The sequence below is a fragment of the Bubalus kerabau genome, chromosome 10 (assembly GCF_029407905.1).
Source record: "Bubalus kerabau isolate K-KA32 ecotype Philippines breed swamp buffalo chromosome 10, PCC_UOA_SB_1v2, whole genome shotgun sequence".
In the NCBI taxonomy this organism is placed as follows: Eukaryota; Metazoa; Chordata; class Mammalia; order Artiodactyla; family Bovidae; genus Bubalus; species Bubalus kerabau.
In genome coordinates, this window is record NC_073633.1 from 44622792 (window position 1) to 44766970 (window position 144179).

The window sequence follows — 144179 nt, forward strand, 5'->3', positions numbered from 1 at the left end:
CATATATCTAAGAACGTCAGTTTTCTTTGGGCCACGATTGGCTGCAAAATTTATTGGACAATTCCTGTGAACCAATGTACAGTTGGTATCGTCCTTGCAATGTGGTGTTGGGAAGATATGAAGATATCTTCCACTAATTCCATCTGTACTCAAAAGAGCTGATTGTGTGCCTCTGCTTCCAACTTGGAGCTCAGTGATATCATATTGGTAGGTTGATTGGCTGTGATGGAAGTATTTACACCACTAGCAAAAACTAGAAATCAGCTTCTTTATGTTTTTTTTCCAGAGAGCCAGTTATTACATGTGTACCAACACACCATTGTTAATACCTACTCTCAGGTCTTCACTGAGATCAGCACTCCATGTCATGTCAGTTGGAAATTCAAATCTTTTGGTAATAAGTTCAAACAATTTATTATTCTCTATTAGGTGCATTTGGAAACAATCCAAGGGTCTATTTATAACTTCAGTTACAATTTTTGTTTAATTAATTAAAGCTGTTGATGGGATCTGAAATTTATCTTGGCAATAATTTGTTTCTTGATTACAGAAAACTTTCTATGATATTGTCTATCTTTATTCCAGTATCTTATAGTCCATCAGTTTTTGCTGTTTTTCTCATTTATTTAATAAGTAAAAGCAATGCCAAATGAGGAATCTGTTGTTTTCACTTGTGCCAAATGAGATGTCCCAAAATGTCTTTCCAGATTGCAATTAAAATAGTATATTTTCAATTGTGTCAAAATAGTACATGTTCAACTGTGTCAGTTATTTAAATAAACACCTCTTTGACCATGTGTTTTTGAATCACAATGGTAGACGAGTCAGCATACAGAATAATCAGAATATTCTTAGAAGCAATTTCAACACCAGAACGACTAGCAGCTACTAATCTGTATGTTGATATGACTGTCGACCACATAAATGTGCCTACTAAGCCATACTAAATGCATCCTCTAATAACTTCCTTTTCGCCAGAACCCCAAATTACAAAAGCCATTTCAGTACTGTCTGACGTCAGGCAGAGTGTGAAGGAAAGGAAGTGGGAATGCAGAGGAGACTGCAATTTTTATAAAAACAATGTGTGAACACAGTACTAGGGCCCATCCTAGAGCCTTGGAAGGAACCTGTGTAAATGAAGGGGCTTGAATCTGAAAAGATGCCTATAGAATAGGAGAAAGTGCTTTTAAATGCATATCTATTCAAACTGATTAACATATTCTGGCTAATTTTATGTAAGATTCAACTATGGTGTTCTCTAAACAAAATTTTTAATGACTTAAACCAAATCATAGCATAATTGGGATGTATCAAAATATATATTGGACCAATTCTAACAATTGTTTTTAAGCAAATTGAAATAATTCATGAGATGTACAGAGCGTCCTCATTAATAACATATTGCAATAGGGGAGCTAGCCTGCAAGCCTGCTAGCTTGCCTCTACTTTATGCTTTGATATTTTTAATACAAATAAAATACATATGTTTAACAAAAGAAAAAATAGTATTTTGAAAAACTGTATGATACAGATTTTGTTCAGGCTCAACTCTTCCTAGAAATAAATGTTAATATTAAAATGTGGATAGAATTAAATCTAAATGCTTTGGAGTATAAAATATTAAAATATTAAGGAAAGAAGTGATTATTGATCTACTTAGGATAAATGTGGAATAATACTCTTAAGCAAATTACTGAGATACTAGTTTAGCTCTTACTAATTTTGAAAAACATCAACCAAGTGTTTCAGGACACAATTTTTCTTCCATAAAACATCATTATTAGAAGATATAATTCTTGATATTCTAGATGTTGTAGCATTTAGATTTTGTACAAATTATTTTTGTCACTAATGTAATCAACTGATATTTACTTATGATAAAACAATTATCAAATAGTTAACAGTTAATTATTATAAAACAGGTTAATAGCATAAATATTTGAAGTTGAAATATATAAGACATAAATATTATAGCACATCTTTTCATCCTTCTCATTGATCCTGTGTTGCAGTCCAAACTTATCAGTACTGTGTGATGGATAGCTTCACCCTCCCAGGAAACAGAAAGAATTTCACTGTCTGGCACATCAAAATCCACACATTCTCTTGTAATTATAACAGTGGCGGTACCTACTCAAGCAGTGGTGTCTACTCGATAAGTGGAACCTACTCAATCAGTGGTACAGTGAATCAGATTCTCTCTCTTGAATACAGCTGCATAATCTGTCAGCCTCAAGCTTATTAAATTTCAGTGCTTGGAATGACATTTCTTTATTTCTTAAACAAAGTCTCTGATTTTAATTAAGGTTTAAACTAAGATATAAAGTAAGATAAAACCTAGGTTGTGAATGAATTGCATGCTTTTTACCTAATTTAGTTAGCCACAGGTAGAATAGTTTTGAAATGTTTTGAAAGAGTCGAAGGCCAGTGTTACAAAATTAATACTGTAGATACGTTCTCACAACATCCTTGTAACATCTCTGTTTACAAATGCATTTATTGAAATTTCAGTTGACTTTGGATCAAATTAAAATTAGTAAAGTTTTTTGTATAGAATTCAAATGATCCAGTCAATTAATCAACAGAGATCTGTTGAGTGCCACATGCTCAGTTCTTCTCTACTCTGTGCCAGATATGTGGGAGAACATTATAAGAATAGATGTGCGGAAATCTAATTTGGAAGATAAGAACTTCATAAGAACATGACAGATAACTAAAAACTCAAATCACGTGTAGTAATATAACATGTGCTTTGGGTACATGTTGGTACATGGTACAATGTAGTTAGTACAATGTAGTATTCACAGTTAGAGCTATAAAAATTCAATAAAAGTAATAGTTCCCAGGAAATTTGACTTTGGAGGCCAATGGGGCTTGATTACAGAACTCCCACGATGGTTGAATGGCATGACTGACTCGATGAACTTGAGTTTTAGCAAGCTCCAGGAGTTGGTGATGGGCAAGGAACCCTGGCATGCTGCAGTCCATGGGATTGCAAAGAGTCAGACATGACTGAGCTACTGAACTGAAGTGAACTGAATAGTTCCTTAAGATTAGGTGATGCAAAATCTTATGGAAGAGTGTCTGATCATGAGCCCAAATGAGCCCTCTTTTGTTTATTCAAAGATGACATTTCTGAGTAGTGTCTGATAGTATCTGACAGGTAACTTATTTTTAAAGTTTCTGTATTTCCAGAGTCTCCCTTCCTCTTTTCTTTCTCTACCATTGGCAGTACCCTACAACCTGCTAGAATGAATGACACCATTTTTTTTTTTGAAAGAAGTGCTTAGACAAAAGTCTTGATATAATCACTAATGAGGCACAAAAATTAGATTTGCAACATGGTTAATAATGAACAGCTGTTGAGGCATACGCATACACTCATTTTTCTCCATTTCGTTTTTGGAACCTCAGGCTGGGGACCTTCAACAAGGTCTTCCTCTGATAGGAAGAAAAGTGGGAATCAGCTTTTCTTGTAGTTTACTTGCTTCTAGAGAGCAAATATATGTTTTTTATGAGTCTTTTTCTATAGTTTCTGGAACTACCTTAGCTAGATAACTATTACTTTGTTTGACAGGCATGAAGGTCTGCAGCCCATGCTAATATTTTTTCATTCCAGCACATCACCTCTTGATGGAATACTGTAAACTACTTCTACTTGTTGCCCTTGGTTCTGCCTAACATAACTTATGCTTTCAAGAAGTTTGGCATTATGCTCAACTTAAGTCTTTCTGAGGGGGAATAGCTTAGATAAATAGCACACTAAATTATTATTATTTGTTATTTTGTCACATAACTGTGTGATTAACAAATGCATGGTGATTTTGATTATCTTTATTAGTAACTACTAAATATATCCTATATACCCTATCAAGCATAGAAGAAATGATTCATGTTTTGTTTGAGACTAACAAGGTTCTCTACATTATCATTTAAGCTCATGTCACTCAGATTAGGTGAAAAGGGTAAGAGAACAAGTTTGCCTTAACTTAGTGCTGGACAATTAAGAAATTTATCAGTAATACTTAAAACCAAATCAGGAGAAAATGCAGTTTTAACCTTGTTAGTAGGATAAATGTTTCTGACTGTGGCAATTCAGTTGGGCATTGGGAAAAAGGAGAGGAACACAAGACTTGCAATAGGGAAGTGGCAAAAGAAACATATCAGAGCTGGGCTGTCAGGTAAAGAAGAAAGTAGTCACAATAATACAATACAGAGTGAAAGAAACCTTAATCCAGACAAAGGAGGGCATTATGTAAAAACAAGACTAACATTCTGGGCTGAGGAACTTGCTTAAGAACTGTGATATAGTGTGAGTTCAAAATATATTTGATTTTTTTTTAAAAGACTCCTCTTAAAAATTGTTTTTCAATTAATTAGTATATTTTCTATTTAAAATAGGTACCAACCAAATAGGCAAAACTAATCCATCAGTTTAGAAGTTAGGTTAATGGTTACCCTTTCATGTTAATGGTTACACTTGACAGGGGGAGAGAGGAAGTTAGTGATAGAGTTAAGGTGTGCTTCTGGGGCTGGTAATGTTCTATTTTCTTGAACTGGTTGTGCTTACACAGGGGTGTTCTCAGATGGTGTAAATTCATTTTTATATTTACTAGATGTGTACTTTTTATGTGAATACTATTCTTCTATAAAGGGTTTTTTTGTTTGTTTTTAAGTAAAAAATTGCTAGATTTAAAAGGAAAGCCGTGCCTGTATTGCATCTACCTTAAGTGAATGGTTTTGTAGGGTACTCTCAAGCCCAGGAAAATGAGCCCGTGCAGCAGGATGGTTTTCTGCCTCTCTTCTCCCTAGCCCACATCTATACTTCATGCATCAATGTCAGCTTTGAACACTAATGTGGAGAAGGCATCATCAGTCTGTGTTGGGGGAGAGAAATTACAATAATGACTTTGATGCTTCCCCACTCATGATACTAAGATAGGATATCCTCAAATACTGGGGCATTTTTCTCAAAGTAGACCTGGCTAACAGTGTATATTTGTAACCCCAGATGGACCAGAAAGTGACTGTATTTTGCTTCCGGGTTGTTGTGGTTGTGGCTATTGTGTTTCACCATGGACACCTTGAGCAGCTACATTCTGTAACCCAGATCTTAGTTTTGTTAGTGCTCCCTCCTCCCTTTGTTCTACCCCTGTCCCCCACACGCCATCCCCCCCACCCCAGCTCTTGTCCTTTATACTATAGTCAGGCTGTCATGGACCCTGTCTTCCACATGTTATTATATCCAGAGTAAAATCTTTATGTTCTATTGAATTTTTCATTCAAGTCAGATGGATATGGTGTGAGAATTCATGTGTCAACTTGCCTGGGGCACAAAGTGCCAAGATATTTGGTCAAGATTATTCTGGGTGCGTCTGTAAATATGCTTTTGGATGAGATTAACATTTGAATCAATAGACTGAGTAAAGCAGGATTGCCTTTCCTAGTGTGGGTGACCCTTCCCCAATCACTTGATGGCCTGAATAGAATAAAAGGTGGAACCTCCCAAGAGTAGATAGAAAGGAACTCCTCCTTCCTGGTTGGGTGAGCTGGAACACAGTCTTTCCTTGCCTGCAGAATAGACCTGAAACGTTGGCTCTTCTGGTGTCTTATGGGTGCCAGCTTTCAGACTGAAACTTACACTGTCATTTCTGCTGGTTCTCAGATCTTCATATTCAGACCAGAACTACACCATTAGCTATGCTGCTATCCTGGGTCTCAGCTTGCCAACTTTAGGTCTTGGGACTTCTCAGCTTGTGTGTGTGTGTGTGTGTGTGTGTGTGTGTGTGTGTGTGTGATGTAGAAGGACAAGGTTATGATAACTAAAAATAGGCAGAACAAAATCAAAATATTATTCTAGCCAGCCAGATTGTATTAACTAATATTGATGTTACTTATCCACAATATCTAATTAAAACATAATTAAGCTGTTTTAGGAATAAAACCAATATATTTAATAGAGGAAAATTTCCCCCTCACAGGTTCACAAGTGTCAAATTTATGTCTTTTATTTCAGCCAAGTTTAGATAATCATACACAGAATTTTAAGAAAAATGTTTTTCTCCAGTGGACATGCTAGAGAAAGAGGAAGAATGTGGTATCTCTGGATAACAGCGGAGGAGTGATAGGTTATCCCTATTAAGAGTTGGTAGAATGACAAGTGGAGTGGCATATTTGAGAAAGCTTCTTTTTTAGTTAGAACCAAGAGCAGGGTCAAGAAAGGACTCTGCAGGTTTTTTAGACCTCACTATCAGGCAGACTGAGACTTTTTCTTAGAGGTGATAGTTATCTATTTCTGATAAAGTCAAGTACTTCCACCCTGGAGTGGGAAGTATTTATTCTGTCATTCAGCTGTTGTAGAGTGAAAATGACTACAAAGAGTTCTTGTTCAGGGGAAAGAGAAGTCAATTTGAAAATTTAACTTACATGCTAAAGCTTCAGATACTGAACCTGGAGAGCTAAAATGAAAAAAAAAGAAAAAAATGAAAAGATAGGAAAGGCACCTATTTGAGCTGTTATATAATAGGGATGTATACCCTGACTTTTTAATTTAGGGCTTATTTTGCACAGAGATTGTATTCAGTTCAGTTCAGTCACTCAGTTGTATCCAACGCTTTGCAACCCCATGGACTGTAGAATTTCAGCTTCCCTGTCCATCACCAACTCGTGGAGCTTGCTCAAACTCATGTCCATCACATCAGTGATGCCATCAAACTATCTTATACTCTGTTGTCCTCTTCTCCTCCTGCCTTTAATCTTTCCCAGCATCAGGGTTTTTTCCAGTGAGTCAGTTCTTCGCATCAGGTTGCCAAAGTATTGGAGCTTCAGTTTCAGCATCAGTCCTTTCAATGAGTATTCAGGACTGATTTCCCTTAGGATTGACTGGTTTGATCTCCTTACAATCCAGGGGACTCTCAAGAGTCTTCTCCAACACCACAGTTCAAAAGCATCAATTCTTTGGCACTCAGCTTTCTTTATAGTTCAACTCTCACATCCATACATGACTAGTGGGAAAACCATAGCTTTGACTAGAAGGACCTTTGTCGGCAAAGTAATGTCTCTGCTTTTTAATATGCTGTCTAGAATGGTCATAGCTTTTCTTCCATGGAGCAAGCATCCTTTAATTTCATGGCTGTAGTCACCATCTGCAGTCATTTTGGAGCCAAAAAAATAAAGTCTGTCTCTGTTTCCATTGTTTTCCCATCTATTTGCCATAAAGTGATGGTACTGGATGTCATGATCTTAGTTTTCTGAATGTTAAGTTTTAAGCCAACTTTTTCACTCTCCTCTTTCACTTTCATCAAAAGGCTCTTTAGTTCTTCTTTACTTTCTGCCATAAGGATGCTGTCATCTGAATATCTGAGGCTTGATGTTTCTCCCAGAAGTCTTAATTCCAGCTTGTGCCTCATCCAGCCCTGAATTTAACACAATGTACTCTGCATATAAGTTAAATAAGCAGGGTGACAATATACAGCCTTGATGTACTCCTTTCCCAATTTGGAACCAGTCTATTGTTCCACATCTGGTTCTAACTGTTGCTTCTTGACCTGCATACAGATTTCTCAGGAATCAGGTAAGGTGGTCTGGTATTCCCATATCTTGAAGAATTTTCCACGGTTTGTTGTGACCCACATAGTAACAGACTTTTGCGTAGTCAATAAAGCAGAAGCAGATGTTTTTCTGGGACTCTCTTGCTTTTTAGATTATCCAACAGATATTTGATCTCTGGTTCCTCTGCCTTTTCTAAATCCAGTTTGAACATCTGGAAGTTCATAGCTCACATAATTGTTGAAGCTTGGCTTGGAGAAATTTGGAGCATTACTTTGCTAGCGTGTGAAATGAGTGCAGTCGTGCAGTAGTTTAAACACTCTTTGGCATGCCTTTCTTTGGGATTGGAATGAAAACTGACCTTTTCCAATCCTGTGGCCACTGCTGAGTTTTCCAAATTTGCTGGCATATTGAGTGCAGCACTTTCACAGCATCATATTTTAGGATTTGAAATAGCTCAACTGGAATTCCATCACCTCCACTAGCTTTGTATATAGTGAATCTTCCTAAGGCCCACTTGACTTTACATTCCCAAATGTGTGGTTTTAGGTGAGTGCAAACAACGTCATGGTTATCTGGGTCATGAAGATATTTTTTGTACCATTCTTCTGTGTATTCTTGCCACCTCTTCTAATGTCTTCTGCTTCTGTTAGGTCCATACCATTTCTTTCCTTTATTGTGCCTATCTTTGCATGAAATGTTTCCTTAGGACATCTAATTTTCTTGAAGAGATCTCTAGTCTTTTCCATTCTATTATTTTCCTCTATTTCTTTGCATTGGTCACTAAGAAAGGCTTTCTTATCTATCCTTGCTATTCTTTCAAACACTGCATTCAAATGGGTGTATCTTTCCTTTTCTCCTTTGCCCTTAGCTTCTCTTCTCTTTACAGCTATCTCAGACAGCCATTTTCTTTTTTGCATTTCTTTTTCTTGGGGATGGTCTTGATCACTGACTCCTGTACAATGTGATGAACCGCCATCCATAGTTCTTAAGGCACTCTGTCTATCAGATTTAATACCTTGAATCTATTTGTCACTTCTACTGTATAATCATGAGAAATTTTCTTTAGGTCATACATGAATGTTGTAGTGGTTTTCCCTACTTTCTTCAATTTAAGTGAATTTGGCAATAAGGAGTTCATGATCTGAGCTACAGTCAGCTCCTGGTCTTGTTTTTGCTGACTGCATAGAGCCTCTCCATCTTTGGCTGCTAAGAATATAATCAATCTGATTTTGGTATTGACCATCTGGTGATGTCCGTGTGTAGAGTCATCTCTTGTGTTGTTGGAAAAGGGTGTTTGCTATGACCAGTGCATTCTCTTGGCAAAACTCTGTTAGCTTTTGCCCTGCTTCCTTTTGTACTCCAAGGCCAAATTTGCCTGTTACTCCAGGTATCTCTTGACTTCCTACTTTTCCATTTTAGCCCCATATAATGAAAAGGACATCCTTTTTGGGTGTTAGTTCTAGAAGGTCTTGTAGGTCTTCATAGAAATGTTCAACTTTAGCTTCTTCAGCATTCCTGGTTGGGGCATAGACTAGGATTACTGTGATATTGAATGATTTGCCTTGGAAATGAACAGATATCTTACTGTTGTTTTTGAGGCTGCACCCAAGTACTGCATTTCGGACTCTTTTGTTCACTATGAGGGCTACTCCATATATTCTAAGGGAATCTTGCCCACAGTAGTAGATATAGTGGTCAACTGAGTTAAATTCACCCATTCTAGTCCATTTTAGTTTGCTGATTCCTAAAATATTGATGTTCACTCTTGCCAACTCCTATTTGACCAGTTCTAAACAGTGAAAAAATGCAAAATGGCTGTGTGAGGAGGCAGTACAAGTAGCTGTGAAAAGAAGGGAAGTGAGAAGCAAAGAAGAAAATGAAAGGTATACTCATTTGAATGTAGAGCTTCAAAGAATGGCAAGGAGAGATAAAAAAGCCTTCCTCAGTGATCATGCAAAGAAATAGAGGAAAACAGCAGAATGGGAAAGACTAGAGATCTCTTTAAGATAATTAGAGATACCAAGGGAAAATTTCATGCAAAGATGGGCTCAATAAAGGACAGAAATGGTAACGCCCTAACAGAAGCAGAAGATATTAAGAAGAGGTGGCAAGAATACACAGAAGAACTGTACAAAAAAGTTCTTCATGACCCAGATAATCATGATGGTGTGATCACTCACCTAGAGCCAGACATCCTGGAATGTGAAGTCAAGTGGGCCTTAGGAAGCATCACTACAAACGAAGCTAGTGGAGGTGATGGAATTCCAGTTGAGCTATTTCAAATCCTAAAAGAAGATGCTGTAAAAGTGCTGCACTCAATATGCCAGCAACTTTGGAAAATTCAGCAGTGGCCACAGGACTGGAAAAGGTCAGTTTTCATTCCAATCCCAAAGAAAGGCAATGCCAAAGAATGCTCAAACTACCGCACAACTGCACTCATCTCACATGCCAGTAAAGTAATGCTCAAAATTCTCCAAGCCAGGCTTCAGGAATATGTGACCCATGAACTTCCAGATGCTCAAGCTGGTTTTAGAAAAGGCAGAGGAACCAGAGATCAAATGCCAACATCTGCTGGATCATCGAAAAAGCAAGAGAGTTCCAGAAAAACATCTATTTCTGCTTTATTGACTATGCCAAAGCCTTTGACTGTGTGGATCACAAGAAACTGTGGAAAATTCTGAAAGAGATGGGAATACCAGACCACCTGATCTGCCTCTTGAGAAACCTGTATGCAGGTCAGGAAGCAACAGTTAGAACTGGACATGGAACAACAGACTGGTTCCAAATAGGAAAAGGAGTACATCAAGGCTGTATATTGTCACCCTGCTTATTTAACTTCAATGCAGAGAACATCATGAGAAACGCTGGGCTGGAGGAAGCACAAGCTGAAATCAAGATTGCTGGGAGAAACATCAGTAACCTCAGATATGCAGATGACACCACCCTTATGGCAGAAAGTGAAGAGGAACTAAAAAGCATCTTGATGAAAGTGAAAATGGAGAGTGAAAAAGTTGGTTTAAAGCTCAACATTCAGAAAATGAAGCTCATGGCATCTGGTCCCATCACTTCATGGCAAATAGATGGGGAAACAGTGGAAACAATGTCAGACTTTATTTTGGGGGGCTCCAAAATCACTGCAGATGGTGACTGCAGCCATGAAATTAAAAGATGCTTACTCCTTGGAAGGAAAGTTATGACCAACCTAGACAGCATATTTGGCCACCTGACACGAAGAGTTGACTCACTGGAAAAGACCCTGATGCTGGGAGGGGTTGGGAGCAGCAGGAGAAGGGGACAACATAGGATGAGATGGCTGGATGGTATCACTGACTCGATGGACATGAGTTTGGGTAAACTCTGGGAGTTGGTGATGGACAGGGAGGCCTGGCATGCTGCAATTCATGGCGTTGCAGAGTCAGACACTACTGAGGGACTGAACTGAACTGAAGACAGCATATTAAAAAGCAGAGACATTACTTTGTCAACAAAGGTCCATCTAGTCAAGGCTATGGTTTTCCCCGTGATAATGTATGGATGTGAGAGTTGGACTATAAAGAAAGTTGAGCACCAAAGAATTGATGCTTTTGAACTGTGGTGTTGGAGAAGACTCTTGAGAGTCCATTGGACTGCAAGGAGATCCAAACAGTCCATCCTAGAGGAGATCAGTCCTGGGTGTTCATTGGAAGGACTGATTTTGAAGCTGAAACTCCAGTCCTTTGGCCACCTGATGCGAAGAGCTGACTCATTTGAAAAGACCCTGATGCTGGGAAAGATTGAGAGCAGGAGGAGAAGGTGATGACAGAGGATGAGATGGTTTGATGGCATCAATGACTCAATGAACATGGGTTTGGGTGAACTCTGGGAGTTGGTGATGGACGGGGAGGCCTGGCATGTTGGATTCATGGGGTTGCAAAGTTCGGACATGACTGAGTGAATGAACTGAACTGAACTGAAACAGTGAAATGAATGCACATTTGTAAAATGTGGTACATTACCTTTTTGGATTGTAGAAGTTCTAAAATATGCATTAATTAACTCAACTGATGCTTTAAGCTAACTGCCTGACCTAATTTGGCTCTAAGGGCACCTAACCAAGTCTAATTAATTTTAGTGATGTCAGATATCACACCAGTTTAATAGAATTTATGAGTTTTTAAATGAATAGCAATCAAATATTTTGACAGAAAGCATACTCCTTGTCACAGGATATTTTGGAGTCTGCCTACCAGCTTAACAAAGTAGTTCCTAGGGTGTATAGCATACTTATTGAAATATATTTCCAGCTAAACCTAGTGTTACAATGCTTCTTCTTAATTCAGAGGCTTCCTACATAGAAGTGTTGAGAAAACAGATTCTCTTTAAAATAATTGAACACTTGTAAAGCTTAGGAGTGTGTTAGATTTTAAATTTGTTAAAACGGATAGCTATTGTTTGGATGGTCTTCACAGACATTTCAGTGATCAATGGCTTATTATTAAACTTTCAAATTAAAATGTTTCTGCATCATACTCATGAATAAAATCTGAAAACAACAAGAATCCCAGGGACCGCGGTGCCTGGTGGGCTGCTGTCTGTGTGGTAGCAGAGTCGGACATGACTGAAGTGGCTTAGCAGCAGCGGCAGCAAACTTCACATCCTCATGGATAATGTGTAAAAGGGATAAATGATTGATTGGCTCTTCATCGTAAGAGTAGTACAGATTTAAGGGAAAAACAAGCAACATTTAGAAAAGTGGATAAAAATAGCAATGGAAAGATATGTGTAAGCAGGCATTTTAATTGTTCTGTTGATGGAAGTATAAAATGGCATACCTTTTAGGATGAATAATCAGGAAATTGTAATCCCAAATTTATCATGTGCAAACTCTTACCTTACTATTGTATCTTTAAAGTTTTATTCTAAAGAAAAAATAGATAAGATGGTGTATTTTTAACTAAAGTATAAAATTAATAGAAAATGTATATGTCCCAAGGTAAGAAATAGGAAATAAATAATATAGTAATATACTGTTATAAAGCTGTTATATTAATGAATGTTAAAATTGTTTAAAAGGGTAAGATTGCACTGACATTGATGTGAGTTAATTAGACTATAAAATAAGCAAGCAAGGTAAAAAAAAAAAATTGGATTATTCTAGGTAAAAATCCCTAAGCACTGTCCAACTGATTTTTCCAAGCACCTGAGAAATTTCTGTTGGCCTTTGGAATACGCTCAGCAAGCCTGAAATGCCAGGAAGTTCATACTCTTGTGGGTATCCTACAGCCTAAGTAATACCTGGGAGTTTGTGAGCTTCCCTGGTGGCTCAGATGATGAAGAATCTGCCTCCAACGGAGAAGACCTGGGTTTGATCCCTTGGTTTGGAAGATCCCCTGGAGAAGGGAATGATTCCACTATTCTTGCCTGGAGAATCCTATGGACAGAAGAGACTGGCAGGCTGTAGTCCATGGGGTCACAAAGAGTCAGACATGACTGAGCAGCTAACACTTTCACTTTATTGGGCCCTGATGGCTCAGATGTTAAAGAATCTGCCTGCAATGCAGGAGACTTAAGAGACACAGGTTTGATCCCTAGGTTGGAAAGATCCCCTGGAGGAGTGCATAGCAAACCACTCCAGTATTCTTACTTAGAGAATCCTATGGACAGAGGAGGCTGGTGGGCTACAGTCCACACAGTTGCAGAGTCCAACATGAAATGACTTAGCATGGATGCACTTAGTTTCTCACTGGCTGGGGCTTCAAATCATGTTCACTACAGTTTTCCTGAGATTCCCAGATGGATTGGTCTCTGTCTCCCACAGGGGTAATTTATCCATTAATTCCCATAATCTCTCACAGGCGTAACTAATCCATTAACAGTAGACTTTCTTTCTGTCCGTATATCCCTTCTGCTCTATGGGTGCTCCTGGATTCACCTCCCAGATAAAACAGATTCCTCTGTAATTTTATTCAGAGTCTGCTTATAGGAGAATCCAATGTGAAACAATACTTTTGTGTGTGTTGTATAGCTTGTGTGTATGTATATAAGGCAATAGAAATGGACACCAAAATGTTAACAGTGCTTCTCCATGTAGAATGATTATAAGTGCTGCTTACACTTGTCTGTGTTATATGATTTATTTTTCAAGACAGTGTGTTATTTGTAGAAGGAAATTTTATGTACCAGAAGAGGCAGTGCACTGGGCCTTCTGGGTATACTGAGTCCTAGACTGAGGAAAGAAATGCTTCAGATGCGGAGGGAAGAGGTTTGTAGTTCATATAGTTCCTTCTTCCAGAAGGATTGCCCCTTCTGTTCTGGAACTTCACAGGGTATAGGCTGAAGGTGAATTCCTCAATGGACCTGCAGTGAGCAACTGGAGCAGGCAAAAGTAAAGGAAATGAGGGGCATTCATTATAAAAGAAAGAGAAACTCAAACTCCTGGCTTTCCTATAGCTGGTTGACTTAGCCCGCAGTAGGAATGATGTACTAAAAAAAGAATGATTTCTTCATTTCTTTTCTTGCTAGAAGACCCTGTCAGTCTTCTTTACTGCTGTTTTTTGTAATTGCTTTTAAATACAACTAACCCATTTAAAATAATTGAAGTTCATTAAAATAATGTAAAAGAATATACTTATCAGTGTCTTCATGTCATGGTGAAGACATATTTATAACAGTAGCATACGTTCACATGAGGAATGTCAACACTGAATATATACTTTGAAGAGAATACAAATGTTTAAGAATAGAACTACTGATTACTTACAGTCTGCATTAATTTTTTCATTTTGAAAGACAGTGATTTATTATATTCCTATATATTTTACTTGCCTGTAAAATTCTCTATTTACTCCCTAATAATTAATAGTATAATAAATTTTTGTTATAAAAATTAGACATCTTGCTCAAAATTTGATTTTCACTTATTAAATTAATGAACTGAAAGATAAATTTAAAGACATACCTTTCTGTTATGTGATTCATTAATGTCATGGATTGGTGATTTTATGTTATTAAGCATTAATGTGCTGTTCACGCCATTTAGTTCTATATTGAACAAAAGTTTAGCAAGATTTTTTATTTACTAAAATTGTACATATCAATGGTTCTAATATTCATTTTGTTCTACTCTAAAACTGAGACAGCAGGAAAAAACACAAGTTGGTTGTAAGTCACATTTTCAAATACATGAAATCTATACCATAAACATACTAAGTCAAGTAGACAGTGTTTGAACATTTTTGTGGAAAAATATAACAATATACATTTTGGTATTTTGATTCAGTTCAGTTTAGTTGCTCAGTCATGTTTGACTCTTTGCAACCCCATGGACTGCAGCACGCCAAGCTTTCCTGTCCGTCATCAACTCCCAAAACTTGCTCAAACTCATGTCCATTGAGTTGGTGATGACATCCAACTATCTCATCCTCTTTCTTCCCCTTCTCCTTCTGCCTTCAATCTTTCCCAGAGTCAGGGTCTTTTCTAATGAGTCAGTTCTTCACATCAGGTGGTCAAAGTATTGGAGTTTCAGCTTTAGCATCAGTCCTTCCAATGAATATTCAGGACTGATTTCCTTTAGGATTCACTGGTTTTTTTGATTATGGAACAGAAAAACAAAAAAGATTAACTGCCAAATAAAATTTTATCACCTTTGTTATTGTGATACTTGCATTATATTCTATTACTGTCTATTTGGTCAAGTTAAATTTAAAGTTCTATCTGTAGCACTACTGAATGTCTATGGGGCAAAATTGTATTTAAGAAACATGTCATAAAATAATGCATAGGAGTTCTCTGTTATGTGTGGATTCATATTATTTGCTGAAACTCCGAATTGTTGTCACAAAGATTTAGCCTAAACTTTAGTACCAGACACAAGCTGATTTTGAAGTACTTCCGCTTTGTGTATCAAGAAAGTAAAAATATAAAATAGAATCAGTGACTCTCCTTGGGCACAATAGAAAATGTTGTTGTTCAGTCACCAAGTTGTATCTGAGTCTTTGTGACCTCATGGATTGAAGCATGCCAGGCCTCCCTGTCCATCACCAACTCCTGGAGCTTGCTCAAACTCATGTCCATCGAGTTGGTGATGCCATCCAACCATCTCATCCTCTGTCATCCCCTTCTCCTGCCTTCAGTCTTTCCCAGCATCAGGGTCTTTTCCAGTGAGTCAGTTCTTCGCATCATGTGGCCAATGTATTGGAGCTTCAGCTTCAGCATCAGTCCTTCCAGTGAATAGTCAGGATTGATTTCCTTTAGGATAGACTGGTTGGATCTCCTTGCAGTCCAACGGGCTCTCAAGAGTCTTCTCCAACACCACAGTTAAAAAGCATCAATTCATTGGTGCTCAGCCTTGGTGGCTCAGACAGTAAAGCGTCTGCTTGCAATGCAGGAGACCTGGCTTTGATCCCTGGGTTGGGAAGATCCCCTGGAGAAGGAAATGGCAACCCACTCCAGTACTCTTGACTGGAAAATCCCATGGACAGAGGAGCCTGGTAGGCTACAGTCCATGGGGTCGCAAAGAATAGGACATGACTGAGCGACTTCACAGCCTTCTTCATGGTCCAACTCTCACATCTGTACCTGACTACTGGAAAAACCATAGCTTTGACTATATGAACCTTTGTCAACAATGTGATTAAGCAAGGTTTATTATTAAGAAGGTTTTTTATTGCAAGGTTTATAATTAAGGCTACGACAGAGGATGAGACGGTTGGATGGCATCACTGACACGATGGACATGAGTTTGAATAGGCTCCAGGAGTTGTTGATGGACAGTGAGGCCTGGCATGCTGCAGGCCACGGGGTTGCAAATAGTAAGATATGACTGAGCGACTGAACTGAACTGAACTGATTATTAAGAATAAATTATTATAGTGTAAACATGGGATTTTATGTACTGGTTTATCTGTGAAATTTGATCTAATGGAACTAAAGGCAAAAAGTTGGAGTAAATATTTTAAAATATATAATAGAAAACATTTCTTATATAGGGCATTTTTATATGAAGTTTTAAAAATATAATATTTGATAAATTTTAAATATTTTATTTTAGCAAAACTCAAATGCAAATGTTTAGGGTAAGATAAAAAACACATGCTGTTGAATAGACCTAGGCAATGTCATTTTTGTCAGTATATACAAATTAAAATATTCTTAAAACAAGCATGTGCTGTGTTGCTGCGCTTAGTTGCTCAGTCATGTCTGACTCTTTGCGACCCCATGGACTATAGCCTGCCAGGTTCCTCTGTCCATGGGGCTTCTGCAGGCAAGAATACTGGAGTGGGTTGCCATACTCTCCTCCAGGGGATCTTCCCAACCTAGGAATCCAACCGGGGTTGCCTGCATTGCAGGCAGATTCTTTACCAGCTGACCTATCACGGAAGCCCCAAAATAAGCATAGAGAGCAAAAAGATGAAGCTTAGCTTGGGGAAATATTAATTGCAAATCAATCCATTTATTAAAGTATGCATTACAGAACAGCTTATAGAATAATGTTAGGCCTACTTTCTGATGTTATGAATAGAGCTGTGCATTTAATTAAAAGATAAATTCTAAATTAAAATTTCCTATTTGGAACAAAAAATTCTTGTTTGGTACAGAAAAGTCTCAAGTCTAAGACAGTGAACTGATTTTTTGTGTGCTTTGTGCATCTGTAATATTTTAACAGTCTAAAGCTCTGTCTGGGAGTTGGTGATGGACAGGGAGGCCTGGCGTGCTGCCATTCATGGGGTCGCAAAGAGTCGGGCACAACTGAGCGACTGAACTGAACTGAACTGAAAGCTCTGTCCTTGTTGACATTTCATTTTACTTGTATGACTCAATTTTAATGTTAAAAGAGATAAAGAGATAAATGATTAAAAGTACAGTGAAAGTAGCATATTATTTTAAAAAACATTTTTGCCTCATAAAAGAACCTCTAATTTCTTGTATTTCCATGCTTGACTAAAATGGAAAAAATAGAATAACCATCTGTTTATTAAAATGGAAATAATAGAATAACCACCTATTGTTATTAATTGTGGTGGTTATTTTATTTACTAATTGTCAGGTATTTTGCTAAGCATTTATAATACATTAATTCATGCAGTCATCAAAATAGCCTGGTTAAATAGATCATTGTTCCAGTTTAATAGATAACATTGTTGAAGCTAAATGCCCATCAAAGATCACATGACTTCTCTGCAGCAAAGTTGGGATTTCAGTAGGTTTATTTCAGAATGGAGGCTTGGATTACTTAGTATAACAGTGAAATATTCCTGTTGCTTATTTGTAAAGACCATGCTGCTTTCCCTATTCTTGTGTTTGCAAGTCTTTATAACATTTTAATATTTTATAAAATTTTTTATATTTACAATATACACTTTTTTCTATATCCTTTGAAAGGCTGTCATATCAAAACACCATCCCAAAACTATTGATAACATACATCTTGTACTTAGTCTCCCTTCCTCAATTTCTAAGATTAAGAGAGAGTTTTCATTTTAAGAATAAAGTTCTGTTTTGTATGGGCAGTGACCAGGCCCATCAGTGTAAGGTGGTTAAAAAAAAAATCTTTCCTACCATTAGATTGCTGCCACATCCTTGTTCTACCATTTACCGACCAGCTGCCACTGGAAAAGTTAATTATCTGCTCTTTGCCTCTGATGCCGTCTTTGTAAAATAAGCAAACCAACAATACTTCTGGAGTTGTGGTGATGATTAATGTACATGCTGCTAAGTTGCTTCAGTCCTGTCCGACTCTGTGGGACCCCACAGACGGCAGCCCACCAGGCTCCGCCCTCCCTGGGATTCTCCAGGCAAGAACACTGGAGTGGGTTGCCATTTCCTTCTCCAATGCAGGAAAGTGAAAAGTGAAAGTGAAGTCGCTCAGTCGTGTCCAACTCGTAGCAACCCCATGGACTGCAGCCTACCAGGCTCCTCCGTCCGTGGGATTTTCCAGGCAAGAGTACTGGAGTGGGGCGCCATTCAATGTACATACACTGTTTCAAATGGTGATTAGTACTTTCAGGTATTATAATGAAGATGATGATAGCTAATAAAATATATCAGGTGCTCATGTACTTACTCTGTACCATGGATTCTTATTACTATTTATTTTTACTTTATTTCCTCTTCCTTTTAAAATCTTGATGACTTGTTGGGGGGAAGATACTTCACTTTTTCGTTGCATTAAATGTACAAGCTTCCTTGACACAAAATAAAAACAAAACTTAGTGGCTTGTAGGAAGTTTATATTGTTTCTGTTCTTTTGGTCCAGTGTACCAAGTATAAATTCAGCTACTTTCTCATCAATCACTGCAAGTATGTGGGTTTGGCATTGCATACTGGTTGGTTAATAGCTCTAATGATGTTCTCAGCGGTAGGATGGCTTTTTTAGCACAAGTCTCAATCTTCACTAATATTACTGTGCAACATTCTCTTTTATCATTTTGTCACTTTCCTGATGGATTTTTGTACACTGAGGTATTTGTAAAATCTACCACCTGTCAATTTTAGTATTACATTTTCATTACAAAAGGTAAGCTTTCTAAATGTTTCATTTCTAGCTTACAAATGTTCACTTCTTTCCCTTTCAGGAGAATCATTTCCTTCTTGCCATGAAACAGTTTATAAAATCCAAATTCATCCTAAATTTCTTCTTCTGCAAAGGTACACAATAATATGTATCTTTTAGGTATTTTCAAGTAACTCTATATTCCTTTAGGTTCCATATTCATCATTATCCCAGTGAATTAGTAAAAATAAAATCATCTTTTGAGATGAAAAGAAAATGCCTTTAAATGTTCCTAGAATCAAACTAAGAGGATACATCTGCAGGGAAATTCTAATTAATCTATTTCTTATTGTATTGTCTTATTGTAAAATTTAGCATTCAGAATTAACTATTTGAGCAGAAGCTCCAGTACTTTGGTCACCTTGGAAAAGTCCCTGATGCTGGGAAAGAAGGAGTGCAGAAGGAGAAGAGGGCATCAGAGGAGGAGATGGCTGGATTGCATCACAGATGCAATGGACATGAACTTAGGCAAACTTCGGGAGATGGTGAGGGACAGGGAGGCCTGGCATTGTTCAGTCCATGCGATCACAAAGAGTTAGACCTGACTGGGCAACTGAACAACAGAAATTTTAAAATTTAGATCCATTATCAGCAAGATATATTTTGGTTGTTTCTGATGATTAAGTATACTTACATAGATAAACTTATTGTGTATCCCATTAAATTTAAATTTAAAAGGAATTGATTTTTTTCTCTACCAAATTTAATGACATATTCTTAGGAAAAAAATGTTTACTATTGAAGAGAAAGCAAGGCATATATGTCCTGGACCCTTTTCAAAATTACTTCTGAAACTTACTAAGGAAGGCTAATAAGCTAGAGTAGGTAGTAAGTAACAGACAGGAAACCAAATGATTACAGATGCATATGTAGGAAAACCACAAAGAAAGTGGAAATATTATTTTCATTAAATATAGACTCATCTAATAATCTAATTGGCCTTATCATTTTGAGGCTCCCAAATCCCTTGAAAACCTGATGATAAGTATGAACTAACCCCCTGCCACACACACACACACAAACCCGGAAAAATGCACATCCCAAAGTCTATCCAAAACAAAAAACAAAAACAAAGGTCAAGAATAATCTTAGTTCTGTCAACATAGCAAGTAGCAGTAAAGTTTATCCCCACTATCTTCAGTGGTACGTCCTACTTATCTTTAAATAAACTGAGATTTTCTTAGATCTGTGCTGTTCTGTTTTTTCATGCCCATATTTCAGTAGCCAACAACAATCTCCCAATTCAGTTTTCTCATCCCCATCAAATTATTGTAGAGGACATAAGTCCCTTGATCCCTCCACATTTTCACATTTAGTCTTCTGAGCAAACCGGTTTCTCCAGAGCTCAGAACTATTAACCATTTCAAATTCTCTCCCTAATTTCTCTGTGAGTCAGTTCTTGATTTCATCATATTTACTTGAGAACAAATCACTTTAAATCTGTCTTAGGATCTATCCAGGTTACTTCTACTCCAGGCTGAGTAGTGTTGCTAGAAAAAAAAAAAATAATGTATCTTCAAAATAAGTAGTTTATTGTCACTACAAATTTCTGATAGCACCAGTTATCCTCTGAAATTATTTTACTGGTTTTTGGTCAATTCAGTCTCCCACTCTTGTTTTTTTCCAAATACAGGCTATTTTTTCCAAATACAGGCTATTTTCCTTTAAGCCTTCTAACTAACTCTTAAACCTATTCACCAATGGGCAGATAATTCTTTTATTTCAAAGAAGACAGGTTCTATCATATGGTAAATACCTAATGATCTAAATTCTAAGTTGCCAGCAGAATGATCTTTCAGAGAGGGAGAAAAACACAACTACTTCCATATATTCTAAAAGGTAGTAGTAATAAGAAAATGGGGACCACAGTGGTACAATTGCTAGAAATTGATTCTTCTAATGATTAGAATGAATGATTTAATAAAAGATATTCATGTTAAGATATCCAATAGTAAGTTGGGTATTTAGATTCCATAACCTTCGGTTATACAGGTTGAAGTTCAACAGAGAAATTTTATTCAATGTGTAAATCAGATTACTATATATTAGAGCTGTAGCTCAGTTTGATAAGATTGTCAAGAGAGCAGAATATGAAAAACACCTGACTGATGGTCAGTATTCTATTCTAATCCATAGTCTAGTAGTTGACCCCATGTACTACTGCTGCGTCGCTTCAGTCGTGTCTGACTCTGTGCGACCGCATAGACGGCAGCCTACCAGGCTTCCTGTCCCTGGGATTCTCCAGGGAAGAACAGTCCATGGAATTCTCCAGGCCAGAATAGTGGAGTGGGCAGTCTTTCCTTTCTTCAGGGGGTCTTCCTAACCCAGGGATCGAACCCAGATGTCCTGCATTTCAGGCAGATTCTTTACCAGCCAAGTCACAAGGGTAGCCCAGTCTAATCCATAGAAAGTAACATTATCAAAGGGAAAGTTTTACAATGGTTTGCATTCAACTTCCCTTCTGTCCAATGGGGCAGACTTCAAGACATTCTTCTCTCTTGTTTAATCTTTTGTTAAGGTACAGAGTTTGTTTTGACCTAAGTTAAAATTTTTTACTGACAGCATAGTGGATACTTGTCATGGTTTCAAAACAAGCATTCCTTGTTTTGACTAGGTAAATATATAATTCATAAACAAATTAAGACAATTTTAGGAGAAAATAAAATATGAGCTATTAATAAATATACCAGGCCAGGACCCAGGACATATCTAGACAAACTGTATTATGCAGTAACTCTAATTTTGAGTTTATTTTCTATTTTCTATGAAAATAAAGAATTTAAACTAGGCTAGACTGGGATCATTTCTCTTGATTGCTTTTACATCCTAGAGAAGAATTTAAATGTCTCAGAAATCAGCGTCAGTGAAATCTGCCAACCTTGTCCTTTTTCCTAATCTTCTAGGATTTGTTCTCAGATTTTGGCAACTTCTAACAACTCTTGGGAACACAAAGAGTGCATTCTGTACCTTCACATTAGAGTTTGACCTCTCATCAGCAAGAAACCCATCTCCTTACTGCAAAACAACAGCAAGAGCAATATTAATCACTGAAGTGTTTTTCTAAGGGCTGACAACTCTCCTAGAATAACAGTTAATCCGTTTATTCCCTCCTTTGCATTCACACTCTTCCTCTGTCTCTTCAAGTGAGCAATCATGAGCAAAATCTTTCCCCTACAACAGAAACAAAATAAAATATGTATGTGAAATCCTCAATTGTCATTCTATCTCATTTCTTATAATGAATGCTTTCATCCATTGTGGCAGCCACTCTGGTTTTCCACCCAGTAGGCACTCCATCTGCCATTATTCTTCCTCACTGGAAAGAGGAGGAATTAATTTCCTTTGGGTAATCTTCTGACATGCAATCAGGATCTCAGAAGTTATGGTTATAATCCTTACTTACCTTGAGGCCTTGGGGTGAATGATGAGTGGTCTAAGCCAATCATAAAAGTCTTGTTACTCTAGCTATTGATTGGTTTAAGTACAGCTCTGTGTCACAAACATAAGCAATGAGATGAGATAAAAATCTTACTTCTTAGAAAGTGTTCTTTTGCTAGACAAAAGATGAGAAAAATAAATAAAAAGCCCAGTACAACATCAGATGATGTTTCTCATGTGTTGCCTAAAATTGTAGAAATCATCATTTATTAATAGACTGAGACTTCACTGGCTAAGTAGGGCAAGAAAAAAGGATCAGAACATGCTCGATACCATTGAGCCCTGAAACCACTGAGTCCTGAATTAACTTTCCCTGGAATGACCTCTTCTCTGGACTTCATTATGTGTAAAAACAAAGGGCTAGTATTTAGCCTACTTTTACTTGGGTCTTCAGTGAAAGAAACCTATGTGACATATCCAAATTTCTTATACAGGTAGCCTTGAAAATATGTTTGTCTACTTATAATAAATATTACATTGTTATAAGCTTTAATAATAAACATAATAAAATCAAATGCATTCAACTGATGGAGATGTTATCATATCAAAAAGAGTCACCTGTGTGTATATCAAATTATGCAGTTTCTCATTTCCATTACCAGAAAATCAGATTCTTCATTGAAAATAACTATAGATCTAGAGTTGGTTAATAATTCAAACTATCAAAAATATTGGTCATATTTATCTAAGTTTTTACTTCTTCAAGGAAGTTGTGACTACACTGTCAGCTACTTTTTCTGAAAATTACACTCTTTTTCTTTTATACAAAATGTACATTTATTTATTTTGTGGCGACAAGTTTTATCATACATAGAACCAAAGGGCCTCCATTGTTTTCTGTTTATCTGTGCAGGAGAGAATCACCTTTATTTTTTTCACTTGCTTCTATTTTTTTTTTTTTCACGTGATCATCTCTCCCCCTGACAAGGATGTTATCCTGGAAACTTTCTGAGCAGTAATAGGAGATCCTTCTATCTAAAACTGCTCTTGTTCTACATCTTGATGCATATTCTTGTTACACGTCTTAGCTTTCATAAGCAACTCTGGTGAGTCACTTAAAACCACACAGGAGAGTTATAGTCCATTCTTCTGTGAGAAGTATATCACCTCCAACCACAGAAAATTAACACTTCACTGAGGGAGTAATTGCTTATGTAGGATTGCCAAAACACTTCCCCCAAATTTTGCACTTTGAAGTAGTGGAAGATTTTATTCTTTGTTTGAACTGAGCTTAAGCTTCTTGATGATGTAGTTATTGCTAAAGTTTTGGTGAGCATGTTATTTACTGAAATAGTGCTTATTTTTTATAGAGAATCATGGTGATAATATCACTTGAGTCTTGATATCAGGGATTGTTATGCTTCTTTTAAAAAAATGATTCACTTTAAGAAATCATGTTGTTCCTTCTTTGAGTAATTTTCTAGAAACCTCATGAGTGCTCAGTCACTAAGTCATGCCTGACTGTTTGTGACCCTGTGGACTGTATAGCCCACCAGGCTCCTCTGTCCATGGGGACTTCCTGGCAAGAATACTGGAGTGGGTTGCCATTTCCTCCTCCAGGGATCTTCTTGACCCAGGGATGGAATCCGATCTCCTGTGTCTTCTGCATTGGTAGACAGATCCTTTACCACTGAGTCACCCAGGAAGCCCCTAAAAAACCTCAGAGGTAACAATATAGCCTATATCTAGAAAAGTGTAACCATAAAATGTATGTATAATTAATCTCACTCTGTTTCTTATTTTTATTGCTTTTCTTCTTGTCTTTAAGAGCAATTTTTTTAAAAATTTTGTGTTTATCATTCCTCTGCTTAAAAAAAAACTATTAATTTATTATTTATGGCTGCACTGGATCTTTGTTACCATGCAGGCTTTTCTCTAGTTGCAGTGAGCAAAGGCTATTCTTCCCAGCAGTGTGTGAGCTTCTCATTGCAGTGGCTTCTCTTGCTGCAGAGCACGGGCTCTAGAGCATAGGATTCAGGAATTGCGGTACCCCAGCTTAGTTGCTTGGTGGCACATGGCATCTTCCCAGACCAGGGATCAAACCCATGTTCCCTTCATTGGCAAGTGGATTCTTAACCACTGGACTACCAGGAAAGTCCCAACACTTAACTTTTGTTGAAATTTCCTCACTGATTTACCATGTCTCACACCTCCACCCTACTGCTGCTGCTGCTAAGTCGCTTTAGTCATGTCTGACTCTGTGCGATCCCATAGACAGAAGCCCATGAGGCTCCCCCATCCCTGGGATTCTCCAGGTAAGAACACTGGAGTGGGTTGCCATGTCCTTCTCCAATGCATGAAAGTGAAAAGTGAAAGTGAAGTCGCTCAGTTGTGCCCGACTCTTAGCGACCCCACCCTATTCTAATTCAATTTGTCATCAAATTATGAAGGTTGTTAAGTTTAAATCTCTTATTAAATTATTTAATTTCCAGTAAAATCATATTAGGACAGGTTCCTAGAATCTCTTTTTTAAAGCTATAAGAGTTATCTATGTTCCCGTTGGTTCCTCTCTAATCCATTCTGCTCACTGAAGGCAAGTGATCTTTTCAAAATAAAATTATAATTGTGTGCTTCTATACCATAACTTCTGTCAGAGCAAAATTAAACATAAAAAAATCTTCAAATTTTTCTAATTGCCCTGTATAAAACCACCAAATCTTTCAGGATTACAAGGCCTAAGGGAAGCTGTTTCCAGTGTCTCTTTGTTACTGGCCGAGATGATGAAAGAGAAACTTCCAACCTCTTAGAAGATGAGAAGGTGGTTTCCACCCTTCCTTCACTCTCCTTCCCTGTTCTTCACTAAAGATAACATATTTTATCTGGTTGGGGAGTTTGAAAAAGAGACTGAGAATACATATTTCACATCTTCTACACACTTTCTTTGTCTCACAAACAAATAAATGTAAGTCTCCCCTCAAGGGGAATGTGTCAACTGAAAAAAATGCACAACCTAAAAGTTGAGAATTATGTTTTATTCAGCAAACAAAGCTGAGGACTTCAGTCCAAGATATAGGATCTCAGATAACTGAGAGACTGTTCCCAAGAGATAAGCAAGGAAGCAGGATATATAGGAGTTGTTGCAACAAAGATCAAGTAATCAGAACATCAAAAAGTTGCTATTAATTAAAGAAAACTAGATACCTCAAGGAATTTAGTGTTTATCTGTTTATGGAAAGATGGAAAAATCAGTACTCATTGAAATACGTTCTTTGATATGTACTTCTGCTATCTGGGGTCAGTACCCTCTGCTTTCTCATCCTGAGTCTTTCAGGTGCACCAGTTGGGGGATGATGGCTTCAGTGGCTAACTGCAAGATGGCAGGCATCCTGTTTCTATCCTGAGTTCCCTCAGGGCTCACCGTTGGGACAGCTGTAATGTGATGGTTTGATGGCTGCAAGCATCATTTACTGATATGGCAGGCAACATTTTTTTTTTTTTTTTAAATATAAATCCAAAGATGGGCTTCCCAGGTGACTCAGTGGTAAAGAATCTGCCTGTCAATGCAGGAGATGTGAGTTCAGTCCCTGGGCTGGGAAGATCCTCTGGAGAAGGAAATGGCAACCCACTATAGTTTTCTTGCCTGGGAAATCCCCTGGACAGAGAGGCCTGATGGGCTACAGTCCATGGTGTTGCAAAAGAGTCAGACACTGCTCAGTGACTAAATATTAGCAACAACAACAAATCCAAAGCTAGAGACTTGGCAGGCAGGAGTGGTGTATTCATTTCCTAAGGCTTCTGTAACAAAGTACCACAATGTGTGTAGCTTAAAACAAGAGAAATGTATTGCCTAGTTTTGGAGGCTAGAAGTCTAGAATAGAGGTGTTGGTAAGGCCAGGCTCCTGTAGAGGAGAATTTTTCCTTGCTTCTAACTTCTCTAAATAGTCATTGATCATTGAAGTTTTGTGGTTTGCTGCTACATCACTCCAATCTTTTCCTCTCTGCTCACACAATATTATCTCTATGCGTCTCTGTTTCTCCATATGACATTTTCTTCTCTGTGTCTCTGCCTTTATTTTAAATAAGGATTCCAATCTTATTGGATTAGGGCCCATGCTACTCCTATGTGACCTCGTTTTAACTAATTACATCTGCAGTAATCCTATTTCCAAATAAGTTTATATTCTGAGGTACCAGGAGTTATGGTGACTGCAGCCATGAAATTAAAAGAGGCTTACTCCTTGGAAGGAAAGTTATGACCAACCTAGATAGCATATTCAAAAGCAGAGACATTACTTTGCCAACAAAGGTCCGCCTAGTCAAGGCTAAGGTTTTTCCAGTGGTCATGTATGGATGCGAGAGTTGGACTGTGAAGAAAGCTGAGCGCCAAAGAATTGATGCTTTTAAACTGTGGTGTTGGAGAAGACTCTTGAGAGTCCCTTGGACTGCAAGGAGATCCAACCAGTCCATTCTGGGGGAGATCAGTCCTGGGTGTTCTTTGGAAGGAATGATGCTAAAGCTGAAACTCCAGTACTTTGGCCACCTCATGCGAAGAGTTGACTCATTGGAAAAGACTCTGATGCTGGCAAGGATTGGGGACAGGAGAAGGGGACGACAGAGGATGAGATGGCTGGATGGCATCACTGACTCAATGGACATGAGTTTGAGTGAACTCTGGGAGTTGGTGATGGACAGGGAGGCCTGGTGTGCTGCACTACATGAGGTCACAAAGAGTTGGACACGACTAAGCAACTGAACTGAACTGAATATCATTCATTTATTCAGATCTAGAAACTATCTACTCTACTTAGGCTCTAAGGTAGGTGCATAACAGAGATAACTGTGAGGATAAATACCCAAACACCAGTTACAGCATAGTGTGATAAGATAAGAGCTGTAATAAGGCCGTTAAACAAGTTTTATGATGCAGCTGAAGATGTGGAGGGTCAGTTAGAAGCCCAAAATTGACTTCACAGAGGCAAGCTTTGAAACAGTGGGAGAAAGATGTCAGGGAGGTTAGCTGAAGAAAGGCATATCTTGTGCAAAATATACAGGGACCTGGAACCCACCATAGAGGATCTACATTGTGTGTTACAAGATACCATTTCTTCAATCTAGAAGGCTCTGGACTCTCTCTCAGCCTGACAAATTCCTTCACACATATCACATCAAGTGATAACTTGAATAAAGGTATCCATGATTCCTCCAGGCAGATCTTATGCACTTTGTTGTTTACTGTTTGGAAAAATTTGCTTCATTCTCTTGTGAATTATTTGCTAACATGTATGCCTTTGGATTGGGAGGTAATCCTGGGCGGAGAGCATTTTCCCCCTACTATATAATAGTGCCTGTTGTATCCCTTGGTACAGAGCAGGAGATCAATAATTACTTATTGAATGAATGAATATCTACTCACAAGAGAAGTGTGGAATTGAAGTTCCCAGACTAATCCTTTAAGAATGTGTCTCTGAACATGAACATAGTTGAAAGTGTCATGAAGATTTTGTGTATTTGGATAATTATATCCAAAGTTCATTTTTCACAGTAAGAATTTTTCAATACGGAAATGATATTCAAGATTCAGTTGTGTCCAGATACAGAAAATACCTGTTTTCTAAATGAAGAAAATAGATATTATAGCCATAATTAATGTCAATGCAGTTGGCAGGAAGTTAGCATGGGAATATATTTATTCTGTCTTTAAAAATATAGATGTTATTTGAGTTAGTCCTAATGCTTCTCTTAAATTATATAAAACCTTTCATCAGTATTAACAACTGAATTCTATTTGGTCCCTATTTTTAACTGTCATCATGCTAGTCAAAAATTTTAGAGGCTGTGTTCTTCCAAAATATTCATTAGTGCTTTTGAATGAAGCTGTATTATTTTGACCAGGAATTTAATGTTTTATGTTTTATTTGAATAGCAAATTACCTAGGAGATCAAGATAGTTTAACCCATTTGATAGTTGTCAATTATACTAGGTTCTTCACTAATGTGGTGATCCACACAGTCAAAGGGTTTGGCATAGTCCATAAAGCAGAAATAGATGTTTTTCTGGAACTCTCTTGCTTTTTCGATGATCCAGTGGATGTTAGCAATTTGATCTCTGGTTCCTCTGCCTTTTCTAAAACCACTTTGAACCTCTGGAAGTTCACGGTTCACGTATTGCTGAAGCCTGGCTTGGAGAATTTTAAGCATTACTTTACTAGTGTGTGAGATGAGTGCAATTGTGCGGTAGTTTGAGCATTCTTTGGCATTGCCTTTGTTTGGCTTAAAGCTCAACTTTCAGAAAACTAAGATTGTGGTATCTGGTCCCATCACTTCATGGCAAACAGATGGGGAAACAGTGGCAGACTTTGTTTTGGGGGGCTCCAAAATTAGATGATGACTGCAGCCATGAAATTAAAAGACACTTGCTCCTTGGAAGCAAGGAGCCAACCTAGACAGCATATTAAAAAGCAGAGACATTACTTTGCCAACAAAGGTCCATCTAGTCAAGGCTATGGTTTTTCCAGTAGTCATGTATGGATGTGAGAGTTGGACTGGGAAGAAAGCTAAGTACTGAAGAATTGATGCTTTTGAACTGTGGTGTTGGAGAAGACTCTTGAGAGTCCTTTGGACTGCAAGGCAATCCACCAGTCCATCCTAAGGGAAGTCAGTCCTGAATATTCATTGGAAGGACTGATGCTGAAGCTGAAACTCCAGTACTTTGGCCACCTGATGCAAAGAACTGACTCATTTGAAAAGACACTGATGCTGGGAAAGATTGAAGGTGGGAGGAGAAGGGGACAACAGAAGATGAGGTGGTTGGATGGCATTACCAACTCAATGGACATGAGTTTGTGTAGACTCTGGGAGATGGTATTGGACAGGGAGGCCTGGCGTGCTGCAGTCCATGGGGTCACAAAGAGTTGGACACGACTGAGCGATGGAACTGAACTCACTAACGTAGAGAAGTTATAATATTTGATGAAATTCCCTCTACTTTCAGATCAGTTCTGATCTCATTGGTATCTATCTAGGAAGGGAAATAAGCAAAGACAAAGAACCACAAGTTGAACAGTCTATGATCAAAGTTGAAAAAAATGAATCTTTAGAGCATAGAGAACATTTTTTATATCACATTAATTATCTAAATAAAACAGAAAGGAGACCAGTTCACTCATTTCTTTCTTTTTTTTTTTTTCCACTCATTTATTTCTAACCTAGATGTTTTGTAGAGATGTCAGGCACAGACATACGTTTGGATAACACAAACTACACATATTGTAGTTATCTAATGGGTGCACTTTAGGGCACTTTACAATCACTTTGTATAAAAACACACTCCCTGAAATTTAGTCACTACATAAAAAATTATATTTTGTATCTAAAATGTGATTCCCTATCTGTCTTAATTTTTATCTAAAGAAAGAAAGTGAAAGCGAAAGCTTCTCAGTCGTGTCCGTCTCTTTGTGACCCCATGAACTATACAGTCCATGGAATTCTCCAGGCCAGAACACTGGAGTGGGTTCCCTTCTCCAGGGAATCTTCACAACCCAGGGTTCAAACCCAGGTCTCCCACATTGCAGGTGTATTCTTTACCAGCTGAGCCACCTGGAAGCCCCCCTCCCCCTTTTTTTTCATCTAACTTCTCTGTAAAAATTCTGTATGAACCTCACAATTTTTGTCTTGAAGCAAAGATTTGCATTTCGGCCTTTATTTTTTTCTAAGTGTTAGTTTACTCACCAAACTAAAAGCAAGTTCCATATCATAATACATTTGCAGTATATTGTCTTTAAAGGTACTACAGAAAAAAATGATTGGGAATTTTAATAACTTCTCAGGTACTTCAGCAGCAAAGAAACTATTTAACAGAATTTGAATTATACAGGCTTTTGAAAATAATTTGCTCCTAGAAAATATAAATATGTTTATGCACATCAGAGAATAAGATATAACTAAATACAAAAAGTTAATCTTCAAAAAAATCAACAAGATGGGAGGCATAAGTTTTTATTAAGAAAATTGTTAAATAGTATATTATATTCTATATAAATAATAAGGCATAATTATCCTCCAAATGTTATCCTCCAAAAGTGGCAAATGAAATAAAAAATTAAAATTGAGCCCCCAAAACTCCAATTCAGACAAATTGAGTTTTTAAAGTGTAAACTAAAAGTAGAAAAATGTATGAGATTTGTCAGTAAACATAATTTTCAATTAAAATACTTCTAAGAGAAGACTAGGGAAAATATTTTATATGTGAATATAAAAGTCTCAATTAACATTGCATTTCCCCATAGGAACTTTGGGCAGAAAAATCCCATGGACAGAGGAGCCTGGCAAGCTACAATCTAAAGGGTTTCAGAGTTGGACAAAACTCTGAGCTTACGAACTTTAATGAAACTAGTGAGACAGTGCTTTTTTTTTTTGGATGGTTTGTAATGACCAATACAATTGCTTCCTTACAGTAAATGTAATAATAATATAATAGTGCTCAATTGTGAACCTCTCTAATGGAACCTGAGTTTAAAATTTATTTTCTTTCCTTCTCTATTATCCTGATGATGATGTTGAACAATAATTAGTATTGAGGCTGCAAAGAATAAAGATCTTTTTTTGAAGTCTTAGGAATTGCAATTCAGGAAACACAGATTTGGGTAATACTGAAAGAGTGTTCCAGGGAAGAGAAAGAGTCAGGGAGTTACAAAAGCTAAAGCAACAGTGTTGTTAAAGTTGTTTTGAGAGAATAACAATTGCCTCTGATGCAAAAGGCTTCTCTGATGGCTCAGATAGTAAAGAATTTACCTGCAATGCAGGAGACCCAGGTTTGATCCCCTGGTGGGGAAGATCTCCTGAAGAAGGGAGTAGCTGAAGTGTTGAAGTGTTAGTCACTCAGTTGTATTTGACTCTTTGTGACCGCATGGACTGTAGCCTGCCAGACTCCTCTGTCTAAGGGATTCTCCAGGCAAGAATATTGGAATGGGTTGCCATTTCATTCCAGTATTTTTGTCTGGAGAATCCCATGGACTGAGGAGCCTGGTGGGCTACAGTCCTATAGTTCTGGAGTCGCAAAAAGTCAGACACAACTGAACAGCTAACACTTTCACTGATGTTAAAAGGAAACACTTGCCCTTAAGGCACAGGCTGTCACTATTTAGTGTCAAAGGCTCAGATTCCATCTAGACTGAGATGTACCATTTCCTTAAGGGCCTCCAGCCTCCATTATAGAGAGTCTTTTAGCAACACAGACTCCATTGTAATTTTCTTTTTTCACTTGGTCCTAAATGTAGTCGAATAGCAATCAGATATAATTCTATGAGTCTTGAAAAAACCACACACAAAAAGTCTACTTGATTTTGCTTTTTCTCTTGATATTTCTAAAGATATAGCCTTTATTTCTTTCAATAGTCCATTGTTTTAAATAAAGTGTAAGTATATAGAAAAAGTCTTATTTTAATAGCTTCAATGGAAATCCATTTTATGTTTTAGTTGATTAAACCAGAAAATTAGCTGCATTTTTTTGTTTCCTGTATTATATCAACATTATGTTCTCTCAGATTTAAATTCTCATAGAACAGAATGTTTTATTTATTGTTTTATCCTCATCATCAATTTTAGGAACAACTAAATAGTTTATTAAATTAAAGTGAGCTATAAAAACCAGTAGTGCACCACTCTCTGGTAGTAGCTATTCCAAAATCCCAATGGAGGTATATTTGGCCAATTAAACAACATTTGAATGAGAGCAAATAGCACATTGTCTAATATCCTTCAAGTTCACAGTTAGAAAATCCTCTTAAATTTCTAGGAAAATAGCAGTGATATGTTTTCAAATATTCTGTATTGACTCAGTGAACAGCCAGAGGTAATGTTATCAATTGCTACCTTGGTTATACTCAATTCAAAGAGCCATTTTTTTAATCTGTCATGAAGCCTATATTTCATTTGAACATCAGCCTGGAATATCCTTGCAATAATTTGGGCACCTGTGTTTTTTATTTTAAATGCTGCAGAGTAGAGAAACATGTTGGGTTGATACAGAACCCACAGCTCACTGTAAAACAATCACAGGTAGCTATAGATGATCCAGTAACACAGGAGCTTATTCCCAAGGGAACAGTCATTCTGGTAGACTGGATAAAAGCCATAGAAAGTATGTTTATCCTGAAAATGGGGACTACCAAAATCCCTCTATAAATGCAAAATAAAACACCCCAGACAAAGCAGCAGATAAGCTTCCTATTCAAGTCAGGTGGGGGCTTGCCAGGTGGTACTCATGGTAAAGAACCTGCCTGCCAATGTAGGAGATGTAAAAGACTAGGCTTCAATTCCTGGGTCAGGAAGATCCCATGGAGGATGAAATGGCAACCTACTCTGGAATTCTTGCCTGGAGAATCCCATGGACAGAAAAGCCTGGTGGGCTACAGTCCACAGGGTTGCACAAAGTTGGACACAACTGAAGTAACTTAGCATGCATGCATTCATAATCCAAATGGGGCTGGCTTTATGATGATTGACAATTGGATGTTTTCACATTTGAAAATGCCCATAATCTGAGTGTTAGAAGAAATAATTTTCCTTTACCCTTCTATGTTATTTTGCTAGGTCTAAAAATGAAATTGATGTAAAACAAATCGATAAGAGAAAGTCAAACATAAGTTTAATAACATGAATATATGGTCAGTTCAGTTCAGTTGCTCAGTCGTGTCTGACTTTTTGTGACCCCATGAACTGCAGCATGCCAGGCCTCCCTGTCCATCACCAATTCCCGGAGTTTACCCAAACTCATGTCCATCAAGTCAGTGATGCCATCCAGCCATCTCATCCTCTGCTGTCCCCTTCTCCTGTCCTCAATCTTGCCCAGCATCAGGCTCTTTTCCAATGAGTCAACTCTTTGCATCAGGTCCTTCCAATGAACACCCAGGACTGATCTCCTTTAGGATGGACTGGTTGGATCTCCTTGCAGTCCAAGGGACTCTCAAGAGTCTTCTCCAACACCACAGTTCAAAAGCATCAATTCTTTGGCCCTCAGCTTTCTTCACAGTCCAACTCTCACATCCATACATGACCAATGGAAAAACCATAGCCTTGACTAGATGGACCTTTGTTGGCAAAGTGATGTCTCTGCTTTTGAATATGCTGTCTAGGTTTAGTCATAACCTTCCTTCCAAGGAGTAAGCGTCTTTTAATTTCATGGCTGCAATCAACATCTGCAGTGATTTTGGAGCCCAGAAAAATAAAGTCAGCCACTGTTTCCACTGTTTCCCCATTTATTTGCCATGAAGTGATGGGACTGGATACCATGATCTTCGTTTTTGAATGTTGAGCTTTAAGCCAACTTTTTCACTCTCCACTTTCATCAAGAGGCTCTTTAGTTCTTCTTCACTTTCTGCTATAAGGGTGGTGTCATCTGCATATCTGAGGTTATTGATATTTCCCCCGGCAATCTTGATTCCAGCTTGTGCTTCATCCAGCCCAGCATTTCTCATGATGTACTCTGCATAAAAGTTAAATAAACAGGGTGACAGTATACAGCCTTGATGTACTCCTTTTCCTATTTGGAACCAGTCTGTTGTTCCATGTCCAGTTCTAACCGTTGCTTCCTGACCTGCATACAGGTTTCTTAAGAGGCAGGTCAGGTGGTCTGGTATTCCCATCTCTTTAAGAATTTTCCACAGTATATTGTGATCCACACATGTTTAGAGAATAAAATTAGCTCAGTAGACTGAAATATAGGCAAAGCAGACAAAGCAAACATTGAAAGGATATGAAAGACCAGGATTAGAAAGAGCCTTGAATAGAGGCCAAGATAAGGAGATTGTGTGTGTGTGTTTGTGCTCAGTCATGTCTCTTTGCTACCCCATGGACTGTAGCCCACCAGGTTCCTTTATCCGTGGAATTGATGTTCAGTTATTAAGCAAGCAAATCTTAGAAATATTATTTTCCTCAGATATCTTCTTCCCTGTTCATATCTAATCCCACCTTAGATAACCAGAGTCCCAAGTTAATGGTTCCCTAATGTGCCACAGAAACTTAAATATTGCTACCAAGCTGCTGCCCACCCAGTGTAGCACAGCCTATAGTCCAGTGCTTCTGAAGTTATTATACAAAGTTTGTATTAAGATTACATTCAAATGATGGTACATTGATCAAAGGGGTTTCATTCCCCCATTGTAGCACTTACCCCATCATATACAAAATCTAATAATACAAGATAGTTCATGCATATAAAAATGACAAAGTTTGTCTGCTATTTCAATTCTTTCAATCTGATTTTAGATTTCTCTTGTGAAAGGTGTATCTGAGTGAACAGAGGAAAAATGGTACTTCTTACACTAAAGCATAAATTTTAGCCTTATTTGCAACTGTCTTCCCAGCGTCAAGATGATTTTCCTTACTGGGTGGGTACCTATATCAATATTATTAATAACAATATCAAGTACTTATTAAGCACATGTACTTTGCAAAGCTCTCCAATATCTCATTTAGTCTTTCCACAACAATTTTCTCATTTTTCATATAAGCATATTTATAGATAAATTAATTCCCTAAAGTCACACAGTGTAAATGAAGGAACTGGTTTTTGAACCCAGGCCCATCTGATATCAAAACCTGAGCTCCAAATATTGAACTCTGTCAGTTACTGCCTCTCACTAGACCATGTACCTTCCATTTCTTAAAACGGAAGATTCTTTTTGATTTCTCATATGATTTGGGAGGAGATATAGAACAAATATTTAGCTTCTCCAATAAAGAGTAAAATAAAAACTATGCCTTTGTTGTCTACACAATGTTGTGTTACCTCATGTTTGCTTGTTTTCCTGGAAATCATTAAAATATTAGGAATAAAATTGCACGTGAAATCAACATTTTTCTTCTGGCTCTAAAGGATGTCATAACTTAGGTTTTATCATTTGCACTTCTGAATAAGCAGTTCCACCATAGCCACAGGCAGTACTTACTTCTTCTAAGGTATCATCTGACTGAATCAGACTACAGGAAAAGGAAATAATTTCTATGTTTTAGATCTTCCTCCTTACTTTAAGCAGTTTTAATCTTTGATTGTTTTGATAAGACTTATATAGCAGTTGCATATTTATCTTTCAATGAATGGTAAAATCATGACCTCTAGATATTGGGAAAATACATGCCAGTGTGATACTTTCAAAATAATTATCAAAATTATCTCTGTCATTTTACCTTGAGCAAAAATTATGGATAAAACTAAAAAAATATATTTTCAAGTGAGTAAATTTTCAAGTGAATAAAAACTTAAATTTGACATTGAGATTCCCAAGGAGGCCAGGTCTAGAACTCTGACCAGCCATTTGTCTTCACTGATACTTCATTTCTGATTCTAAGGAGCTAAATCATATTGTGCAAGTTTCTGTAGCTAAGATGTTCCTCATTTTTCTCATCTGTGAGTAAGTAAGAGGTTGGATAAAGTGAACTCCCATCATGTCATCTATTTCCAAAATAAATCAGTTCTCTGATTTATCATTCTCTTCATAATTTGGATTCTCCACTAAATTTAACTTTACATGCCTCATATATCTCTTCTACAATTTCACCATGCCTACCTTAGAGTTAGCCTTTTAAAACCTTTGTTTAAACTATTGTCCTTACTGTAGTCTCCCTATTCCAATCCATATGTTCTGTCTTCATTGTATACTAATTTTCTGTGATACTACGAATCAATAAAGGGTGTGGTTTAAAGTTTTTATAGGATTGAAGTTTATATTTTCCTAAATAAGATCATTAAAATTAATATATATTTTATAGTCTTTTCAATAAATAATACAAAGTAGGAAACAACTTGTAAAAGAAAAAAGTAGTCTTTGCCAAGACTTTTTGATGATTTTTTTTCACATTCCTCTAGAACCAGAAAGGGCCTGAACAACTAATATGATATTAGTAATAAGTAGTGAAATTAAGAAGGCTTCCCCAATGTCTCAGTGGCAAAGAATATGCCTGCCAATACAGGAGACCCAGGACACATGGGTTCAATCACTGGGTTGGGAAGATCCTCTGGAGAAGAGAATGGCAACCCACTCCAGCATTCTTGCCTGGGAAATCCCATGGACAGAAGATCCTGGGGGGGTACAGTCCATGGGATCACAAAGAGTCAGACACGACTGAACAACTGAGCATGCATACATGAAAAAGGTCAAGAAGTAAAAATTAAATCCTATTGCAACAAAGTTTAAGATTTAAAAAATTTTCTCCTCCTGTTTGCTGTTTTATTCCTTGGAAAGTATACCATTATTAAGGCTTAAATACCTTTTCATCTAGAAATTGTTGGTAGAGTGTTACTTTGTGAAATAGATTTTTGACCTATAAGACTTTAAAATGTTGTTAAGGGGAAAATGTGTTAAAGCACTTGAAAATAGTCCTTTAAAGAAAATTATAGAGCAGTTCAAGTACTGTTACATACCACATACAATTACCTGGTTTCATCTGGAATGTGATCAGTGAAATCCAATTGTAGAGCAAGAGTTGACTCTGGTATCTTTCCTAGTATCTAAGAGAGGGTATGTGTCTATGAATTGCATCTACTGTATACAAACCACATCAATGTTTCAGTAATCTGTGCTTTTCTGATAAGTGAAAACTTTACATGGAATTTTAGTAATAATTTTTCAAATGATCTTGTTCCTCTTCAGGATCATATTTTTAATTAATCATGAGTTGAGAATTAATCTGAATATAGTCATTAATCCTAGAAAATACATCAGTGGGTTTTATATGCAATTTTCAGGAGCAATAATTATTTACGAGCAATAATTTTTAAATTGGATTTATAAAAATGAAGTAACTTGGTAACATTAATGCATGGACATAAGGCAACTGCCAAAATGGCATTTATAAATAATTACACTGATTCAAGATTACATATGGAAATTATAGTTCACTTTCTAAAAGACTCTTTTAACAGTGTTTGAAATGCTGATAAGAAGAAATTAATCCCTCAAAAAAGTTCACTGATATCTAGTACATTATTGTAAATAGTAGAACTTATATGGATTAATAGTTAATTTTTACCTATTTTCTCAGATGATAAATTGTAGCAAGACTCTATAGATATCGGAATTAAATATGTTCTGCTACCTATTCAATAATGCTCATTCAATAATGGAAAATCACCACCTTTAAAGCTTATTCTTATTAATCAATTGAAATTAATTTTAAAACATTCAAAACTTAGAGGTCAATATTTTTTTAAATGACAGTAGGGAGAATTTTATATTGTTAAGAGAATTTTTTCACATGACTTAAAAATTTTAGCCTTTTTTCCCAAAGGAAATTAGTGTTTAATGTGTATTTTCTATTCAGACTTACATTTGTGATTTTCAAGATGAAACTCATTCCTACCTTGGAGCCTAGTGTCACTGTAGTGCTAAGAAAAAAGATTTTGTAAACATTATTTTCACAGTTGATTATTATCTTAGAGGTATATTTGGACTAAATCTTATTTCATATGTTATTATGGTGTATACTATAATACAGAAAATATTAAACCTTATGAGCCAATTAGCAATTAAAAATTAAATGGAAAGATAGTTCTATGAGGCACTTCTAGCAAGTGAATAATCCTTCAACTTAGCTATGACTATTTAACAAAGCTTCCTGGCTATCATCTCTGTCATGTATTGAATATATGTCTGTTTTTATCGGTTGGCTATGAGTTACATTGGGCTTCCTCGGTGGCTCAGTGGTAAAGAACCCACCTGCCAGTGCAGGAGGTGCAGGTTTGAACCCTGGGTTGGGAAAACCTCCTGGACAAGGAAATGGCAACCCACTCCCATATTCTTGCCTGAAAATCTCGTGAACAGAGGAGCCTGGTGAGCTACAGTCCACCAGGTTGCAAAAGAGTTGGACAGGACTTAGTGACTAAACAACAACATGGGTTACATTATCTGTTTCTTTAAAAAAAGAGTGTTGACTCGTTTTGCAGGTAGTTACTTGTAGATAAGCTTGTTTGAGTGGGTCAAAATTGCCTTTGCTGCAGCTGCTAAGTCGCTTCAGTCGTGTTCGACTCGGTGCGACCCTAGAGACGGCAGCCCACCAGGCTCCCCCATCCCTGGGATTCTCCAGGCAAGAACACTGGAGTGGGTTGCCATTTCCTTCTCCAATGCATGAAAGTGAAAAGTGAAAAGTGAAAGTGAAGACGCTCAGTCGTGTCCAACTCTTAGCGACCCCATAGACTGCAGCCTACCAGGCTCCCCCGTCCCTGGGATTTCCAGGCAAGAGTACTGGAGTGGGGTGCCATTGCCTTCTCCGAAAATTGCCTTTACTTTAAGGCTAATCCTAAAGCATGATATTTTTGAGTTTTTACTGATTTTCCCTAGGTTCAGCATATCTCTTTTCTCTGGTGAAAATTTGAATAGTTTCTAGACTGTAAACTCAGAGAAATGTTTAATTTATAGCTCCCTGGTGATTGTTTTCTTGGTCCTATGGAGTTTCCCCCTATTAATGTGCAGATTAGTATTTCATGGAAGACTCAAAAGGGATCTCTTGTGAAGTTCTGAAGCTTTTTCTCAGCATTCCCTTGTTTCTGATACTTTGTCCTGCAACTCGGGCTTCCTTTGTGTCCCTAAACTCTGAACTGTCTCTTCACCTCATCAGGATTTCCAGGCTCTTTGGACTCTCCTTCCCTATCAGAATATTTCATCTCACTAGAAAGTTGATATTTGTAGAGTTTCTCTTATGTATTTCCCTTCTCTCATGGATCATAATTGGACATTGACTCTTGTCCAATATGTGAAAACTTTTTTTCGTGTTTCTTTACTTTTATAAGTATTTGCAGTGAGAGAAAGTGTATAGGCTCATTTACTCCTTAATAAGTAAAAGTAGGAAGCAATTTTTATAGCTGAATATAAGAATAGTAAAATTTTGTCAGATATATTGGAGATTTGGCATATTTGTTTTGAAAATATGAAATATTACTCATTACTTAATTCACTGTGTTATTATTTTTTTTTTAATTTTATTTTATTTTTAAACTTTACATAACTGTATTAGATTTGCCAAATATCAAAATGAATCCACCACAAGTATACATGTGTTCCCTCTGACCTGTGTCCTAAAGTGGTCATCAATACCAGCAAAGATGTCCTTAATCTTTATTTTGAAAACAGGATTGTCTTTTCAGATACGTGAACTAGTATATGAAATCAGTTGTTTGAATTCCACATTGTGGAACATATGTGTTGGGATTTAAGAAATTTTAAGATTTGATTTTACCAAAGTATTAACAAATGTCATTCAAAGAAGAAGATCTCTTAAGATTGTCTGAATTTCAGTAAGAATCATATTAAAGAGTTTTCAGCATGAATTGGAACTGGATAAGACCACATTGTGTCATTACAGAATAAATTGATTTACTGGCTGTCTATTTGACATTGGACGCTTTCTATTTGACATTGGAAATTATTAGTGTCATGATGCCAAGGTATTCTTCCTTGCCAAAATTAGCCAACATCCCAAATGTTTCCTAAAGAAACTCCTGGACCAGTTTAACACAGATCAAACCAACAGTATGGAGATACAAGTGAATACTTTTCTTCTCATTTACTTTTATAGATTGGTATGCATTCAGTTGCTAGAATAACAGTAGTAACTTATTTCAGAATGAAATTTAAAACAAGGTAAGAATATGCTAATTTTTTATTCTGTTTGGTGGTTAGGATTTAGAATTGAAATTTTATCACTTAACAGTTTTTGTTTAGTCTCATAATTTCTGTTGTTCCATTCTAGAGACTTAGAAAAGTTGTTTAGACTGAGAGTCCTATGGTCACAACTTATCAAAGTGACCCATCTTGTCAGACTTTAAATAGTTTAAGTAGTAAAGAAATGCATGTTACATACACACTGTGGTGGCAAAGAATAGCTAATTATTCATCAATCCTGTTTTCTGTTTTCTTTTGAGCACACATGCAGACAAATTGCCCAGCTTTCTTTGCAAAAAAACTACTTTATTAGTTGAATCTAGGTGGCCTTTGAACATTGGAATGTGAGAGTAGGTAGTGTATTTCCAGGCTGATTCATGATTAACCAGGTTATTCTCTCTCCTTCCACTCTTATCTCGCTGGCTCTAGAGAACTCCAAAAATATAGAGGGGACAGCCCAGTGACAGAAAAAGAGTCAAAGTCTCTGAATGGAGCACTACTCACACCCTCTCCTATGGAGTAGACTTCATATGATCAAGAAATAAACCTCTTTTGTGTTAAGTCACTGAGATTTTGGAGTTGGTTTGTACTGCCTGATTAACATAGATTTATAAATTCAAGTCATAAATAAACTGCTGTAAATTGTAAAGAGGGAGACCCGTGTTAGGCAGTGCCAAACATTTAGTTGGATAAATCTAACATACTGACCCTATAGCTCTGGGGGCAGTGGTTGGAAATACTCAAGGAGTGTTAGGTATGGCTTTTTATTTCTAGTTTTAGCAAAAGATTTCATGAAAGGAATAAGCTTAGTAAAAACTGCCTGGTTTTCAGAGAACAAAGATATTAGTAAGAGTCGAGAGAACATGGGTTTTGCAGGCTTGGAGAAGCCAACTGCCACTGGGAATCTAAGTGGTAAAAATAAAGATGAAAAAGGTTTGAGCCACAATGTCACAGTAAGACTTTTCAACTGAACAAAGAAATTCTGCAATAAAGCAAAGATCAGCTTAGGGGTATTATAGTCCCCTCAAGAACTATTCCAGATGACCTTAAATTAACCCACTGAGTTGAGAGAGATTTCTAAGTAAGGAATCAAAGAAATAAAGCAAAGACAATTATGTCAAGGAAAAAGTGAGTATAATTCCAGGCACATGGAAAGGCATTGCAGTAGATCAGAAGCTAAAGTAAATCGTTGAGAGAACTGTAATATTTGCACAACTGTGCATGCATGCACACATACACACATACACAGTCTTAGTCCATTTGGGCTACTATAAAAATACAGACTAGGTAACTATAAGTGATAGAAATGTATTTTTCATAGTTCTGGAGACTGAAATTCCCAGCTCAAGAGTGCTGGTATGTTTTTGGGTGAGGGACCTTCTTGTGAGTCACAGAATTCTTGTAACATGGTGGAAGGGCTAGGGAGTTCTGTGAGGTCTCTCTTTTTTTTTTTTTTTTTTACCAAATAAACTATTTTATTGTTTCTTTTCCATTGTGATTTATTACAGGAGATTGAATATACATTCCTGTGCTGTGAAATAAGACCTTGTTTACCCATCGCACATATAATAGTTTCAGATCAGTTCAGATCAGTGGCTCAGTTGTGTCCGACTCTTTGCGACCCCATGAATCGCAGCATGCCAGGCCTCCCTGTCCATCACCAACTCCCAGAGTTCACTCAGACTCACGTCCATCGAGTCAGTGATGCCATCCAGCCATCTCATCCTCTGTCGTCCCCTTCTCCTCTTGCCCCCAGTCCCTCCCAGCATCAGAGTCTTTTCCAATGAGTCAACTCTTCGCATGAGGTGGCCAAAGTACTGGAGTTTCAGCTTTAGCATCATTCCTTCCAAAGAAATCCCAGGGCTGATCTCCTTCACAATGGACTGGTTGGATCTCCTTGCAGTCCAAGGGACTCTCAAGAGTCTTCTCCAACACCACAGATCAAAACCATCAATTCTTCGGCGCTCAGCCTTCTTCACAGTCCAACTCTCACGTCCATACATGACCACAGGAAAAACCATAGCCTTGACTAGACGAACCTTTGTTGGCAAAGTAATGTCTCTGCTTTTGAATATGCTATCTAGGTTGGTCATAACTTTCCTTCCAAGGAGTAAGCATCTTTTAATTTCATGGCTGCAGTCACCATCTGTAGTGATTTTGGAGCCCAGAAAAATAAAGTCTGACACTGTTTCCACTGTTTCCCCATCTATTTCCCATGAAGTGATGGGACCGGATGCCATTATCTTCGTTTTCTGAATGTTGAGCTTTAAGCCCACTTTTTCACTCTCCACTTTCATCAAGAGGCTTTTGAGTTCCTCTTCCCTTTCTTCCATAAGGGTGGTGTCATCTGCATATCTGATGTTATTGATATTTCTCCCTGCAATCTTGATGCCAGCTTGTGTTTCTTCCAGTCCGGCGTTTCTCATGATGTACTCTGCATATAAGTTAAATAAACAGGGTGACAATATACAGCCTTGACGAACTCCTTACATCTGCTAATTCCAAACTCCCAGCCCAGCCCTCCTTTGCAGCCCCTTGGCAACCACAAGTCTGTTCTCTAAGTCTCTGAGTTTGTTTCATTGATATATTCATTTATGTCTTACTTTAGACTTCACATATAAGTGATATCATATGGTATTTGTCTTTCTGACTACCTAGTATGATAATGTCTGAGTCCATCCATGTAGCTGCATATGGCATTATTTCATTTTTTTGTGGCTTTTTATAGCTGAGCAGTATTCCATTGTGTATATATGTATATATACACCACATCTTCTTTATTGCAGTGTCTCTTTTGTAAGAGAACTAATCCTATTCATGACAACTCCATGCTTTTATCTCTGAAGCCTCTACTTCCTAGTATCATTATATTGGGCATTAAGATTTCAACATATTAAATTTAGGGAGACATAACCATTTAGACCATAGTATTCTGCCCTTGGACTCTCAAAATTCATGTCCCTCTTACATGCAGAATACTACCACCAACTTAAAAAGTCTTAGTTTAAAGTCTCATCTAAATATCACTTAAACTAAATATGGGTAGATGATTCATTTTGAGGCAAATTACTCTGTAGCTGTTAATCTGTGAAATTCAACATGTTATTAATATGTGCTTCCAAAATACAATACATAAGATAAACACCGTCATTCTAAAGAAGATAAATATGAAACAAGAAAGGGATAACATGTCCCAAGCAAGTACAAAACCTTAAAATTGTCACCTTTCAGACATAATGGAACATGTATTTGTTATAGGAGCAGACCCACTTCTCAACACCAGCTATCTTTCTTAACCCTTTCAGACTGCTGCAACAAAAGACCAGACCTTATGTTGTTTAGTCGCTAGATTGTGTCTGACTCCATGCTACCCCATGGACTGTAGCATGCCAGGCTCCTCTGTCTATGGGATTTCCCAGGCAAGAATATTGGACCTAGAGATGGAATCTGAATTTCCTGCATTGGCAGGCGGATTCTTTACCACTAAGCCATCAGGGAAGCCCCAGGTAGCTTGTAAACAGGAATTTATTTCTTACTGCTCTGGAAGCTGGAATTCTGAGGTCAGGCTGAGGGCTCTCTTCCAAGTTGCAGACTTCTTTCTGTATTTCTCACATGGCAGAAGTTCTAAGGAGTTCTTTGAGTTTCTTTCACAAGAACACTAATCTCAATAGGACTCTACCTTCATGATTTAGGCACTTTTTCAAGAACTTTACCTCCTAATACCATCACACTGGATGTTAAAATTTCAACATGTAAATTTGGGGTAACACAAACATTCAGACCATAATGCACGTGCACACATACATATAAGCCCAGAGAAAACATCTTGGATTGTTTGAAATTTAATGTAGTTCTCAATCTGCCAAGGGCTTCCCTGATTCCTGGATTGGGAAGATCCACTGGAGAAGGGATAGCTACCCACTCCAGCATTCTTGGGTTTCCCTTGTGGCTCATCTGGTAAAGAATCTGCCTGCAATGAGAGAGACTTGGGTTCAATCCCTGGGTTGGAAAGATCCTCTGGAGAAGGGAAAGGCTACCCACTCCAGTATTCTGGTCTGGAGAATTCCATGAACTGTATAGTCCCTGGGGTTGCAAAGAGTCTGACACAACTAAGTGACTTTCACTTTTCAATCTCCCAAAATCACTTAAATAGAAAACCAGCTGTGAATCCTGCAATACTCTCAGGAAAGTATATTCCCCAATATTGACTTCTCCTATGTCCATACATGATGATGGTCTGGGAAGATCCTCTCAGAGATAGATTTGGAGTATAATCAAGGAGCATGCACTAGTCCCAGGGAAGAGGACCTGCCAAATACCTGCCAGGCAGAATATCAGAATTGATAGGGAACAGTAACTATTTCAGTTTCCCCTCATCTCCTTTTCAAGTGCAAGTTTTTATTTCAGTTTTCCTAGTCCTATTTTGACATTCCATATCAGGCATCGGGGAGAGAGACAACTTATCCTTTAGGTAATAAGGCATTAGACCTTAGAGAAGTACCTCCAGATCTTATGGCCAGATACAGAGAATGGCATATCTTCCAGCGATTGATCCTGGACTTTTGCTTGATACAGTGACTGCATGGGGCTTGGGGTTGTTTCACTTGGGGAAGAAGTGAGTTTGTTTCAGTATGTGTGGGGGAGAAATGAATAGATAATTGTGGACCTCAGGGGCAGAATACATTAGAAAAGCTGGTCGTTCAAGTTGTTCACCATGTTCCTCTTCCTTCTGATACAGAGGCAAGCTCCTTTTCCTGTCTTCACTTGGAGTTTGGTATCACCATTAACTATGAATGTGGAAAGTGGATGGAATTGATATAAATCATATCACTGCTCCAACCACTAGGCAGATGAAAAAGACTGTGAGGGTGTATGAAACGGGGAAGGACAATTTTCCTCTTGCACCACCCAGACTTGCTCCAGAATCCCCCCACCCAACCCCCACACACTCTGATTAGACTTTACAAGAGAACAAGTTGAATTTTCATTGTGCTAAATCTCTGAGATTTCAAGGCTAACAGATTGCAGCATTTAGTGTTACTTTAATTAGTACACATTAGCACATATGCATCCTTATATACAAAGCAATATAGGAAATAGCAAATATCATGGTGATTTAAATGCTTTTGTCTGATATTTGATATCTCTGAATGCAGAATAAAGCTTAATAGAGAAGTGAATTTATATATCTCTAACATTAATATCTACATTTATTGAGTGATCTATATGCTAGTCATTTATTCAATACTATTAAAGTGAGGATTATTGTTTACACTGCGCTAGGCACTGCATAGTGGAGATATGAACAACATGGACAAAAGGCCTGCTCTTACGATGCTTTTGTTTTATTTAGACATCATATAAATCTGTTGTTGTTATTCTGTATACTACAAATTATTAAATGACAGCCCCAAAACTAAATCATTTGCCCAGACTCATACAATTAGAAAATGGTTAAACCCACATCTCTGATTATCAAGCTTTTCATAATTTTAGATATCTGAACATTTCAAATTAAATTAAATACTGCTCTTTACTTGTTTAAAATTTGCCTCAGTTATTATTTGGGTGTGATCACGTGGTCCATTGTTTAGCTTCAGTCTTTAATATTACTCCACTGTAATATTTGGTACAAATATTTCTGGTATAAACTTGATCCATTTAAGTCACAAAGCATAATTCAAAGCACAAAAAACTTTTAATAATTAAGAGTATGAATCACCAATATAATTTTGTATATTATATTTAAACAGTTGAATTTTTGACAAATTATGGATTATCCAGATACTTTTTTTATTTTCACTTTCTGCTTAATATATAAGGAAAGTCTAGAACTGATTGCTAGAATGAATGGATAAGCATATATATTGATAGTCACTGGTGAATTCTTGCCTTTCACTGTTTACATATTACATACTTTGAACTTGATTCTTTTTATTACTATGAAAATCTTTTGTGAATATTGTCTCATAGAGTAAGGAACTGCTTACGTAATATATGACAAAAATGCAAACTATAAATTAGAAAATAAAATCTTAGTTGATTTTCTATTGTAATTCAAGTGTGAATATGAGCAAATTAAAGGAATTTTATACACTTTGGTTCCATAATAGACTGTTGGTGAATGAAGTTTCCCCTTGTCTTATGGAAAGCTGTTAGATTTCATACCCTTATGTCAGATTTGACAAATGATGCACTGAATTAAGCACTCAGATTACAAATGAGAAATTATTACTCCAGGAGCAAATTGAGCGTTAAGAATATCACACATCACTTTCTGTTCGCCTCTCCAGAGAAAGTAATTAGTGAGAAAGTTGCTGAAATTATAACAATCTATATTGTAGTTATTTTAAAGATAAATCTAGAAGATTTTAGTTTCAGTTTGGTTGCAGTTATTTTTCAATTAACAGATTGGAATAATGAACCCTAGAGTTTCAGCACAACTCATTGTATTTTTAACCACAAAAATAAAATATTCCTAGTAAAATGGTTCCCTAAAAAAGAAAAAAAAACTGCTACCTAAGGAGACATTTAAATAATCTTTGCTTTTTTAAAGTCTTGGTTTCCAGTGAAATGTTACATAAACAAAATTCAGTTCAGTTCAATTCAGTTCAGTCACTCAGTCATGTCTAACTCCATGGACTGCAGCATGCCAGGCCTCCCTATCTATCACCAACTCCTGGAGTTTACCCAAACTCATGTCCATTGAGTAGTGATGCCATCTAATCATCTCATCCTCTGTCGTCCCCTTCTTCACCCACCTTCAATCTTTCCCAGCAGCAGTGTCTTTTCAAATGAGTCAGTTCTTCACATCAGGTGGCCAAAGGATTGGAGTGTCAGCTTCATCATAAGTCCTTCCAATGAACACTCAGGACTGATCACCTCTAGGATGGACTGGTTGGATCTCCTTGCAGTCCAGGGGACTCTCAAGAGTCTTCTCCAACACCACAGTTCAAAAGCATCAATTCTTCAGTGCTCAGCTTTCTTTATAGTCCAACTCTCACATCCATACATGACTACTGGGAAAACCATAACTTTGACTAGACATATCTTTGTTGGCAAAGTACTGTCTCTGCTTTTTAATAGGCTGTCTAGGTTTGTCATAACTTTCCTGCCAAGGAGTAAGTGTCTTTTAATTCATGGCTGCAGTCACCATCTGAAGTGATTTTGGAGCCCAAAAAAATAAAGTCTGCCACTGTTTCCATTGTTTCCCCATCTATTTCCCATGAAGTGATGGGACCAGATGCCCTGATCTTAGTTTTCTGAATGTTGAGCTTTAAGCCAACTTTTCACTTCCCTCTTTCACTTTCATCAAGAGGCTCTTTAGTTCTTCTTCATTTTCTGCCATAAGGGTGGTGGCATCTGCATATCTGAGGTTATCAATATTTCTCTTGGCAATCTTGATTCCAGCTTGTGCTTCATCCATTCCAGCGTTTCTCATGATGTACTGTGCATAGAAGTTAAATAAGCAGGGTGACAATATATAGCCTTGATGTACTCCTTTTCCTGTTTGGAACCAGTTTGTTGTCCATGTCCAGTTCTAACTGTTGCTTCCTGACCTTCATACAGATTTCTCAAGAGGCAGGTCAGGTGGTCTGGTATTCCCATCTCTTTCAGAATTTTCCACAGTTTGTTGTGATCCACACAGTCAAAGGCTTTGGCATAGTCAATAAAGCATAAGTAGATGTTTTTCTGGAACTCTCTTGCTTTTTCAATGATCCAGCAGATGTTGGCAATTTGATCTCTTGTTCCTCTGCCTTGTCTAAAACCAGCTTGAACATCTGGAAGTTCACGGTTCATGTATTGTTGAAGCCTGGCTTGGAGAATTTTGAGCTTTACTTTACTAGCATGTGAGTTGAGTGCAATTGTGTGGCAGTTTGAGCATGCTTTGGCATTGCCTCTCTTTGGGATTGGAATGAAAACTGACCTTTCGAGTCCTGTGGCCACTGCTGAGTTTTCCAAATTTGCTGGCATATTGAGTGCAACACTTTCGCAGCATCATCTTTTAGGGTTTGAAATAGCTCAACTGGAATTCCATCACTTCCACTAGCTTTGTTCATAGTGATGCTTCCTAAGGCCCACTTGATTTCACATTCCAGGATGTCTCGCTCTAGGTGAGTGATCACACCATTGTGAACATCTGGGTCATGAAGATCATTTTTGTACAGTTCTTTTGTGTATTCTTGCCACCTATTCTTAATATCTTCTGCCCCTGTTAGGTCCATATCATTTCTGTCCTTTATTGAACCCATCTTTGCATGGAATAGTCCCTTGGTATCTCTAATTTTCTTGAAGAGATCTCTAGTCTTTTCCATTCTATTGCTTTCCTCTATTTCTTTGCACTGATCACTGAGGAAGGCTTTTTAATCTCTCCTTTGTTATTCTTTGGAACTCTGCATTCAGATGGGTATATCTTTCCTTTTCTCCCTTGCCTTTCACTTCTCTTCTTTTCACAGCTATTTGTAAGGCCTCCTCAGACAGCCATTTTGCTTTTTTGCATTTATTTTTCTTGGGGATGCTCTTGATCCCTGTCTCCTGTACAATGTAATGAACCTCCGTCCATAGTTCATCAGGCACTCTATCAGATCTAGTCCCTTAAATCTTTTTCTCATTTACACTGTATAAAATTACATACCTAAATAAAATGGGTGTATTCTAAAGACTGGGCTCCCAGGTGCCTCAGTGGTAAAGAATCCACCTGCCAATGCAGAAGATATAGTGACAGAGGTTCAAACCCTGAGTCGGGAAGATCCCCTGAAGTAGGAAATAACAACCCGCTCCAGTATTCTTGCCTGGAAAATCCCATGGACAGAGGAGCCTGGCGGGCTACATACCATGGATTGCAAATAGACACGACTGAGGAGAGCACATTCTAAAAGTCGTCTTAATGTGTATTTTATTAACCCATGGAAGGAATATCTGTCTTCTAAAAATATTATTTTGAAACAATATTCAACTTGGTAGACTTAAATAAATTATTTATCATTCCATTCTATTTTAGTTTGCTATTGTTATTGTAACAAATTAACACACATTTAGAAGTTTAAGACAACATAGATTTATTATTTATAGATCTGGAAGTCAGAAGTTTGAAATGGGTCACACGGCTATGTTTCTTCAGGGAAGAAACCATTTCCTTAACTTTTTGAGTTTGTAGAGGCTTCCTGCACCTTTGGGCTTGTGGCTCTGAGGCTCTGGCCTCTGCTTCTATTTTCATACTGCCTTGTCTCTTTTGTCATTAAACTGGGCCTGTCCAGATAATCCAGAATAATCTCCTCATTTTAAAATGCTTAATTTACTTACATCTGAAAAGTCCCTTTTGCAAAAGTAAGGTAACATTTCATGAGTTCCAGGAATCAGGATGTGGACATCTTTGGGGAATGTCATGCATCTTTGGGGTCACAAAAGTTTGGACATGACTTAATGGCTGAACACACACACATATGCCATCTACCACACCTTTGTTTTCTGATATTTATTGGGCATCAGTTTTTTTTGTTTTTTTTTTTTAATGCACTGATGTTTTAGGCAATACAAAATTGAGAAAGACCTGATTTTATATTGAGAAGTTTATGAGATAGAAAGGAGAGAGAATTCAGACCTTGCTAAGCATTATTACAGATATAGAAAAAATGTTATGCAAGTTCAAAAGAATTACCTTGTCAAGTCACAACCAGAGTGTTTTTACACAGTCCTACAGTCCGAGGAATCACACTCAGTTACAAAGAGTAGCATATTCAGCCAAATAAATTAGAATTGTTATAGAAATAAGATAAAAAATCAAATGAAGCAAAAATGAAAAGAACTAAAAATATTTAATTCATGAAAGGAGCTGTGGTAACTATATTTAAATGTTTGAGGAAAAGTCATTTGGAAGTTGCCATAAACTTATTCTTTTTAATTGCAAAGACAAAACGAACACATTTAAATGATAAGAAGTCATACTCTCTTAATTCATTCAGGCTGCTATAACAAAATACCACACACTGGGTAGTTTATAAACAACAGGAATTTATTTGTCACCATACTGGAGGGTCAGGGTACCAGAATGGTTGGCTGAGGGCCATCTTCCAGGTCATCAACGTCTTGTCACATCCTCTCATGGTAGAAGGGAGCTTTGTGAGATTTCTTTTAGGAGAACATCAATCCCATTCATAAAGGCTCCACCTTCATGGCCTAAATATCTCCCAAAGGTCTCACCACTAAATACCATCACACTGGGCATTAGGATTTCAACATATTACTTTCAGAGGACAGAAACATTCAGATCTCAGCACATTAGCTCAAAATATGAACCATACTTTCTGAAAGTATCCAAAAGATGAGTGGACTTCTTCAGGAAGAAGGAAATTATTTTGAAATGAAACAGGATAACCATTTAGTCATAGTATCATACAGAAGCTTCAAAAGTCAGAAGTGTGTTTGAAATAGATGACCCTGAGTTGCTCTTTTGTAAGATCTTCAGTTGTATGATTAAGAGAAATCTTAGAGGAAGTTGTAGTTGTGACTCATATAGAAAGTCAAGTAGAATTTAGAAATCTTTTACTAATGAGAAGATGCATCAAATTGAATGAAAAGCATGAGCCAAAACAGCCAGCAAGGTGAGTTTGGTCTATAAATTCTCCTGTCAGAGTGCGCAGCTTGAGGTGAGGTGTGTGCAGCGTAGTGTTCAGGCATGTCCAAGGACGTCTCAAGAGTTACTGGGCTAAGTTGGCTAAGTGTCTATTGTTTATTCACCTGAGAGCTCAAGAAATCTCCTGGCAAGGGAACAAAAATATAGATTCTCTTTTGTAACTAAGATCATTAGAAAAACAGATATAAATGATTCCTTCAGCTACTTCTCTTAGATTTGTTTTACAGTAATCTAAAGGGCTCTACTATTCCTGTAAAGCATTGAGCAGGAGAAATTTCCTTTCCCCTTGTTCTGAATTCCTGTGTGAGAGACTTCAGTTGAAGGAACATACTTGGCCTTTCTTTACCTTTTTTCCTCACCGTACCTAAGGGTTCATAGGAGATACGTGAAGGGGGAGGGGATAGGGTAGGGGATTGGACGACAATGAATTCTATTAGTGAGGTAGATGAACAGCTAAAGAAAGGAAGCCCAGTTTCTTCTTTTCATCCCCTTCTCTTTGTAATTTATCTCCCTCAAAACTCAGACATTCAGTTCCATCCTTCACACCAAATGTTTCACAAGGATAAGTCCCTACATGAAGAGGTGCATGGTTTACTGGCTGTTGTCAGGCTGAGTAATTCCTCTTAATTCTGGGGTTCAGTACTAAGAAGCTTCTTGTTTCCATACATCTAAAAGCCAGTTTCTTCAACATCAGCTTTATCGGTAATAAAAATGTATTCTGAGCTCCCACTGCTTTTCAATTGTTTCTGTGTTTAAGATCGTGGAAGAAGAGCTATTTATTAGAACTTTTCAAACACCAGTAGTGATGCAGTTAGAGGAATATTGATTTGTGACCGTTAAATTTAATGCTTTAGGCAACTTGTAAGGTGTTAATAACACTGCACAGATTATCTTTCTCATTTTATTCTTATCTGAATCAAAAGTACTTGCTGCTTCCCTTGATGCTTCAGAATTTTTGAGATTTTCAAAGTATTTTTAAAGTCTACACATAAAAACATATATAGAATATTTTATCAAGCATTAATCCAGCAAACAATTCAATGTCTTCAACTGTAGATAAATAGCAATGGAAGAGAACAAGCCATAGTTACATTCAAATAACCTGGATGACTCTCAAAAATGGAATATTTAGGTAGCAAGGCACTGAAAATAAATATAGTGTGTTTCAAATTATAAAAAAAAAAAATACAAAAAGTAGAACTAAGCCATATTTCCTAGAGGTGCGTACAAAGGTATTACAACTACAAAGACAAGGAAATTGTAACATTAGAATAACAGTCCTAGGGGCAAATGAAGACATTGCAACCGAGGAGGGGCATGTGGTGGTTATCTAGGGTTTTAGAGCATTCTGTTTCTTTACATCAGTAGTAGTTACATGAGTATATGCCTTTGATGCTCTCCGCACAATTCAGACCTGTATATTCTTATTCTTATTCTTCACTTAACTTTTATCCTCCTTAAATTCTACTACTATTCAGCTATACCTGTTGGAAATTATAGTTTTCTCCTTTCTTTTTTGAGGAAGATAGTTCATATCCACTGTCTACAAATCTCATGTCTTCTTTTGTGATAGTGGCACACATCGAGGAGTAGGAACAAAAGTGTCTTAGCATTTTTAGTTTTATTTTTCCCCACCTGCCCCTCCCTCTTTTCCATTTTTTTTTTTTTTTTTCTCTTGCTATCCTGTCTTTCTTTCTTTTAACTCTGGTTCATTTATTCTAGGAATTTCCTCCCAGAGTCCTGGAGTACCATATAAAAGTAAATCTATTTTTTAACAATAGAAATAGCTTATTTTAGGCCATATGCAGTTTAACTACAAGAAAAAGATAAAATGAATTTATAAGCACATGTCTAAAATCAAATTCTCTGTCACATAAGAAGTAAACAAACCAAAAATCACAGTACCTAAAAGACAGGTAGGAAAAGCAAAGATGAAAACAAAACCCTACAACATTTTTTTTTTCCTTTTACATGATTTTAAGAACACATTAAGATGGCATATGCATCTGATTATATTTTGTATTAACATTGATAGTAAATGGGTACTTATGGTAAATAAACAAGTTACAGTAGTTTTTATGACTTATCTTTTGGATCTGGACTCTAAGTGAGAAAAAAAGCTGTAGGAAATTTTTCTCAGTGAGTCTTGATTAGGTGAGTAGTTGAGAGGAACTACAAAAGGTTATAGATGTGAGTGAGTGTGTATGTATGTGTTTGGAAGAGAGTGAAAATAAAGGAAGACACAGCATTCTATATGCTGTTGATGGTCAAATCCTTATATCCAGTCTAGATTTCTCTTCCTAGGTTCTTTTCTATGTACTCGGTTACTTTGTGAATTTTTTCATGTGAATATCTAAGACATTCAAAAACCAAATAATTTAACATTAAACATATCAGTAATGAAACCTATTTCTCTTTATGTTTCTCATCATTTCATATGAATATACAACAAGTTTCTCTCTGGTCTAAGTCTCCAATTTTAGAAGTTCAACTAATTCCCTATTGTGCCACCACAATGATCCTTTCTCCTTCCCTTCCTTCTTTCCTTCTTTCCTCCTCCCTTCTTTCTTTTTTCATAGTGAATATGGAATTTATTATACAGCAGGACTAGATTCCTATATATCAGCAAGTTTGCTGTTTTTGAAGGGGTAGATGCAATGTGGTATCTTCCCCACCTTACTTGTTTGTGCAGATTTGAGGCTCCATGACATCCAGCCTGGGTTCCAAGCTTAAGAAGAGACCTTCTCCACTGTCCTTGATGTCGAGACAAGAGAGTCTCACCAACATTGAAGTCCAGTACACTTCAGCTGGTAGCAGCTCTGACAGACCACATTTGTTTGGTTTTAGAAAATGACTTTGCAATTCATTTTATTAACTGTAACCTGCAAGATTTAAGAGCTGCCAGACAGACTGCTGCTGCTGCTGCTAAGTCGCTTCAGTCGTGTCCGACTCTGTGCAACCCCATAGACGGCAGCCTACCAGGCTCCTCTGTCCATGGGATTTTCCAGGCAAGAGTACTAGAGTGGGGTGCCATTGCCTTCTCCGGCCAGACAGACTAGTTTGGGAAATATAAAACAGTGGGTTGATGTCACCATCAAGGAAATACCACACAGAATAGATGTGGGAAGTTCACCCTTGGAGGTACTGGAAAGAACAGGAACCTCATTCATTCATTCCCACAACAATCACCAGAGTGTTTTGGTTGGCTGTAACCAGTGTGTCTCCAAATATGGTTCCAAGCAAAACTCCACCATCATATACCACTCACGTGGGTGCATCAGGTTTCATTCCAATTAGATTTTTATCCCAGATCCCAATGAAATTGGGCAAAACCCCAACCTAGGTGGATCAGGAGAGGGTCCACATGTGTTTGTAGATCCTTCATCACAGTGAAGTTATTGACATTGAGGTACCTCGATGTAGAATCATTGGCATTGTTCTGTAAGAACTTGGGAAGGTAACTAACTGAAATGTGCAGAGAAGTGTTTTTAATCAATATCACCGTCTTACAGCAAGTAGTGAGCACAGTCATATCAGACAAAACCATGTCAACTGTCAACTCAAAATGTGAAAGTTAGACACCTTGGTAATGCCTGAAAGTCTAATTAAATATTGGATTTTCCCTGGAAAAATTCAGCTGGCTCTGTGAACAGAGAAAAGTTGGCTTCTTTTCCTAAGAGTGGGGAATATGAAACACATATCTAATTATGTAATGTTTCTAAATTTTTGAGAATCAATCTATTGCCTTACAAATAAATTTATCTTCCTTAAAATAGACCCAATAAATCCCTAAATACTCTCACTTATACTTCCTTTTCCAGGACCATCTACCTCATCTTTCCCACCTACACCTCTCTCTAGCTACACTAACCTATAATTTGTCCAAGTCTCCATGATCTCTAGCTCCCAGAATTTTATAAGTTCCCCCTATCTCCACCTCCTTCATCTACTTAATTATTACTAACCAACCTTTAAAATCTTCCATGTTCTCTTAAGCGCTTTCCCTGACTCTTAAATTTAGATTAAATCAATCACCGCATTTGATATTGTTACATTATGGACAGTGTTGAAATTTACATGAACTGTATAATCACAGAATACAAAGACGGCTGAGGAATCTCCCAGCTCTTTACATCCAGAGAAATGTCTAACTGCCAAGAATATTCCCTGCCATATGCCCAGAAAAGTCTCACCACCCCCTTGTTCAGTGTTGTTTATTTGCCTCTGTTAAACCTCAGATCCTCTTCCTTTTGTTTGTTTCTCCATCATGAACACTCTTCCCACTGCAACTCACTCAATAAATTCATCTTACCCATCTGGTGCATCTTGAATATTAAGCACTGTCTCTGTAATATGTAGGACTTGGTATACCACTAAATAGGAATTCTCTGTTGCATGTTTTTTACTCTATTAGACTACTATGTGAAAAAAGAAACCATATCTGTCCTTTCCTCTGTAGTCTCTCTTGGACCTAGTGCACACCAACATCACTCACTTTTATTTAGTACTCTATGAGTTTTACCTTTATCTTCACAACCATACAATGATCTAGATAACAACACAATTCACACTTTATAGATGGGGAAAATGAAACATGATGGAGGCAGACTAACTTCCACAAGATCAGACAAGTGATAAGTGAAGAGCATCTCTTCAATATTAACATAACTCCTGTTTTTGAGTTCCTAATCACTCACTAATATTCTCTCTCTTTGGAGAAGTAAATGGCAACCCACTCCAGTATTCTTGCCTGGAGAAGCCCATGGACAGAGGAGCCTGGTGGGCTACAGCCCCTGTGGTCACTTAAGAGTAGGACACGACTGAGCATCTAACACACATGATATTCTCTTGCCATGAATTTGTATTGATTAAAAAATGAACAAGAAGATTCTAGAAAGACAGTAGGAGTTACAATATACAGTCTTGAATCTTAAGTCTCCACGTTAAAAATGAATTAAAAATGTAGCATGTAGTTAGCAAAACTAAACTAAAATTGTTTAGTCGCTAAGCTGTGTCCAACTTTTTTGCAATTCCATAGACTGTAGCCTGCCAGCCTTCTCTGTCCATGGGATTTCCCAGGCAAGAATACTGGAGAGGGTTGCCATTTCCTCCTCCAGAGGATGTTCCTGATTCAGGGATAGAACTATTTCCTGCATTGGCAGACAGATTATTTACCACTGAGCCACCAGGGAAGCCCAAAATTAGATTATCTTATATATAAAATAAGATAAAGTTGATAACTGTGGGCATTTTAATTCTATCATAATTGGTGTCCTTAAGAATTAGACACCACACTCTTGGTGTGGAATAAGGGAGGTACAAATATGATGAGAAGCTAGGTAAAAACCTGTAGCCTTGGATTTGCATTGTATTAGTGTGAATTTATAGTTATCTTTATACATATATATTATTCATGTATATATTTATACATATAACTTAAAGTACAGAAATATGACCAACTCAATATTCCAAGCCCCTAGATTGCAGTTTTAAAATATAACTTCCTATAGAAGAAACAAAACTTATTGGGATAATGCTAATATCTGGCCTAGAGCAGGAATTGTGTAACAGAGGGTAGGAGTTTTATAAAATCTGAAAAATAAGATCTCAAGGAAGTTATAGAAGGTCATGATGATTACGTTATTAGGACTCAGAAGCCAAAATGAAGAAGCTCTTTATGGTTAAAGATAGGGCAATTTACAGTTTATTTGGTATATGAAGCACAATGGAATGATATTTATCAAATACACTTATAATTTTCTGTTCATATTGATAGTCAAAAGCCACAAATAGGCTAACTTCTTTGGATGACAGAAACACAATTTACTATCTTGAAAACCATGCAAATAAAATAAAGGAATCAATCACATTTAAAATCTTTCTGTATAAAACTACTTGGTTAATAAGTGAAATAATATGAAAGGATTAGAATATCTAAATTTTGCAATCCCCAGTGAATTAATGGATCTGGGCAACAAACATTAAAGACTGGTAATTTTACAAAAAAAAAAGAGAAACCAGACATTATGTGTACATATAGAAAAGTATAACAGTTTATAGTGTTGCAAAAGGGAATGAATATGAGTTTAATAAACCCGCTGAATTCAGTTGCCAACTTATTGTAAATACAGAGGACCAACAAGCATGCTGAGTAAGCCATGAGTATGCCATCAGTGAAGCCCAGATTTTCTGAAACTTTATGGGTAAATGCCCTAGGCTCTCTAATAGGTAAAATTAAAAGCAAGGGAAAGTTCATGGAGACCTACAAACAGATATTTAAAGGACATATCAAGTTAAATAGAAATTCATGGGAAAGACTAAACTGTACTGTCTAGCGATATAGAGATAAGAAAGCCTTCCTCTGCGATCAGTGCAAAGAAATAGAGGAAAACAGTGAATGGAAAAGACTAGAGATCTCTTCAAGAAAAGTAGAGATACCAAGGGAACATTTCATGCAAAGATGGGCTCAATAAAGGACAGAAATGGTAGGGACCTAACAGAAGCAGAAGATATTAAGAAGAGGTGGCAAGAATACACAGAAGAACTATACAAAAAAGATCTTCATGACCCAGATGATCACAATGGTGTGATCCTCACACTCACATCCTGGAATGTGAAGTCAAGTGGGCCTTAGAAAGCATCACTATGAACAAAGCTAGTGGAGGTGATGGAATTCCAGTTGAGCTATTTCAAATCCTCAAAGATGATGCTGTGAAAGTGCTGCACTCAATATGCCAGCAACTTTGGAAAACTCAGCAGTGGCCACAGGACTGGAAAAGGTCAGTTTTCATTCCAATCCCAAAGAAAGGCAATGCCAAAGAATGTTCAAACAACTGCACAATTGTACTCATCTAACACACTAGCTCAAAATTCTCCAAGCCAGGCTTCAACAATACATGAACTGTGAACTTCCAGATGTTTAAGCTAGTTTTAGAAAAGGCAGAGGAACCAGAGACCAAATTGCCAACATCCGCTGGATCATTGAAAAAGCAAGAGAGTTCCAGAAAAACATCTACTTCTGGTTTATTGGCTATGCCAAAGCCTTTGACTGTGTGGATCACAACACACTGTGGAAAATTCTGAAAGAGATGTGAATACCAGACCACCTGACCTGCCTCTTGGGAAATCTGTATGCAGGTCAGGAAGCAACAGTTAGAACTGGACATGGAACAACAGACTGGTTCCAAATAGGAAAAGGAGTATGTCAAGGCTGTATATTGTCCCCCTGCTTATTTAACTTATATGCAGAGGACATCATGAGAAATGCTGGGCTGGATGCACCACAAGCTGGAATCAAGATTGCCGGGAGAAATATCAATAGCCTCAGCTATGCAGATGACACCACCCTTATGGCAGAAAGTGAAGAAGAACTAAAGAGCCTCTTGATGAAAGTGAAAAGGGAGAGTGAAAAAGTTGGCTTAAAGCTCAACATACAGAAAACTAAGATCATGGCATCTGGTCCCATCACTTCATGGCAAATAGATGGGGAAACAGTGGCTGACTTTAATTTTTGGGGCTCCAAAATCACTGCAGATGGTTATTGAAGCCATGAAATTAAAAGACACTTACTCCTTGGAAGGAAAGCTGTGACCCACCTAGACAGCATATTAAAAGGCAGAGACATTACTTTGACCACAAAGGTCCGTCTAGTTAAGGCTATGGTTTTTCCAGTAGTCATGTATGGATGTGAGAGTTGGACTATAATGAAAGCCGAGTGCCGAATAATTGATGCCTTTTAACTGTGGTGTTGGAGAAGACTCTTGAGAGTCCCTTGGACTGCAAGGATATCCAACCAGTCCATCCTAAAGGAGATTAGTTCTGGGTGTTCATTGGAAGGACTGATGTTGAAGCTGAAAGTCCAATACTTTGACCACTTGATGCGAAGAGCTAACTCATTGGAAAAGATGCTGATGCTGGGAAAGATTGAAGCTGGAGGAGAAGGGAATGACAGAGGATGAGATGGTTGGATGGCATCACTGACTCAATGGACATGGGTTTGGGTGGACTCTGGGAGTTGGTTTTGGAAGTTGGGAGTTGGCTGGGAGTTGGGAGGCCTGGCGTGCTGCGGTCATGGGGTGGCAAAGAGTCAGACACGACTGAACTGAATAAAAGTATTAAAGAAATTCAGGGAAGTAATTTAATTGCCTTGGAAGTGCAGCAGGAAAAAGGAGTTGTGAAAGGGATCAAGAAGGGATTTCTGGAGTAGCTGACAACATTCTTGGAGAAGGAAATGGCAATCCACTCCAGTGTTCTTGCCAGGAAAATCCCCTGGACAGAGAAGCCTAGCGGGCTGCAGTCCATGGAATCACAAAGAGTTGGACACAACTGAACAATTTCACTTTTGACAACATTCTCTATGTTCTCAGTGATGTTTACAACCATTTTTACTTTATGTGCTGTGCTTACTCACTCAGTCATGTCCGACTCTTTGCAACCCTATATACTGTAGCCCACCACACTCCTCTGTCCATAGGGATTCTACAGGCAAGAATACTGGAGTGGGTTGCCATGTCCTCCTCCAGGGGATCTTCCTGACCCAGGGATTGAACCCAGGTCTCCCACATTGCAGGCAGATTCTTTACCATCTGATCTACCAGTGAAGCCCAAGAATACTGGAGTGGGTAGCCTATCCCTTCTCCAGGGAATCTTCCTGACCTAGGAATCAAACTGGGGCCTCCTGCATTGTAGGCAGATTCTTTACTAGTTGAGCCACCAGGGAAACCCTTGTTTACCTTATGCTACTTCACAAAGCCATGTGGTTTCTAAGCCTGTTTTCTCAATTTACCTTGATTTTAAAGTACAGTTTTTAAAAGTTCAAAAATAGGAGCTCCTAATGGTCACATCTGGAACAAAATAATGGTGGTATTGAATTATAACCCCAAATATAAAATCAGTATCTGTGAATCTGATGCCAAAAAGCTTGGCTTTCTGTGCACCAAGGCCAGAAAGAAATACAGAGACAGAGTTTTGGAGGAACAAGAAAAATGGCTTTAAGCTTTGCCTGGCAAAGGAAAAAACACAGCAGGCTAGTGTCTCAAGAACTGTGCCCCTTTCTTTGGGGAATAGGGAGAGATTTTACATCCCACAGAAGGTCTTGCTTTTTTTTTATCTTTTGCAAGATTTCAAAATGGTCACAGCTGGCATTAGGCAACTAGGTCTGTTGTTCCTGAAGTTATCAGCCAGTGACCTTCTTTTTGAAATGCAAAATGCTACAAGAGAGTGTAGGCAGGGAAGACTGCCAGGTGCAGAGAACAGCTCATATGAGAGTCAGAGAGCAATCAGCTTTGTTCAGCCTTGTGAAGGAAAAGTCCAGCCACAAGTGTTGTTACCAGCAATAGCTAAGGAATAACCAAGATTGCTTACCTTTTTCAGGCCTATTTATGTTGTTTCCTCAGCCTGTTCATCATTTCCTTATTTTCCTTCTTAATTAGAAAAGTCTCATTTCCATTTAAGAAAAGTTTCCTCTCTATTTTTGCTGCAACAAATCCATGCTGACAAAAATAAATGATTAGGCACATTGATAAATAAGGGAGATAGGATTATTCATTTTACAGAATTCTAAGTAATATATGTAGATACTATCCCTACTAGCAAGGGCAGCTTAATTCACCCTTTCCTTGAATTTGAGTTGGACTCAATTCTAACCAAAACTTAAGGAAACATAAAATGGTAACTTTATGTAGAGAAACCTGGAAGACACCACCTTAATCAAGTGACCAAGATTGACATCATTTTCTGCTATTTATCTTTTTAGAAAAGCTATGACAAACACAGACTGCATGTTAAAAAGCAGAGACATTACTTTGCCACCAAAGGTCTGTATAGTCAAAGCTATGGTTTTTCCAGTAGTCATGTATGGATGTGAGAATTGGACCATAATGAAGGCTGAGCAGCGAAGAATTGATACTTTTTAACTGTGCTATTGTAGAAGACTCTTGGGAGTCCCTTGGACTGCAAGGAGATCAAACCAGTTGATCCTAAAGGAAATCAATCCATGGATTTCCCCTTTGTTCCTTTTTTTTTTTTTTTCTCAGGCTTTTCCCTTTCTTTGTCTGTCTTTTAGCTACTGCCATTTTGGACTCTTTCTCTATTCTAACTACCTAAAAAGAGAATATTACAACTAAGACCTGGAGCAGCCAAATAAATAAAAATAAGCATTTTATAAAAAACACAGACCCAAACTGAGGGGTAAGTCTACAAATCACCTAACCAATACTATGCTATTCAAAATTACAAGTTCATAGTGAAAATGAGAGTAACTCAGTCGTGTCCGACTCTTTGTGACCCCATGGACTATAGAGTCCATGGAATTCTCCAGGCAAGAATAGTGGAGTGGGTAGCCTTTCCCTTCTCTAGGGGATCTTCCCAACACAGGGATCGAATCCAGGTCTCCCACATTGCAGGAGGATTCTTTACCAGCTGAGCCAAAATAGTAACAGAAATGGTAAAAATTGGAGTTGTCTAAGGAAACCTATGGGCTTCCCTGGTTGCTCAGCGTAAAGAATCCTGCCAGTGCAGGAGATGCAGGTTTGATCCCTGGATTGGGAAGATACCCTGGAGACAGAAATGGCAACTCATTTCAGCATTCTTGCCTGGGAAATCCCATGGACAGAGGAGCCTGGCAGGCTACAGTCCATGGGGCTGCAAAAGAGTCAGACACTACTTAGTGACAAAAACAACAAGGAAACCTACAGCTGAATGCAGTGTGGTCTTCTACACTGGATCCTGGAAAAGAGGACATTAGTTGGAAAACAGATGAAATCTAAATAAAGACAGGAGTTTAGTTAATAGTATTGTAGCAATATTCCTTAGATTTGATAAATTTGCCGTGGTCATGTAAGATGTTACTATAAGTAGAGCTGGGAGAAGGGTATACAGGACTCTGCTATTTTTGTAACTTTTCTGTAAATTTAAAATTGTTCAAACTAAAATGTTAAATAATGATTTTGATGTACCAAAAAAATGAATGAAAAGAACTTCTGGTTCAAGATTTAATATCTCTTTCCTTCACTTATATATTAATTTATTCAACCATTCAGTGAATCTTTAAAATTTTATTATGTACATGTCAAACATATTTTAATTGTCCTTTTTAATTCTCCATATGAATGTTTTTCACTTAGTTCTTCAAATTTTCCATTTTGTTATTTCTTAATACTTCTGGTATTTATTTCAGTTTAGAAACTTTCACCACACATTTAAACTCATTCAGTAATATCCTTACTTGATTACTCATTATTAACAACCTCTCCGCACAAACTGATCTTATTGAGTCTCAATACTGTTGCTATAATAAATATTTTGATGAAGTTACTATTATCTAAATTCACACACATCCACATGCACACACACATATACACAACAAACACAACTGTTTTTAACTCCGGCTTCACAGGCTAAATAAACTGTGAGCTCCTCACTGGGGCTCTAAAGACTACAGAATCTGGATCCAAAATACCTTTTAATCTTATGCATAATTGTTTAGATTTCCAGGCCTGCACCCCAGGCAGTCCGTTCTTCCTATCTTCTGCATACAGCTTGTTTTTCTCAGCAACATTTCACCAACTGCTTAATATTTTTACCTTAAAAATATAAAGTTGTCCACTCTTTTGATACAAAATTGCATGCCTTTAAAAATGTGAACAGTGTTGAAAGTTTGTAATGCTTGTAAAAGCCTAGAGAAAGAAATAAAATCAAAGCAAGTTAAATATGCATATGAATCTATTATATTACTGTTTGAAGTTTTTGAGATTCCCCAAATGTTTACCATTTTGGTAATTTATTTCATGCTAAAATGTTTTGGGGCAAACAGAGTGGTTTGCAAACAAGTAATTAGATGTATGTGTGGGTTCTAAGTCTCTTCAGTCATGTCTGCCTCTATGAGACCCTGTGGACTGCACCCCATGGTATTCTCCAGGCAAGAATACTTGATTGGGTTGCCATTTCCTTCTCCAGGGGGTCTTCCTGACCCCAGGATCAAACCCTTGTCTCTAACATCTCCTGCATTGGCAGGTGGGTTCTTTACCATTAGCGCCACCTGGGAAGCCCAATAAGATATAGGATGTAGTCGCTCAGTCGTGTCTGACTCTTTGTGACCCCATGGACTATAGCCCGTCAGGCTCCTCTGTCCGTGAAATTCTCCAGGCAAGAGTACTGGAGTGGATTGCCATTCCCTTCTCCAATGAGATATATAGAACTCTACAAATTAAAATTATGGAATAATTACCCAATTCTTATATTTCCACAGCAATTATGGTGAGTATAGTATTTAATAATACAACACAGTATTATATTTATTTACTGCAAGATTACTTTGTGTATATGCAAATTGATATTTTTAAAAGTCACACTTAAGAGTGTTTAACACTTTAAATGTCATTTTGTAGAAAATCCATTGTTACTAAATTAGGTATAAATCATTATTAGATCCATTAGCTAAATAAAATTGCTCCTAAAATTAATACCAATTAGCTATAATGGTCTAAATAACATACAGGGAATTTTAGTATCCCAGAGATCCAGCTCTAATATTTTATTAATGAGTTTACAGAACACAATTTTATATTCTTGATATGTATATACTAAAATACAGCTATTTGTTAAATCAGTAGTTTTTATAAGAGAAGGAATAATGAAAATTCTTAAAAGTATGTTTTGTTTGGCTGTTTTTTTACAAAGTTCAGATAAAGATTTATATATCTTATACAAGGCATGGCCACAAATGTAAAACTAAATTTTTGCCTTGAAAAGGTAATTCTTAAAAAGATACTCCAAAGAAAAGCCATAGTGACAAAAATGATTTTGTTAAAACAAATCAGCTTGGCTCTAGAATGAGTATGATCAAAGTATCATCTAGCAATAGCAGAGGCTGAATTTGAGATTAAAATTGGAAATATCAAAATTGGTCTCATGGTTATGATGAATAGTTTTAGACATTATGTGGGGAATAATTCATCCCAACTTTGGAGAAATCTAGGCAAAATAACTTGATACCTCAAACAATCTCGGCCAATGTTTTCACTTTTTCTATTACCACATGATCTGTTACTAAAAAACTGTTTGCCTAAGATGTTGTTCAGTTGCTAAGTCATGTCCAACTCTTTGCTACCCCATGTACTGCAGCACACCAGGCTCCTCTGTCCACTATCTTCCGAAGTGTGCTCAAATTCATGTCCATAGGGTCAGTGATACTATTGAACCATTTCTTCCTCTGCATTCCCGTCTCCTTTTGCCTTCAATCTTTCCCAGCATCAGGTCTTTTCCAATGTGTCAGCTGTTCCCATCAGGTGGCCAAAGTATTGGAGCTTCAGCTTCAGCATCAGTCCTTCCAATGAATATTCAGGTTGATTTCATTTAGGATTGATTGGGTTTTTTTGCTGTCCAAGGGACTCTCAAGAGCCTTCTCCAGCACCACAATTCTAAAACATCAATTCTTCAGTGCTCAGCCTTCTTCATGGTCCAACTCTCACATCCATACATGACTACTGGAAAAATAATAGCTTTGACTACACGGACTTTTGTTGGCAAAGTGATGTCTCTGCTTTTGAATACGCTGTCTAGCGTTTGTGATAGCTTTTCTTCCAAGGAGCAAGCATCTTTTAATTTCATGGCTGCAGTCACCATCTGCAGTGATTTTGAAACCCAAGAAAATAAAATCTGTCACTGCTTCCTCTTTTTCCCCTTCTATTTTCTATGAAGCAATGGCACTGGATGCCATGATCTTAGTTATTTTCATGCTGAGTTTCAAGCCGGCTTTTTCACTCTCCTCTTTTACCCTCGTCAAGAGGCCTAAGAGGAGGCATAGACAATTTTCTACTTCCTGAAATAGTTGTTAACAGTTTTATTTGTAGTTCACCCACAAACACATACACAGTGTGATGCAGCTTACTAAGTGCTATGTAATACATTGGTAGTAAATGAGAAAAAGCTTTCCTTGCTGTTTTTTATTTTCTAAAACCATGTATCCCACCTTCATTTTAAAACCTAGTAGAATATTCGCTATTTCATGTGATATAATCAGTGTCTAGTATCTGAAAGTTACAAGTACTCAATGCATTGTTACTATTTGAGATATTACATAATATCTAATGTATATTCCTGAGCAATGTAAGAACAAACAAGAAAATTTAATACAGTTATCCTTGATACATTCTAAGTATGTTGTGTGCTTAGTTATTCAGTCATGTCTGACTTTTTGCAACCCCAGGGACTGTAGCCTGCCAGGCTCCTCTGTCCATGGAATACTCCAGACAAGAATACTGGAGTGGGTTGCCATGCCCTCCTGTAGGGCATCTTCCCAACCCAGGGATCCAACCCAGGTCACCCACATTGCAGGTGGATTCTTTACCCTCTGAACCACCAGGGAAGCCCTTCTAAGTGTAAGGTCTCAAAATTATATGAGTGGTTTAACTTAGTTCATATTAATAAGAGAAATAGAAACAAGCACTATAAAAGTCTGTTTAGATATGAGATAATTAAGATGTTTAGTTACACAGTTAATTTTTAATGGCTTCTGTAGCACAAAATTTAACTTGATTATTTAATTTTGAAATAAATGGTAAGGCATGCTGGAAAGGCTATAATCTTACTAAAGGAGATCCATTGAATATTAAGTTCAAACTCTGTGCCAGTGTTGCTTGAAGATGACCATCAAACACTTAGAAAACATAAATCACATATTATTTATGGTTGTAAACAGCATCGCTAGTGCCACTTTTCCATTTCTACCTCTTAAATCATTCTGCTTCTTAATCGATGATCTTCCTCTCATGATTTAGCATACTCATGTATTTTATGATTTATTCTTTCATGGATATATAATGAAAAAAAAATCTAAAAGATATAGATATAGATAGATAGTAGATAGATAGATATTTGATGCCTTCTTTATCCATTTATCCTTTGGACATTTAACATTTTTCCATATCTTGGGTGGATGGCGAAAAGCTGCAGTGAGCATGGGGGTGCAACTGTCTCTTAGAGATACTGATTTTATTTCCTTTGACTACATACCCAGTAATATGTAGTTTCAAATGGTAGTTCTATTTTAATTTTTTGAAGAAACACCTTATTCTTTTCTACACTCTTGGCAGGAATGTAAAATGATAATTTATCCTGAGTTAAATTTTTCATACTTAATGATTCTGAGTTTTCTGTTCCACTGGTTTGCTTCTGCATCAAATTCAGTATTGATTTTCCTCGTGTAGTTCTTCCTGTGTGCTCTCCTACAGCTGTCTATTCATCCCATCATATTACGTACCCCCACTGAATTGTAATTTTGTATTTTCTGACTCCTTTATACTCATTTTTGCCTTCAAGTTCATGCGTGTAAGAGCTGTATCGATAGCGTGCACTCTGCCAGTGCCTGGGGCAGATTAATCATAAAAATGTTAAATACGAGAGGGAAAGACTCTTCAAGTCTTCCTTTCAAAATTTTATGAGGTATTTCACATATTTTCCCTTAAATTTCAGAATTATTTTGTTAAGCACCTCTCCTGACTCACTATAATTTTGCCTGGTATGATGATATTAAATATATGGATTCATTTGAGAAAAATATATAACTTTTGATATTGATTCAAAATTTATGACTTCTCCATTCATGAAAGTAGAGTGCATATTTTTTTGAGATTTCTTCTAGGCTTCTCACTAAAATTTATCCTTTTTCTTCATTTAGATTTTGCATGTTTCTTGTGAAGTATATCATGTGGTACTTACTATTTTATAAATGAGATAGTTTTTTGTTAAATCTCTCAACCATTTATTGCTGGTATAGTAAATTCTTATTAATTTGAATAGATTTATACTTCATTTTCATGGGTTTCCAGGTACAAAATTTGTCCTATGTACATTTTAAAAATATGTATCACTTTTCTGATATTGACTACTCTGGTTTCTTTTTATTGTCATTGACAGACTAGTATTTCCAGAATAGTGAGCATTATTTTTCTGTTGTCTTAATTTTTACAGAAATGACTCTAGAGTTTCAATATCGAGTTTAAAGTTGGCCCTTTGCTTTAGTGAATCAGGTATGAAAATTTTTTTTCAGTCATTTGTAAACGTTACTTTGTTTTTCTGGTAGAGATGAGAAACTTAACAAGCATGTTGATAAGTGTCTTTGAAAATAATTGAAGCTGACTATTTAACCCCAAAATATTTTTTTCTGCTACTGCAAACCATGGAATAGGTCATTTTAAAAAGTATATTGTACAACAAATATTTGGGCTTCCCAGGTGGAGCTCGTGGTAAAGAACCCACCTACCAATGCAGGAGACACAAGAGACGCAGGTTTCAGTTATTGAACTGTGATTTTTCAATGTAAAAATGCATTAAAGAAGAAAGTATGATATTAGAAATTGCTTGTTAAAGAACTATGTAGGCACCCGATCCTTGGGGCTGATTGGCCAGTTAAGTGTTTTCAAATGTGTCAGCTTTTAATCTCTTGAAAAGCCTATCACATCCAAAATAAAGATACAAACTCCAGGCCAACAGAACTAAATCGTTTCATCGAGGATTAAAAGCTGATTCCAGCAAATACTTGAAGAAAATGCGAGGGAAGTCCCATATTTGAATGGAATAGCCCCATATTTGAATAGAAGCCCCAGAACTAATCATTTTAGTGCTATCTTTAACTTGCTACTTACAAATGGGTTGCTATATAAATATCTTTGCTTAAGTTCTTTATTTTACTATGACTATCCCAACTGTTTGAAAGCAAATTCCATGTAAAACTGGACCATGGAAGTTTTGTTCCTTGCTTTGGCACAGACTAATTTCTGCAAATCCAATTAGTTATGCTAAGATTCTCTTTCAGTTGTTTTAAATCTTGGCTGTAAAGTAGAATTACCTAGGGAGATTAATTTTAAAAAAAATAGCATATCTGCATCCCCTCCATGGAGATTCAGATTTGATTGATCTCAGGTGCATCCTGGACATGGGATTTTCTTTTCCTAACTGTTCCTGTTTACTTTAGCCAATGGCAGTTTGAGAATCACTGATCTAGTCCATGATTCTTAAAATCCAATTAATACTTTTGAATATCTTATCTTCTCTTACTTGTAGGCAAAAAAAAAAAAAAAGGAGATGCTTTCTTTGCTTCAAATTCCATGGAACAAAAGATATAAACACACAGTTTTGCAGAAAGGTAAAGATTTTTTAAACCTTTAAACCTAAAGGTAAAGGTCCAGGTAAAGATTTTTTAAACCTAATGCAATGTCTGATTCTATTTATATTTTCTTGACTATTTCTTTTAACCTCTTGAGAGACAGAGGAATAGAGAGAGATCTTTTTATCCTGCTATTTTCAAATACCCATAGTTATGTATCCTGAACGTATCTATAGCCTCTGGTCTCATATGTTATTTGAAGTTGTAATTTTTTTCCCACTCAAAGCAACCACATCAACAAAATGCAAATGTTCTTTTCTTTCTTGTTCTAAGCATTACCTTGGTGAACTTTCAACGGCTTGTGCCATGATCACTACCATATCTAACCTCGAATATGCTTTTTACAAGCTTGTATTGAATTGAAAAAGCACTTTAAGCATTTTGAAACTCTTTCTCATTGAGAAATAGGAGTCCCTGAATGATTACAGAGAATAAAAGTTGTTCAATATATCAAAGACATTTCATCCTCATAACTGATGTCCCTCATGAGAGCACTGATAGCATGATAGCACCCCCAAGACCAATTCCCAGAATATGAATAAGATTGAGCACAATCTGAGCTATACCTCTGTGTCAGAGCCCTCTTTTTAATTTTGAAACTCACTTTGACCAGGCAGAATGGATTCTGATAATATTATTCAAACAAAAGTGAGGCATCATTCTCTAAGTGATGTACCCAACCAAAAACATAAGCATCATCAGAGAACTTGTTAGAAGCCCAAATTCTCAGGCCCCAACACACATTTGGGAGAAATCTATGTTTAAATAAGCACCTCCCAGGTGATTCTGATACATGTTAAGCTTTTATTTTAAGTGTTGTTCCAAAGGGAAGATGGCTTTCTGGTGCCTAGAATAAACTAAATTCAACCCATGTAGGAGAAAGGGAGAAGACAAATAGGTATTCTTTTGTGCACTTGACACCTTCAAGAGTTGTGAAGTCTAAAAAAGGAAACATTTACCCCACATTTAAAAAAAAAAATGATTAAAGAGTCACATTGCAGGTTGCTACAGTTTGAAGGGTGTTTAATGGTGTTATATAGAAAATAGCATGGCATTCAGGCCTCTGGACCATGGGAGGATTCTATAGAGGTTAGACCCAGTTAATCCCATTAATTCCAATGTGGAATTTAATCTTTCAGTCAAAAGGAATTGAGATATAATTCAGCTCAGTCAGAACCCACAAGAAACTGGCCAGGGGCACAAACATGTCTCAAAGAGACAGAGAACAGAGTCCCCAGGTGCCAGCCTACTAGACAACATTTCCAGGAAATAAGTTACCGGGAGAAGACATTTTCAGAGTACCCATGAGGAATAAAGCTACCTCCTGTATGAATTCTCTGAAACTCAAAGCACAAGCAGCTGAAGCTCAAGAGATGGGTCAACAAAGTCTGTGTTTATACCCATCCTTCTGCCAAAAGAAAAAAAGAATCACTAATGGCTTATTTTTTTATGTCTTTTTATAGAAACATCTTATCTTGAAATCTGAGTTCTATAAGAGGACTATTTCCTGCAAATAGTATGGAATAAGATAACATAAGGTGATTAGTCTTGCCTGTCCACTGAAAGGAACAGAAGACGTTATGCAATAGTGAGTGTAGATCTCCATATGTGGCAAATTACTCACATGCAGTTATTCAGAGGCTTATATGAAGAAGGTTGGTGTTCTCAAAGGAGTGGTGTGGATAGCAGCTTGCTTCTATACTAGCTGGAGAGATTCAGAGGGATTTGAGTTTTCAACCTCATTCATGCCTCCAGCACATATTGCCAGTCAAACATGTATCCTAAGGCCCTGCTCCTTGCCTTCTAGTTCCCCTGCTCCTGCTGCTGCTGCTGCTAAGTCGCTTCAGTCGTGTCCAACTCTGTGCGACTCCATAGACGGCAGCCCACCAGGCCCCGCCGTCCCTGGGATTCTCCAGGCAAGAACACTGGAGTGGGTTGCCATTTCCTCCTCCAATGCATGAAAGTGAAAAGTGAAAGTGAAGTCACTCAGTCGTGTCTGACTTTTAGCGACCCCATGGACTACAGCCTACCAGGCTCCTCCGTCCATGGGATTTTCCAGGCAAGAGTACCAGAGTGGGGTGCCATTGCCTTCTCCATCTAGTTCCCCTACCTTAGCTGAAATCTGTGCCTCCCAGTTGCCAAGAAAATCTGCATGCCAATGTGACACATTCTGAAGAGACTTATTCTGAATTCCATCAATACATACGTATTTCCACCAGGATTACTGAGAGAATCTTTCATCTTTTATTCCTTTTATCTTTAAAAATAATACATGTTTGGAAAATAAGAACAATATTTGTGAGAGAAATTACTTTTTCACTGTGGAGTAAGAACAGATATTTTAAAATGAAAAAATTGTGGGGAGAAAAGAGATGTTAAGGTTATGGCAGTTTATTCTTATACAGTCTACTGTTTTTCAGTGCTATCTTTTCTCCTTAAATTTTATTTAAAGCAAAATGGCAGAAACTTGCTCTTTAAAAAAATTCTATTTACTTAGTGTCAGTTAAGGAAAAAAAACTCATATGTGAGAATAGTAGAGAGGATATCAATAGATATTTCACTTTCCATATGGAGAACATAACCCAGTGGATTAGGTCTAGCTGTGACCACAGAAGTTTTCTAGCTGGAAGCAAATGGTTAGTTATAACTAGCACATACATAAAACAGCTACCTCCCTTAAAACCTCAGCAGTAATCTCATTTTATTTTCAGACTAGTTTTTCAAAAAGTGTATCTAAAATGTGGAGCAATACATATAAATTATAAAACTGAAAAAAATTGCTTTCTTTTTATCTGGGAGAGAAGAGGTCATGTGTTACACTATAGCTGTCTTTTGGTGAGAATATCACAGCTTAATTTGATTTGATGCTTTTGAACTGTGGTGTTGGAGAAGACTCTTGAGAGTCCCTTGGGCTGCAAGGAGATCCAACTAGTCCATCTTAAAGGAGGTCAGTCCTGGGTGTTCTTTGGAAGGAATGATGCTAAAGCTGAAACTCCAGTACTTTGGCCACCTCATGCGAAGAGTTGACTCATTGGAAAAGACTCTGATGCTGGGAGGGATTGGGGGCAGGAGGAGAAGGGGACGACAGAGGATGAGATGGCTAGATGGCATCACTGATTTGATGGACATGAGTTTGAGTGAACTCCAGGAGTTGGTGATGGACAGGGAGGCCTGGCGTGCTGCAGTTCATGGGGTCTCAAAGAGTCAGACACGACTGAGCGACTGAACTGAACTGAATTTGATTTGAATATGCCTTAATTGAGGCATATTCTTTTGAAATCAGAATGAATATATTCATAAGAAAACAAGCACAAAACTAATTACCTTGGTATAGAAATGGCTGTCTGGTTGGTTGTTGGGCAAAACCTGGAATGTATGTAACTAAGACTATAATTTTTATTATGGTTTACCTTATTTTCTAATGAATTATTTTACTCTTAGATGCAAATCACATTCTAGATTTTTTGCAGTTTTTCTTGGATTACTTCTTTCTTAATATAGAATTCAATGAGTCACTTGCTTAGGTGAAAAGAAAATCAGTACTACAAATATCCTATTTTTTTCCATAGAAAATCCCAAGAGAAATTATTCTATAATCCAATAAATTTCTTAGTGAAGAAATATATTCTATTACTCAGAAGTATGTACTCAATATGTACTTAGTCATTTTACCCTGTAATATTTAATTATATTGCCACCCTGTTACAACAGTGTAAATAATTTTCTTTTATCTGTATACAGCATACTTTTAAGTTATATAATTCTTAGGTAACCTTTCAATTGGGGTTAAAAACGTCAAGGTAAAGACTGCCCTCTAAAACTGAAAACTGTAAAATTCAGTACATACATTAGAATACTCAAGTTCTTTATTCTAAGAGACTACCTTGAAATTAATTCTTAATGAAAATATTTTGTCATCTCTAGTGAATCTGGGGGCCTCTGAAAACACCATAATCAATAGAACTATTGACCACATAAATTAGGTAACTGTTATTTTGACAAAGTAAAGGGCTGCTGATATTCAGAAGAAAAATCGTTAGTTAGAAGTGTTATTACCTCTTCAACAAGAGGAAAACACCTTATCCAGCTTACAAAGATTTTTATCCTCCTGAAAAATTTAATCAGAGTTTATCGGGTTTCTAGTATGAAGTGCATGTTCAGTTGCTTCATTTGTGTCTAACATTTTGTGACCCCATGGCCTGTAGCCTACCAGGCTCTTCTGTCCATGGGGATTCTCCAGGCAAGAATACTGGAGTGGCAAATGCCCTTCTCCAAGGGATCTTCCCAACCCCAGATTTGAACGTGTGTCTCTTATGTCTCCTGCATTGGCAGGTAGGTTCTTTACTCACTGAGCCACTTAAGAAGCCCTCTACTATGACAATCTAGCATTAAAACCTTGGTTACAATTCTTCTTCATACCTATGCTTAGCAAATAACTTCGGGTCATAATTTTATTTCCTTTATAAAGATCCTTAAGAGTGAAGGAGTAGGCTGATGATGTTATTTAAAATTTTTGTCCACTTGGCAGTTATACTCAACAGTGTAAACTAATACATTTTTAGAATGAAAAGCAATCATTCAGGATTTATCATGTCTGTTTCACAAAGCCCAGTTGCTTCAAGATGAATTAATAAAATCAATGTCAATGTTTAAAGACCAGGTATTAGATGTGTAAGGATCACATGAAAGTACTAAGACTTTGTTAGATTATATCTGAAATAGCAAAATGACTTCTGTTTTAACTTTTGCTGCACTTATTGTTTGAACAACTATAGAGCTATGTTCCAGGCAGTAGTCTAGACACTAAAAACACAAAAGCAGACTGGCAGACATGAACACAACCACAGTTAGTAAAAGTGTATTATAATAGGTGTTTTAATTGAGACATAGTTGGCATCTAACATTATGTAAGTTCACACTGTATAAATTTAAGGTGTGTAATGTGTTGATTTCTTTGCATTGATCACGGAGGAAGGCTTTCTTATCTCTTCTTGCTATTCTTTGGAACTCTGCATTCAGATGCTTATATCTTTCCTTTTCTCCTTTGCTTTTTGCTTCTCTTCTTTTCACAGCTATTTGTAAGGCCTCCCCAGACAGCCATTTTGCTTTTTTGCATTTCTTTTCCATGGGGATGATCTTGATCCCTGTCTCCTGTACAATGTCACGAACCTCATTCCATAGTTCATCAGGCACTCTGTCTATCAGATCTAGGCCCTTAAATCTTTTTCTAACTTCCACTGTATAATCATAAGGGATTTGATTTAGGTCATACCTGAATGGTCTAGTGGTTTTCCCTACTTTCTTCAATTTAAGTCTGAATTTGGTATAAGAAGTTCATGGTCTGAGCCACAGTCAGCTCCTGGTCTTGTTTTTGCTGACTGTGTAGAGCTTCTCCATCTTTGGCTGCAAAGAATATAATCAATCTGATTTCGGTGTTGACCACCTGGTTATGTCCATGTATAGAGTCTTCTCTTGTGTTGTTGGAAGAGGGTGTTTGCTATGACCAGTGCATTTTCTTGGCAAAACTCTATTAACTCTTTCCCTGCTTCATTCTGTATTCCAAGGCCAAATTTGCCTGTTACTCCAGGTGTTTATTGACTTCCTACTTTGGCATTCCAGTCCCCTATAATGAAAAGGACATCTTTTTGGGGTGTTAGTTCTAAAAGGTCTTGTAGGTCTTCATAGAACCGTTCAACTTCAGCTTCTTCAGCGTTACTGGTTGGAGCATAGACTTGGATTACTGTGATATTGAATGGTTTGCCTTGGAAACGAACAGAGATCATTCTGTCGTTTTTGAGATTGCATCCAAGTACTGCATTTCAGACTCTTTTGTGACCATGATGGCTACTCCATTTCTTCTGAGGGATTCCTGCCCGCAGTAGTAGATATAATGGTCATCTGAGTTAAATTCACCCATTCCAGTCCATTTAGTTCGCTGATTCCTAGAATGTCGACATTCACTCTTGCCATCTCTTGTTTGACCACTTCCAATTTGCCTTGATTCATGGACCTGACATTCCAGGTTCCAATGCAATATTGCTCTTTATAGCATGTGACCGTGCTTCTATCACCAGTCACATCCACAGCTGGGTACTGTTTTTGCTTTGGCTCCATCCCTTCATTCTTTCTGGAGTTATTTCTCCACTGATCTCCAGTAGCATATTGGACACCTACTGACCTGGGGAGTTCCTCTTTCAGTATCCTATCATTTTGCCTTTTCATACTGTTCATGGGGTTCTCAAGGCAAGAATACTGAAGTGGTTTGCCATTCCCTTCTCGAGCGGACCACATTCTGTCAGATCTCTCCACCATGACCCGCCCATCTTGGGTTGCCCCACGGGCATGGCTTAGTTTCATTGAGTTAGTCAAGGCTGTGGTCCTAGTGTGATTAGATTGACTAGTTTTCTGTGAGGTCAAGTGGGCCTTAGAAAGGATCACTATGAACAAAGCTAGTGGAGGTGATGGAATTCTACTTGAGATATTTCAAATCCTGAAAGATGATGCTGTGAAAGTGATGCACTCAATATGCCAGCAAATTTGGAAAACACAGCAGTGGCCACAGGACTGGAAAAGGTCAGTTTTCATTCCAATCCCAAAGAAAGTCAATGCCAAAGAATGCTCAAAGTACCGCACAATTGCACTCGTCTCACATGCTAGTAAAGTAATGCTCAAAATTCTCCAAGCCAGGCTTCAGCAATACGTGAACCGTGAACTTCCTGATGTTCAAGCTGGTTTTAGAAAAGACAGAGGAACCAGAGATCAAATTGCCAACATCCGCTGGATCATGGAAAAAGCAAGAGAGTTCCATAAAAACATCTATTTCTGCTTTATTGACTATGCCAAAGCCTTTGACTGTGTGGACCACAATAAACTGTGGAAAATTCTGAAAGAGATGGGAATAATAATAATAAACCTGACTGGCTTCTTGAGAAATCTGTATGCAGGTCAGGAAGCAACAGTTAGAACTGGACATGGAACAACAGACTAGTTCCAAATAGGAAAAGGAGTACATCAAGGCTATATATTGTCACCCTGCTTATTTAACTAATATGCAGAGTACATCATGAGAAACACTGGGCTGGATGAAGCACAAGCTGGAATCAAGATTGCCGGGAGAAATATTAATAACCTCAGATATGCAGATGACACCACCCTTATGGCAGAAAGTAAAGAGGAACTCAAAAGCCTCTTGATGAAAGTGAAAGTGGAGAGTGAAAAAGTTGGGTTAAGCTCAACATTCAGAAAACGAAGATCATGGTATCCGGTCCCATCACTTCATGGGAAATAGATGGGCAAACAGTGGAAACAGTGTCAGACTATTTTTTTGGGCTCCAGAATCACTGCAGATGGTGACTGCAGCCATGAAATTAAAAGATGCTTACTCCTTGGAAGGAAAGTTATGACCAACCTAGACAGCATATCAAAAGCAGAGACATTACTTTGCCAACAAAGGTCCATCTAGTCAAGGCTATGGTTTTTCCTGTGGTCATGTATGAATGTGAGAGTTGGACTGTGAATAAGGCTGAGCGCTGAAGAATTGATGCTTTTGAAGTGTGGTGTTGGAGAAGACTCTTGAGAGTCCCTTGGACTGCAAGGAGATCCAACCAGTCCATTGTGAAGGAGATCAGCCCTGGGATTTCTTTGGAAGGAATGATGCTGAAGCTGAAACTCCAGTACTTTGGCCACCTCATGCAAAGAGTTGACTCATTGGAAAAGACTCTGATGCTGGGAGGGATTGGGGGCAGGAAGAGAAGGAGAAGACAGAGGATGAGATGGCTGGATGGCATCACTGACTCGATGGACGTGAGTCTGAGTGAACTCCGGGTGTTTGTGAAGAACAGGGAGGCCTGAAGTGCTGTGATTCCTGGAGTCGTAAAGAGTCGGACATGACTGAGTGACTGAACTGAACTGAACTGAATGTGTTGATTTGATACACTTATATATTTCAAAATGATAACCACCATAGTATTAATTAACACTTCTATCATATCACATATTATTTCTTTTTGTGGTGAGAACAATTAAGTTGTAGTCTCTTAGGAACATTGAAGTTTATAAAACAGTATTTTTACTATACTTTCTGTGTTGTGCATTAAATCTCTAGGACTTATTTTTCTACTAGGTGCAATTTTGTATCCTTGACCCCTGGTAACCACCATTCTAGTCTATGCTTCTACAAGTTTGTTTGTTTGTTTGTTTTTTAATTCTACATATAAGTGACATTAGCAACATTTGGGTTTTTTGGTCTGATTTATTTCACTTAACATAATACTATCAAGGTCATTTCATATTGTTGCACGTCCTTGCCAACAATGGTAATCTCTTACCTTCTTGATGGCAGCCCTTCTGAAAAGGATATGGTGATATTATGGTTTTGATTTTCATTATCTTGGTAACAAATGACACTGAGCATATCTTCAAGTACCTGTTGGCCATATCGATGTCTTTTTGGCAAAAATGTCTATTTAGTTCCTTTTCTAGGGGTAGAGTGGGGGCATCTCAGGGAATCCTGGTAATCCAGCTTGCCAGTGTGTGTGTTAGTTGCTCAGTCGTGTCTGACTCTTTGTGACCCCATGGACTGTAGCCCTGTGCATGGAATTCTCCAGGCAAGAATACTGGAGTGGTTTGCTGTTCCCTTCTCCAGAGGATCTTCCTGACCGGGGATCGAACCTTTAGATTTTACCATCTGAGTCACCAAGGAAGCCCAGTGTGCCAGAGTAGAGGCCAAATGAAATGTTGGAGGAAAAATTAAATAGGCCGGTTGAACCTAAACTGAAAAAATCCTTAAATTTCACATTTAAGAAGTGAGTGTGGACTCTTCAGCCTAGTGAGCAAGAAATAACGTGATCTGATCTGTGAAAATAGGGACAGGAGAAATGTGAATTTGAAGGCAGGAAACAAATCAATAATTATTAAAGACCATTTCAATATTCAAGGCAAGAAATGATGAGGATATGGAATGCAACTAATGGTGTGAGAAGGACCTTAGCAACATATTGGAGGTAAAATCAGGTGGGATTTGGTGGTAAGTTCATATATATTTGGGGATTCTCAGCATATACAGTGTGGTTAAATATAAGTTGATGGGATAAGGAAGAAAATGTAATGTGAGGAAAGGATGTAAGACAGGCTTCTTTACCACTGAGCCACCTGGGAAGTCCTTTACATAATTATAGCACACACAAGCATTCCGACTATAGCAGGCCTTGTAATATCTTGTGAAAGTTGCTCAGTCGTGTCCAACTCTTTGCAACTCCATGGACTGTAGCCCACCAGGCTTCCCTGTCCATGGAGTTCTCCAGGCAATAATAAGAATGGGTTGCCATTTCCTTCTTCCATGTAATATCTTGCCCCTAACGAAAATACAAATTTGAAGTCAGCCAAAATGGTCACAAATTGGTAAAATCAGATGATAACATAACCTGGAACATTCTAATTTTTTTTTTCAAACTGATCTTATGTAATTAAACCATTCCATAAACTATTGTGCATCTACCATATATCACCAAAAGGAGGAAAACAGTGAGCAAAGCAGAAATGGTACCTGCCCTCACATGTTGTACAGCCTATTCTGTAAATGAACCAAAGATGGTCACTGTGTTTTGGCCCTTAGCTTGTTTATTTCTTCAAAGCAGACTGAGGCCCATTAGCTCTAAAGCTTACTGACTCCAGACTCGTATTTTTACACGTTAAAGGAAAGCTCTTTCTCTACACACAGAATACATCTGGCACCAAATGCGTGTGTGTGTTTTTTTTCCATACTAACAACACATTCTCCAAGTTTCTATACACCAACTGAGTATCCTACAATTTAATTCTGACAGAAACTACCTCGAGTTCATACCAACCCCAAAGGTTAAGGGCCCAGGCGGACAAACTTTGGATGCAAGTGTGAGTCTTGGGTTGTCATCTGTATTTCTCACCAACCAGTTATGAACTGAGAGATTCCATAGTCCATTCTTAAGGCTCGATAATTTGCTACAACAGCTCACAGGCCTCAGGGAAACACATTCCTTTGATTACCGGTTTACTGTAAAGGATATTATAAAGAATACCAATGAATAGGCAGATGAACAGGTTCATAGGGTGAAGTACCAAAGGGTCTCAAACTCTGTAGCTTCTGTCCCCATGGAGATAGGGTATGTACCTCCCTGATACTGTATTTCTGCTGAACATGTGTGTTAATTTAAAAAAATGCTTCAAAATTTTAAAGTGCCATATTTGCATGGTATGAGAAGCTCTTTTTTTTTTTTTTTTTTTAATGTAGCCATGGGGATTGCATACATTTTCTCTTATCACTACAAGTTAACTCCCTATTTAGCATCAACTAAATGATTCTTATTTAGCATAGATCAAACTGAATACAGAATAGAAATTATATTTCCATTCCTTTATGAAAGAAAGCCACTTTCAGTTTAAAATTTCACTCTTATCTAAGATATCAGCCAAAACATCAAAAAACACTGTTAGTATTTGTATCTTGTGGGCTTTTATTACCATCTATCTAACCAATGTATTGTGGAAAAGACTAATGATTTTCTAAGAAAGATTTATATACAGAGTCAACTACTTTAAGAGGAACAGTACAATTTTAATTATTTTTATCCTACAATGTCTCTTTTGAATATATGTCACGTCTCTTGAGGAAAAAAGACTTTAAGTATTCACATAAAATAGGATTATTGATTCATTCAGCAGCCAATATATTGCCTCATAATTGAATTTCATGAAAACCATTGTGTTAAATATTTTAACTTGTTCATGCCAATTTAAAACTGTCAAAATGTACCTTGAAAGAATGACCAACCTGGAATCAATGGCAGGAATTTAAAACTTTGTTATATTTGTAATCCTTTTGAAAAGACCTGATCATTTCAATTGCTATATAAGGATGAAGAGACTCAATTAGAATCCAGATAATAGAATTATCTGGATAATTCTATACAATAAAAGTTCTCAGAAAAATAGAGAAAATTTAGGTGGATTTAAATGTATATGATTTTCCCCTTTAAATTGAAGTTAGTTGTCCTTATTTTGTGTGCAAAGAAATAAAATCAAGTCAGTTATTACTCTGTTAGAAACTCCTGCTTTCAGCATTCCTGATTTTTGTAAGCCTGTGTAGGCCTTTGCAGTAAATAAGCTACTTATCATTCCAATTCTCCACATTTTTAAAACTTGTGGTAACTATGTTTAAATAAAACTTCTGTCTCAAATATTTTCCTTCATAGAATATAAATAATTCCAAAGAGCATCATATTGTTTTAAGTCTCAATGAAAATTTTCCTTCAACTTTACTATATGCCTGTGAAAGTCGCTCAGTCGTGTCTGACTCTTTGCAACCCATGGACTCTATACAGTTCATGGAATTCTCCAGGCCAGAATACAGGAGTGGATAGCCTTTCCCTTCTCCAGGGGATCTTCCCAACCCAGGGATCAAACCCAGGTCTCCTGCATTGCAGGCGTATATGCCTAGGCTCCAAATAAATTCTGAAATCAATAGATTAGACTCATACAGATATGAAAATAAAGGGGACAGTGGTGATAGCTTACTTACCATTGTATTACTTTTACATATTCTCTGGATGATATATTTTTATTAAATAAGATGATGGGTGCTAGTTGATAAAACCATTAAGAATTGGAGATCTACCTAGGACATTTACTAAAGCATTCATAAATACATGAATATAAATGAAACAAACATAATTTCTTAAAATATTTTCCTACCATACAAAAATTAATGAAAGAAATATGCTAATATTTTATATATGTGCTACTTATCCAAGCTGAATCTACATGTTCACTCCAAAACACTTGGGGGAAAAAAAGGTCGTTTGATATTTGATGAGTCAGTATTAAGCTACATTAAAGACTCCTTATTTGCTTGACCAATTTTTATACTCAAATTCAGACTTTCCAAATTCCTTAAGAGTTCAAATCAAATTCACATCAAATCTTTGAATCACACTGAAGTAGCTTTTCCAGACAAAACATGGCTAAGTGAAATATAGCATTTCATCTTTTTTTCACTTCCCTTAAAAGTAATACACTTATTCAGACTTTGAAAGTATTTCAGGTTCTTTGTATCACATTCAAACAAGGCTGAAATGCATAAAAAGAAAAATGAAAAATATACCACTTAATTCTGCTTTCAAGTTAGCCAGTATTACATTGTTAGTTAACTTTTAGGCCCTAAACTAAATATTCTGAATTAAGTACGATGAGATAGCTTACCACAACCTCATACCCCTAATTTAAGATCTCGGGAGTAGAAATATTAATGGATATTAATATTTATCAATGAGATCTGAGTTCTCATATAACTTTAAGATAAAAAAATTTATAAAAAATTGTACTTTGTCTTGAGACAATTGTGGCCTTGAACTAGGTGCTCTTTAAATTCTCTTTAAAATTTAAACTATTGATTCCATAGTAATTCCAAAGTAATCTTTATTTCTGTAAGGATTACATTGAATCTATAAATCACTTTGGGTAATATAGATATTTTAAAATAGCTTTTCCAATATGTGAACACAGAAAGTCTTTGATTTTTTTGTGTCTTTTTCCATTTCTTTCATTGATATCATTTAGTTTTCAGTGTACAGATTTTCTACCTCTTTGGTTAAATTTATTCCTTAGTATTTTATTCTTTTTAATGATACTGTAAGTGGGACTGTTTTCTTAATTTTTCTTTCTGATAGTTCATTGTTAGTATATAAAAATGCAACTAAACTTTCTACACTGATTTTGTATGTTACTTTACTGAATTTGTTGATTAGTTCTAACATTTTTTTGGTGGAGTATTTAGGGTTTTCTATATATAATATTAGGTCATCTGCAAATAGAGACAATTTTACTTTCTCCTTTCTGATATGTATCTTTTTATTTATTTTTCTTGGCTAATATCTCTGGTTAACTTTTTTGTTTCATTTCTAGTACTGTGTTGAATAAAAGTGCTGAGAGTGGGCTTCTTTGTCTTTATCTTGATCAGCCATTTGCTGTTAAGTATGATGTTAGCTGTGGGCTTCTCACATATTGTCTTTACTATACTGAGGTCCGTTCTCTCTATATCCACTTACCATAATGAAAGGATATTGAATTTTGTCAAATGCTTTTCTATATTTACTGAAATGATTATATGATTTTTATACTTTAGTATGTTAATGTGGTATATCACATTTATTGACTTGCATATATTGAACCATTCTTGCATCTCAACAATAAATCCCACTTGATCATGGTTGTGAGATCCTTTCAATATATTGGATTCATTTTGCAAATATTTTGTTGAGGAAATTTGCATCTATGTTCATTAAGCACATTGGTCTATAATTCTCTTTTCTTATAGCTGATCATTACTTCATGAATAACACTTTGATTACAATTAGAAAGATAGGAAAGCACTGAGACATTATTCCTGCTAAGAATTTATAATATGTATTTAATCCAGAGTATGATATTAGTAAAATAACATTAAAAATTATATATTTTGATTATAATTATCACTTACATAAATACCACACATACTTAAGAGTATTAGCTCAATTAATTCAGAAAAAGCAACTGAAGAAAATTTTACACCCATTCATAATAAAATTCTCAGTAAACAGGAATACAAAAGAATTTCCTCAAATTGAAAAAGAACATTCACAATAAAACCCAGAGCTAACAACATACTTGTGAAAGACTGAATGCTTATATTCTCACCATTTCTATTCAACAATGTATTAGAGTTTCTAGCCATTGCAGTAAGGCATAACAAACAAGTTTACCATGTCCACATTAGAAAAGAAGTAAAATTCTCTTTATTTTCAATAACATTATTTGGCATGTTGAAAATCCAAGGAATCCCTCAAAATCAACTAACAAGCAAATTTAGTAAGGTTTTTTTTTGATACAAGATCAATGTCCAAAAATCAACTGTATTTTTGTGTATTAGCAACAAATAATCTCTCAATGAAATTAAGAAAGAAATTTCATGTATAATAGTATCATAAGAATAAACAACAATTCAAACAGAAATAGAAATCAGTTCAACAGAAAATTAATTTTAAAATATATACACTGATACCACATAACATTGCTGAGAAAAAAACTGTTTATGATTCAAAGACTGAGTACTGTCAAAATAGCAGTTCATCCCCAATTTATGTTTTTATTCAGTGAAATTCCTATAAAAAAATCCCGCAGAAATTAAAAATGGAAAATAACCCTTAAATGCAATAGCTAAAAATATAAGACTTCCTGAAGAAAACAGGAGAGAGCGTCCATGACTTTGGATTAGTCAAAGAGTTCTTAGATATGACCAAAAAAAAAAGGACAACCCGTAAAAGAGCAAAAATTACAAATTGGATTTCAACATTTTTAAAGAGCATTTGAAAATTTAAATTGCATTAAGAAGATACTTGGGAGAATTCTTTTTTTTTTGCTATTATATATTCAGAATATGTAAGGGCAAACAACCATTAAAATAGGGCAAATATCTAAAAGGACATTCTATCAAAGAAGATTTGTGAATGGCTAATAAGTGTGTATAAAGATACTTAACATTCAGTTCATTTCAGTCGCTCAGTCATGTCTGACTCTTTACGACCCCATGAATCGCAGCAAGCCAGGCCTCCCTGTCCATCACCAACTCCCTGAGTTCACTCAAACTCATGTCCATCAAGTCGGTGATGCCATATATCCATCTCATCCAATGTCGTCCCTTTCTCCTCCTGCCCCCAATCCCTCCAAGCATCAGAGTCTTTTCCAATGAGTCAACCTTTTGCATGAGGTGGCCAAAGTATTGGAGTTTCAGCTTTAGCATCAGTCCTTCCAAAGAACACCCAGGACGGATCTCCTTTAGAATTGCCTAGTTGTATCTCTTTGCAATCCAAGGGACTCTCAAGAGTCTTCTCCAACACCACAGTTCAAAAGCATCAATTCTTCGGCACTCAGCTTTCTTCACAGTCCAACTTTCACATCAATACATGACCACTGGAAAAAGCATACCTTGACTAGATGGACCTTTGTTGGCAAAGTAATGTCTCTGCTTTTGAATATGTTATCTAGGTTGGTCATAACTTCCCTTCCAATGAGTAAGCATCTTTTAATATCATGGTTGCAATCACCATCTGCAGTGATTTTGGAGCCCCAAAAAATAGTCTGACACTGTTTCCACTGTTTCCCCATCTATGTCCCATGAAGTGATGGGACCAGACGCCATGATCTTCGTTTTCTGAATGTTGAGCTTTAAGCCAACTTTTTCACTCTCTTTCACTTTCATCAAGAGGCTTTTGAGTTCCTCTTAACTTTCTGCCAGAAGGGTGGTGTCATCTGCATATCTGAGGTTATTGAGATTTCTCCCAGCAATTTTGATTCCAGCTTGTGCTTCTTCCAGCCCAGTGTTTCTCATGATGTACTCTGCATAGAAGTTAAATAAGCAGGGTGACAATATACAGCCTTGATGTACTCCTTTTTCTATTTGGAACCAGTCTGTTGGTCCATGTCCAGTTCTAACTGTTGCTTCCTGACCTGAACACAGATTTCTCAATAGGCAGGTCAGGTGGTCTGGTATTCCCATCTCTTTCAGAATTTCCCACAGTTTATTGTGATCCACACAGTCAAAGGCTTTGGCATAGTCAATAAAGCAGAAATAGATGTTTTTCTGGAAATCTCTTCCTTTTTCCATAATAAGATATTGGCAATTTGATCTCTGGTTCCTCTGCCTTTTCTAAAACCAGCTTGAACATCTGGAAGTTCACAGTTCATGTATTGTTGAAGCCTGGCTTGGAGAATTTTGAGCATTACTTTACTGGCATGTGAGATGAGTGCAATTGTGTGGTAGTTTGAGCATGCTTTGGCATTGTCTTTCTTTGGGATTGGAATGAAAACTGACCTTTTCCAATCCTGTGGCCACTGCTGAGTTTCCAAATTTGCTGGCATATTGAGTGCAGCACTTTCACAGCATCATCTTCCAGGATTTGAAAGAGCTCAACTGGAATTCCATCACCTCCACTAGCTTTGTTCGTAGTGATGCTTTCTAAGGCCGACTTGACTTCACATTCCACGATATCTGGCTCTAGGTGAGTGATCACACCATTGTGATTATCTTGGTCATGAAGATCTTTTTTGTAGAGTTCTTCTGTGTATTCTTGCCACCTCTTCTTAATATCTTCTACTTCTGTTAGGTCCATACCATTTCTGTCCTTTATTGAGCCCATCTTTGCATGAAATGTTCCCTTGGTTATCTCTAATTTTCTTGAAGAGGTCTCTAGTCTTTCCCATTCTGTTGTTTTCCTCTATTTCTTTGCATTGATCGCTGAAGAAGGCTTTCTTGTCTCTCCTTGCTATTCTTTGGAACTCTGCATTCAGATGTTTATATCTTTTCTTTTCTTCTTTGCTTTTCGCTTCTCTTCTTTTCACAGCTATTTGTAAAGCCTCCCCAGACAGCCATTTTGCTTTTTAGCATTTCTTTTCCATGGGGATGGTCTTGATCCTTATCTCCTGTATAATGTCACAAACCTCCATCCATAGTTCATCAGGCACTCTATCTATCAGATCTAGGCCCTTAAATCTATTTCTCACTTCCACTGTATAATTATAAGGGATTTGATTTAGGTCATACCTGAATGGTCTAGTGGTTTTCCCTACTTTCTTCAATTTAAGTCTGAATTTGGCAGTAAGCAGTTCATGATCTGAGCCACAGTCAGCTCCTGGTCTTGTTTTTGCTGACAGTATAGAACTTCTCCATCTTTGGTTGCAAAGAATATAATCAATCTGATTTTGGTGTTGACCATCTGGTGATCTCCATGTGTAGAGTCTTCTCTTGTGTTGTTGGAAGAGGGTGTTTGCTATGACCAGTGTGTTCTCTTGGCAAAAGTCTATTAACTCTTGCCCTGCTTCATTCCATATTCCAAGGCCAAATTTGCCTGTTAACCCCAGGTGTTTCTTGACTTCCTACTTTTGCATTCCAGTCCCCTATAATAAAATATAATAAAAGGACATCTTTTTTGGGTGTTAGTTCTAAAAGGTCTTGTAGGTCTTCATAGAACCGTTCAACTTCAGCTTCTTCAGCATTACTGGTTAGGGCATAGGCTTGGATTACTGTGATATTGAATGGTTTGCCTTGGAAATGAACAGAGATCATTCTGTCCTTTTTGAGATTGCATCCAAGTACTGCATTTCGGACTCTTTTGTTAACCATGATGGCTACTCCATTTCTTCTAAGGGATTCCTGCCCACAGTAGTAGATATAATGGTCATCCGAGTTAAATTCACCCCTTCCAGTCCATTTTAATTCGCTGATTCCTAGAATGTTAATGTTCACTCTTGCCATTTCCTGTTTGACTACCTAACATTAAGGAAATAGAAATTAAGATCTCAATCTGTATAGTAGCTAAGTCTTGTCTGACTCTTTGCAACCCCATGGAATGTAGCCTGCCAGGCTTCCCTGTCTATGGGATTCTCCAGGCAAGAGTACTGGAGTGGGTTGCCATTTCCTCCTCCATAAGATCTCAGTAAGGTAGCACTATACATCCAATAGAACGGTTATAATCAAAAAGGTAGGCAATAACAAGTGATGGCAAGAGCACGTAGAAACTGGGACTCTTACACATTGCTGAAGGATCTAAAAGGTTACAGACACTTTAAAGAAAATTGTCAGATTCTTAGAAAGTTAAGCATGAATGGAGCATAAAATTCCCTAGTTCCACTCCTAGGAATGAAGGTACCTTAGAGAAATGAAAACATATTTCCATACAAAGATATGTATGTGTTTTTCATAGGAGCATTGTTCATAGTAGCCAAATGTTCACAACTGGCAAATGGATAATGAAAATGTGATGTGTCCATAAAATGGGACACTATTCAGTGATAAAAAGATGAAGTACTGATGAATACTACAACATGAATTAACCTCAAAAACATTATGGTAAATGAAAGAAGCCAGATGCAAAAATAAATACTTGTACTCTTCCTTTTGTATGATATATCCAGAGAAGGCAAACATAGAAAGCAGGGAAGTGGTTGCTTAGGGTTGAGGGTGGGAGTGGAATTACCGCTGGACATGAAGGATCTTCTGAGGGCAGTGGAAATGTTCTTAAACTGCAATGTTGTATAGTTGTGCAACTCTATAATTCATTGAAATTTATTGAATCATACATTCACAGCAAGTGAATTTTCTGATACTTGAATTCTCTTAATAAAGTTGTTTAAAAATTGAAAGTAAAATAATATAAAGAGGCAAGAAGTGATGGAAGGTATACATGTGATTAGCTGATAATTGTTAAAGATGTAAATGTATAGGTTTTCACTTCTTTTTATGGTTATCTAAAATTTCACAGTGTGTTCTGGATTTAGTTCTATTTTGATTCATTTTCCTGAATCATAGTTCTTTGGAGCTGGACTCTGAAAAGTATTCTTCTAATTTTTACCTCTATGTCTCCATTCATTGCCTGTTTCTCATTTCTGGGAATTGTCATTGGACAGCTGGCCTCCTAGATGGGGCTATACTTGCCTTTTTGTTCTTTTCAGTGTTTAATGTCATTTAACTTTGGAAGAAATTTTATTAACGTTCTCTTACCTTCCTATGGTCTGTTTTCTAACTTTATACATTTTACTCTCCAAGGCTGATTCCTAGTCTCTGAAAGTTTTCTTTTCTAGTAGCTTGCATTATTTTATCTCCCTAAGAATACTGATTATAGCCTTGAGACTTTTGTCTGCTGTTTTCAATTGTTATTTGTCTCTTAAGCTGTCTTCTGTACTGGATGCTTTCTTTTAATATCTGGTGTTACTTGACTTTCATATTTAGAGTGAGATTCTGAAAAAGACTGAAGTAGATGAAGGGGTGTGTGTGTGTATATGTGTGTGCATCTGTGTGTGTGTGTGTGTATGATTGCTCATGGTGACTTTCTAGAATTTCACTGGAACATCAGGTTTCACTATGTGTAGGGTTTTGTTTTGTCTTTTTCTTTCCAAAGCCCCTCAGTTTTTACATAGATGAATTCTGTAATCTATTACCTAAAGAAGACATACATAACTACTATGTTGCTGCGAACTGAGCCAGAGACAAGGCCAGAGTGAGGATGTCAATGTTCAGTATATATTGTCTTTCATTTGCTACCATTATTTGCAGTAAAGTACTCAACATTTCATGCTGCTTAGTCTCAGCCTCTTTTTTTTTTTCCTGTAGATATGGGAGATTGGTGGTTTCCATCTGCACAGATTTGCAGACAAGCTGGAAGTTTAACTGTTTTTTATAATGTCTTAAACCACCATCCGAGTTTTTGCTCCTTGCTCACACCCACTTTGGCTCCTTTTGCAGCAGTTTCTGAGTCCAGGTTTCTCTAGGATGAAGCAGTGGCTATTCGCTGGCCCTTCACTGTTGTTTGCTCTGCTGTGTCAGTCAATATGTCTTCCCACTGCTTTCCATTTTCCAAAATACCTGTTGAAATCTCCTGTCCTTGTCTACTCTTCTGTTCTCTTTGTGGTTGTAGATGATTATTAATTTTTAAAATAAATTATCCTTTTGCTATTCCTATAATGATTTTTAGAAGGAACAGAGCTATGCCCATGGAATTAAATCTGTTACTATTAAGATTGAATGGAAATCTAAATGATAGTCAAAAATCTTCGTTAAAAAATCCACGGATTCCGCTAGGAAATGGTAGCTATAGAGCAGAGGAAGTGAGAGTAGCTTCTGAACTGTCTAATCTTAATTAATAGATAACTGTAACATATGACTGCTAATGAGACCAATGACTGAAACTCAAGGAACACATTCCACAGCTTGTAAGAAAAATTATAGTATTAGCATAATCACAAAGGTGCTAATCTTTTCAGTGTTAAATTTGAAAAATACTGCAGCACTTTATTAACTTTAAAAATAAGATAGAAATATTGGGAAATGTAACAAAATGTCCAATATGATGAACAGACATCCTGTACACCAACAGCAGTCTCTGTTTTACATATTCTGTGTGCATCCATATTTTTTTTAATAAAATAACCAGCATTTGAAAATAATATTACAAAGAAATACATATTTCTGCTCTCCTGAAATATCAAGAGATCTGGCAAATTCCCATTAATGGTAGCTGAATCTGGGAATTACTTGCTCCTTCAGTTTGAACAAAAATGCTCTTTGGTGTTTGGTCACAACTCACATGTTGATACCAGCAAGCTGAAATAGAGCTAACCCAGAGCCCAGGCCAATGAGCATATGAGGAATAATGCCTTAGCTCATGGGAACTTGGTGGAAAATAATGTCCTTGCCCTCATGCTTGGGTAATGAGAGGGGAAGGGCAAGAAACTTTTAATGAATATTTAATATAATTGACTAAATTATAAATTTCAAATTGCTAAGTTTACTTAAATTTTAAAAAATTCTATAAAGTTGACCAAATTCAGTTTTCTTTCAGTTAACAGAAATGGGGCCTCATGAGCAAAGGGGAGTTTGGTTATAGACAAATTAAGAAAGTTACATCTGCTCTACTTATATTTGTATATAAACTTTATACTCACTATAGTTATACACAATTATAATCATATTATCCTCATATTTGCTAAATATTAATAAAGATTTTTCAAAATAGCTTTGTTTGCTTTTGATCTTTTTATTTCAGTGTTTATTTTCCAAATTAATTTGCCTGTAAGGGCTTAACTTCACATTCTGAAATCCTGTTTGGGAAAAAAAATGCCAGCTTGGACAGTAAGATTTCAGTAGATGCTTTTTGCATATAAAAGTGAATAAATTTAAGGACAAGGAGTACTGTTTCAGTGGTTTTGTATACTAGATCTAGATCTATAGGTTACAGGTAAATTAAACAAGTTACTTTAAGTGTTTTGATGCCTCTGTATCCCCATACGTAGATTTTATAGTAACTTTTCCAACTTTTATAAACGTAGAGTGATGCTACACAAGTTATAATTATGTAATATCTCTTTAAAGTGATAAAGTAACATATATAATACTATTCATATTTTAATATGAATAATTATTATCATATTGAAATAATCCCCAGAAGTTTTCAATAAGACTAACTCCTTAAATTCATTCTTTCAAGATTGTGTCATTGAAGATGGAAAAGTAATTTGAAATTAGAATGCAAGATATAACTAGGGTTTATTTTCTTGTTATTGAATTAGTTCATTGATAAAAATTAGGTGCACCTATGAGAGATTTTTGGAGAAGGAAATGGAAACCCACTCCAGTACTCTTGCCTGGAAAATCCCATGGATGGAGAAGCCTGATAGGCTACACAGTCCGTGGGGTTGCAAAGAGTTGGACACTACTGAGAGACTTCACTTCACTTCACTTCACTTCATTTCATGAGAGATTTGGGGGCTTTCCAGGTGGTGCTGGTGGTAAAGAATTCACCTGCCAATGCAGGATATGCAAGAGATGAGGGTTCAGTTTCTGGGTTGGGAAGATTCCCTGGAGGAGGAAATGGCAACCTACTCCAGTAATCTTGCCTGGAGAATTCCATGGACAGAGAAGCCTGGTGGGCTACAGTTAATTACACCACAGAGTCAGACAGGACTGAGCACACACATTTCCATTGCCATGAGTCAGATGGAGAAAAAAATGTAGATTAGAGGGCAAGTTTCTGAGGGAGGAGGTGATTTTCTGTGGCCAGAATCGATAAAAAGTATTTCTTTCTTAGCAGTTAGCTTCCCATTCATCAGCTTTTGAAACTTCCTCAAGTGTGTCAGAGATAAAGTAATTCTTGTTGCTGGTAGTGATTGGTGGGGGCACAGTCTAGAGACTTCTCCTCCAGGTCTCTAAATGATGATGTAAACACCTAATTTTCTCTAGTATGTACTTTTTGATAAAACTAGCAGGATTGGATTTGTTGATTTTGTTGATTGGTTGACTCGTTAAATATTCAAGCATCCTATTGTATTTAGACAACTTTACCCCATTGTTTGACTTTTCAGGGTTAGTTGAGTTCAGTTCAGTTCTATCTCTCAGTCGTGTCCAACTCTTCGACTCCATGGACTGCAGAACGCCAGGCTTCCCTGTCCATCACCAACTCCCAGAGTTTACCCAAACTCATGTCCATTGAGTCAGTAATGCATCCAACCATCTCATCATCTGTCGGCCCCTTCTCCTCCTACCTTCAATCTTTCCCAGCATCAGGGTCTTTTCAAATGAGTCTGTTCTTTGCATCAGGTGGCCAAAGTATTGCAGTTTCAGCTTCAACATCAGTCCTTCCAATGAATATTCAGGACTGATTTCCTTTAGGATAGACTGGTTGGATCTCCTTGCAGTCCAAGGGACTCTCAAGAGTCTTATCCAACACCACGGTTCAAAAGCATCAATTCTTTAGTGCTCAGCTTTGTTTATAGTCCAACTCTCACATCCATACATGACCACTGGAAAAACCATAGCATTGACTAGATGGACCTTTGTTCGCAAAGTAATGTCTCTGCCTTTTAATATGCTGTCTAGGTTGATCACAACTTTTCTTCCAAGGAGCAAGCGTCTTTTAATTTCATGGCTGCAGTCACCATCTGCAGTGATTTTGGAGCCCCCCAAAATAAAGTCTGCCACTGTTTTCACCATTTCCCCATCAATTTGCCATGAAGTGATAGGACCAGATGTCATGATCTTGTTTTCTGAATGTTGAGTTTTAAGCCAAGTTTTTCACTGTCTTCTTTCACTTTCATCAAGAAGCTCTTTAGTTCTTCTTCGCTGTCTGCCATAAGAGTGGTGTCATCTGCATATCTGAGATTATTGATGTTTCTCCTGGCAAACTTGATTCCACCTTGTGCCTCCTCCAGCCCAGCATTTCTCATGATGTACTCTGCATATAAGTTAAATAAGCAGGATGATGATATTCAGTCTTGACATACTCCTTTTCCTATTTGGAACCAGTCTGTTGTTCCATGTCCAGTTCTAATTGTTGCTTCCTGCCCTACATACAGATTTCTCAAGAGGCAGTTCGGGTGGCCCGATAGTCAATTGGGCCTTATGAAGCATCACTACACTATGATTTTCATAGATTTATTGTTCTATTTTATAAATATTACTGATTTGGCTAGTAGATGTCCCCCATGACTGCCACCTCCTGGTATTTATGTCTGAGCGACTTCACTTTGACTTTTCACTTTCATGCATTGGAGAAGGAAATGGCAACCCACTCCAGTGTTCTTGCCTGGAGAATCCCAGGGACAGGGGAGCCTAGTGGGCTGCCATCTATGGGGTTGCACAGAGTCGGACACGACTGAAGTTACTTAGCAAGTGTAGATAGCCGTCAGTCTCACAGTCTACAAGTAACTAGAGACAGCAAATAAAGACATGAATATGGTAATAGAGTCTTCCCCAGTCAAGCATCAAATGATACTGCAACCCAGGTTGACACCTTTGACTTGAGCCTTGCAGACAAACCAACTAAACAGGGCTCAGAAACTGAACCAGCAAATATGTGTTGTTTTAAAGCATGACATTTGTGGTTATATTGTTAAACATCAACAGATGACTAATCTAGTTGTTTTAATGTAATTATAATTGTATTGTACCATAGAACTGAACACTTTTTTGTATTCTAATTAGACAGTGAAACATGGCATCTGAACCACGTAAGTAATGAGTAAAGATCGTTTGCATTTATAACACTTAACAGTACATTGTTGTAAACAACTGCTTCTAACCAATCCAAAATTATATTCAGAAATAATGTGTTAGAAAGTTTTTTATAGAATGATAATGGTTTCTAAAATACAGTTTCCTACAGATAATCTCCTGAAGAGAAATTCCATTTGGCAATAATGTTCAATAAATACATATTAAATATATGGATTTATTCCTGAATGACTTTTGTTGCTTTTTTATTAATGGGATATATGACACAGAGTCATACTTGTGTGAGTTCATCAAATTCTAACCGCATGACATTGTTTGTTCATATAAAGGCATTAATTAATTCACATTAAAATTATTATAAAAATATTAAATATACAACAAAGAAAAGTAATAACATAATTTCCATGAAAAAAATCATCTAACTTCAACAGTTGACTCATACCAGTCTGATTTAGTGCACATCTTGATCTATTTCTTCAGACTTCATACAATTGCACCTGTAAATATTTCAATATGCATTTCTAAATTCCAAATGAAAAGCACACATAATTTTAATATCTTTCTCACAGCTACCAAGGTTCATAATTTCATCAAATATCCTGCTAGTGTTCAAATTTCCAAACATCTCACACAAATGTCATATTATTTACAGTTTGTTTATTCAAATCTTGAGCCATATAAAGCACACAGAATCTTTGTTTAATCTATAATTTCTCCCATTTCTTCCTTTTTTTTTCTTGCAAGTTATTCGATGATGAAACCCAGTTTTTGTTCAGCATCTTTTTCATAGTATGGATTCTGTTGATTTCATCCCCTGTGGTGCTACTCAGTACATTTCTCTGTCTCTGTATTTTCTATAAATTGGTGTTTTGGCAAGATTACTTCACAGGCAGTGTTCGTCTTCTAACAAGTAGCACATGATGTCAGGTAGAATTTAATTTGTATTTTTAATTGAATAAACTGAAAAATGTAATAAATGGTCAGTTATTTGAAAGCTTTCAACTTTGGGGAATGGAGGGTGTTATTTCTCTTGTTTTTAATAGTCTAAGAAACCTTGCCATTGTCATTCTTTTAAGCAGAGTAACATTAGAAAAGCAAACATTATGTTGCATTTATGTATTAATTTCAATTTGTGAGTTCAAGCAAAATTACAATCAGTAAATCTCTTTTCTAGTGTATAGAAAGTATGCAATATTTTATTTTAGAATATTCAGTGTATTATAAATGTGTTAGGGGAAGCACACTGACTGAAACTGCCCACCCTGGCCAGGCACCATAGTAACCATATGCATGAGTTGTTTAATGACAGGAGGTCCTGGTAAGGAACAGGGAACTAATAAGCCACCACCAACAGGAAGAGTTAAGGAAAGGACAAAAGGAAACACCACATGTCCGACCACCTCCCAGATTCCTTCTCTCTTGCATGCATCTTGGCTGAACAAGGCGTGCACCACCAGTAAGGACTCTGAGTCAGAATGATTGGCTAAAGACATCCCGGAAACTAATCACTTCACCATAAAACCCGACTGCGAGTCACGTGGCAGAACTGTTCTCCTGGGTTCCCTTACCCTACTGCTCTCCACCCGGTGCCCTTTCCCAATAAAATCTCTTGCTTTGTCAGCACATGTGTCTCCTCAGACAATTCATTTCTGAGTGTTAGACAAAAGCTCAGTTTGGGGCCCTGGAAGGGGTCCCCCTTCCTGCAACAAATGGACCTATAGAACTTTACAGAGATGCTCAAGTGAGAGTAGTGTTTCATTCCAACTAGGTTTTTAGTGCCAGTTTTCATAAGCAGAACTCCAAAGGAGTAAAAACTTATGCAAAAATTTGAATGCCTCTTCAAGTTTTATTTATAATTACCTTTGATAAGTAAAACCACAAACACAGAAGGAAAGAGATGTTCTGTTGTTACAGAGGTCCTAAAATGCTGGACAAATAATGAAATGTTTTTAATAATAAATATTTTCTTTAAAATTACACTTGAGCTTGCTAAGTGGTTTAATGTATGCAATAGAGCATTATGGATTTCCTAGTAGTACTCAAAATTGTTCGGTTTGAAAAGGGGGATTCATACATATTGCTTCCTTAGAATGCTACTGTGAAAACATTTTAAATGAAAAACAGATTTCCACTGAGATTTCTATAACAGAGTTTAACAAAAGACAAAAATTTTCACTGAAACAGCAAAAACAGTATTTGTTCTATAAATTTTGTACCTTAAAATATATAGAAAAGTTCTAGAGTTTTTATTATAATTACAGAATTTTTATAACATATTATCCACAGCTGTATATTTCTTTTGCCTTGTCCACCTAAAAATCTTAGAGAATTTCAAACTCTGAAGAGTTTGAAAGAAAAAAAAAATATATATATATATATATAGTCACTTATCAGACAACATTTGTTAGAGACACATCTGTCTCCCACATAAACACCAAGAGATAACAAAGATCCAGACAGGTAGATTAATAAACCAGACTGCTATTTGATAAACATATTGTATAATGTACTTCCTTCAAGTTTTGCTAGAAAATTATTCTTAGTACTTCCCTCACCTTCTCAACTTAAAAAACTGCAATCCTACCACTATTCTATCTTCCATCAGAATTCCTTATTCTCCTTACTCTTTTTTTTTTTTTTCTGAAGCACTTGTCACCTTATAATCCACTATGTTATTTATTTATTTAACATCTTTCATCTCCATCTTCACCCACTAAAGTGTCAATTCTTATGGATGGGGAATTTTTACTATTTTTCTTTCTAGCTGATTTATGCCCAGCACTGAAAGCAGTGACTGGTTCTTATTAGCTTTCAAGAAATATAAATGAGTGAATGAGTTCCAAAAAGCAAAAACAAGAATTTATGGTGACTCAGGTTTTTTACTTTCTTGATTCTCAGATTGGTTTGGTGTAGGTGACAGGTTCAGTATAGGTGACAGTTTTGGTGTATCTGATGCCAGTGAAGGACAGAATTAGCTGTTATTAAAGTGATTTGCCTGTCAGTAACCAATGTAGATATAATACCAGAATGGAGTCATTAGTACAAATTCTATAGACATTAAAAAAATAATAAAATATTTTAAATGTATTTATTTCATCAATGAAAAAAATCTCTTAAAAGTTTGATGGGAATGTGTGAGCAAAGTGCTAAAATTATTGTTTCCTGCTTGTAAGTAATTAATGACAATCATGTATATATACTTATATTTAAAAGGGGATCCACCATATGAACACTTTCCTTGCAAAAGTAAATATTAATGTTCCAGTAAAATTATGAAATTTAAGAAATGTTCAGTAAGTAAAATTGTTTCAAACATTTGATTGACAAAAATGAATGGAACTTATATTCTATATTAAAAGGAGTTTTGATAAATGACAACTCTAATACTCTACTAACAAATGTATAATTGACGTCTTTTTTAGAGGAAAACCCAAAGATGTGTGTAAAATTTTTGAATATGAATATCCTTCTATCCAGGCAATCTACTTGCAAAACTGTATTCTTAAAAGAAACAGAACATGAGTACAAAGATATAGATTCAAACATGTTGGGTAAGCGTGGTTCCAAACAGAGGGAATTATTTATTTAGAGGCAATTTTGAAAAGAAATTATATTCAAGTGAAATACATTAAAATTATCAAAAGTGATGCAGTATTAAATTTATTATATATTATTAAAGGAAAGCAGATCACACATGGGCTTCTCTGGTGGCTCAGTGGTAAAGAATCCATTTGGCAAGGCAGGAGACATGGGTTTGATCCCTGATTTGGGAAGATCCCCTAGAGGAGGGCACGGCAACCCACATGGCAATCCAGTATTCTTGCCTGGAAAGAGGAGCCTGTAGGCTACAGCTCATGGGGTCACAAAAGAGTTCGATATGACTTAGTGAGTAAACAACAACAAAGATTACATGTATCCGCAGTATTTTTATTATGACTGCCACTGCTGCTAAGTCGCGTCAGTCGTGTCCGACTCTGTGCGACCCCTGAGACGGCAGCCCACCAGGCTCCCCCGTCCCTGGGATTCTCCAGGCAAGAATAATGGAGTGGGTTGCCATTTCCTTCTCCAATGCATGAAAGTGAAAAGTACAAGTGAAGTCACTCAGTCGTGTCCAACCCTCAGCAACCCCATGGACTGCAGCCTACCAGGAATAATCACCACTTTGCACAATCCCAGAAGCACCATTCACCTACAATACAGTGTGAATGGCGCCTGGTGCATATCTGAAGAAAGAGGTTAAGGGCAAGAGCTCTGGCTCTAGCCCCTGTCTCCATGTCTGAGCTGTGTAAACTTAGGCAATTTATTTTTACCTCATGGGGCTGATGTGGAGATCAAATGAGCTAATTCAAGCATGTGCAGACCAATCAAACGCTTGACACAGATATGCATGAGTGAATTAGTTTTATTCTTCATTGTAAACTTCATGTAAATTCTGTTTTGCTCTCCACTGTATACCTAAATATAATTGATTTTTAATGTTTTGGATGTTGTCTATTTAAAAAATTTAATCCAAGTGTTCAGTGTTTATATGTATTTAGAGAAAAAATTCTAAGAGACATATGTCAAAATGTTAACAGCAGTTATCACTATTACATATAATTTTATTTTTCCTCTATATCTATATTTTATAAGGTTTTTAACTTGAATATGTATTATGTAAAATGTATAGTAAAACAATAAGATTACACTGGACAAGCTTGAGCACATAATTGCCCTTTAGCTCAACAATTCTATTCATAAATGTTTACTGCAAAGAAATGGAAACAAGCAATCCTAAAAATCTTTTAAGACTTATCCATAAGCAAGACTGCTTATCCATAGCAGAAGTGAAGTGAAGTGAAGTCACTCAGTCGTGTCCGACTCTTTGCAACCCCATGGACTGTAGCCTACCAGGCTTCTCATCCATGGGATTTTCCAGGCAAGAGCATTGGAGTGGGTTGCCATTTTCTTCTCCAGGGGATCTTCCCGACCCAGGGATCGAACCCAGATCTCCCTCATTGTAGGCAGACACTTTACTGTTTGAGCTACCAGGGAAGCCCCTATCCATAGCAGTCTTGTTCACAACAGGCAAAAACTGGAAACTAGCCCATTTCCCATCAATAAGAGAATGAATAAACAAACTGAGGTACTTCATCTATATAAGAAAGTACTACTGCTCAGCAATGGAAAGGAATGTACTACTAGTACCTGCAACAACCTCTGTATTTATCTGTGTATCCTTGTATGCATTTGTGTATGTGTGTATTAATATGTATATATGTGTGTTTATTTATCTGCTGAGCCAGGCAAGTATACACCCATCTATATTATGATACCTTTATATCAAAATTTATAACAAAAGAAAAATAAATTGTGAAAAAAGTAAAAACAATTATTATTTCATGGAAGGTAGACTAAGGTTTTCCTGGGAAGGGTGGGAGGAATTTCCTGGTTATGATATAGTTCTGTATCTTGATGGGCTTTGTATTACACAGGTTGATGCATTTTTTAATGTATACATGCAGCAAAGTACACCTATGATTTTTGCTTTTCATGTGCATTTTTATGTAAATGTTACCTCAACAGAAAAAGACTGTAAGTGAATATTGAATACAAGTTAACATGCATGCAGAAGTGTTTAGCAGAAAGTACTCTGATGAATTGATGGATGAATAGATACATGGTAAATTAAAAAAAAAAGGTTAATAATAGAATCTAGGTAGGCTATATAGATAGTCTCTCTTAAATATAAAATTTCAATCTTGTGTATTTGAAAATGTCACCATCATCTAATGTTGCCTAAAATGTGCAATAAATCCATAAAAAGAGAAATGTGGATCCCTCATTCTAGACCCAAATTAAATGTGTTTAAGTAGTGGCAGAATTAGAGACATAAATAGCCCCTTGCAATACAGGAGCTGTCTTACAGATACAGGAAATCAGTCCTGAATATTCAACGGAAGGACTGATGCTGAAGCTGAAGCTCCAATACTTTGGCCACTTGATGGGAAGAACTGACTTACTGGAAAAGACCCTGATGCTGGGAAAGACTAAAGGCAGGAGAAGAGAACGACAGAATGAGATGGTTGGATGGCATCACGACTCTATGGACATGAGTTTGAACAAACTCTGGGAGTTGGTGAAGGACAGGAAAGTCTGGCGTGCTGCATTCCATGGGGTCCCAGAGTTGGACACGACTGAGCACTGAACTGAACAGTGTTTAGAGCTACAGTTTTAACTTTATATTCTTTGACATAAAATAACTTTAGTCAGTATAGCCTATAAGTAACAGTTAAAACAGTTAACTCTTACAGATTTAGTTTTATGTAAAATTTAAAAATGTATATTTCTTGTACTTCAAATGAAATTCTATTTATTAAAACTATTTGGTGCTTGTTCACCTCAGGCATATAAATATGTTTTTATTATTTATTCACAAATAAGTGCTTAGAATTTGAGGCTTAATTTATTTCTAAATAAATGCAAGCTTCTTAGTATAGAGTGCCTGACTTTGTGGTCTTCAAGGGCATTGAAGTGCTGGCTAGTCAGCTTTGGAGAAAACTGAAATGTATTTCAAGGGCAATTGTATTTAATAGTAAATATGAATTTGGCCTTCATTAACATTACCTATTTTAGGATTGTTAATTGGTGAATGGTTCTTTGGGTAATACTGTAAACTGACATTGTCATCTTTACAACTGCAATGAGAAATTAAATAATGTTTAGCTTTCTATATAGGGGGTTCTCTGGTGTCTCAGACAATTAAGAATCTGTCTGCAATGCAAGAGATCTGGGTTCGATCCCTGGATTGGGACGATCCCCTAGAGAAGGAAATGGCAACCCACTCCAGTATTCCTGCGTGGAGAATCCCATGGACAGGGGAGCCTGGCAGGCTACAGTCCACAGGGTCTCAAAAAGAGTCTGACATGACTGAGTGACTAGCACTACTACGACTACTACTTTCTGTATTAATTAGAATAAAGGAATGCCAATTCCTTTTTAAAAGTTTTATTAGTGTAAGCTTTTTTTTTTTTTAATGAAGTTCTTCACAGGTAATAGGAGCATGTGATCACAGACCTGGAATACACTTTGGAAGATTAGGCAAACAATACCTTATAATCATTTTAAACAGATTAATAGTTTTGCATTTAGAATTCAATTAAGTTGACACTTTTATTTACATTGCTCACAAAAAGAAATTTAAAATTCTCAGTATCATATGATGTTTGGCAGAGGAAAGGAATAATGGAGTAATTCATTCTTCCTTCAGACTTCCCCAATGTAAAGAAGGGCAAACTGGAACACAGCTGGGACATTGTGTTACATAGTTAGAGTCTGCTGTGTTGTGCTTAGTCAGGTTGGACTCTTTGTGATTCCGTAGACCAGGCTCCTCCCCAGGCTCCTCCATCCATGGGGATTTTCCAAGCAAGAATACTGGAGTGGGTTGCCGTGCCCTCCTCCAGGGGATCTTCTAAACCCAGGGATCGAAACCAGGTCTCTCGCATTGCAGGTGAATTCTTTACCAGCTGAGCTACCCAGGAAACCCAAAGTAAGTTTAGTTAATATCTAATCCCAACCTTTTTCTCCCTTGCTTTGACTATAAAGTTTGGGTAAATAAACATTAGCCTCTTCGCAGTAAGTCTTGACCATGTGACTGTCCTGAGTATAAAGTAAAAGTGCTTTTAACTTTTGGAAAAGTTTGAGAAGTTACTCTTTTCTCAAAGAAAGTGGTGTTTCAGTGCTCTATTGCCATCTCAGAAATCAAACCCAAACATTTTGGATTAAAATAGGGGTTTGCAAACTAGATTCCTAGTGGTAAATAAAGTTTATTGGAACATAACATATTGTTAACATTAAACTTTTAAATCAAACTGTTAAATGTATTCAATGCAATCTTAATACAACAGCAATTTTAGGTATCATTTTGTTTCAAAATCATGAAACAGCACTTTTTTTTAAATTTTATTTTATTTTTAAACTTTACAATATTGTATTGGTTTTGCCAAATATCAAAATGAATCCACCACAGGTATACATGTGTTCCCCATCCTGAACCCTCCTCCCTCCTCCCTCCCCATTCCATCCCTCTGGGTCGTCCCAGTGCACCAGCCCCAAGCATCCAGTATCGTGCATCGAACCTGGACTGGCGACTCGTTCCATATATGATATTATATGTATTTCAATGCCATTCTCCCAAATCATCCCACCCTCTCCCTCTCCCACAGAGTCCAAAAGACTAATCTATACATCAGTGTCTCTTCTGCTGTCTCGTATACAGGGTTATTGTTACCATCTTTCTAAATTCCATATATATGCGTTAATATACTGTATTGGTGTTTTTCTTTCTGGCTTACTTCACTCTGTATAATAGGCTCCAGTTTCATCCACCTCATTAGAACTGATTCAAATGTATTCTTTTTAATGGCTGAGTAATACTCCATTGTGTATATGTACCAACCCTTTCTTATCCATTCATCTGTTGATGGACATCTAGGTTGCTTCCATGTCCTGGCCATTATAAACAGTGCTGCGATGAACATTGGGGTACACGTGTCTCTTTCAATTCTGGTTTCCTCAGTGTATATGCCCAGCAGTGGGATGTCTGGGTCATATGGCAGTTCTATTTCCAGTTTTTTAAGGAATCTCCACACTGTTCTCCATAGTGGCTGTACTAGTTTGCATTCCCACCAACGGTGTAAGAGGGTTCCCTTTTCTCCACACCCTCTCCAGCATTTATTGCTTGTAGACTTTTGGATCGCAGCCATTCTGACTGGCGTGAAATGGTATCTCACTGTGGTTTTGATTTGCATTTCTCTGATGGTGAGTGATGTTGAGCATCTTTTCATGTATTTGTTAGCCATCTGTATGTCTTCTTTGGAGAAATGTCTATTTAGTTCTTTGGCCCATTTTTTTCTGGAATTGAGCTGTAGGAGTTGCTTGTATATTTTTGAGATTAGTTGTTTGTCAGTTGCTTCATTTGCTATTATTTTCTCCCATTCTGAAGGCTGTCTTTTCACCTTGCTTATAGTTTCCTTTGTTGTGCAGAAGCTTTTAAGTTTAATTAGGTCCCATTTGTTTATTTTTGCTTTTATTTCCAATATTCTGGGAGGTGGGTCATAGAGGATCCTGCTGTGATGTATGTCGGAGAGTGTTTTGCCTATGTTCTCCTCTAGGAGTTTTATAGTTTCTGGTCTTACGTTTAGATCTTTAATCCATTTTGAGTTTATTTTTGTGTATGGTGTTAGAAAGTGCTCTAGTTTCAGTCTTTTACAAGTGGTTGACCAGTTTTCCCAGCACCACTTGTTAAAGAGATTGTCTTTAATCCATTGTATATTCTTGCCTCCTTTGTCAAAGATAAGGTGTCCATATGTGTATGGATTTATCTCTGGGCTTTCTATTTTGTTCCATTGATCTATATTTCTGTCTTTGTGCCAGTACCATATTGTCTCGATGACTGTGGCTTTGTAGTAGAGCCTGAAGTCAGGTAGGTTGATTCCTCCAGTTCCATTCTTCTTTCTCAAGATAGCTTTGGCTCTTCGAGGTTTTTTGTATTTCCATACAAATTGTGAAATTATTTGTTCTAGCTCTGTGAAGAATACCGTTGGTAACTTGATAGGCACTTTTTAATAATTGAAATTTTACACAATTTTCTTTTTATATTTGAACTTGTATTTCAATTTTCCATAGTGCTTTTTCAAATATATATTTATGACTGAACGTCTTTAAACTGTTTATCTTATGACGTATCTCAGCCATAAATTTTGAAAAATATGTTTTTTCTTATGACTATTTGGCTCTAGGAATCACAGATGGTTTTCTGGATTATTTTAGCATTCTTCAGTCACTAAGCCTTGTCCAACTCTTTTCAACCTCATGAACTGCAGCATGCCAGGCTCCTCTGTTCTCCACTATGTCCCATAGTTTTCTCAGATTCATGTCCATTGAGTTCGTGATGCTAACCATCTCATCCTCTGCCAACCTGTTCTTTTGCCTTCAATCTTTCCCAGCATCAGGATCTTTTCCAGTGAGTCAGCTCTTCTCATCAGGTGGCCAAAATATAGGAGCTTCAGCTTTAGCGTCAGTCCTTCCAATGAATATTCAAGGTTGATTTCCTTTAGGGTTGACTGGTTTGATCTCCTTGCAGTCCCAGGGACTCTCAAGAGTCTTCCTCAGCACCACAATTTGAAAGCATCAGTTCTTTGGCATTCAGCCTTCTTTAAGGTCCAGTTCTCACACCTGTATGTGACTACTGGGAGAACCATAGATTTGACTATATGGACCTTTGTCAACAAAGTGATGTCTCTGCTTTTTATTAATAATATGCTATCTAGGTCTGTCGTGGCTTTCCTTCCAAGGAGCAAGCGTCTTTTAATTTCATGGCTGCAGTCATTGTCCACAGTGATTTTGGAGCATAAGAAAATAAAGTGTGTCACTGTTTCCACTTTTTCTAGTGCCAGGATCTTAGTTATTTTCATGTTGAATTTTAAGCCAGCTTTTTTACTCTACTCTTTCACCATCGTCAAGAGGCTCTTTAGTTTCTCTTCGCTTTCTGCCATTAAAGTGTTACTATTTGCATATCTGAAGTTGTTGATATTTCTCCCGGAAATCTTGATTCCAGTTTGTGATTCATCCAGCTGGGCATTTCAAGAAGTGTGACAACACAAAGCCTTGTTGTACTCCTTTCCAATTTTGAACTAGTCAGTTTTCTCCGTTTCTAACTGATGCTTCTTGATCTGCATACAGATTTCTTAGGAGACAGGTGTGGTGGTCTGGTTTTCCCTTTTTTTTTTAAGAATTTTCCACAGTTTATTGTTGTGTGTTGATCCACACAGTTAAAGGCTTTAGCATAGTCAATGAAGCAGAAGTAGATGTTTTTTATGGAATTCCCTTGCTTTCTCTATGATCCAACAAATGTTGGCAATTTGACTTTATTTTAGAATTGCAGTTACATAAATAATGATCCAAACAACATAAGCATATCAAATTGTTTGAAAAATGATTATTAAACATAAAAGTACAATGTTATATGGAATGCATATTTTAATAAAATGATTGTGTATTATTTTTTCCTCGTGTAATTCATTATGTTGATATAATATTACTTGTTGCTAGTACACATGATTAAAAATTTCTCAAGACATGTAAATGGACAAAAGAGATTGCAACGTGTCATTTCAGTGGAAATCCACAGATCCTCTGATTCTGTAGTGGCAGGCAGATTTGCAGAGCTTTCTCTTAACTACTCCATTTATAACTAAGGCTATAATGTCCAAAGTAAAAATTATAGAAGGCATTGCAATCTATAAAATTCCCATTCATGGCAATGAAAAAGACTTTTATCTGGTAAGGAGTGTAAATCATTTTTTTTAAAGATGGTATTTGAATTCAATGTTTTTTAAATTTTATTTATTTATTTACTTACTTGGCTGTACAGGTCTTCATTGCAGCATACAGAATCTTTAGTTGCTTCATGCATACTCTTAGTTGCAGCATGTGGCATCCAGTTCCCCAACCAGAGATCTAACTTGGATCCCCTGCATTGGGAGTGTGGAGTCTTTGCCACTGGACCACCAAGGAAATGGAGAAGGAAATGGCAAACCACTCCAGTATTCTTGCCTGGAGAATCTTGTGGACAGAGGAGCCTGGTGGGCTGCCGTCTATGGAGTCCCACAGAGTCTGATACAACCTACGTGACTTAGCATGCATGCATGCATTGGAGAAGGAAATGGCAACCCACTCCAGTATTCTTGCCTGGAGAATCCCAGGGACGGAGGAGCCTGGTACGCTGCTATCTATAGGGTCGCATAGAATCGGGCACGACTGAAGCTACTTAGCAGCAGCAGCAGCACCAAGGAAGTCCCAGTAATGTAAATCTTAAGTCAAAATCTCATATGAACAGTGTTACCGAGTTCCTCATTAATTAAAGAGTTAGAAAAGTCCTTGAGAGGTCTTCATTTTATATTTAAGAGTTATGATTTATGTTTTAAAAGTTGTAATTGAGCAAAAGAGACAACACTCATCATCAATTCCATTTATTTTTTTTTTGATGTAAGAACCGAGAAGACTCGTTAACATTAGAAAAAGATTTAATAATTACTTTTTTAAACTCTTTCAGAGTTATATGTCAAATATCACATATAATCTATTATTATATCAACTTATTATCATGCTCATAATATTAATAAATTTCATTTATTATTGAATTATTTTTAATGGTTGATTTGCTAACAATATTGTTTATTTACTATTGCTAAAAGCAAAGATTGAGAAACTACCACACTTGAAAAAAGATCTGTCACCCAGTCATTTGACCAGCCCAGAGGTTTCTATGTCTGGAGGCAATTTTCCAGTAAGAGGAAAAAACAGTAAGAGTAATAGTAAGTGTAGGAAAAAAATGAGTTATTCCTTCTTTGGCTTTGCCCTTAATTTGTAGGCATGTAAGTCCAGAGAATGGTACTTATCTAATCTACTTGAAAACTAATTCCCTTTCTCTCATTAAGAAAAGCTTCTTATAGATTTGGTATTCAGCATGCATCAGATTATTTTGTTTGTTTGTTTGTTTGTTTGTTGTAAGCAAATATTCAAGGTAAAAAGCCCCTACAAGGACAAATCAAAGATCTACTATTTAAACTTTTCCCCTTTATCTGATTTGTATTTTGATATATGAATATACTGTTTCCTTTTACGCTGCAGAATCATTTTGAGATAAATAGTATTAATATATTTTTAAACATTCACATGATTAAATGAAATTCTGCAAATATCATTGAAAATTGTACCTAGAATGGCCACAGATAAAGTATACATAAAGCATAGTTTGTTGTTTTTGTGTTAGAGCTGATTCTGATTTGTAGTTTACTCACCAAAAGAAGTATGAGAATAATTAGGCTAAGTATTCAATATGAAAAGGTGAAAGTGAAAGTTGCTTAGTTGTGTCCGACTCTCTGCAACCCCATAAGCTGTACAGTCCATGGAATTCTCCAGGCCAGAATACTGGAGTAGGTAGCTATTTCGTTTTCCAGGGGATCTTCCCAACCCAGGGATTGAACCTAGGTTTCCTGAATTGCAGGGGGATTCTTTACAAGCTAAGCCACCAGGGAAACCCAATATTCAATATGCAGGGTTTTAAATGAAGCTCTTTTATAGGAGCAGAGGCATTCATAACAGGACATGGTCTTAGGGCTATTTTGTAGTCAGTGTTGTAAAAACAATGATTTTTAACTTGTAACTATTTTATAAGGAATACTTATAGCATTTTTACTTAATTATTTTATCTTTTATTCAGGATAAATTTGAAAGAGTAACTTTAATAGACCTGGTGTTTTGGGGGAACTGATAAAGCTACTAATACACAGAATTGAGTGAAGTTTCTTTCATGATGCCTGAGTCTATAAGGAGCTGACTTGTGAGGTAACCAAGAAGACCTTAGAATTGCTACAAATGTATATGGGGACCTTTGCAATAAAGCTGGTTAGAACTTGGGCAAAAAAGAAAACCCATAAATGATATATGACTGGACAACAAAACTGACCCATTTGAAACTGTCCTCATTTCTGATGTCTAGGGCAGAAGGAAGATTGACAATATTTTCCATGTAGTTAGTGCTTAATAGATGTTTTCTAACTTGAATTTTATCTAGATGATATCTCAGTATTGTTTTTCCATAACTTTTTACTCAAGGTGATTAGCCCTTTCAATTCTAGTTTCAATTCCTTAGCCTCTGTAGACACATCAGTTATTCCCTGATTTGGCATTCTCTTTTAGATATTTTTTTAAGACACTTCTGTTGTTTGCTGTGTATGTCTCTACACTTTGTCTTATGTGCTTTTCAGTGTGTCCTGTTCTACTTGGTTTTCATCACTCTGCTAGTGCCTTCCACATTCTGAAAATCTGCTGTTTCATAAGTCAAATTTTATGCCATTTTGATTCTTATATTTATTTGTTTCATTGATTATTCTAATTTCTTTATAGAAAAATTCAACATTAAAAAAATCATGATGGATATTTTCCTATCTTTGCATGTGAATAAACAAAAATTCTTTTTAAAAAATATTCATGCATTTCCTGTGGGAGTTTTGCTTTAAAAGGCTGATATTTTCTGTATGATTTTCTTTATTTTTAAATGATAGTATAGTTATTTTCATCGAGGTCTATAAATTTATTTTTCTCTCCTTGCTAATGTTTGCTTGCAATTATCTTGCTAATCAAAAGTAATTAAACGTAATAAAACATTGAGTACCGGGGCTGAGCAATCTATATACATTATTTTACTACTATGTCAAAAGAACTCTGTAAAATTGATACCACCATATCCACCTTTCTAACTGAAACTGAGGATTATAGGTTTTAAGTATATTTCCCAGTCTGGTGTTAGAACAATAGAAGACCTTAATTTTAAATTCTGATTTTTTTAACTCTTCATTTTGTATTCTTCAACCATTCAAACATGCAGTTCATATTATTGTTCGGTTAATAACTGATGGTATCCATTTTGTTCAGATTCTAATGGTGCCTTTCATCAGCTCACTTAAAGGAAGAATTGCCCATGTAGACAAAGGACAAGTGACATGGCCCTTCAAGTGCTTTCTTTAGCGCACATTTGTAGGATTATATCTTAACAAGCGTCCTTATTTGAGAAAAGGGCCACAGTTGTTTATCTGTTACTTAAGTTTTCTAACACTTCATGGATATTTTAATGAGAAATGGAAGCAATTACAAGCACGGGGACTCAGCAAACAACTTCTGGAAGTCTTGGCTTGTGTTCATTGATGCAAATGTAATATTTGGACATCAAAGAAACCTTTGAAGTCAGCATTTTCTCACCCAGATATTAATTTAAAAATCTTTGCTTTTCCTGCCTGTTTCTTGGACTATTTTGTTTCAGATAAATACATTCTATTGCTCTAAATACATGTCTAAAACATAAAAAGATAAACTATATTAATCTGATTTTTAATGAGAAAGAATCATATACAAGCACTTCCCAAAAGAAAGAATTTGATAGAAATAATGGCATCAACATGAATAATGTAATTCAATTCTAAAGTAAACTGTCACCTTTATAATCATCTTCAAATTTTTTTAAAGAAACATGACTTAATTTAAACTTGAAAATTTATTCACAGATATTACCATCTGCCTGATAATAAATGCTATGAGATTCAAAACTCTAAGTCTGTTAACTAAATATTATTCCTGTTCTGAAAAGCATAATCTGTGTTTTGAATAATAAGAAAAAAATAACTTCTTGTCTCAGATCATTTTCAGCAAACTGTTTCTTAGTCCCTTCGATTGTGTGTGTCAGCCATTTTGCTTTTCTACCTTTATCTCTCCTCAGAGATTTTTCACACACAAAAATTAATTTCTATAAATTTCTATGTTTCCTGCCTCCTATCCTTCCAGCCATCAGCCAGGCTGTTTTCCACACTATGACCATTTCTTCTTGCCTGGCACCCACATACTTAGCTACTTTCCATTTCTCTATGGATGCAGCTACTCATTTCCAACCCCTCAGAGGTTTTCCTTCATCCCAAAAGGTCTGATAAGAATACTCTAGCTCTGAGTTCCACTCTCTGCTATTCCAGACCAATTTCATTCTTTGTTGTTGTAATGCTACTAACATTTCTTTCCATTAAATGCTACTTCCTGTCTTTTGCCCATCCCATTTTTGTAGAGTCAGTTAAGCTCTATCTTTTACATGAAATCTCTGGAAAATACAAATGCTAACTGTCCTTTGGATTTCCAAACCCCTTATGATTAATACAAAAAGGTAAGACAAGACCTTAATTACTTGCTGTTGTTTAATTGCCAAGTCATGTCCGAATTTTTGTGACCCCATGGATTGTAGCCACCAGCCTCTTCTGTCCATGGGATTTCCCAGGCATGCATACTGGAGTGGGTTGCCATCTCCTCCTCCAGGGAATCTTCCCAACCCAACCCAGGGATTGAAACCGCAGTCTCCTGCGTTGGCAGGTGGATGGGTTCTTTACCAGTGAGCCACCAGTAAAGTCCAGAGTTACATTATGAGAACTCAGAAAGAATTAAGAGAAAGGTATTTGACCACACTGCTCTTCTCCATCTTGGTTTGGCTCACTCTTCTGGTTTGATTTTGCTACAAAGTACATATGGATAAGTTACCCTGTGACACTTAACAGGTCAGCAATCAGCCAACAAAACACAACCCAGCAGCCACCAATTCTGTCAAATAAACTTGACTAAAAAGAGCAATCTCTTTTTCTTGTGAAATATTTTGAGCTTTCCCTTAATAAAACTCACTCTTGCTACTCTTGCTTTTATTTAGAGTTATGACCTGTATGGAGGAGGTTGTCTCTTACGTATATGCATTGATATAGTTTTCAAAAAGATAAAAGCATGACTTTAAAAATTAATTCATCTCAAAGATTTTATTTCCTTAATTATTAAAGAAACGATATGAATTCAAATTCAAATTTGACATATATATGTCACATATATACATATATATGTATTTGCTACTGGACAATGTGTTTGCATAACTATATACAACAAGCTTGTGCGGAGTTATCACTCTCCTACAACCTAAGTTGTTTTATCGCCCAGAAATCAAATACATTAGTCAAAAATAATGAAAGAATATAATACTATATGTCAATTATACTTCAATTATACATTTAAAAAAATGATAATCACCAGAAAGGTATACAGTATACCTAACACTCCATTGTCAGACCAGGCCACCACCTTTGCCCATTTTCTGACAGAGTAAATTAAATCTTCAGCCTTTTAGTAGTTTCTGAGCTACTCTTTGATAGTTATTAAGCAAGAATCAAGTTCTAGTAGGAATAGGAACTGAAGTTGCAAAGATATTTTGAAAAGAGGAGACAATGTTCTGATTCATAAGCAGCTCACAGTTATAGTAGAATGACATGTAAAATGAGACATAAGGCAATATTACAAGAAAAGATAAAAGTGTAGCATTGACATATATACACTGCCATGTGTAAAATAGGAAGCTACCTGGAAGCTGCTGTACAGCACAGGGAGCTCAGCTCCGTGCTATTTGATGGCCTAGAGGGGTAGAATGGGAGGGTGGGTGGGGGGCTCAAGAGGGAAGGCCTATATGTGTGCCTATGGCTAATTCACAGTGTTGTACAGTAGAACTAAACATTGTAAAGCAATTATACTCCAATACTTAAAAAAAGGTAAATGTATGAGTAAGTAAAAAAAACTGTTTATTTTTTAACTGGGAGTGTTATTGTAAAACACTGTTTTAAAAATAGATTCACTGAAGTTAAAAATAAGTGAAAGTGTTAGTTGCTAAGTCACGTCCAACTCTTTGTGACCCCATGGACTGTAGCCCGTCAGGCTCCTCTGTCCATAGAATTCTCCAAGCAAAAATACTGGAGTGGGTAGCAATTCCCTTCTCCAGGGAATCTTCTGGACCCAGGGATTGAACCCAGGTCTCCTGCATTGCAGGCAAAATCTTTACTGTCTGAGCCACAGATGAATTAGACTCATTCTTTTTTTTTTTTTTTCTGTTTGTTTCTTTAAATAAAAACGAATCTAATTCAAGAAAAACATCAAGCATCATGTAATAAAAGTAGGGAAGGCAGTACTCAGCTGAAATTTCTGAAAAACTGCAAGAAGCAAAAACAAATATGAAATCCATGTTTCAACATGCAGCAAGTGACTCAAATTCCCTCAGACTTATGATTGCCTTCCTCAAGTCTTCCTGCTTCTAGACTGTAAATTCTGCTCCCTTTTGGGGTCTCTGGCTTCTGCTTTTGTACCTTATAATGTCTTTACTGGAGCACAATTGTAGGTCTCTGAAAGCCTTGGCATCATTTATTCCTGTTTCTTTGTGTTTTTCCTCACCATCCTCTTTCCTTCATTATTGCTTTCACAAAATTATTACTGTGTTTGTTTATCTTTAGGGAGAAAAAAATAAAGGCTCTGCTTATTCTAGGAATTTTCCCTAATATATATGTAAAATTCTTACATAGGATTTTTTTTTTTTTTTTAGTTTCAAGACGAGTAATCAAGCAGTCTTAAACATTTTCTTTCTTCAGGACCTGCACTTTCTCTAGCTTGCCTTCTTCACATCAAGTCAGAAAAAACACAAAACTAAACAATAAAAGGAAAATAGCTTCAGATGTTGTGTCTTTTGCTCTGTGTATGATTTATACAAGCCTCTAATATTATCTTTTCTTCTATAATAATATTAATTTGCATTATCACAATCAATTGTAGTCATTTTTTCAAGTCTCTTACTCTTTTTACTTTCAATATATTTGTTATTGAAAGAGGAGATTGAAATTATAAGAGGATTATAGGAAAGGATGAAGTTTCTTTGCAGATGCAAAGACTTGACCTGAGCCATCTTTGATGAAAAAAACATTAAGGAGATAGTTTATTAGTACACATAAAAATATTGCAAGAAGTACATCAGAGAGCACAACTTCCGATTAAAATGCATTTAGAGATCTATCTCCAACTCTCCTTTCTGTGTCCTCTGTATTCTGGCTTTATTCTAAGTGTATTTCTCAAAAAAACTAGCATTTACTTTTCCAACTCTAGGATCATGTACTCACAACTTTCTGATAAGTGATAAAAGATCTCTTTTCTCCCACATACCATTGAACAAAAAGCATGGAAATAAGCTTCTTTCTCTGACTTTAGTTACATGTTTGTATTTTGGACCACTTTGTTTACTGAAATGATCATATGAGTTTATTCCTTTATTCTATTAATATGCTGAATAAGATTAACTGATTTTCAAATGTTAACCCAACATATATTCCTGGAATAAACCACATTAGGTCAGTTTTCCAGTTATCTATTGAATAACCAACCATCCTAAACTTGTTGTTGTTATTCTGTTGCCAAGTTGTGCCTGACTCTTCATGACCCCATGCAACATGCTTGTCCCTCACCATCTCCTGGAGTTTGCCCAAGTTCATGTCCAGAATCCGTGATGCCATTCAACCATTTCATCAGGTGCTATAATAACAAAAGTGATTTATTTATATTTGATGGTGCAGGTGGATTTTTTTTTGCTCACAGCCTCATAAGGTTGCAGTCAGATGGTGGTCCAGCTGGAGTGCCCCCAATCTTCATCAATGTGTAAGGGAGTTGATGCTTTCCGTAGGATGTGACTTTAGCAGAGGCTGAAAACTGTAATGTGTGTGTGCATGCTAAGTTGCTTCAGTCATGTCTGACTCTCCGTGACCCTATAAATTATCGCTTGCCAGGCTCCTCTGTCCATGGGATTCTCCAGGCAAGAATACTAGAGTGGATTTCCATGCCTTCCTCCAGGGGATCTTGCTGACCCAGGGTTTGAACCTGTGTCTCCTGTGTCTCCTGAATTGGCAGGTAGGTTCTTTACCACTAGTGCCACCTGGGAAGCCCACAAACTGTAATAGCTACTGGAAATGTCTCCAAGTGGTCTTGGCTTCCCTACTTTAATGACTGGATTCCAAAGTCACTTAGTCCTGAGAGAAAACTGGACAGGAGCTACTTGGCTCTTTAAAAATTGGCCTAGAGCCATGAAGCATCAACCATACTGCTTCCTATACATTAAAAGCAAGTAACTAAATCAGCCCATATCCAAGGGAAGAGTAAATATTCTTGTTGTGAGACAGTGAAAAAAATTGTGGACTTGTTTAAAAGCCATCACAGTCACGATTATCCTTTTTATTGAATCTATAACTAGGTGCAATTTGTTAATATTTTGTTTAGGATTTTTGTATCTGTGGTTGTGAAAGAGACTGCTTAATAATTTTGTTTCTTGTAATTTCTTTGTGTGTGGTTGGACAGGATTCCCTCTTCTTTTTTTCCTGTGGAAGAGTATGTATGAGCTGGTATTATTTCTTTATAATGTTTGGCAAGATTTAGCAATGAAGATTTCTGTGCTTGAGGTTTAGTTTCTGAGAAAGTTTTTAATCATAAAGCCCATTTTCTGAAAACAAACACTGTTCAGACTTTTCTACCTTTTGTCTACTTTGTTACAGTTTTTTCTTTCTAGGTATATTTACATCTTATAACTTGTCAAATTTATTGACATATACTTTCATTGACATATACTTGGTAGTTTTCTAATGTTAATAAAATTTGTAGATGTGTATTCTTATTTCTGAATTAAGACAGTTTTCTGTCTTTTTCCCATGATCATAATTTTTCAATTTAATTTAACTCTTCAAAAATCCAACTTGGTTTCAGTTCTCTAGCTCCTTTTTTCTAGCCCTTTGATTTATTTACACATGTATTTTATTCTTTCCTTCTACTTATTTTTTTTTTTTCTTTTTCTAGACTCATGATTTGGTTCCTTATTTATAGCTATTTTTAGAAAATATTACTTTAGTAACTACAATATACCTCATTAACATCTCATACTCACCTTGAGTATGAGATTTTACCATTTCACCATTTTAAATATAATGTAAGAAATTTACAATAACATACTTCCTTTGACTCCTTCTGGTACTTTGTGTTATTATTGTAGCCTTTTTTCTCATATTATAAACTAAATAAGATATTGTTAAGATTTTGCTTTATAAAATAATTTGTAAGACTTATCAAGCAAGAAAAGTCCTATTGGCTCTACCTTCAAAATATATCAAGAATCTTGAGAGATGGATGTATGGATACCTGTGTGCTTTAGCACATATAATAAAATGTTACCGATGGAATATGGATAGTAAGTATATAGGTCGTCACTCTATAATTCTTTCAATTCTGTTCTACATTTGAAAAAAATTGTATACAACACTTTTAAGAAATGTCTTTTTAAGTAAACAAATATTGAGAGAATTCATCAAGTGTAGATCTACACTATAAGAAATGTTAAAGGAATTTGGGGGATGGGTGATGGATTTTGCATGTCCCCATAATTATGAGAGTTTTCTATCACTCTTCCTGTGGCCTATATTTTGCTTCATGGGAGAAAAAGGTGTGTGAAACTGTCTGGGTCTCTCTTCTAACTCTTGCTCTGCTCCTGGTCTTTCTTAAAAGCATTTGGTGATGACTAATGGAAAAGCTCTTGAGACTGAATATGAAATCACAGGGTTTCAGGAGATTCATATTATCTAAGCTATCTTGTTAGCTTCTATTTACTCTTTAAGAATGTTTTAAATTTTCAGCTGATGTTTTTTCTTAACTGATTTTACAATATTCACTTTTTCTTCCAGTGCTTTGTCCAAAGTAAAACAGTTCCTTTATATCATCTCTTCCCAGGGAAATTTGTCACTCTAGAATTGAGAATACTTATTGTTTTGTGACCCTGTATCTCTAATGAACTTAAAACAGACAACAAAACTTTATATATTGTTCAGCTCTTTTTTTCATTGTTAGTGAAGTAACAATATTTTCTTGGGGTTTTCAACATTGTAAACTGAAGTGGAATTGTCAGCTTCACTACTAATAGATATTTTTGATAGATACAGAATTTTATGGTGACAGATCTTTTTGTTTTCTCCTCAACATCCAAAAGATATCTTGATGATAAGTAAAAAAAACTGGCTTTTGTCCATTTTTATTATGTCTCTTCTTTGGCTGGTATAAATAACTTTTTTCTTTATTTTGATTTTCAGCATTTGACTATCAATTATCTAGATGTAATGTTTATCATCCATCATTCCAGTAGTCATGTATGCATAGAAGAGTTGGATCATAAAGAAACCTGAGTGCTAAAGAATTGATGCCATTGAACTGGTGGTGTTGGAGAAGACTCTTGAGAGTCCCTTGGACTGTAAGGAGATCCAATCAGTCCATCCTAAAGGAAATCAGTCCTGAATATTCATTGGAAGGACTGATATTGAAGCAGGAACTCCAATCCTTTGGCCACCTGATTGAAGGACTGACTCATTGGAAAAGACCCTGATGTTGGGAAAGATTGAAGGCGGGAGGAGAAGGGGATGACAGAGTATGAGATTGGCTGGCATCACTGACTCAATGGACATGAGTTTGAGTAAAGTCCAGGAGTCGGTGAGGGACAGGGAGGTCTGGCGTGCTGCAGTCCTTGGGGTCGCAAAGAATCAGACAGGACTGAGCGACTGAACTGAACTGAGTGTTTATCACGTGTGTTTATCATGTTTGAAATTTTATGAAATTCTTGGATTTATGAGTTAATAATTTCTTAAAATTTTTTATCAAGGTATTTCTTCAAGTATTTTTTCCACCTCAATTTTTATCTTCTTTTATTTTCTTCCTTTCCATTAAAGATCTCTTAGACTCTTTAATATAGCCACTTGTTTCCTTAAGGCTTGATCATATATATATTGTTGACTGAAAAAATTGCACAGCCTAAAAGTTGAGAATAATGTTTTATTCAGCAGACATTATGAAGAATTCAAGCCTGAGAGACAACTTCTTAGATAGCTCTAAGGGACTGCTCTTAAAGGAGGAACCAGGATATATTAGAGTTTATGTGACAGACACCAGGGAGGCAGCAAAAGATAACTGATGATTAAAGAAAACCAGACACCTCAAATTAAACTTGGCTTTTCTATGTAAGAAAAATCTGGGCTCATTTAAGTCACTCCCTTGATATGTACCTCAGCCATCTGAGGTCAGTATCTGGTATTTTCCCATCCTGAGTCTCCTCAGGGTATATGGTGGTGGGCTGGCTGCAGTGGCCGATGGCTTGATAGCAGGCATCCTGTGTCCATCTGTGGTCCATCAGGACTCACTGTTAGGATGGGGATGGGGACTGTAATGTGATGGCATGGTGGCTGCAACATCCTTTTGTCTACTGATATGATCGGCAGGTACCATTTTTCATTTTCAGTGTATATAAACAAATAATGAGCCATGAAAAAAGAAATATGGAACCTAAGTTAGTTTTGGATAACTTAACTAAGTTTCCACACAGATTCTCTCTGTTTTAATTAGAATAGTTTTTACTTATCTTTTTTTTTTGCAGTGCCTAATTTGCTGTTAAGCACAGTCAGTAAATTTTTCATTGAATGATTTCCATTTTCTTCTTTGTTTATATTCTTTCATTTTCCATCTTTTTACTTATTATATCCATTGTTTCCTTTATATACCATTGACCTTTATATCATTTATAGTTGTGGTTTTAAATTCCTTGTCAACTTATTTCAAACTATACAGTAAATGAGTCTGTTTTTGTTTGTTTGTTTGTTTGTTTCTTTTCTTTACCATTTTCTTTCTTTTTTTGTGAGGGGTAGGAGACTCTCTTGGTTATGGGTCATGTTTTCCTATATCTTCACATTTCCAGTGATTAATTATATGCTAGACATTGCCAATCCTATGTTGCTTGTGGTCTGGAATTAATTTTTTTCCTTTAAAGGATGCTAACCTTCTTTCTGGAAGACTGTTGTTAATAAAATGATGAATAAGCCTGACTGTCTCAAGAGTGTTTCAGGTTTTTGGGGGGACATTCTAGCCATTTTCTAGTGCTATGGTAGCCTTATTTCCAAAGTATAGTTTTCATTTATAGTTACTTCAGGCTGAATCTTCTTTCAAAACCCTTTGTTTTCTTTATTTAACTCTAAATTTACTACTAAGAGAAAAAATATTCCTTCTTGGTTTGTTAAGACATGGTATCAGAGAGTTGGAAGGTTTGTCTGTGCTGAGTTTCATTTGTCCTATTGTGCATGAATTCAGACAGAAGGATAGTGGAGAAAACTGATCTCATGCTCACTGTTATGAGCACTTTCTCATGAGCAATACAGACCAGACCACTTTACAAACCGCTATTACTTTTGGAATAGCTTGCAGTATGGAAGCGAATAATTCTCTCACTTCATCTTTAAGAAATTGTTGGATTTTGGTCATTACCCTCATTCTTTTGCCTTAAAATTGAATTTTTACTTTCATAGCATCAAAACGTATGAGACCAGTGTATTAAAATGTATGAAGTCAGCTGAATAAACTAGGGCTGACAGTTTTAATTCGTTTCCACGGCAGTCAATATGCTCCAAAATGAAGTAATTTATAAAAACAACTCAGAAAGCACTTCACAGGGATTGGTTAGTACTACATGATGAAAAGATAGTTTGAGCTTGTCTTACACAAAGATAAAAACAAATTTGCTACTTGGAATTAATAAAAAATAAATTAAAGACTTTCTGCTATAAATATAGGGCCAGATGCATGCTTTTCTTTTTTTCTTCCTCTTTTTAAAGTGAGACTGGGCCTTATATTTGATGGGCCTTAAAATATGAAAAAAATTCAAAGTAAAAAATGTTCTTTTTCTTTTTTTTTTTTTACTTTAAAAGTGATGTTCTCTTTTATTTTATTTTTTTATTTTTTTTAATTTTATTTTATTTTTAAATTTTACATAGTTGTATTAGTTTTGCCAAATATCAAAATGAATCCACCACAGGTATACATGTGTTCCCCATCCTGAACCCTCCTCCCTCCTCCCTCCCTATACCATCCCTCTGGGTCGTCCCAGTGCACTAGCCCCAAGCATCCAGTATCGTGCATCAAACCTGGACTGGCAACTCATTTCATACATGATATTTTATATGTTTCAATGCCATTCTCCCAAATCTTCCCACCCTCTCCCTCTCCCACAGAGTCCATAAGACTGTTCTATACATCAGTGTCTCTTTTGCTATTTCATACACAGGGTTATTGTTACCATCTTTCTAAATTCCATATATATGCGTTAGTATACTGTATTGGTGTTTTTCTTTCTTGCTTACTTCACTCTGTATAATAGGCTCCAGTTTCATCCACCTCATTAGAACTGATTCAAATGTATTCTTTTTAATGGCTGAGTAATACTCCATTGTGTATATGTACCACTGCTTTCTTATCCATTCATCTGCTGATGGACATCTAGGTTGCTTCCATGTCCTGGCTATTATAAACAGTGCTGCAATGAACATTGGGGTACACGTGTCTCTTTCCCTTCTGGTTTCCTCAGTGTGTATGCCCAGCAGTGGGATTGCTGGATCATAAGGCAGTTCTATTTCCAGTTTTTTAAGGAATCTCCACACTGTTCTCCATAGTGGCTGTACTAGTTTGCATTCCCACCAACAGTGTTAAGAGGGTTCCCTTTTCTCCACACCCTCTCCAGCATTTATTACTTGTAGACTTTTGGATCGCAGCCATTCTGACTGGTGTGAAATGGTACCTCATAGTGGTTTTGATTTGCATTTCTCTGATCATGAGTGATGTTGAGCATCTTTTCATGTGTTTGTTAGCCATCTGTATGTCTTCTTTGGAGAAATGTCTATTTAGTTCTTTGGCCCATTTTTTGATTGGGTCATTTCTTTTTCTGGAGTTGAGCTGTAGGAGTTGCTTGTATATTCTCGAGATTAGTTGTTTGTCAGTTGCTTCATTTGCTATTATCTTCTCCCATTCTGAAGGCTGTCTTTTCACCTTGCTAATAGTTTCCTTTGATGTGCAGAAGCTTAGCAAGTTACTGCTTGATTGAATGTTTTCACTAAAAATGAAAGCTTTGTTTCATATGCTTTACTAAAAATTCCTATTAAAATATATATTTATGAAAAGTAAATACATATATGACTTCTTATGTAAAAATAAATTATGTTAATAGGCAAATATATCTTAACAATTTTTAGTCACAATAGGATTTATTATTACTAACATTTGACTCATTAATTTGATGCATATATAATTGTTAAACACAAAATAAAATTTTGAAGTACCAAACATATTCTATAAGATAGTCTTCTGAGGATGTCTATTTCTGGCCAATGGTGACAGAAATTCATTTCTTCGAATGAGTAAAACATTACAGAATATAGGAAATAATGTTTCTCAAGACACTGGACACGAGGCAACCAAGAACAGCGATTTGTGGGAAATGGGAGTCAACAAAGATGAACCCTGGGGTGACCCCAGCTTACTGCATGTAGAAATATTTCAGGCCAGAGAGCAGCTGGTGAGGCTAAGAGAAACACAACAGACCAGATGAGTGGATGAGGTAAAGCTCTGTGTTCAGGGAGGTAAAGAAAATACAGTGCTTAGGGCAGAATAATAGAAAGGAAAGAGCTGCTCATGGGATGAACTCTGATCGTTTGTAGTCAGTATCGCTCCAGAATTCAGCTAAGTAATAATTAACATTTACATATGAGGGAATTTGAGGTGAAGGAAGGAACACCTGAAAGAATTACCGGAACATCCCAGTGCTTCCGCACAGCTGGTCTAAGTGCCTTTTCACAACAGCCATCATCAGCCCAGGGTATTGAGTAAAGTGCTCAGAAGTATTTGTCTCTGGAAATGTGCAAATTGTCCCTGTAATTACATTGTTCTGGTCCCATTCAGTAAAGATTAAAACTTAATCTGCACATTTCAAAATGTTTCCAAGCATCTTAACTAAATTAAGTTGAATAACATGGCAAAATTCACAGTACCTGGAATTTGATAAAACATTACTAAGCATGCTAAGAATCAAGAAAGTGCTATGCATAATAAAGAAAAAAATTGATCAGATATATTGACTTTGAAATGACAAATGTATAAAATGATGATCAGTTGAATAAAAAAGAACATTAGCTTAGTTTCTGTCACTGTATCCCATACGTTCAAGAGGATAGAGGAAGACTGAACATGATAAGTAGAAACAAAGAAGAATCAAAAAGACATAATTTAATTTTTAGAAATGAAACTATTCAATATAATGTCTAATTTAATTTTGAGAAATGAAACTATTCAATATAATGTCTAAGATGAAAAGTACACATGATACAATTAACAGAAGATTAAGTATTACCAAAAAAAATAGTGAATTTAAAGATACAGCAATAGAAATTATCTAAAGTAAAACACAGGAAAAACAAAGATAGAAAATCTAATGAATAGAGTATCATTTAGCTAAGGGACAATTTCAAGTGCCAAATATAATACCTGTGTAATTGAAGGAATTACAAAGGAGGAGTGGTTTTAAAATATGCTCACAAATTCCTTGCTAGTCCTCCTATATGAGATGTAGCCTAATCTCCAGTCCTTTGAACATGGGATGGACTTAATGACTTGCTTCTAATGCATAAAATAAATTGGCAATGGTTTTCAGAGATTAGGTCATAAAGGTCCTATAGATTCCTTTTCAATCACTCTCTCTTGAGGACATTAACTGCTGCAAAAGGCCCATGTGGAGAGAAATGAAAGCCTTCTGCCAGCAAGAATCAAGAAATTGAGACCTCCTGTCATCAACCAGATGAGTGAGTCATCTTTGAAGCAAATTATTGTTTTAAGCTACTAGATTTTAGTAGTAATATGGTATGACTCAGTTCAGTTCAGTTGCTCAGTTGTGTTCGGCTCTTTGTGACCCCATGAACAGTAGCACGCCAGGCCTCCCTGTCCATCACCAACTCCTGGAGTCTACCCAAACCCATGTCCATTGAGTCGGTGATGCCATCTGACCATCTCATTGTCTATCATCCCCTTCTCCTCCTGCCCTCAATCTTTCCCGGCATCAGGGTCTTTTCAAATGAGTCAGCTCTTCGCATCAGGTGGCCAAGGTATTGGATATGACTAATAGATGACTCATACATACTCTGGTACCTTAAAGCAGGGAATGAGCATAAAATTATCCTATAGGTAGGAGTGGCTTTAAAACTGGGCAATGGGAAGAATCTGGGAAAATTTAAGATTGTTTGTAAAAGCCAGAAAAGCCTAGAAGAAACTTTATAGAAGCACCATTGATTTTGAGGAGGCCGTGGATGAGGACTTAAAGAAAAGTGAGAAAAATCCTATTGAAAATTGGAGGAAAGTAGATACTTATTATTTAATGGGAGAGAACAATACTGCCTCCTCTGATAATATACAAAATGGAAAATATACTTAATGAACTACATGATCTATCTAAGGATATTTCCAGCCTAAGTGATGCATGCAGACTGGGTGGTATCTTGCTGCTTAGAATAAAATGTGAGGAGACAGACTATTACATAAAAATCATCAGAAGTTTTATATGGTTGAAAATTCTCAAACTTTCCAAAGGACTATATATTTTATATATATATATATATATATATATATATATATATATATATGTAAAATAGAATTTTTTCTCATTTGATAAATGTCTTTCTCCCTACAAATTTTTTTTTAACATTTTTATTGAAGTACAGTTGACTTACCAAATAGAAGGGGGAAAAGTGTAGGCTGAAGTTAAAGTTCCATACTTTGGCCACTTGATGTGAAGAGTTGACTCATTAGAAAAGAACCTAATGCTTGAGCAAACTCTGGAAGATAGAGGAGGACAGAGGAGCCTGGCTTGCTGCAGTCCATGGTGTTACAAACAGTCAGACATGAATTAATGACTGAACAACAGAACTTGATTTACAATGTTGTGTTAGTTTCAGGTGTACAGCAGAGTGAATCTGTTATATATATATATATATATATATATATATATATATATATATACCCTTTCTATTTTTTTAGACTCTTTTCCCATGTAAGCTATTATAGAGTATTGAGTAGAGTTCCCTGTGCTATGCAGAAGGTTCTTATTAGTTACCTATATTATATATAGTACTGTGTATATGTCAATCCCTATCTCCCAGTTTATCCCTCCACCACCATCACCTGGTAGCCATAAGTTTGTTTTCTACATCTGTAACTCTACTTCTGTTTTGTGAGTAAGCTCATTTGTACCTTTTTTAAAGATTCCATGTATAAGTGATATCATATGATATTAGTCTTTCTGTGTCTAATTTACTTCACTTAGTATAGCAATCTCTAAGTCCATCCATGTTACTGTAAAAGGCATTTATTGGTTCTTTTTTATGGCTGAGTAATATCCCATTGTATATTTGTTGTTGTTCAGTTGTTCATTCTTGTCCAACTCTTTGTGACCCCATGGACTGAAGCATACCAGGCTTCCCTGTCCTTCACTAACTCCAGGAGCTTGCTTAAACTCATGTTAATTGAGTCAGTGATGCCATCCAACCATCTCGTCCTCTATCATCCACTTCTCCTCCTGCCTTTAATCTTCCCCAGCATCAGAGTCTTTTCTAATGAGTCAGTTCTTCACATCAGGTGGCCAAAGAATTGGAGTTTCAGCTTCAGCATCAGTCCTTCCAATGAATATTCGGGATTGATTTCCTTTAGGATGGACTGGTTAGATCTCCTTGCAGTCCAAGGGACTCTCAAGAGTCTTCTCCAACACCATAGTTCAAAAGCATCAATTCTTTGGTACTCACCCTTCTTTATGGTCCAACTCTCACATCCATATATAACTACTGGAAAACCATAGCTTTGACTATATGGACCTTTGTCAGCAAAGTAATGTCTCTGCTTTTCAATACACTGTCTAGGTTAGTCATAGCTTTTATTCCAAGGAGCAATCATCTTTTAATTTCATGGCTTGCAGTCACCATCTGTAGTGATTTTGAAGCCCAAGAAAATAAAGTCTGTCACTGTTTCCATTGTTTTCCTATCTATTTGCTATGAAGTAATGGGACTGGATGCCATGATCTTCATTTTTGAATGTGCAGTTTTAAGCCAGTTTTTTCACTCTCCTCTTTCACCTTCATCAGGAGGCTCTTTAGTTCCTCTTCGCTTTCTGCCATAAGGGTGGTGTCATCTGCATATCTGAGGTTATTGATATTTCTTTCAGCAATCTTGATTCTAGCTTGTGCTTCATCCAGTCTGGCATTTCACATGATGTATTCTGCATATAAGTTAAATAAGCAGGGTGACAATATACAGCCTTGACATATATACAATGACCCATTGTATATATGTACTACATATTCTTTATCCATTCCTCTGCTGATAGACATTTAGGTTGCTTCCATGTCCTAGCTATTGTAAATAGTGCTGCAGTTGAACATTGGGGTACGTGTATCTTTTTGAATTATGGTTTTCTCTGAGTATATGTCCAGGAGTGGGATTGCTAGCCATAAGGTATCTCTATTTTTAGTGTTTTAAGGAACCTCCATATTGTTCTCCATAGTGACTGTACCTATTTACATTCCACCAACAGTGTAAGAGGGTTCCCTTTACTCCACACCCTCTCCAGCATTTATTGTTTGTAGATTTTTTTGATGACGGCCATTCTTATCAGTGTGAAGTGATATCTCATTGTAGCTTTGATTTACATTTCTCTAATAATTAGTAATATTGAGCATCTTTTCATGTGCTTTTTAGGCATCTGTATATCTTCTTCAGAGAAATGTCTGTTTAGATCGTCTACCCATTACTTTTCCCACAGAATTTCAAGGTGATTTCTTTTCCACCATTTTTGACACAGTGCTTACATTAAGGCTTGAATATAGTAAAGCTTCAATAAACATTTATTCAGTAAAAATTATGACTTGCATTGTTATTAACACAACTGTGTTTAATGCAGTTTATATGATTGACAGTAATACAATTATAATAAAATTATTATTTTTATATGATCTGTTTTTACTCATGACACTTCTGACACCAAATATATGGGCTTCTTCCACACCATCAGCCAATTCTCCAACACTCTAATCACCAAACTGGGTGTCCTACAGTTCAATTCAATTCTGGCACCAACTATAAGGAGTTATTGTCCAGACTCGACAACTTAAAGGATTCAGTCCCCTTTCCTACCCATAATCCCCCATCCTTTCAGAAAATTGGGTAGAATGGCTCATAGAATTCAGGAAAACACTTTACTTACTATCAGCGGTTTATTATAAAGGGTGCAAATGAAGAGGTACATAGAGTGAGGTCTGGAAGAGATTCAAACACAGGAGCTTCTATCCCCATGGAATTGGAGTGCACTATCCTCCAGTGTGCTTGAAGTGCTCACTATCTGTGTGTTGCTCTGAACCCCTTTAGAGAGGGATTTTTATGGGGATTTCATTATGTAGGCATGATTGATTAAATCAGTGAACACTGGGGATTGACACAGTCTTTAGCCTTTGTCCTCTCCCTGGTGATTGCGGGATGGAACTGGACTTCCAAGCTTCTAGTCAGACTGGATCTTTCTGGTAACCAGGGCCCTTCCTGAAACTTCCTAGGAGTTCTTGAGCCAAGAGCCATCTTATTAACATACCAAAAATACCACTGTCACCCAAGAGATTCTAGAGGTTTGGGGCTAGGACAAAGACCAAACATTTATTTATTTATTTTACCTCACACAGGGATAAAAAGTGTGATTAGAATTGCTTATTGGGCTTTCCTGATGGCTCAGATGGTAAAAAATCTGCTTGCAATGCGGGAGACCCAGGTTCCATCCGTGGGTGGGGAAGATCCCCTGGTAAAAGGAATGGCTAACCACTCCAGTATTCTTGCCTGGATTATACATGACAATTACTAGGAAAGAAGTTTTTCTTATATTTATACTGTCATTAATAAGAAAAAGTTTGAATAATGTGCTTGTCTACACAGATTGAAGTCTTTCCGATTTTTGGAGGCAACACAACAACAAAAATCCAGTGTTTCCTAAAACAGAACTGACTCAATTTCTCAAATATTGGTTAACTATTTTATTCATATATATATATATATATATATATATGGAACAGATAAACTTCCAAAATTATTTTGAAGTGATATTTTATAATATATATGACTTTAGTTTGCTTACTTCCCTGGTGGCTCAGATGGTCAAGAATCTGCCTGCCAGTGCAGTAGACTCAGGTTTGATCCCTGGGTTGGGAAAAGACCCTGGAGAAGGGAATGGCAACCCACTCCAGTATTCTTGCCTGGAGAATTCTATGAACAGAGGAGCCTGGAAGGCTATGTCCATGAGGTTGCAAAGAGTAGGACACAACTTAGCGACTAGCACTTTCACTTTAGTTTGCTTAGCTTATTTTTGTTAGTTTTAGTCTTTTGGAAGAGATATTCTTCTGGGTCTTGTTTTCTCATTGGAAATCTGAACTGTTAAAATGCATCCAATAATTTAAAATTAGATAGGCCTAGCTTGGAAGATGTTGAAGGAATGATATCGGTTTTCATGGAACTTGTCTCATTCTTCAGCCAACGGGGAAAAGAAAACAAAAACCAAAACAAAAGAGAACTTAAGCTTTCAGTTAGGCTTCTGAGAATTTCCACTGTTTTTGTCTGTTATATCAGGAGATTGAGAAGAAAACAGACAAAAGAAAATGACTTTACCAATGCCAGTGGTGATACTGTTTCTTTCCCAGCAAGGTGTTGAAATGTTAATAGCTGTTAAAAGAAAGGCATATGCAATTGACCTTTGAACATGGATTTTAACTGTGTGAGTTCATTTATAAGCAGATTATTTTAGATAAATATACTGAAAATTTTTTGGAGATTTGCAACAATTTGAAAAAACAAACAACATAGCTTAGAAACATCAAAAACATTAAGAAAAGTGTATGTTCTACTATACACATGCTGCTGCTGCTGCTAAGTCGCTTCAGTCATGTCCGACTCTGTGTGACCCCAGAGACGGCAGCCCACCAGGCTCCCCCGTCCCTGGTATTCTCCAGGCAAGAACACTGGAGTGGGTTGCCATTTCCTTCTCCAATGCATGAAAGTGAAAAGTGAAAAGTGAAAGTGAAGACGCTCAGTCGTGTCTGACTCTTAGCGACCCCATGGACTGCAGCCTACCAGGCTCCTCCATCCATGGGATTTTCCAGGCAAGAGTACTGGAGTGGGGTGCCATTGCCTTCTCCGACTATATACATAAATATACATAAATCTACTATAAAAAGTTAAAATTTATCAAAACTTGTGCACATGCTTATAGACTATACATGGCGCCATTCACAGTTGTGAAAAATGAAGCAAATGCAAAGATGCTGTGTTCGATCATAACTGCATAAAATTAGCTGTGACACATATTGTATTATTGTACTATTCTTTAGACACCTCCTGTTGCTATTCAAGTGAGGTCAAGTGATGCATGTATCTGCTTAAACGATCATGTGAAGGCAATCATCTCTCTCTGAGCAGTTGGTCTCTCCAGTATAGTGCATACTGCAGTAGAAAATGATCTCTTGCAGTTCTTTTGTATTTTTTCATTGTGTTTAGTGCACACAAACTCATGTGAATAACACCATGGGGCCTATTTAAAGTGCCAGTAGTGATGCCGGAAGTGCTCCCAAGAAGCAGAGAAAAGTCACGACATTATTAGAAGTTGAATTGTTTGATACCACAGATTGAGGTCTGCATAACGTGATTTGAGAAAAAGCAAAGTCATTATATGACAACTTAAAGTAAATATAAAGTGAAGGACCTAAAACTTGAGAATTTAATGCCAGCAAAGGATGGATTGATGATTTTCGAAAGAGGTTTGGCTTCAAAAATGTCAAGATAACAGGAGAAGCAGCTTCTGCTGACTAAGAGGCAGCAGGTGAGTTCCCAGATGCCATAAAATCATTGAGGAGAAAGGATATCTGTATGAACAGGTTTTTAATGTAAATGAAAGTGCCCTATTCTGGAAGAAAATGCCACAAAGGAAGAGAAGCAAGAACTAGAATTTAAAGCAGGATGGAATAGCTAACTGTTCTTTTGTGCAAATGCAGTTGGGTTTGTGATCAGGACTGCTCTTATCTCTAAAGTTATTAACCCCTGAGACTTGAAAGGAAAAGATTAACACCAGCTGCCAGTCTTTAGATAACAAAAATGCTTTATCTGCATTAGTTCCATCGATGCTTTGTCTCTGAAGTCTGGAAGTACCTTGCCTGTAAGAGACTATCTTTTAAAATTCTTTTGATATTGATGATGCTCCTAGACACCCAGAACCCCATAAGTTCAATGCCAAAATTGGTGAAGTGGTGTACTTGTACCAAAACACAATGTTTCTAATTCAACCTCTAGATCAGGGGTCATAAAGTGCCTTTAAGGCTTATTACATCAGTACTTTATTGAAAGGATTGTCAACTCTATGGAAGAGAACCCCATTAGAAAGAATATTATGAGAGTCTGGCACCATTGAAGATACCACACTGACATTTGACAGTCTAGCAGAAGAGATCCCATTATATCAATATAAGATTGCTTTTGACTTCTTTTGCACCATAGACCCTTCTATGATACAGGTACTGAAACTGAATCAAAAAGGGGAAGGGCTTTACTGTACAGAAACAATTTTATCCAAAATGAAAAAGTAAAACAGTGTTTCACATTGTATTTCTGTAACGTTATACCAAGCATGCCTGTCTTCTTGCCTCCCTTTCCACCTCTTCCACCTCCTCTGCCTTTTCTACTATTAAAACAGCATGACCGTCCCCTCCTCCTCCTCCTTCTCCCTCTCCTCTTCAGCCTACTCATCATGAAGATGACAAAGTTGAAGACTTTTATGATGATCCACTTCCACTTTATGAATAGTAAATAATCATCATCATATGCATACAGACAATTTATCTGTTGTATGTGTCTTCAGGTGAAAATCTAATAACTGTGTGGTAAGAATTGGATGAAACATTTTTGTGTCATCATCATCACCTAAGCATTCACTGGTTGAATTATTATACACAAGACTTGTATTGGATAGTCTATCCTTACACAGGCATAATGTGAGTGATATTTAATATAAAATTAATGTATTGGTTTTCTTACTGTTTTATAAAACTCTGTTCAAAGAATTAGGGCTTCTCCAGTGGTTCAGTGGTGAAGAATCTGCCTGCCAGTGCAGGAGATACAGGAGTCATGGGTTCAATCCCTGGGTCAGGAAGATCCCCTGGAGGAGGAAATGACAAACCCTTCCAGTATTCTTGCCTGAAATATCCCATGGACAGAGGACAGTCCATAGGGTCACAAAGAGTTGGGCACAACTGAGCACTTCAAAAATTACAGTACCATACAGTAAACCTCTCTCATAATTGGGGAGCAGTAAATCAGCCTATTCACAGGTAAATTATTTTTTACTAAACAGCCTCTTGATGAAAATGAAAAAGAGGAGAGTGAAAAAGCTGGCTTAAAACTCAACATTCAAAAAACGAAGATCATGGCATCCAGTCCCATCACTTCATGTCAAATAGATGGGGAAACAATGGAAACAGTGAAAGACTTTATTTTTGGGGGCTCCAAAATCACTGCAGATGGTGACTGCAGCCATGAAATTAAAAGACACCTGCTCCTTGGAAGAAAAGCTATGACTAACCTAGACAGCATATTAAAAAGCAGAGATATTACTTTGCCAACAAAGGTCCATATAGTCAAAGTTATGGTTTTTCCAGTGGTCATGTATGGATATGAGAGTTGGACTATAAAGAAAGCTGAGCACGAAGAATTGATGCTTTTGGACTATGGTGTTGGAGAAGACTCTTGAGAGTCCCTTGGACTGCAAGAAAATCAAACCAGTCAATCCTAAAAGAAAGCAGCCCTGAATATTAATTAGAAAGACTGATGCTAAAGCTGAAGCTCTAATACTTTGGCCACCTGATGCGAAAAACTGACTCCTTGGAAAAGCCCCTAATGTTGCAAAAGATTGAAGCCAGGAGGAGAAGGGGACAACAGAGGATGAGATGGTTGGATGGCATCACCAACTCGATGGACATTAGTTTGAGCAAGCTCCAGGAGTTGGTGATGGACAGGGAGGCCTGGCATGCTGCAGTCCACGGGGTAGCAAAGAGTCGGACATGACTGAGCAACTGAACTGAACTGATAGCAATGTTTCCAGTACTCTCTCATGAATATGATTGTAATAGTGTATACTATAAAAATTGTATAACAGTTCTTTAATTAGTGTATAGTTTGCTGCTGCTGCTGCTGCTGCTAAGTTGCTTCAGTCGTGTCCAACTCTGTGCAACCCCATAGATGGCAGCCCACCATGCTCTCCCTTCCCTGGGATTCTCCAGGCAAGAACACTGGAGTGGGTTGCCATTTCCTTCTCCAATGCATGAAAGTGAAAAGTGAAGGTGAAGTCGCTCAGTCGTGCCCAACTCTTAGCAACTCCATGGACTGCAGCCTACCAGGCTCTTCAGTCCATGGGATTTCCCAGCCAAGAGTACTGGAGTGGGTTGCCATTGCCTTCTCCGAGTGTACAGTCTAGGCTACCATAATCCAATATTATTGCTACTTCTTTGTTATCAATGCATGAGTCATTATATTGTAAAGAAATATGAATTTCTTTTTTGCATTATTTTTATTTTGATGTAATGTCAGTAATATGCATAAAATCTATAATGTTTTCTATCATATAGGACAAGATTAATGTAAGTACTGACAGACAATTCATCTTATAAACAGACAATGTAAGCTATGGTATTGGTACACTGCTGTACTGTAAATGCATTTTCTCTTGTAATTTTCTTAATAACATTTTATTTTCTTTAGCTTACTTTAGTGTAAGAATACAGCAAAAGTGTTAGTCGCTCAGTCACGTCTGACTCTTTGTGACCCCATGGACTATAGCCTGCCAGGATCCTCTGTCCGTGGAATTCTTCATGCAAGAATACTGGAGTGGGTTGACATTTCTCCAAGATGTCTTCTCAACCCAAGAATAGAACCTGGATTGCCTGCATTTCAGGCACATTCCTTACCATCTGAGCCACCAGGGAAGCCCAAGAAAACAGTACATATATATACAAAATATGTGTTGTTTATGTTATTGGTATGGTAATTAACAGTAGCTACATTTATTACAGTTAGTTGCATCTTGGGGGAGTCAAAAGTTCTGTGTGGATTTTTGACTGCACGGGGAGTTAGCACCTGTAACCCCTATGTTGTTCAAGGGTTAATTGGTGAGTTTACCTTGCTATGATTCCATTGTTTAGCACATTCTGTAGTCCTATCTGAAGAACTTGGTTTTATAACATTATCAAATATAACCTGAAATGAGAGTAAAATAGTAGAAGACAGATTCTATCAGGATACAGTACAGTTGTTAAACATAATCAAGGAATGTCCCCATCATGTGCAAAAAAAGACAGACACACAGAGAACAGTTGAGCCACAATCACGCACATCCTTGAAGACCTGCTGCCCAGGTGCTTACCAAAGCCTTGGCTTCAGAGGGTATTCTAGTCCCAGCCACATAAAATTCCTCTTACGTGGATGTGGCATGCCAGGTCTCTTACACCCATGTATGTCCTTAATCTTACTCTTCACTGCCAGAAACATCCTGCGTGTCTTTATTCCCTATGATTTACATTATTTAGCAAAAACATAAGGAAATGGACTAGATTATGGACTGAAGTATTCATAAAATCTACTTCAAAAGAATTTCAGATCTCACTTAATATGTAATGAACTTATAAAATTATAACTGAGGAATATTCATGCAAGAGACTTGATTATTAAATATATTCACTGATATTCATCAATTATAACCACTTTTCAAAATATATTTACATAAAAATAACTAGTTGCAAGACTGTGTATCAATAATTCTTAGGATATACTTATTTTCACTTAGAAAGGCAAACCCAAGGGAATCATATGCAGTGATCATATTCAGGCTTCTCTTTGAAGCCTGAATTGAAATATGAAATTAAAACAAGCCAAGTTAATTCAAATGTCTGTAAATATTCAATATATATACTGTATTTATTCTTTTGCATTCTAGGTAGACTTAAAGTCAAATGTATTTTTTTCTTATTAAATGAATGACCTTTAATGTTTAGTTTTCTACTCACTAGTGGTTTCTTTTTCTTTACTTTTGAGGACCTTCAGATTCTGTTTAACAAGATAGTTCTTCCTTGGAATCTTTATTATTCTAAAAAGCTTGACTTCGTTGACTATAATTTTTCACATCAAACTTAATGAATATTCTAAAAATAAGGCTTTTAAAATCTCTGACTTGTCAAAAATCTGCAATTCCAAAACTGTTTATATTATGTATTTTTGTCTCTTTTGTTTTTCAGCACTCATTTTTAACTCCCCTTATTCTGCTCTTCTTGAATATACAGATGATCCAAGTGGAAATAAAGTGAGTGCTTATCTTTGTGGGGTGCATTAGATTTTTCTGGCCACTTGAGTCCATTTAGTAAATTGCTACTCCGGTGCATTAAGTGGAACTCCAATAGCCTAAAATCATTAATGCACTAATAATTTGGCATTTGCAACTGCCAGTGAAGGCCGTACATTTGCTTTCAGATTCTCATAGCAATAATTATGAAGAAAGAATTTGTGTCCCCCCAAAATCCATGATTAGCTATTAGAATTATGTAGGGCTTGTTAAATTTATAATAAACCCCTTTACCATCCAATACTAAATAAAAGATACTTCACCAGACATGGCGAAAGACTTTGTTTCTTCTCAAAATACAAAGTTTACTCCTGTTTCTCCCTGCAGTGAGAGAAACCACATACATATACTCTAGTATTTCAGTGCTTTACTTTCATTCTCTTTTCATACTTAACCAAATTACCACTTGAAAAAATCATGTAGTCTCTTTAAGCATTGGCACAGTAAAGAATTTAATGGTTTTGGTTGACAAGGGGCTCAATCCACAAAGTAGGAAACAAATTTTTTAATAGAAAAATAATAGTTTTTTTTTTAACATACATTGAAGGCATAATCACATAATTCTAATTTTGTATGGTTAATTTTAAATGAGTACTGTGTTATCATAGGCAGCCACCGGCGCCAAGTAATTAGTTTTAGTCAATAGACTGGCTTTATGGCTCACTGAAGGCCACTCATTATCTCTCACTACAGTGTGATGCACCTTTGTCAATGTAACATTCAGGGAAAAAGCATCTTTAGGATATGCATTTCCCTAAGGATAGGCAATGGCACCCCACTCCAGTACTCTTGCCTGGAAAATCCCATGGATGGAGGAGCCTGGTGGGCTGCAGTCCATGGGGTCGCCAAGAGTTGGACACGACTGAGCAAATTCACTTTCACTTTTCACTTTCCACTTTCATGCATTGGAAATGGAAATGGCAACTCACTCCAGTGTTCTTGCCTGGAGAACCCCAGGGATGGGGGAGCCTGGTGGTCTGCCGTCTCTGGGGTCACACAGAATCAGACACGACTGAAGTGACTTAGCAGCAGCAGCAGCAGCAGCAAGGATAGGCAAATATTACAGGAAATCTAAATCACCCTCCAAGTTCTAATTCTAAAAGCTCAGCAAAATTCAGTATGTGTTTTTATGTATCTTCATTTCCTGGTATTCACTTCTTAATTAGTGAGAGGTAAACCAGGCTATGTAATCCCAGGGGGAATTGATGTGAGGGCTGAGTTTAATTGATGGTTTAGAATCCTTGGAAATTGCTGCTATCCTTAGAGTTAAGGTGTCTATCTATCATACTGGTGTCAGTAAGAGTAGCCTTTATGGATCATGACTCAATTTTTAAGCCTGATCATGAAACTTCTTCATATGCTATGCTTTTGTAAATTTTTTTGCTGTGCTCTGTGAAGTGTTTCATCTCAGATATAGACATAAAATTATTTTATTTATAATTGTTACTCACTTTGTTCTGTAATCACCATTTTTGCTGGAAATCAAAATTGCTTTTGGACTTCTCATCTGCTTCTACAGGTTTGTTATTCACCTTAGGTTATTAAAACAGCTCTATTCAGTTATTGAAATCCTGTTCTCCATGTTTTAAAACAGAGGTTCATGGTTGACTTAGTGTTCTTCCCATGCCCCCACTGCAAGCTCAGTGAGGCCCCAGTAGCTTGTCTTATAGGGGTTGGTGAACTTGGTCTGCTTCTTCCGATGTTGCCTTTCCTCTGTCTTTACTCCCAGGAGATAGGATAAGGAAAAGAAAGAGGTTTTGATTTTGAGTGTGTATGACAGTTTAGTTAATTCCTTGAGTTGTAATGTGGGCAGCAATACATTGAAGGTAGTTAAGCTGAGGTCCTTTTCATGGTGGTCATTGTGTCTCATCTATTTTGTGGTTTAGAGAATCAGTGAAAAGACAGGCAAAAACCTTACTGAGAAGATCCTGAATCTGGATTTTGTGGCTTATCATCAAGTTAACATTATTGCCAATGGAGTTGATTTATGCTTTACTTCAATGGAATTTAATTCAACAACCAATCAATCATTAAACATTATGTGCTGACTTTGTTAATCTTATAGAGGCAGACTTGAAAAAGGAGTCCACAATCACGAGAGAGAAAGATGTCTAAAGAGATACTTAAAAATAATTTAGGTGGATATACATTATATTTGGGGATCATTAAGGAAGTTGAAACTCATCAACTGAAGAGATGTATCATGGAAGGGGGGAATATAAATCGAATCTTATGGAGTGATTAAATTTTGAGTTGCAAGATTAGGCTTTGTCCCCTGCAAGAGTATCAGCCTCCCCCAGTATCCACTCAGAGAATGTGTAGAAATTCTAGGGCTTTGTTTTCCCACCATAGTAAACTAAGCCACAGCAGATCCAGCATTTGCCAAGAATCAAATCAGTAAAAAGCAGTACTGAACTAGAACAAGATGAAACAATATAAACTACCCTAGTGAATGATGAGAGAACATGCCCAAGTGAACATGAAATCAAAACGAGATTTTAGTGGGCAATAGTTAGTGAAGGATGGATCCTTGAAAAAACTAGTATTTGAGACAAACACCGAAGTAAAAGTATGCATAGGACCATTTTGTGAGCAAAGAAAAGATATCTTGGAAAGGAAAAATATAATCCCATTGTCAGGAGGGCAAAGGCTATAAATATCAGTAATGCAAAACAGGTGAGAAGAGGAATGCATTGGTAGAATCTGTGACTAATTAGATAATAGAAAATTAGGTGGCTCAGATGATAAATAATCTATCTGTCTGCAATGCAGGAGACTCGAGTTTGATCCCTGGGTTGGGAAGATCCCCTGGAGAAGGAAACAGCAGTCCACTCCAGTATTCTTGCCTGGAGAATTCCATGGACAGAGGAGCCAGGTGGACCACATGGGGCTGCAAAGAGTTGGAAATGACTGAGCTACTAATACACACAAGGAAACAACGAAAGGAGTTGAAACTTGTCCAAAATTTTGAATATTTTATTTGGAGACATAGATTAGAGAAAAGTTTAAATATAAAAAAGTGAAAGTATTAGTTGCTCGGTGTGTCCAACTCTTTGTGACCCCATGGACTGTAACCTGCCAGGGTCCTCTATTCAGGGGATTTTCCAGACAAGAATACTAGAGCGGGTAGCCATTCCCTTCTCCTGGGGATCTTGCTGACTCAGGAATCAAACCCAGTCTCCTGCATTGCCAGCAGATTCTTTACCATCTGAGCCACCAGAGAAGCCCCATAAATATAAAGGCAAGTGATAAAAATTCAGAAGTCCAATGGAGTCAGAGTAATTGAAACAGAGCAGGTCCTTGCCACGTCTGTGAACTTGCCTGCCTTTTGTCTGTGGAAAAATTTTAGCCAAAGAATAAGTTTAATCAGAGAAGTGAGGAGATACATAAACAAAGGGAAACCGTCAAAGGAGACCAACTAATAATGTAATCCTTAAGCATAGTCAAGAACCTTTAGTTCCTTCTCAAGGGTTATAGATAATATTGTAAGCCATGTCCTCTGAGCTGTCTTATAGATACTGAAACTCCCACTAAGTGGAAGAAGTTAACAACATGATGACCAGACTGTAGCCATGACAAAAGCTGCCACAATTTCAAGAACTGTCCTCAAGAAATGGAAACAAACCAACCCTGGAACTGAAGATTAACTGTACCTAAAACAGTTAAGATGACACTGGTCAGACCAGCAACAACCAATATGAACATGACTGTCAGAGCTGACTGTGCTGTTTCTGCATGTAGCCCCTTCCCTCTCTATATAAAATTTCTTGCTCCTGATTTTTGGGGGTGGAGGTGGGGTGGAAGTCAGCTTTTGATGAGACATCCAGTTCTCCACACCCCACCCCACTCCCTGGTTGCCAGCATCCAAAATAAAGCAAACTTTCCTTTCCAGCTTTTGAGCATGAGCAGCTGGACCTGTGTTCAATAATGTTACAACCCTTCTTTCTCATATTCTTGTAACTTTGAGAGAGGCAAGATTAAAAAAACAAAAACAAAAAACCAATCAAAGTAAACAAATAATAAGACCCACTTTATATTTGATGATTTTATATAATCTCTCTATCTCTTCTATACAATAAAAGTCAGCCTCATGAGATGAGCTGAGACTTTATATATTTAAGAGGGCACAGGTAGAAGCCCTTGTTACCTATCAAATAAATTTGTAAGAATCTAGAGTAGCCTTTTTTTTTCTTTCACATTTCTTTTTCTTGGGGATGGTCATGATCCCTGCCTCCTGTACAGTATCACAAACCTCTGTCCATAGTTCTTTAGGCACTCTGTCTATCAGGTCTAACCCCTTGAATCTATTTGTCACTTCCACTGTATAATTGTAAGAGATTGGATTCAGGTCATACCTGAATGGTCTAGTGGTTTTCTCTACTTTCTTCAATTTAAGTCTGAATTTTGCAATAAGGAGTTCATGATCTGAGCCACAATCAGCTCCTGGTCTAGTTTTTGCTGACTGCATAGAGTTTCTCCCTCTTTGGCTGCAAAGAATATAATCAATCTGATTTTTGTATTGACCATCTGGTGATCTCCATGTGTAGAGTCTTTTGGTTGTTGGAAGAGGATGTTTGCTATGATCAGTGGTTTCTCTTGGCAAAACTCTATTAGCCTTTGCCCTGCTTCATTCTGTACTCCAAGGCCAAATTTGCCCATTATTCCAGGTTTTCTTGACTTCCTACTTTTGCATTCTAGTCATCTATAATGAAAAGGACACTTTTTTGGGGGTGTTAGTTCTAGAAGGTCTTGTAGGTCTTCATAAAACTGTTCAACTTCAGCTTTTTAAGCATTATTGGTTGGGGTATAGACTGGGATTACTGTGATATTGAATGATTTGCCTTGGAAATGAACAGAGATCATTCTGTCCTTTTTGAGCTTGCACCCAAGTACCGCATGGAGGATTCTTTGGTTGACTATGAGGGCTATTCCATTTCTTCTAAGGGATTCTTGCCCACAGTAGTAGATATAATGGTCATCTGAGGGATTCTTGTCCACAGTAGTAGATATATTGGTCATCTGAGTTAAGTTCACCCATTCCAGTCCATTTTAGTTCGCTGATTCCTAAAATGTCGATGTTCACTCTTGCCATCTCCTGTTTGACCACTTGCGACTTGCCTTGATTCATGGACCTAACATTCCAGGTTTCTATGCAATATTGCTCTTTACAGCATCAGACTTTACTTCCATCACCAGTCACATCCACAACTGGGTGTTGTTTTTGCTTTGGCTCAATCCCTTCATTCTTTCTGGAGTTATTTCTCCAGTAGCATGTTGTGCACCTACCGACCTGGGGAGTTTATCTTTCAGTGTCCTATCTTTTTGCCTTTTTATACTGTTCATGGGGTTCTCAAGGCAAGAACACTGAAGTGGTTTGCCATTCCCTTCTCCACTGGACCATGTTTTGTCAGAATTCTCCACCATAACCCTTCCATCTTGGGTGGCCCTACATGGTATGGCTCATAGTTTCATTGAGTTAGACAAGCTGTGGCCCATGTGATCAGACTGGTTAGTTTTCTGTGATTGTGGTTTTCAGTCTGTCTGCCCTCTGATGGAGAAGGCTAAGAGGCTTATGGAAGCTTCCTGATGGGAGAGATTGACTGAGGGTGAAACTGGGTCTTATTCTGATGGGTGGGGCCATGCTCAGTAAATGTTTAATCCAATTTTCTGTTAATGGGTGGGGCTGTAATGGTTGTCTGAGGAGGCCTTACAAATAGCTGAGAAAAGAAGAGAAGCTAAAGGCAAGGGAGAAAAGGAAATACATACCCATTTGAATGCAGAGTTCCAAAGAATAGCAAGGAGAGATAAGAAAGCCTTCCTCAGTGACCAATGCAAAGGAATAGAGGAAAACAATAGAATGAGAAAGAGTAGAGATCTCTTCAAGAAAATTAGAGATACCAAGGGAACATTTCATGCAAAGATGGGCCCAATAAAAGACAGAAATGGTATGGACCCAACAAAAGCAGCAGATATTAAGAAGAGGTGGCAAGAATACACAGAACTATACAAAAAAGATCTTCACGACCCAGATAATCACGATGGTATGTTCACTCACCTAGAGCCACACATCCTGGAATGCGAAGTTAAGTGGACCTTAAGAAGCATCACTACGGAAAAAAAAAAATAAAAAAAAAGCATCACTCCGAACAAAGCTAGTGGAAGTGATGGAATTCCAGTTAAGCTATTTCAAATCCTGAAAGATGATGCTGTGAAAGTGCTGCACCCAATATGCCAGCAACTTTGGAAAGCTCAGCAGTGGCCACAGGACTGGAAAAGGTCAGTTTTCATTCCAATCCCAAAGAAAGGCAATGCCAAAGAATGTTCAAACTACCACACAGTTGCACTCATCTAGCAAAGTAATGCTCAAAATTCTCCAAGCCAGGTTTCAATAGTACGTGAACTGTGAAATTCCAGATGTTCAAGCTGGATTTAGAAAAGGCAAAGGAACCAGAGATCAAATTGCCAACATCCATTGGATCATAGAAAAAGCAAGAGAGTTCCAGAAAAACATCTCTTTCTGCTTTATTGACTATGCCAGAGGCTTTGACTATGTGAATCACAACAAGTTGTGGAAAATTCTTCAAGAGATTGGAATACCAGACCATCTGATCTCCCTCCTGAGAAATCTGTATGCAGGTCAGGAAGCAACAGTTAGAACTGAACATGGAACAACAGACTGGTTCCAAGTCAGGAAAGGAGTGTATCAAGGCTGTATATTCTCACCTTGCTTATTTAATTTATATGCAGAGTACGTAATGAGAAATGCTGGGCTGGATGAAGCACAAGCTGGAATCAAGATTGCTCGGAGAAATATCAATAACCTCAGATATGCAGATGACACAACCCTTATGGCAGAAAGTGAAGAACTAAAGAGTCTCTTGATGAAAGTGAAAGAGGAGAGTGAAAAATTGGCTTAAAACTCAACATTCAGAAAACTAAGATCATGGCATCTGGTCCCATCACTTCATGGCAAATAGATGGGGAAACAATGGAAACAATGGCAGACTTTGCTTTATTGGGCTCCAAAATCACTGCAGATGGTGACTGCAGCCATGCAATTAAAAGACTTGGAATTAGGAAGACTTCCAAGCTTGCTCCCTGAAAGGAAAGTTAGGACCAACCTAGACAACATATTAAAAAGCGGAGACATTACTTTGCCAACAAAGTTCCATCTAGTCAAGGCTATGGTTTTTCCAGTAGTCATGCATGGATGTGAGAGTTGGATGATAAAGAAAGCTGAGCACCGAAGAATTGATGCTTTTGGACTATGGTGTTGGAGAAGACTCTTGAGAGTTCCCTGGACTGCAAGGAGATTCAACCAATCTATCCTAAATGAAATCAGTCCTGAATATTCATTGGAAGGACTGATGTTGAAGCTGAAACTCCAATCCTTTGGCCACCTGATGTGAAGAACTGACTCACTGGAAAAGACCCTGATGCTGAGAAAGATTGAAGGCAGGAGGAGAAGGGGACGACAGAGGATCAGATGGTTGGATGGCAACACCAGCGTTATGGACATGAATTTGAGTAAACTCCGGGAGTTGGTGATGGACAGGTAGGCCTGACATGCTGCATTCCATGGGGTTACAGAGCCAGACATGATTGAGTGACTGAACTGAACTCAACTGAGAGTTGCCTTACCTTACTGCTATAGCTAGAAAGTGAAAGTTGTTCAGTCATGTCCAACTCTTTGCGGCCCCATGGACTGTAACCCACAAGGCTCCTCTCTCCGTGGGAGTCTCCAGGCAAGAATACTGGATTAGGTTGCCATTCCTTCTCCAGTGGATCTTCCTGACCCAGGGATTGAACCTTGTTCTCCTGCATTGCAGGGAGATCCTTTACTTGCTGCTGCTACTGCTACTGCTAAGTCACTTCAGTCGTGTCTGACTCTATGCGACCCCATAGACGGCAGCCCACCAGGCTCCCCAGTCCCTGGGATTTTCCAGGCAAGAACACTGGAGTGGGTTGCCATTTCCTTCTCCGATACGTGAAAGTGAAAAGTCAAACTGAAGTCGCTCAGTCGTGCCCAACTCTTAGCGATCCCATGGACTGCAGCCTACCAGGCTCGTTGGTCCATGGGATTTTCCAGGCAAGAGTACTGGAGTGGGTTGCCGTTGCCTTCTCTGCCTTTACTTGCTAGGCATTTTTCAAATATCTACAGAGAAAAGTGATGCATTAAGAAATACCAAAGGCTTCAGAAGTTCGCTGATGTTCTTGGATGGACCCTATATGTTTAGACCACTCTTACTCCAGAATTGTTATTTTATTTACTTTTATGAACTAGAACTCAGTAAAGTCAAAATCAAGGAAAATGATGAACTAAGAAGGAATCCGAGCTGATTTTCAAGTCATAAGTCTGTGGAAGAGAATGATGGAAAAGTAGAAATAGTTATGTGTTGTTCTTGTGTTCCTTTGCTCTAGTCACACCCTGTGAAGGTAGGAAAGCCTGTCAGGAATGATGAGTCCTTGTTAATGTCTTTTTTTTTTTTTTTTTTGTATATGCTACTACAAACTAGCACCAAAAATGATATCATGAGAAGTAGCAAAGGAAAGTATATGTGTGGTTAGTTGTGTCCAACCCTTTAGGCTGTAGTCCTCAGGCTTCTCTGTCTATGGTGCTTTTCAGGCAAGAATACTGGAGTGGGTTGCCGTTTCTTTCTCCAGGGGATCTTTCTGATCCAGGGATCGAATCAGTGTCTCCTGCGTCTCCTGCACTGCAGATGAATTCTTTACCTGCTAAGCTACTGGGGAAGCTCAAAAGAAAGTATATAAAGTATATATTATACTAATATCAACTAAGTTCTAGGGCTCAGAGTTCATTTCTAATTTATGCAAATAAAGAAAATATATAAGATTAATTCAATAAGCTTTGTGTTCTTTTAATTTATTATTTTTTCTGTCAAAATATTACATCTTTGAATCTGTTCTCAAAGGTAGTTATACAGTAATGTAATAAAGGCACAAATATCTAAAACTGATGAAGTCTCAAATAATCACTTCAAAATTTAAAAATCAAAAGTGAGAAAAATTTCAAGTAATTCCAAGTCAATTTACATTTTTAAATAGAATTTTAACTTCAGAGATTCCCGATGATGTATATGCCTACATCTGTGATTTTGTTTTGTACATCTGAAGGGACTCAACTTTTCAGCCATCTAAATTGTAATAGATCACATAGAATTTTGGAAAGATAGAAGATTTGAAGGTTTGAGTCTTGATTTTGTGCTTTTGCTCAACTCATTTCTAATTATCAATACATTATCTTAGGTTCTTTGAGCATTAGATCTTAATCTATGATACTACTACCATCTTGTGTGTGTGTATGTTTTAGTCACTTAGTCATGTCCAACTCTGTGACCCCATGGACTGTACCTGCCAGGCTCCTCTGTCCATGGAATTCTTCAGGCAAGAATACTGGAGTGGGGTGCCATTTCCTTCTCCAACTAACATCATAGTAGTTAACAAATGCTAAGGGATAAGTGGGGCTTCCCTGGTAGTTCAGACCGTAAAGCGTCTGGCTGCAATGCGGGAGACCCAGGTTCCATCCCTAAGTCAGGAATATCCCCTGGAGAAGGAAATGGCAACCCACTCCAGTACTCTTGCCTGGAAAAATCGCATGGACCGAGGAGCCTGGTAGGCTACAGTCCATGGGGTCGCAAAGAGTCGGATAGGACTGAGCGACTTTACTTCAAGGGATAAATATGTGAATGCATTGTTCTGAGAAATGTACATGTTTTAATCCATTTAATTCTCATATTAATTAGTCTGTGAGATACATACTGTTATTATCCTATTTTACAGATGGGGAAATTGAGACATATAGAACAGCAAATAAATAGGATCAAAAAGTTAGTAAATAGTGGAGCTAAGACATACCCAGGCTGGTCAACCTTAACCTAACAAATTTACTTTAAATAGTGCATAGTAATAATACTTAATTCATAGTATTATCCTACATATCAAATCAGGTAAAGTAGGAAAATGTTCATTGCCTGTGAGATGTGATCATTGATTTAAAATGTTGGTTAAATTACACTTTGCACAAAAGATTGTCCTGAATGAAGTCTAATTTTAAACATGATTACTATATTTAAAGGTTTACACACATTTGCATAAAGATTGTAAAAACCATTACATACTTCTACTTAATTTCTCCCCATATACAGAACTGTGATATATGTCCTGCTGATTTATGGGACAGTCTAAAGTCATTAGACACCCAGCTGTGACTTGGTATGCAATATATAGTTAAGATAAATCATTGAGATACATTTGCAAGTAACCAACATAGATTTGTCACAGTGCAAAACATTCTTATGTAAGCTAACAATAAATATGAAATTCAATGTTTAAACTACTTTTTATAAGTAGGCAGTAATTTGACTTTTATTTCTGATTTTCTTCTTTCTAAATTGACACATTGGAAGTTTGAGATGGCTTACATGTATCTGAATATTCTGTGGCCAAAAAGTGAGAACTTATTTAAAATTGCTATTTTCACCTCTCCTCTTAAATAAAAAAAAAAAAGTGACACAGCAGAAGGAAGTCATAGGTGCACATATGATTTTCATATCAATATTTCATATTTGCGGAGAAGGCAATGGCACCCCACTCCAGTACTCTTGCCTGGAAAATCCCATGGATGGAGGAGCCTGGTAGGCTGCAGTTCATGAGGTCGCTAACAGTCAGACACGACTCAGCGACTTCACTTTCACTTTTTACTTTCATGCATTGGAGAAGGAAATGGAAACCCACTCCAGTGTTCTTGCCTGGAGAATCCCAGGGACAGAGGAGCCTGGTAGGAGGCCGTCTATGGGGTCGCACAGAGTCTGACACGACTGAAGCGACTTAGCAGCAGCAGCAGTAGCAGCATTCCATATTTGAAATATGAAAATTTTTATATGAAGATTTTGTATTTCCTATTTAATAAAAATAAATTTCAACTTTAATCATTTTAGAGCTTTTTAGTTTCAAATCAGTTCTAGATAATGTGCAATTCTTGATTTTCATTTTTTCTGTCTCATTCCCCCAACATGGGAAAAAAACAAAAAGTGAATTTTCAGATAATTTTTATTGTTTTGTAATTTGATAGAGAATGAATATGTTTTTTTTTTAATCATTATTGCTGTATCTTTCATTGTTATCCATTTATTTCATAAATTATTCTCCAACTTATTAAGGGCAAATGATGGCATCAGTTCAGTTCAGTCGCTCAGTCCTGTCTGACTCTTTGTGACCCCCTAAATCGCAGCACGCCAGGCCTCCCTGTCCATCACCAACTCCTAGAGTTCACTCAAACTCACATCCATCGAGTAGGTGATGCCATCCAGCCATCTCATCCTCTGTCGTCCCCTTCTCCTTCTGCCCCCAATCCCTCCCAGCATCAGGGTCTTTTCCAATGAGTCAACTCTTCGCATGAGGTGGCCAAAGTATTGGAGTTTCAGCTTCAGCATCAGTCCTTCCAGTGAACACCCAGGACTGATCTCCTTTCATACAATTCCAATACTTTCTTCTCCCCTGCTGTTTTTTTCTTTTTCTTTTTGTTTAAGTAACACTGTCCCTCTAACACATAATGTAATTTAGTTACTTTGTTGATGTTATGCTCCTTGTTGTTTGTTGTGGCAGTGGTGATGCTTATATTTCTACTTCCACTAGAATATAAGCTCTATAATAGTAGATTTTTGTTTATTTATATGGTTATGTTATTAGTATATGGTCTAATGCTAAGCTCACAGAAGTCACTCATTCGTGTTGTTAAGTGAATGGATGGTTGGTGGGTAGATGGACAGATGCATGTATACATCCATCAACTTAAAGATGCCCCTCACATTAGTTGTAAATAGACACATTTTATTACAGTTTAGTAAATCAATCAAGTAAAAGTTACATACCTTTAACCATAATGTCACTATGAAATGTCACTTCACAAAGTTATTGAATCTGATAGCAATTTTTATGGTTTGGGGACAAAATAGAGTTGAAATAAAATATAGCACGTGCTTAATTGCTCAGTCATGTCCAATTCTCTGTGACCCCGTGGACTGTAGCCCTCCAGGCTCTTCTGTTCATGGGATTCTCCAGGCAAGAATACTGGAGTGGATTGCCATTTCCTTCTCCAAGGGATCTTCCCAACCCAAGGATCGAACCCACATCTTATCTCTTGTGGCAGATTCTTTACCTGCTGAGCCATCGGGGAAGCCCAATAAAATATAGATTGTTGTCTAAATCCCCTGATATTATTTCTAGATTATCCTTCCTTTATAGTTGCAACTCAGTTCTGAAAGGTTTGATTGCAATAGCTAATCAGATAAGTATTACTTTACTTAAGGATAAGGAAAGTCAGTCTTGTAATAGCTTCTGCAGAAAAAGGCATATTTAGCCAGAGACTCAATATAGCTTCTTTCTCAGTTGACTGCACAGCATCATAGATTTCATTAAGCTCCTGGTAAGTATATTTATTTTTTTTAAGTTGCAGTTCAGAGCTAACCTCACAAAAAGATAGTTATGGTATGTCTTCAGAATTTTTAATACATTTGTTTCATATGTTTTACTAATAAGTTTCCAAAGTATCAGGACTAAAAAATGAGAGAACTCCCAGAAAGTACCTTCACAGATCCTGTCAGCACCCTTTCCTCACATGTGATCTGAAGAGTCTTTCCTTCCACTTGTGATCACCCAACTTTGGCTACTGTAACTGGTTCATAAGCTGATAAAAGACATGCTAGGTTAATGAGCTGAGTCCTTTGAGACTTTTTAAGAATGGTCCAAGAGAATAGAGTGTTACCCTATTTTCAATATGATCCCTATAAGTTTTGTCATGAAAAACAAGAGTGGAATCAACATACAGAAATACTAGGGTGGAGTATACTTAAAATATATTTACAGAAAATTGAATAGTTGTTGTAAGGCATACATGTAAATCTTTTACTCAAAGTTTATTACTGTCTATTTTCCACCCAGAAATTTGAAACTAGATTACCTAAACAAAGCAAAAGCCCAATTAATTGATAATATTAACTTGAGAATGGGCAGTGTCTTCCATCTTATTCACAATGCATTCCTGGTTCTTAGCATCTTGCCTGGCTCATAGTAGCATATTAACACAGATCTGTTCAAATAATGCATACTTGAAAAGATGAATCCAGAAGTGAAAAGGAAGTAGAATAGTTATAAATTCAACATCATAGCTGTAAAGCCTATAATCTAGTTAATATAGGCAATCTACCTGCCTTCCCCATAACACTAAAGACTCAACCAAATCACAAATGGGCTTTCCAGGTGGTGTTATTGTAAAGAATCTGCCTACAAATGCAGAAGATGCAAGAGACACAAGTTTGACCCCTGGGTCAGGAAGATCCCCTGGAGAAGGAAATGGCAACTTGCTCCAGTATTCTTGCCTGGAGTATTCCATGAACAGAGGAGCCTGATGGGCTACAGTCCATGGGGCCAGAGAATCAGACATGACTGAGTGACCAAGCACAAATCACAAATATAAAGAAAAGAAATCCAAATATAAAAAAATTACAAATTCAAATTTGTTGAAACATTTGACAAACCAAATTGTACTATTAAAACTATTTTAAAAGTTTGTCGGCAATTTTTAGAATAGAACTTTCCTTTCTAACCAAAGAGATTATGTTTCATATGGGGCACTGGTCTTATCCTATCAAGTTGCAAAATCAGTATGTTTTTAATCTAAAGGATAGTAAATAAATTCATTTAAAGAAATAGTTGTAGAATATTAGATCTTTTACAAAGAAAAATGACATTCTTCTTGGTTTTTATAAATGTGAACAATCTCCACTACCTCATGAAACTCATCTCTATCAATTTCAACACACAATTAACATTTTAGAAATACTTTTTGATACTTATAGCCAGATAGAAATATAGAAATAGTCATAGTACTTCTCAACAAACTCTTTTTGGGAGGAAAAATTGATTTTCTTTCCATTGCTTTGGCAACATCAGTGCACTTGCATGCACTTAAATCTCTTATTTCCTCCAGGTTCTCAGTGTGAGTGTGTCAGACAAAAAAATCTTTTATATATTTTTTAGTATCAAAACATTTCATGTTACCACTGTGACATTTCCAATTCTTCTTTTGAGCTTGTGTTCAGTGCTGAGGATGAATGAAGATGGCTGTTGAAGTTTAAACACCCTATCTTCCTTGTATAATTTCCAGTGTGGCTCTAGGTCCAAATTGCAAAGTGTCACAAATAATCTGAATCTGGTTTATTCATGTTCAGGCAACTGTGTACAAACAATGCTAGAAAATTGAACTGGTTACAGCTATATGAGCCCTATTTTATGCTGCTATGTTACAGATAATTTCAAACTAAAATGAACATGATTATATTTTGATGAGAATAAATCTTTCTCAGTTTGTCTCCTTTGAGTTACTATATGATATAGGAATTGATGATTTATTGTCAAGAGATGAATATGGCCCTTAAGAGAGTCACTAAAACTGTTCTTCTAAAATCACAGAAAGGTTGGGAAAGATTATTGTGTCCTTAGAATTTACAGATGTTGCATAATGCACACATGCTGATATACATATATATACACAACCAATTGTGTGTATATACTTAACTGGAACAACTGATACATTCTCATTGTTGGCAGTCTCTGTTAAAGAGTTTTTCCAATGTTCCTATCATATTTCAGAATATCCTGCAAATATATTCTACATATAACTCTAGATAAAACAATTTAAAGCATTACATTCCATTTGTGTATTAATTCACTTTACATTTGTAAACAAATAATACTGGGATTAGGAGACACTATGTTATGGAGACAAATGTCAAAATACCCTGTTTTTAGTTTTCCAGGGGATCTTCCCGACCCAGGGGTCAAACTCAGGTCTCCTGCATTGCATGCAGAGTCTTTACCATCTGAGCCACCCTTAGGCTCATGTTATGGTGACAAA

General features: G+C 36.9%; 1 long non-coding RNA gene across 3 annotated transcripts; it reads left to right on the forward strand.

Moving 5' to 3' along the window:
* Positions 1–62800: 62800 nt before the first annotated feature.
* Positions 62801–114797, forward strand: LOC129621287 (uncharacterized). Of its 3 annotated transcripts, XR_008699180.1 has the most exons (6): positions 62801–63001; positions 66716–66774; positions 67808–67889; positions 104744–104868; positions 110688–110808; positions 113025–114797. It is a non-coding gene; the product is annotated as an uncharacterized LOC129621287 (long non-coding RNA). The 3 variants fall into 3 exon arrangements; XR_008699181.1 differs by lacking the exon at positions 104744–104868; XR_008699182.1 differs by lacking the exon at positions 67808–67889.
* Positions 114798–144179: the final 29382 nt, after the last annotated feature.